Source organism: Rhinopithecus roxellana, chromosome 3 (genome assembly GCF_007565055.1).
Source record: "Rhinopithecus roxellana isolate Shanxi Qingling chromosome 3, ASM756505v1, whole genome shotgun sequence".
Taxonomy (NCBI): domain Eukaryota; kingdom Metazoa; phylum Chordata; class Mammalia; order Primates; family Cercopithecidae; genus Rhinopithecus; species Rhinopithecus roxellana.
Genome location: NC_044551.1, coordinates 91,970,614 through 92,114,792, shown reverse-complemented (window position 1 = coordinate 92,114,792; position 144,179 = coordinate 91,970,614). Strand labels below are relative to the sequence as shown.

Sequence of the window (144,179 nt, the reverse complement as noted above, 5' to 3'; positions counted from 1 at the left end):
GCTTCTCAAATGCAAACTGACCAATCTTAAGCCCATGCCCCAGACACCTCCTCTATTGGGTTTTCACACTCCAGGCCACTATCCACCTGCCTAATCACCCTGGGAGCAAGTACCAGACAGGTAGGGACACAACAAGGCTTTTGCCCACATGTCCGCTGTCTCCTGAGCCTGCTGACAACGCATGTGGCCCTGAATAGCTCAGCGTGGCCCCTCCTCCTGGGAGCTGGGAGTAACAAACTGTCCTTTCAATGACAATCATCCCCTGATCTGTTGGCCTTACTGTAACTCAAATATTGCATTAATACACCATATTTTATAGCAAAACTTATGCTGCTTGCTGTGCTGTGAGTAGCAAAGTCCTTTGTCTCTGCCCCGGGAGTCTCGCATCATTAGGCAGCATTTGTCAAACTGGCAGGCTAACTGCTAGCCTAGGAGTAGGTAAAATCTCAGACCCTTTATAGCTCTTGACAAGACCCAGGTCTGCTACTGCTGTGGGTTTCACAGGAACTGTGGCGTTCGATGGAAGAAACAGACGATCTGGAAGCAGAGAAGATGCCTTTCCCGTCTCCCCGTGCTCAAACTGGGTGTGAGAGGAAGTTGGATCCACTGGAAAGAGCTATGGGTGGGCAGGGAGCTGGGTTCTCTGGGTTTTTTAGAAGGAGGAAGGAAGTTTGAGGTCAGAGGAGGATTTGTCAGCCCCAGCTGTGGAGTTCTCAAGCAGATCCTCTCAGACTTCAACGCGCACATGAATCGCCTGGGAATCTGATTCCGACTGTGGGTCCAGGCTGGGTCCCAAGATTCTGCATTTCCAAAGCTCTCCCAGGGGATGCCGATGCTGCGGGTCCTCCTTGGACCACACTCGGAGGAGCCACTCACACTGGAAGATACACTCAACGTAAGGCCACACTCACTGGCATGCCTGGAGGAGGGGGAGGGGAGGGCTTCCGTATGGCTCCCACCCGGACCCCACTGCCTCCCACTCACCGACGCACCCCGAGCACACGCAGCCTCGATTCCAGTGTGTGCATCCGTTCAGCCACCAAAATAGGATTCTCAAAGCTGTGCCTCCCAGGGGACCCTAGGAATTTCCTGGAACAAAGATGGGGTTGTCAGGATGGCCCTGGTCTCCAGTCCCCTCCTGATAATCCTACTCCAGGAGGTTCATCTGGATCCCCTCCAGCCTCCTGGAAGTCTGGCTGTGCATCAGTTGCCTGGCACACAGATGACAGCCATTAAATGCTTTTCGAATTAATGAAAAAAATCTATCAATCTGTATTTGTGTATTTTGTAGCTCCAGGGGACAATCAAAAGAAAATAAATCCCCCAGCCGAAATCACTACATTGGTTTATGGCCTATGTATTCGTTTATCTGCTCTTGTGGAAGCTGAGAAGTTCCTATTTTTGCGCCTCCCATGCTCAGACCTGGGTTATTTTTTGTCTTCAAGCTCTCCTAAAGAGTTGACATGTTGGCTGCGCGCAGTGACTCACGCCTGTAATCCCAGCACTTTGGGAGGCCGAGGCAGGCGGATCAGCTGAGGTCGGGAGTTCAAGACCATTCTGACCAACATGGAGAAACCCTGTCTCTATTAAAGATACAGGACTAGCCGGGCGTGGTGGCGCATGCCTGTAATCCCAGCTCCTTGGGAGGCAGAGGCAGGAAAATTGCTTGAATCCAGGAGGCGGAGGTTGTGTGAGCCAAGATCGCACCGTACTCCAGCCTGGACAACAAGAGCAAAACTCCATCTCAAAAACAAACAAACAAACAAAAAAAAGAGTTGACATGTCTCAGCCTATAACCGCAAAGCCATGCCGTGCATTTAGTGAGAGGAGACAGTAGGGACAGGAGCTCAAGCAAGAGACCTCCTCTCCCACAATGCCCAGGAAATAGTCACAAGGTGAGACGGCAAACAAGGGTGGGCCTAAAGAGTTGGCGGGGCTGCTCCTGAAGCAGCCGCCAGCCGAGTCCTGTGCTCTCCTGGCATCCTGTGCTCTCCCTCGGGTTTCCAGGAAAGCAAGTGTGGCGGCCCCACCTCTGCCCACCCTGTTCTCACTCCACTTCCAGAGAGGAGGGTGCGGGCTTGAACTCTGCAGCCCGTGTTTGCAGCTCTTTCAAGTGGGGGTGACCAAGTGGCAATTTAAAAGCCACTCACCTAAAGATATGGGTCTTAGCCAAGCCTGAGCCCCCATTCTAACCCTGTAGAAATATTTGAAAGAGACTAGTCATCACATCTGGGGCGCTGGGCTCAAGATTTTTCTAGCACTGACTCACTCACAGAACTTGGACAAGTCTTTCAATTCTTTGGGTCTCAATTTCTGCATGGATGCATGGAGACAGTCATTGTAGACCAGCGTCACCTTCCCTTACATGCTGGGGACTTGAAAGAACTATTACACACTCCAAAGTGACTAATTTCTAGCTTAATCATTTGTAACATCTTTCTAACATACTCACACAAGTTACCATAATTATAGCAGCCACCTCAAAAACAAGGACACTAGGATAATCATCATAAGAGTAAAAAGAGAGTGCCAAAATATAGCTGATTTCGAAGGCGTTAATCTCTCTAATTCTTCTGTGTGGACAAGAGGCTGCAAATATCAGTGAAAACATCATCCTCCACATCATCACATATCTTTACAACACACTACATATTCTTTCCAAAACTGGCCATGCCATTTTGCCATCTTTCTGTGCTCCTGAGATAAGTAGAAAACTATTCTTATTTTCTCCAATTAGCACTTCTTTTAGGCATGGGAAACCTAGCAAGATTTGGGGAGGAAGGTGTACTGGGTTGAAGAGTGTCCCCCATCCCAAAATTCATGTCCAGCCAGAACCTCAGAATGTGACCCTGTTTGGAAACAGGCCTGTTGTAGATGTAAGTAAGATGAGGTAATACCAGAGTAGGGTGAGCTCTAAACCCAACAACTTCTGCCCTTTACAAGAGGAGAGGATGCACAGTCGTACATACAGAGAAGACCATGTGAAGAGGGAGGCAGGGATTGAAGTGATGCATCCACACGCCAAGGAATGCCACGGGTTGTCAGCTGGAAGAGGCAGGAAGGACCCCACCCCACCCCAGAGCCTTAGGAGGAAGTGTGGCCCTGCCAGTCAGGTCTGGGAGGCTAGAAGTCCAAATCAAAGAGGACTGTGAGAGAATAAATCTCTGTTGCGGAAGCCCCTGAGTTTGTGATACTTTGTCGGGGCAGCCCCAGGAAGCTAATACAGAGGGGGTACTGGGAAACTGGGGGCCAGAGCCTCAGAAGGGAGATCGCAGAGGCTGTGGGAACTCAGCTGCCGCTCAGGTATCTGGAGAAGGCTCAAGGTTTCTCTGGTTGCACCTGATCCTTCCCAGGAGACACACAATGCAGTCACAAAGCCGGTAGGATCCCGGACCTCTCTGTCCACTCCCATCTGACCAGCCAGAACCCGCCATCTCTGGCTCCACCCATGGAAGGAGGGCACCACCTGACCAAAGCAGAGAAGGCGGGATGAGAAGGGGCAGTGACAAGTGTGCCCGATGTGCTCACTGCTGACCAAAGCTTCCTTCAACAGAGAGTTTTATCCCGGAGGATTTCAAGGGTTTTTTTTTTTTTTTTTTTGACAGCGTCTCACTCTGTCGCCAAGACTGGAGTGCAGTGGCACGATCTTGGCACACTGCAACCTCCGCCTCCTGGGATCAAGCAATTCTCCTGTCTCAGCCTCCCAAGTAGCTGGGATTATAGATGCCCGCCACCATGTCTGGCTAATTTCTGTGTTTTTAGTGGAGACAAGATCTCACCATGTTGCCCAGGCTGGTCTCAAACTCCTGATCTCAAGTGATCTGATTGCCTTGGCCTCCCAAAGTGCTGGAATTACAGGCATGAGCCACCGTGCCCAGCCTTATCTCAGAGGATTTTCCAGAATATTAAGCATTCATGTCCTCGTCCTGCCATCCTCATGGAGCATCTGTCCTCCTGCCATCTTGTGCCTAAGTTTCCCACCCTTTTCGTCAGGTCCTGAGAGAGTCTTAATGGCCAACCCAAATCCTTCCTTCATGTCCATCAACAGATATCAGCCCAGTTCCTGGCTGGCTGCATGTCCTTGTTCCACCTGTGGTAGGACCGCTTTGCTTTCTTCATCTATAAAGTGTGAATAATGGTAGCAGGAGCTACCTCTAGATACAGGTAGCAAGTTGGTGGACCAGGACACGGAGTGCCCTACGCAGTGCCCAGAGTAGCGGCACTTGGTAAATGTGGGTTAACCTCTTTAACATGTTGAAAAAGGTCAAGGTGAACTGCATAGACCCAAGGGCAGCAAACAATGGCCCACAAGGTAAAAATGGTTTTCACATTTGTAAGTAGTTGAAAAAATTCAAAAAGAAAAATATTTTATGATGTGAAATTCTATGAACTTCAATTTTATGTTCATTAATAAAGTTTTATTGGAACACGGCCACACTCACTCCTTTTCACATTGTCTATGGCTGCTCTCACACAGCAGAGCTGAGCAGTTGCAGCAGAGACTGCATGCCTGCAAAGGCCAAAACATTTACTATCTGATGCATTACAGAAAAGGGTTGCTCATCTCTGACGGACTCAAGCCAAATGATCTAACTTCAACTCCTAGATGCAAGACTTATTAGCTGTTTGGCTTTACACAAATTATCTTCCTCCATTTCATCTCTTTAAAATGGACATGATAGTCCTTATTTTAACATATTTTTGTGAGAATTAGATACATTATGATTTTAAGGTCTTAGTGCCAGCATATAAAAATACAATTGATGGGTTAAATTATTTTCATGTCTTCGTTTTAATGCTCATTCTTTCTCTTTAAATATCACCATCCTTCTACACCAGAGTAAAATGTAAAAAAATTCTCAAGCCTTCTTTCTACTTGAAACACAAGAAAAGTTCTTTAAAACTGACTTATCATTTTCTTCTTTTCATCATTGTTCCACATGCAAACAGATCCAGGAAACCTTAGCTCAGACTTCTCAAATCCCAGATGGATTCTAACTTGTTATGTTGGAGAAAAAAAAAAAAATCTGTATTCCCTAGCAGATGCACAAGGACTGTTTTGTTAGTCACATCTGCCACCTTCCTACTTTTCAGCACTAAAAGAACTTTTTGCAAGCTCTTCAGATCTTGATTCTGAAATGCAAAAGCAGAATGATGAGGCATGTATTTCCCACCTTGCCAGAGATGTTTTCCTTCCTTACCTAAATGGAGTCTGGAGTTTACATGCAGTCATGTTCCATAACACATAGAGGGGTCTGGCAGAGCTGGAACAGGGGCCGGGGACATTGAAAGTTGCCCCCTAACACACTCTCACTTCTTCCATGTGATCAAGGTGCGGCTGGACACGTGTCTACTCAGCTAGAGACTCCATTTCCCAACCTGCTGCGCAATTCAATGTGGTCACGTGGCTAAGTGCACCCCCTGCTGGCATGTGAGTGGAGGTGATAGACACCACTCCTAAGTCTGGGCCTTAAGACACTGACCTCCTCCCTGCTCTTCACCTTCCTATGAACTGCACCCATGCAGATGAGAGTGAAAGTCCATATGATGGCAAAGCAACAAGATGGACAGAACCTGAATGCCTGAATGATCATGTGGAGCAGAGCAGCTCCATCACCAAGGATCCTTCATCTGAGGACGGGTATTTGAGAGAAAATAAACTTCTATATGCTTTAAACCACTGTGTAATTGGTTACTTTGTTACTGCAGCTTGGCTTTACTTGGCTTTACTCTAACCAACAGAAAGCCTCTGAGTCCATTACCTTCTGTAGTTTACAGACAAGGAAACAGAGTGATTGGACAGTCCTCCCCAACTAAGATTCCATACTTAGTTGCAGAATCAGGTCTGGAATCCAGTCTCTTACCCTGTAGCCCCATGCTCTGTCTGCTTAACTTGGGCATTATTTTTTAATTTATATATATATTTTATTTTATACTTCTCCCTTCTTTTCTCAAGTGTTGAATTGGGCATTGTGTGTACTCTTTGGAGACAGGCCTGTGTCACTTCAGCTCTCTGAAATTATCACCTGGTGCTTGGCACATAGTGCCACTTGCTGCTCGGAACGTGCATCAGTCTGGGTCCAATCAGGAGAGAGAAACCACTGAGTGATTTGAACAGGGAAAGTTTTATATAAATGATCAGTAACTACAACAGGGTCGGGGTACGAGGAATTGGCTGGCAAGAAGTAAAGAGAATTTTACAGAATATATTAATAGCAGATATGAATAACAGCCATTACCCCAAGGACTCGAATGGTACACCCAGAGAAACCCCCCTGCCCTGGGCTGAGATCCAGGTCTTGTTGAAGAGGGTGTGACTGTGGCTTGTAGAATTGCAGAGAAGTGACGGTGGTACCATGCTAGTGGAACTTGCTAGAAGTCTGCCCTCTAGATGGCACCAGGGAAAGGCGTCCGTGGGAAGATGTCTCTCTGGAGGTTTTCTGCTACAAATTCACCTGAGGGGCTTCTGAGGGGAACTGCTGGCCACACCGATGGAAATAAACATTTTCCATTCTCATGTGGAACACATTTATGTTTAACCAATGATCAACTTTTGCTCATCTGTTCTGTTTTCTTCAGAGCCTTTTAAACTTTTTTTTAACTGTGTGATTTGTCTCAAAATATGACTTTAAAATATACACCCATTTTTAATACTTGGTCATAAAAAAACCACCAAATCAGCAAAAAAGCACAAAGTCAAGGCTCAAGCTCAGCTGCTCCTATTCAGTTACAATTTGGGAGGAACTTTGCTCAGAAACTGCATTCCTTTTCTATTGTTGTATAACAAAGTATCATAAACTTAGCAACATGATCCACATTCATCATCTGACCTTCTCCATGGGTGGAGAGTCCAAGCCCAGCTTGGCCGAGTCCTCTGCTCACCTGGCAAGAAAGCTTGTCAGGGCGTGGGCCGAGGCTGCAATCTCAGCAGAGGCTCCAGGTTCGCTTCCAACTCATCCAGGTCATTGGCAGAATTCAGCTCCTGGCAGTGTAGAGCTGAGGTCCCGTTTTTTGGCTGGTTGGTAGTCGGCTGAAGGTCACTCTCAAATCCCAGAGGCCATCCTCAGGTCCTCAGCACCTGGCGCCCTCGCAGTGACAGCTTATGTCTTCGAAGCCAGTGTGAGAACCCCTCTCTAGTCTCCTACTGCTGAGTCATGTCACAGACCACAAGTGAGGGGGTAGTGGTCCCACCGTGTACTGTCCCGCTGTGTACCTGACTGTACACAGGCCTACCCACACTCAAGGAAGGAGAGTCAATGGGACGTGTCTGCCAGTGGACGGAATCTTGAAAGCCACCTTAGGACTTAGGATTCTGTCTGTGGCAGAAACTCATTGAAAGCCTTTGGAAATTAGAAAATTTTCCTTTTTTTTTTGAGAGAGAGTCTCACTCTGTAGCCCAGGCTGGAGTGCAGTGGTGCAATCTCAGCTCATTGCAACCTCCGCCTCCGGGGCTCAAGTGATTTTTGTGCCGCAGTCTCCTGAGTAGCTGGGACTACAGGCATGTGTCACCACGCCCATCTAATTTTTTGCATTTTAGTAGAGACGGGGTTTTGCCATGTTGCCCAGGGTGGTCTCGAACTCCTGAGCTCAGGAGATCCGCCTCCCTCAGCCTCCCAAAGTGTTGGGGTTACAGGCATGAACCATTACGCCCAGCCAGAAAATTTTTCTAGTGCAGGTCCATCTTCTCTCCATTCTAGAACTCTCTCTGATCCTCCAAATGAGCCAAGATTCTTTCACTGTTCTTCAACTTTCTTCAGCCTCAACCTCTCCCCCACCTCTTGATTCCTTAAAGGGCTTTTATTTTCAGAATCAAAAGAAAACCAAACCCAGGTCTTGCTTCAGGGCTCTGTCCCATTTCTGGTGCCCCCTTTGGACTCAGTTTACATGAAAAGAGGTAATAAGTATGCTCATTTCCTATGGTTGTTGAAACAAATTACCACAAACTTGGTGGCTTCAAACAACAATTTCTTGTCTCACAGTTCTGGGGACTGTAAGTCCAAAATCAAGGTGTCAGCAGGACCGTGCTCCCTCTGAAGCTTTTAGGAGGGAATCCTTCCTTCCTTGCTTCCTCCAACTTCTGGTGGCTCCAAGCGCTCCTTAGTGATGGCAGCATCACTCCAATCTCTGTCTCTGCCTTCACATGGCTTTCTCCCCTGCATTGGTGTCTCAAACTCCCCTCTGCCTTTCTCTTTTAAGGGCACCAGTTATTGGATTTAGGGTCTGCCCTAAATCCAGGATGCTCACATCTTGTGATCCTTAAATTAATGACATCTACAAAGACCCTTTTTCCAAACAAGGCCACATTTGTAAGTTCCAGAGTGAAGACATGGACATATCTTTCTGGGAGTCACACTATTCAACTGACTACAACCAGGGAAATGGCTGAAGTGTGCCTCTATAACACAGGGGTAATGACAGCAGCCTTCCTTGCCACTGGGACGAGAACTTAATTAGCTGCAAAATCCGCACATGGCAGGGAGTCCAGCCCTTAGCAGGTGCTGGGTAAATGCATTTTCACCTAAGCCTGAATATTATCCCAACCCAAATGTCCTTCCAGCCCTGAGGCCCCACGGCCAGGGCACTTCATGGACGCTGTGTGGCTCTCCTGATCACGCCCTGCTAATACTTTCCATGAGATTCGAGAATGGGACTGGGGTTTGAGGTGGGACATGTGCCCGGAAAGCCATTCTCTATCCCAGGCCAACTGGCTCCAACTCAGCACAGGAAAGCGTGGGACCCCTGCTCCAACCTCGGGGAAGGCATGAAGGTTCCGGGAAACAGTGCACATCAACCCAGCCCTGCCCATCCAGTTCCTCTCACCTGTGGGGGCTCCTGACCTCACCAAAAGCCAGAACGGGGAAATGGGGCAGATACGGGGAATGCTGTTGGATGGAAGAGTTGAGAGGGATGGGAGTGTGAGGCCAGGTGGGTGGGCCTGGACCCTGGGCAGAAGGAGGACCTGGCTGCCCCTGGCATCTTAGTTCTAGGCCAGGCCCCTCTAAAGGGGGGTTAATCCTACTTCTGTGCACTTCACAGAGTCCTGGTGGGGAATCCCCTTCAATAACCAGGAAAACCCGATTGTACAAAGCAACATAATAGAGTTGGGATTTTCCTTGGGGGACGGGGGACCTGAACCCATTTCATTCTTGAGACGCTAAGGCACAAAGCCGCAGGCCTACAAGGGTTTCATCGACCTCTGAGAATGTTTAAGACTTGAAAAAAATTATTGGCTGCAAATTATGGAAATAGCAAAATCAGACTCAATAAATGATTAATTTGTGTTCATTCCTCATTAATTGCTAAATTGAGTATACATAAAAAACTCACTACATTTGGAAACGATTTGTAAGTTAGATTCTCTCACACTATGAGAATTCACAAGTATGCTAGTGATTGCCAAGAAATAATAACCAATCGTAAGTTTGAGTGACTTGTAGCACAATTATTTCAAAAGCAAATCATTGGCCCCACCCAGCCACCTCAGAACTCCACCATGCTGGGTAAGCACTTATTTCTGGAGTCATCCCTGCTTTCATTCTTTTCCTATACCTCATAAACCAATAGAAGAAATACACTCCACTTTCTTTAGAGATGAAAACTACAGAAGCCAACAAATAAAGTTAGCCTGAAGCCAAGTAAGTCACTGGTTGTTGCTGCCTGGACAAAGACTTAAGGTATATATTTCAAAGGGACAGACTGTTCTTTAAGTTGTAAGATAAAACCACCGTCCACTGATTTGCATCTTGTAGCTTTTTCAATTCTGCTTCCCACCACCCCCCTCCCCACACTACAATGAAGGAAAAGCAGATATTTTTCAAAGTCACACCATATGAATGCCAAGGATTTTTTTTTTTTCTTTTTTAGAGAAGGGATCTCACTCTATCGCCCAGGCTGGAGTGCAGTGGTGCAATCATAGCTCACTGGGGCCTCAACTTCCTGGGCTCAAGCTATCCTCCCACCTTGGTCTCCCAGGAACCTGGGACCACAGGCGTATGCCACCACTTTCAGCTAATTTTTTTTTATTTTTTTATTTTTTGTAGAGAAGAGGTCTCACTCCATTGCCAAGGCTGGTCTCAAACTCCTGGGCTCAAACAAGCCTCCCACCTTGGCCTCCAAAAGTGCTGGGATTAAGGCATGAGCCATGGTGCCAGCAAAGGCTCCATCATCTTCAGAGTTTATTTTTAAAGTGACTTCAACTGGAAAAATCGTCTTTGTCTCTCGAGGTACTACATCCAGATGTGGCTTCCTCTTCATGTGCTAGCAAATCCCCCCTTCTCGTACCGGAGCCCCACCAACCCCGTTAGGGTCCTCAGGCACCCCCTCCCATCCTCACTGCAGCAAAGGAGTTTCTGCTGTTCTCCTCCCACAGCCACTTTCTTCAAACACACCAGCCACCTGAACAGTTTATTTTATTCAACATCTTGACCAGTTCATGATATCTGCAACAAAGCTCGTAGTTACTAAATAAACCATTTGAGTTACCCCCTAAAGACAAGTAACAATCTGGCTGAAAGCCCAACTACCTCTGGCTATTTTAACAAGAAATAACTGCAGGCTCTGAAGGGGAATATAGATGATTCAGCTTTGTAACAAGAAGAGTCAAAATCAACAGCAGAACGCGTTTTCCTTGATGAGAGGAAACCCTCTGCCTGGGTATTCCGAGATTAGGAACCCGGTTTATGAGGCACAAACAATCCACTTTTTGCTCACAGAAGCATGGCACTTTAATCAGGTGTTAGAGCAAGATATTTAAAGCCCCCCGACTAAATGGCATGGAGAGTGATCCATTATGCTTTGTTAATTATGAAATTAGCTCATCTTCCACCCTTGATCGAGCTTGGCCTCTGGGCACTTGCAGCCCCAGTGGTGAGGTGGGGACAACCTCTGGGGGCTGGAACTGAGCTGAGAGTGACCAGGAACCACACGAAGATCCCCAACTGTGTTGGGGGGAGGGACAGGGACAGAGCGTTAAGCAGGAGAATCCTATGTGTGGGTGATCTAAGGCTGTGCGTCTGAGTCTCGTGCTGAGCTGGCCAGCGGCCCAGCACTCAGGGGACAGGACCTGGGTGGGCGCCCACCCCCACTCTGCTCCAGACCCAGAGTTCACTCTCAGGAGCTTTCTGAAACTTTGGGTCTGGCTGGGCAGATAAGTACTTATCCTCCGAATGAGGCCTTGGCATTTTGGTCACCACTGTGTCACACAGGTGTTCAGACAGTGTCATGAAAGGAAAATAAAAACTTGGGACCCCAGTTCACTCTGCCAGAAGGAAAACAAATGAAGCTGAAAGCTGAGTCATGCAGGAAGCTGCCTTTCCTTTCACTCCTCAGCAGAGAGCTACAGGGAAAAGGTTAAAATTTCCTCAGGTAGCAGCTCTGCGTTCACCTTATCTTGGGTGACGCGCGGATTTACTGAGCACAGGACCACACGATGCGTCTGAGCACAAGATCATACAATACGTAACTGAGGATTCCTGTCTGCTCCTTTTCCCTTGCAGCCTGTGGATTCAGTAAGGCCACACCCTCCCCGTCCCCTCCAGCCAGCTTCTCCCCTTTCAACAGTGAAGCCCTTGAAATCGCCCTTGAAGGAAGGCACAGACCACAGACTGCCTCTGTGATCCTATGGTTTTGTTCTTTCAGGCATGTCCTCAACTTTGGCAAAATAAACTTCTAAGTTGATTGAGATCTGTCTCACATACTTTTTGGTTTACAGTGTCAACTAGACAAGGCAGGTTCATGTTTTGTTTTGTTTTGTTTTTCCTATTTAGGTTTCTTTTTATACCTGTAGCACCAGTACATGTTTCTATGTGAAAATCTTTCTGTTTGAACTTCAGAGCTCTCACTTGCTAAGTCAGGCTAAAACCATTCTAGGGGCTGGGAGAAGCAATGTGGTATAGAGGAACTTGTGTTCCCACCAACAGAATTCATAAGCTGAAGTCTAAACCCCCAGTAACTCAGACTGTGGTTGTATTTGGAGACAGGATCTTTAAAAGGTAATTAAGTTAACATGAGGTCATTAGCATGGGCCCTAAAACAGTATAACCAGTGTTCTACTAAGAAGAGGAAATGAGGACTCGGAAAGGCACAAGGGAAGACCAAGTGAGGACCCAGGAGGAGGACAGCATCCACCAGCCACGGAGAGAGGCCTCCGGAGAAACCAGCCCTGCCGACACCTTCACCTTGGACTTCTGCTTCCAAAACAGTGAGGAAGTGTTTCTGTTACATAAGCACTGGGTCTGCAGTACTTTGTTCTGGCAGCCCTCGCCGATTCATACAGAATGCTATTTCTCCTTCTATGACCAAGTCGTTCCCAAGAAAAACCCGCTTTTTGAGACAAAAGCCTTTTCAAGGGACAAAGTCCAGGGCCTGTTCACCAGCAGGAGGGGGCCTAATCACACCCGCGCTGCCCCAAGTCTCCACACTTCATGATTTTTATTACTGAAACACCACATGCCTTTTCGATTGAGTGAAAAGCTGTTCCTGATTTATACTTTATAGATTCAGATTTTCACGTTGGCGTTTATCTACAGTGATACTCATCTATGCTCATGCTTACAAAACTCCTCTCCAAATGTCTTTTCTTGGGTCCAGGGATGCTGTGTTGCATGCGGAGCTGGTCAGCAGTTGGATGAGGTTCTCTTGGTAAATGTGGGCAGCCTCCAGGGTTAGAGGAAGCAGGCACTCTATTCACCCTCCCCCATCACCTCCCTATAAGATAGTCACGGTGAAAGCATGTCTCATCCTAAGTGCTGCCAAATGGACACTTAGCAAGCTGTCCCCAAAGTCGTCATGTAATCTGTCCCTTTAAGTTTTAGAGAGGCCCACGCTCACTCCTTGGGCCTCCAGACAGGCATTGGCATGAGTTCTCTCCATGGCCTGAGCCCTGGCCTGGAAGCTAACCTGAAATGTATTCATTGGTACTGGTATTTTTGAAGACTTTATAAAAGGAAAGCAAATAAAGGATCTTGGATGCTTATTTCCATTCAAATGGATCACGCTGCTGTCCAGTACACTTTCTCCAGCCACGGACGCTGGGCCAGACAGCAAGGTCCCTGGGGTCCACCTTTCATAGAAAAGATCCAGCCTCAGTTGCCAATGCCCTTCCCAGGGAGTCTTAGGAGGGTGGGCAGGGAGCAGAGGGCAAGCCCCTCCACCAGCTTAGAGTCAAGGAGAAGAAAAGCCACTTTGTTTTTTATTTTGAGATGGAGTCTCGCTCTAGTGCAGTGGCACAATCTTGGCTCACTGCAAACTCCACCTCCCAGATCCAAGCGATTCTCCTGCCTCAACCTCCTGAGTAGCTGGGATTACAGGTGCCCACCACCACGCCTGGCTAATTTTTGTATTATTTTTAGTAGAGATGGGGTTTCACCATGTTGGCGAGGCTGCTCTCGAACTACTGACCTCAAGTCATCCTCCTACCTCAGCCTCCCAAAGGGCTGGGATTACAGGCCTGAACCACTGTGCCCAGCCAAAAAGCCACTTTTAAAACTGCCCAGCCCTACTTCCAACTCTGCAGTCACCAAATAGATTATTTACTAAAAGAGATTATTTTACTGTCAACAATTTCTTATACTTCAGGTCCTTAAAAGGCACAGTGAAGAGCAATCATGAAGCAGACCCCATGAAGCACTGTCACACTAAATTCCCATGAAGAGAAACACACTACACATGTATGTGATTCAGGATAAGTTGTATTTGATGCCAGAATTTTAAAGAGCACTATTTTGACACTAAAATGTATTCTTCTCTGTATTAATGGCCTACATCTTCAGAGTTTTCAAGGTTTTCTAAAAGTTTCCTCTTTGGAAAGAAGAAATCTGAAAGTCCTATCATGCCGTTCCTCCTGGTGTCTCTAAATTGGAAACAGATAAAGATGCTTATTAGTAATTTCTCATCGTATACTTAGTAACATTTTTATAAAACGCAATATGATTTAAAAGGTCTACTTTGGCCAGGTGCAGTGGCTCACACCTGTAATCCCAGTGCTTTGGGAGGCCGAGGTAGGCAGATCATGAGGTCAGGAGATTGAGAACATCCTGGCTGACATGGTGAAACCCTGTCTCTACTAAAAATACAAAAAACTAGCCGGGCGTGGTGACAGGCGCCTGTAATCCCAGCTACTTGGGAGGCTGAGGCAGGAGAATGGCGTGAACCCAGGAGGCGGAGCTTGCAGTGAGCCGAGATGGCGCCACTGCACTCCAGCCTGGGTGACAGAGCCAGACTCCGTCTCAAAAAAAAAAAAAAGTCTACTTTAAAAACCTGTTTATGGTTGCTCATCAGTAATTCTTGTCTCCAAAAATAAAGGATTCTATTTTCTTGTGTAAAATGTACCAAAACGTATAATAAATGTACCTTTATATCTAGGTGAAAAGATGGGTACTATACACATAGGTTTTTCTTTTTTCATGACTGGTGGTCTCAGGAAAGTGGTGGGAGAGGAGGCTGCTGCACAGGGTCCCAGTTTTTTGGAGGCTGGGGACATGGATTTGGGATGAGATGGAACCATCCGTGTCCCAGGCGCCTCCATCAGGTGGAGTAGCCGGGTCAGAGAGCACAAGAGAAGAGAAGAGGTGAGCAGATAGGGCAGGAAAAGGGGCCCGGCATGATCCGGATGGCGGTGCAGAAGCAGAGCCTGTGGGCATCAGGAGGAGAGCTGGGGACAAAGTAACGGGTCATCCGTGTGACTGCAGACACCAGCCAGGACGGTGTCAAGAATAAGGTGGAGAGAAGGGACAGTTTGGGAGCTGCCATCTTCCATGAGGACAGGAGGGTTGGAGTGACAGTGGATGACAGAGGAAAGAGGAAAAAGGGGGACCATGGAGTCCAGAGGCTCAGCCCATGGTGGGTATCCCAGAGGGGATGTGAGTTTGAAGAAAGGAGAGGAAATGGTGTGGAAGGGACAAGGAGATGAGGAGGGCTGGGACAGGTGGGGCAGGGCGCAGGATGCAGATTACACTGGGGCAGGAAGGGAGGTGAAGGCTGGCGGATCATAGAGTACCAGCTCCTGGTGCCGCAGCCTGCATCCTAGGTGGCACCATGGCCGGTTAGAAAGGGTGGGAGGAGAGGACAACAGTCTCGGTGTGATGACAGGCCAGGAGGCTTCTCAGGAGGCCGAGGCAAGCAGGGGTATGTGCTGTGCCAGAAGGCGGCCCTGGGACCAGCCCCCATCAGTCCCTGTCCCTGGTTTACTGTCCTCTCCGCACTTAGCATGACCTGCTGTCTTAAAATCTGCTTGTCTGATGTCTGTCTGCTTCACAGGGCAAAACTCCAGGGGTCGGGGCATGGCCTGTTCACTGCCTTCATCCCTGGCACCTGCGCCAGTGCCCGGCACAGAGCAGGTGCTCAGTAAACTGTACTGTGGGCAATTCGAGATGAGAGGTATGGGGCTCAGGGGCAAACCACAACCAGCACTTGGGGGGGCAGTGGTCCCAAGGGGAAGTGCTGGGAAGACCTCAGGGGCCCCATCTCCCTCGGGGCTGGAGCCTGGAGGACCTGGGCCCTTTCTTGCCCTTGCACCTTGAAGGCCCTTTCTTCTGTTAACCAGGCTTACTCTGCAGCACCACAGCCCCCCGGGCCCTGCCCTTCTGTTGTTACCACCGCCTCTGCACACCCCACAGGCCCCGGGCTGCTTTCTCTGCCTCCCCATAGGTAGTGCAGGGTGCAGAGTCAGCACCCGATGGTGGTTTAAGAAATGAACAGATGAGAACTTCCGTAGGACCCAAGAGTTTTGTTCCTTTTTACTCTGCATCTTGTCTTTAAAGGGAAGATTCATTCATCTTGTTAAAAAATGTTGCAGGTGATCAGAACACTAGACAATATATTCAAATGTCAGCTCCAAGTCATGCTGCAGAGCAGAACCACCCTTACATCACATGCAGCCTGGTGCAAATACAATACACCATGCAATGTGTCAGGGTCATATAGCAAGTTTGTCGCAGTGAGAATTGCGTGACTGATGTCAGTGACATCCTCAAGTTTCTGCAAATGATCCTGTGTCCGTGGCACTACCATCAGGCAGTCTACCAGCAGTAATCCATGTCTATGTTTCATTGTGGAGAAATGAATTCTATCTCACTTTTAAAATTATTATTATTATTATTATTTGAGATGGAGTTTCGATCTTGTTGCCCAGGCTGAAGTGCAATGACACAATCTCGGTTCACTGCAACCTCTGCCCCCAGGGCTCAAGAGATTCTCTTGCCTCAGCCTCCTGAGTAGCTGGGATTACAGGCACCCACCACCACACCTGGCTAATTTTTTGTTTTTCTTAGTAGAGATGGAGTTTTGCCATGATGGCCAGGGTGGTCTCAAACTCCTGATCTCAAGTGATCCACCCGCCTCAGCCTCCCAAAATGCTGGGATTACAGGCATGAGCCACCGTGCCCAGCCTCTATCTCACTTTTTAACATGCTACAATTTAATACCACCTGACATGCTGTACATAGGAATCAGGATAGATTTGGGATAAACGAGTCTTAATGAAAGGATACATTCTCTCCCTCTAAAGTCTAAAGAAACCTGAGCCTCAGCGCACATGGGTGGGAGCCACGTGAGAGGTCGGCTCCCTTCTGAGGTGCTGCCTGCTTTCGCTGATGGCCTTTGATCCGCAGCTCCACTTACGCACAATCTGAATACCATCAGGTGTGCCTGAACCTGCCAAACACGGGATTTGTTGGGACAAAGTGATTGCAGACAAGGGACGTGATATTGTGAAATATATATTTGGTCTTCAACCCTGCCTCCTGGCATACAACTCCTAAAACCTGTGGAATCTCCAAAGTGAGTTCTTTCTTCATGCTCATGATTGGCTGATGGCTCACATAGCTTCAGGATGGGGTTGGTCACTGGAGAGCCCAAGGCAGGATTAGAGGGGTAGGACTTTCAGCCCAGCCCAACCTTGGAGGTGGGGAGAGGGGCTGATGGCTTAGGTAATCACTAATGGCCTTCATGATTTAATCAATCATGAAGCTTCCAGAAAAAAAAAAAAAAAAAACCCTAAAAGGACAGGGCTTAGAAAGTTTCCCAGTAGCTAAACACCTCGAGACCAACAGGAAGGCCAACAGGAGCTCATTCATGGGCAGGGAGGGGACGTATCCCAACTCCATGGGGGCACAAGCCGCCATGCTCCAGACTCTTCCAGACCTCTGTGTCTGTCTTCCTCTGACTGTTGGTAGCCTTTAAAATATCCTTTAATAAACTAGTAAACATGAGTGTTGCCCTGAGTTCTGTGAGCCATTCTAGCAAATTAATTGACCCGAGGAGGGGTTGTGGGAACCCTGATTTATAGCCAGTCAGTCAGAAGCACAGGCAAAATAACCTGGGGCTTGCAACTAGCATCAGAAATGCGGCAGGGTGGGGGCAGTCTCCGGGATGGAGCCTTCAACCTGTGGGATCTCACACTATCTCCAGGTAGACAGGAGCAGAGCTGGTGTCTGCTGCAGGACTGCTTGCTTGCTTTTTGGTGAGGAAGAACCTCCACACATTTGGTCATAGCAGTCTTCTGTGTTGATTCTTGTTGTGGTGTGAGAGCAAAGGAAAAACTGAGTTTTTCCCTACAAGGGGGAAGTGAAACAGGAAATTCTCCCATGGTCAACATACCTGAATCCTAGAGAGTGTGCATACTTACATATTTTCCTTTAGAGAGGCAAGGTAGGATTCCGTCTCCGAGGGAGACACGTCTGAGTCTAATTTGGCCAAGTAGCGGTAGACATAGGAAAACGTCTTGAAGGGGATGCGAGCGGGCCCACCCTCCGGATCGTCCGTGAGGATCTCACACAGGTGCTTCAGCGCAGTGTTCAAGGACTAGGAGCACCACAGCCAAGTGGGTAGAAAAACAGTTACTCCTGGCATCACTCACATTGAAAACAGGCACCAGCAGAATCAACACTCTAGCATATTTGACAGAAATTCTCCAAAAAGTGCGCTCTCCATCTGAACTGAGAACTAGGGGAATGTACAATTGCCATAATGAAAAATCAAAAGGAAAGGTTTGAATGGAGTGCAATTGACCAGGAAAAAATTCTCATTCACAGATCTTATTTTCTATTCAAATAGAAATGACTGTTACAGACAAAAGGAAGCATCAATGTCTTTAAAACCAACTTCCTAAGCTAATGCAGAACTGTGCAGCCACCCAACTGGCCCAGAGACACACCCGGGGATGTGCCCAGGGGCTGAATACACTCTGCCACTAGCCAGAGGTGCTGCCTGCAGAGGGCAGGGCTGGCAGCCAACAGCCTGCATGCCTACAAGGAGGCCCTGGGTGCCTGCCGATGCGTACCAGGCAGAAGGGAGGGCTCTGTCCTGGCTCCATCCCTGTTCACACAGAAGGCTCTGGGCTCTGTCTTAGCTCCAGGACAACACCTGAATTTCCTCCCTGCAAACCATTCATCTCCCTCACACTCTTCCAAACTGCTGGGCTCATCTCAGACAGCAGTCCACCCTCCACTTTCAGAGGGAAGGCCCATCCTCTGAGCAACCTTCCTGCCTCCACACGGCAGACGCTTTCAGCACCTGCCTTCCCAGCCAAGGCCCTGGTTGGGGCAGCTAACAGGCCAAGGTCATCTTCATAAGACCAGAGGCTTCGTGGTGCTGGAACTGCAGGGCTTGGGCACCAGGGCCCCCCCGGGCCAGCCCATGGCCTCCCACCTCCAACTTGCTCAATTCATCCTTGTTGAAAAAACATGAGCTGTTTGTGTGTGTGTTTGTTTGAAGGAGGCGGGGGAAACCTTGTAACATAAGATTACTATCTTTTCAAAAGAAAATACATAGCCCAGGTCTCCTTTTCTCCTTCTGCACCAAGACATCATGACCTGCAGCCTTCAACACCCGGGCCAGGGTAAGCTGGGGGGCAGGTGTCCGAATTCCGCAGCTGGCCTATGGGACCCTCCCCTCAGTCCCCACCTCAAGTCCCTTCTGTGAAGCCCGTCCTTGCCAGAGTGGCTATCTCGTACCTGCCTGGATGGTCACGCTGCCTACTGATGAAGGTGAGCTCACACGGGTGGCGGCTTAAATGTACCCCCCTCGCCAACACACACACATGGCAACAGCCCTTCATTCCCTCCACATTTGCCAAGTGCCTGTTACACACCAGGATGTAGCAATGAATAGACGACTAACCCCTGCTCAGGTGGAGATCACAGGCGAGTGGGAAAGCCACAACACCTGGATTCTAGGGTGCTCTGGAAGGGGGCATGCCTGGAGCAGCAGGCAGGCAGTGTCGGGATGGAGGGTGACATTTTCAATCGGGTGGTCAGGGAAGGTCAGAGCAGGTAGCATGTAAGCACAGACCCAGGGGGAAGGAGCCAGTCATGTGGGATGCTGGGAGAATTCCAGGGATACTTCTGTGTGTTCCAGAAACCGCCAGGAGCTCCGGGTAGCTAGAGCAGGCTATGGAGAGGCAGGAATGTGGGAAATGAGGTCAGTGGGATGGGGTGGGGGCAGATCACAGGGGTCTTTACAGACCCAGGGAGGACTTGGGCTTTGGCTGGGTTCTATGGGAAGGTGTCAAAGGGTTTTAAACAAAGACAGAGCACTGTGAGTGTTTCTAAGGAGTCCTTCTGCCGATGTGTGAAGAGGAGGAGGCCCCAGTGATGAGGGTGGAAGGCGGGAACCCAGTGATGAGGGTGGAAGGCAGGAACCCAGTGATGAGGGTGGAAGGCAGGAACCTGGGGAGGAGGCTGCTGGAATAATACAGCCAGGGGCCTGGGTGGCGGCAGCCACTGGGAGGACTGGACTCAGCCTCTCCTGAAGGTGGAGTTACCAGAACTCGCTGTTGGCTGCATGTGGGCAGGGACAGAACCATGAAAAGTGGCTCCAATGTTTGGAGCCTGAACAGCTGCAAGGGTAGATGTGCTATCAACCGGGAAGTTCCAGAGAGAAGCTGAGTTTGGGATGGCTTCCACTGACATGTCTGTCAGGCACCCGGTGGAACTGGTGACTCAGGTGGCTACTTAGTAGGCCTAGCACTCACAGAGGAGACTCGGGAGCATGGGCGAGATGGTGTATACGGGCGAGATGGTGTATACAGGCGGGGTGGTGTACACAGGTGGGATAGGGTACACTGGGGGGATGGGGTACATGAGGGGATGGTGTACACGGGAGGAGGATGGTGTACATGGGCAGGATGGTATACATGGGGGGGATGGGGTACACGAGAGGATTGTGTATATCAGGGAATGGTGTATACTGGGGGATGGTGTACACGAGGGGATAGTGTACATGGTGGGGGATGGTGTACATGGGGGATGGTGTACACAGGGGGATGGTGTACAGGGGGGATGGTGTACATGGGTGGGGTGTACACCGGCGGGGTGGTGTACACAGGGGATGATGTACACGGGGGGATGGTGTATACAAGGGGGATGGTGTACATGGGGGGATGGTGTACATGAAGGGGAAGGTGTACACGGGCAGGGTGGTGTACACGGGGGATGGTGTACACAAGGAGGATGGTGTACACAGTGGGATGGTGTACACAGCAGGGGATGGCGTACACGGGGTGATGGTGTACATGAGCAGGATGGTGTACACAAGGGGGATGGTATACACGGGAGGATGGTATACATGGGGGGGATGGTATACACAGGGGGATGGTGTGTATGAGCAGGATGGTATATATAGCTGAGCCCCATGAGGTTGCCGAGGTGGGAGGACAGTGCATGGACACACCATACCACCAAGAGCTGGGGAGTGAGGGACCACCAAGGGGACCTGGAAGGCACGGCCAGGAGGGAGGCTGCTGGTGAGTGAAGAAAAGCGTTTCCTGGTGGAGAGAGCAATCTCCTGTGTCAAAGCACACGAGACAGGCCGGGAAGGACAAGGGCTGGTGGGTGGCACAGGATTTCCTCGGAGACCAGTGCTGTGCTGGAGCCGGCTCATGAGCCAACTGCGAAGTTTCCAGCAGTTGTGTGAGCTGGAGGACTTCACCTTGGCAGCCTGAACTCAGCTGCAGTGGGAGTATTTACACCACATCACTTGGCAAACATGGCTGAGAACCAGGACCTTCCCGAGCAGGCTGGTACCCTCCACACTGCTGGGGTGGGGTGTGAGGGCAGACTGAGAGCTCCGACTTGCAGCAGCCACGGAGGCGGCTGGCATCCCTGGGGAATCGCCTGCAGGGATGAATCCGGGGCTGTGCTTCTGAGGGAAGCGCAAGAAACAAACACAGTAGGGCCAGCACCGAGCACCGTCCCCACAGGAGAGCTGCAGACGCAGGGAAAGGGCCTGCAGACGCAGGGAAAGGCCAAGCCTGTCTGGCTCCACAGCAGCTGTGTCAGGAATAAACCCCACATCCTCAGGGACAGGAAAGGGCTCTGAGCCCGCTCCAGGCTATGGGACAAAATGAGCCTCCCTTACAGAATACCGTGGTCACAGCAAGGCTGATAACACAGCCTGCTGTCCTCCTCTGGCAGTGAGAATAACGACAGTCACCTCATGTGGTTACTGTGAGGCACAGAGAGACACCCTGGCCAGGCCCAGAGGGTCTCAGCAATCACCCAAGTCACCCAGCCAGGACTGGAGCGCAGCTGGTGGGCCTCTGAGCTCATCCCAGTGACTACTCTGTTTTTTTATGTCTAGCAGCTGCCAGGTGGGCTCCAGGAACAAGACCCGGGGCAGAGACGTCACCTACTTGGGGACCCAGACATTTGGCTGCAGGAGATGGAGCCCTGAACAGAACTGAGCTCCCCGTCCCCAGCAGCCTGATGGGGCAGTTCCTCCCATTTCCACCCCCTTCCCACGCCAGCAGTGCCGGTGGGCTGGCGGCTGCACGTGGTGCTGCTGAGGTGGACAGCACGGTTAGCAGGTGAGTGCAGCCCCCAGGGCAACATGATGCTCTCTCTAGGAAAAGTGCAGAACCCGCTCTGCGGAGCTGCAGGCACTGCTCCAGGACCGCTGCACACGTGGCTCCCCTAAAAGACTGTCCCCAAGAGAGGACTTGCTCAAAGTAGAGTCGTGTATTTCACAATCCATGTTCCTTGCTTGAAACTTTCAAAGACATGTTGTTATGACGGGATTTGCTTTTACACCCGACACAAATGGAAGTCCATCACCACCGTGTGCAGGATTGCGGGGCCTCAGGAAGGATGAGTCGGGAAGGAAGGAGTTGGCGTGGATGGAGCAGGCAGATGAGATCTGTGTAACGTGCTGTTCCAAGGCTTCAGAGGAAGTGGTATTTAAGGAAAAAGACATCAAAACACTCGAGCATCACTGCCTCTGCAAAGGCATGATGACACTACCCACGTCAACACTTCTGACAATAAGATCTGCAGCAATCTTTATATCCAGAAGGATTCATAAGGCAACTTGCTTGATCTTGTGCAGAGAGTTACATTTCTTCAAATTTATTTCTCAATTCCAAAGGCCTGTGGGTGGCACAGTCACTTGTACACCAGCCAAAAGACCCTCTCCTCGGCATGAATGCCCCATGCTGCCCTCCGCCGTGTTGCTGATTTATTCTCCTGTGTGCGATACATGCTGGGCAGAGGTGATTGGCAAGCTGCACTTAGTTGCTTTTTTTTTTTTTTTTGAGATGGAGTTTCACTCTTGTCGCCCAGGCTAGGGTGCAATGGCGTGATCTCAGCTCACTGTAACCTCCACCTCCTGGGTTCAAGTGATTCTCCTGCCTCAGCCTCCTGAGTAGCTGGGATTACAGGTGCCCACGACCATGCCCAGCTAATTTTCGTATTTTTAGTAGAGACGGGGGTTTCACCATGTTGGTCAGGCTGGTCCCGAACTCCTGACCTCAGGTGATCCACCTGCCTCGGCCCCCCAAAGTGCTGGGATTACAGGCGTGAGCCATTGTGCCCAGCCAAGCACTTAGTTTTTAACCAAGTATTTGCACGTGATCCATAATCTGAAATTCAAACGGGGATGTGTGAAGAACACAGGCACGGGGGCACCCACTATTTTCTGGGCATTTTCGGCGTGCCAACTTTGTGGGATTTTTCAGTTTCCAAATTATAGCTGCTCTCATGATGACACAGGGCCCCTCAACAGTCACCTCACACCTCCCCAAGGGCACTTCTCAGCTGGCATGGAAACGAAAATAGGCCCGTTTTACACAGAATCAGAACAAAGAAGTCCCCCTCCGAGGCATGGCTGCCTGTGCTGGGGGTAGAGACTGGACTTCCAGTGAAGCCGTGCCTCTAACCCAGCACTGCATTTTCAAAAGCCTCTAACCCAGCACTGCATTTTCAAAAGCCTCTAACCCAGCACTGCATTTTCAAAAGCCTCTAACCCAGCACTGCATTTTCAAAAGCCTCTAACCCAGCACTGCATTTTCAAAAGCCTCTAACCCAGCACTGCATTTTCAAAAGCCTCTAACCCAGCACTGCATTTTCAAAAGCCTCTAACCCAGCACTGCATTTTCAAAAGCTTAAGGGCCTTTTCATCGAATTCTGTTATCCTCTAGAGTTTTCTAATTTAAAACCATTTCGGGGGCTGACAGCAGATAAGGGTAGGAGGCCCCCGAATGGGAAGCAGCAGTTCACCCCGTGGCTAGGGTGTCCAGGACAGGGGTGGGGAGGCCATAGCGACCCACATCAGCGGCCCATGGGAATCTCCAGCGGAAGGGGCAAGGTTGGTCAATGGAGTGTGACCCTGCCTCTTTCCCACAGAGGGAGGGACATGAGCAATCAGGGAAACTGGAGCTGGGGCCAGGGGAGTCAGGAGCCCGAGCAGCTCCTTTGTCTTCAGGGACAGCTTCCTAAACATGCCTATGGCCTCAGGCTCCCACTGAGCAGTGGGGGCATGGCTGTGTCTTCCCACCAGCTGCAGGGGCTACGAGGAATTCTGTTGGTCTTTCTTGGACATGTCCAAATGGGCTTTCGAGCCCTAGCTGGGGAAACCTGGAAGGAAATGGCAGAAGGAGTAAGCCAGGATGCAGCCTCTGTCACTGGCACAGGTGGCCATCACATCGGGTGGACAGGGTACTGTGATAGGTCAGTCACTGAATCTGACATGCTGTAGCACGACTGGATGGGACGATGTTCTGAGAGCTCCAAAGTGTGTGTTGTCAGAAGGCCGAGGTTGAATGCCTTCCAGGGAATGAATCACTTCAGGACACAAAATGATTTTGACGACTGTCCCAAGGAGTTGTTCTTCTCCAAGACAGGAAATCTCAGGCGTAAACTTGAATAAGGTGGTCCTAACCTGTGGGCTGCACACTCCTTGCGCTATGGAGCCATTAGGAGGAATCCTCTCCTCTCCCCACTTCCAAGTCACCTGTTGTGACTCAGCTTCTCTCTGCCTTGGGGCACCAGCCTGCAAACCTGACGGTGCCTTCCTCAAAGAGCTGTTGGGAGGATTCCAGAGAATACACATTCAGGGCTCTGCACACTCCCTCACATGGTCAAACCCTAGAAATCATGCCCACTGCGTGCACCGTGTTCAGATGGAAAGCTGCGCTAGACACGTGTGCATCTGTGGTTGTAAACGAAGAGAGATGCTTCTGTGATTAAGAAAGTTCAAATGTGTTTAAAAGCCTGACTAGCCAGGCGTGGTGGCTCACGCCTGTAATCCCAGCACTTTGGGAGGCTGAGGCGGGTGGATCACAAGGTCAGAAGATCGAGACTATCCTGGCTAACACAGTGAAACCCTATCTCTACCAAAAATACAAAAAATTAGCCGGGCGTGGTGGTGGGCACCTGTAGTCCCAGCTACTCAGGAGGCTGAGGGAGGAGAATGGCGTGAACCCGGAGGCCGAGGTTGCCGTGAGCCAAGATCGCGCCACTGTACTCCAGCCTGGGCGACAGAGCGAGAGTCTGTCTCAAAAAAAAAAAAGAAAAAAAGCCTCACTGAAGTCTATGTTATTTGTTTTGATCATAACGGACTGACTCTGTCAGTGTGAGTATGGGGATGAAAGACTTGGTTCACAATTTTCTTATCTTAAAAAAAGATCTCCATGCTTAAAAGACAAAACAAAACATTTTGATCCACAGCTTTAATGCTCAGGATCATTAATGGCATTGTAGAAATGGAAAAATAAAAGTCAGCCAGGCTCTGTGGCTTGTACCTATAAATTCCAGAACTTTGGGAGGCCAAGACGAGAGGACTGCTTGAGCTCAGGAACTGACACCAGCCTGGGCAACATGGCAAGATACTTGTCTCTACAAAAAATAAATAATTAGCTGGGTGTGGTGCCGCAGGCCTGTAATCCCAGTGACTTGGGAGGCTGAGGTGGGAAGATCGCTTGAGTACAGGAGGTTGAGGCTGCAGTGAGCTATGATCATGCCACTGCACTCCAGCCTGGGTGGCAGAATGAGACCCTGTCTCTTATAGAAAAAAAAAAAAAATTTAAATAAAAGCCACAACATATAAATATGGTCATTTCACCATGCGAGCACATCAAAACATTGAGAAAGAGGACAGGAATCTCTTAACACCCAGATGGCAATTTAATGTCCTTGATCACCTGCCTGGGGCAGCTCACAGTGCCCCTTCACCTGAATTGATGGCTTTTGACGTAATAACTAGAGCAGTGTTCAGGGATTCAAGGATGTAACAGGACATCAGCTCCAATAACCTGGTGACGTTTGCCCATTTGGTTCACTCCAGAACCTTCAGCACTTAGAACGGGATCTGGCACAAAATAATGCACAGTAAACATTTGTGGAATGAATGATACGTATGACTCAGAAATTAAAACAGATTTCCAGTCTTTTTGGAGAGCTTCAATTCGACGAATTTGACTCGAGTGATTTCTAAGAGAAATAAATGTAACAGCACAGAGATGACACCTGCCACAAGCCATGCCCTGCCATAGACGCAGGGAGCAGGAATGACATCTATCCCACTCACGCAGGCAGCGGCTAGCCACCAATGACACAGCACCCTATGTGAAGTAAACATCCGCAGGCGGTAATCCACTACAAATTCTTCTCATCGCACTTCACTTCTTTATCTCCTCCTTTTTGAAGGTATTTTTTAAAGCATAAAAATGAACGCTCGTGATGCCGAGCAACATGATGAAACCCCTCCTTGAATTCACAGCTTTGTGTTCTTAGTACACCTCCAAGCCACCCAGGGCCAACAAGGTCAACAACACAAGTGTCCACACCAAGGCCTGGCGGGTCCGAGCCCCTCCTGTCTACCCGGCACACCCCGAAACAGGGGTTTGAGCTCGTGCTCAGCACTCTGTGGGCCGCGGGAGCCAGGGCAGAGCAGGCATCCCTGGTAGCAGACAAGGACCCCAGACGAGCACACACTCCTCTGAGGGAGGAGAGGTCAGCTCTCACACCTGAACCTGACCCTGAGTCTACAGGCGCACAGGACCACAGCAGAGGGTGACCGTGGCTCTCTACACCCAGGAGGGGCCTCTAGCACCTATGGAAGGAGTCAAGGGCAAACCTGGAGTCCTGCTGGCAAAGGTGGCTCAAGTTAGGAGACAGGCAGGAACCCGCAGTGACACACAGCATGCTTCCTGGTGTCAATTTATTCTCTGTGGGTCAAGTAACATATGACAGGAAGAACACAAAAGAATGTGTGCTGTGTGTGATGTCTCTTCCCCAGGAATTAGTTTAGATGGCCAAGCTCTATCCTTAACACAATGTCTCCATCTAGTGTCACACACTCTACATGGACAAGAGGCCTTATTTTCCAACACGTTCAATTGTTTTAAATCTATTGCTCAATTTTCACAATTAGGAAGGTGAAAACTATAAAGATGGATCCAAAAACATGAATTATTCTACTTTCTCATCATTGTTAAAATCAAAATTTTACAACTAAGCTTAGAGGCAGAAACCACCAACATTAATTCAAATATTGCATACAATTTTATATTGTTAACATATCGATTTCAGGGCTGGGAGAGGTGGCTCACACCTGTAATCCCAGCACTTTGGGAGGCTGAGGCGGGCAGATCACCTGAGGTCAGGAGTTCAAGACCAGCCAGGCCAACATGGCAAAACTCCGTCTCTACTAAAAATACAAAAAATTAGCCAGGCATGGTGGTGCACACCTGTAATCCCAGCTACTTGGGAGACTGAGGCATGAGAATCACTTGAACCCGGGAGGCAGAGGTTGCAGTGAGCCCAGATCGCACCACTGCACTACAGCCTAGGCGACAGAGCAAGGCTCTGAATAAATAAATAAATAAATAAATAAATAAATATTTATTTATTTATGTATTTAGGCGGGGCACAGTGGCTCACACCTGTAATCTGTAATCCCAGAACTCGAGGCTGGTAGATCACCTGAGGTCAAGGGTTCAAGACCAGCCAGGCCAACACGGTGAAACCCCGTCTCTACTAAAAATACAAGAATTAGCTGAGCATGGTGGTGCATGCCTGTAATCCCAGCTACTCAGGAGGCTGAGTCAGGAGAATCGCTTGAACCTGGGAGGTTGCAGTGAGCCAAGATCGCACCATTGCACTCCAGCCTGGGTGACACAGTGAGACTCCACCTCAAAAAATATATAGTTAGATACAGATATAGATAGATAGATCAGATAGATAGATAGATAGATAGATAGATAGATAGATAGATAGATAGATAGACAGATTTCACAGAGTTCCAGATTAACAAAGTGACATAAAAATGTCTCCAATAATTAAATGTATTTGCCTTTGTCTATCTTGATAATACCCCTGAGACACTCCCCTGGTGCCATCTGCACCTGTTCTTACTACTGGAGGGTACCGGGCCTGCCAACATCCAGGCCTTGGCACAAGTAGCCCAGGGCTGACAGGAAGCACCTCCATTGCCTTTGAGCAGTTACACAACAAAACTCTTGCTCATTCTACAGCCACACCACACCCGACTCCCTGAGGGCACACAGCTTCCCACTGGGGCCATCCGCAGAGCTGGTGAGCTGCGCTGCACTCAGATGTGACATGGCAGAGGAAGGGACTGAACAACGCAGTCTGTGATATACAGACGAATACATCTAGTCATATAATTTAGAATGAACATTTCAGAAAATCACTAACAACACAATTGTCTTTTCATCAAGTCAAAACCAACTACAATTCCCAATGTACCTCTTGGGGGACACACAGAAGTATGCGTTTCAGAGGCCAGGGAGCGAGCAGGTGCTTCAGAAATGTCATTGCTTCAGGCCACCAGGCAGGGGGACAGGACGCAGGAGGAGGACACGGATGGTTGGAAGTGGGTGCGTTAGCAACCACATTGGGTAGGTTTGTGGGTGTTTACCACCACCCATTTCAAGGAGTTTGTTTCAATGAAAATGGAATGAAAGAGCTCTGGGCATGGACCAAAGCTGAGTGAAGGCTGTGAAGCAAGCACAGGGGCCTCCAGTTATACACGCTGGGCCACAGACTGAAGGGAGGGGGTAAAATCAAATTGTTCATCTGTGTAGTCAGAGCTGGTTCTCCTTGCTCTGCCTCCTTTCTTCGTAAGCTTCACATGGCTGATGCCTGGTTACTCTTCCTTCACCCAATCACCATGTCTCACAGCAAGACTTTAGCTGAGAAGACTGACTCTGGGTTTGCAAAGGAAGTCCTGCCAACATCATCCCAGCTCCCTTCTCACCCCGACCTCCCAGGCTCGCCTCGTCACCTGGAGGATATGTCTCACTCCTAAGTCGCTTGGCTTATACTCGAACATCAGCAAAGTTGCACTGTATCTATTAGTTTTTAATAATAGATTTCTAAGGCCGCCGTGGTGGCTCACACCTTTAATCCTAACACTTTGGGAGGCCGAAGTGGGCAGATGACCTGAGGTCGGGAGTTCGAGACCAGCCTGACCAACATGGAGAAATCCCGTCTCTACTGAAAATACAAAATTAGCCAGGCATGGTGGCATGCGCCTGTAATCCCAGCTATTCGGGAGGCTGAGGCAGGGGAATTGCTTGAACCTGGGAGGCGGAGGTTGCGGTGAGCTGAGATTGTGCCATTGCACTCCAGCCTGGGCAACAAGAGCAAAACTCCATCTCAAAATAATAATAATAATGATGATAGATTTCTACTAAAGTAGAAAATAACTGTATGCCTCTTTCCACAGATGAGGAAAACAGTTATCAGTTTACAAAATGATTTGTAGTTTTAAAAAGTCATTGATGCATTTTCTTCTAAAACCTAAATATAGTTTAATAGTATCCATATCTTTCATCTACTGTTAACCTTTAAGTTGAGGCATTCATAAGTAATTTCTGTAAATTAAAATAACTATAAGCCCGGAAATATTAATATGATAGGCCTACAGCAGGGGGAAATGCTCTTCTAAGACACAGTTACTAAAGTGTTTCCTTTAGTTACTGAAACCGAAAGGATTTTTAAGCTGGGACCACGCTGACACAGAATGACTGACATGCATTTATAGGTACATACCCCACCAAGCATGCTGCACCCAAGTGCTAAAAAGTTTATCCACTTGATTTTGTTTTCACAAGGATCCAGTTGTAAGAGCGCTTTGAATTTTTCCTTCGGCAGGCACAAGTTCTTCCACTTCTGCTCAAGATCTGTTAATTCCACATACTGCTTGTGGTGACACTGTTTAGAAAACACAGCATGACAATTTACGCACATTTTAAACCTGGGAAACACTAGAATGCTGTGAAAATTCAGCATACACCGAGTAACCCGCCCCATGCAGGGACAGATGAACTCCAAATGCATGACAGTGGGTTCTGTCAGCCCTGGCGAGGGGAGGCAGGGAAGGCAGTAAGCCGCAACCTTTTATTTCTTAGATGAAAAAAGGACGGTGAAGCGAATACAGCATCATGTTATGACTTAATGAAACAGGCATACTGATATTGAGTATATGATACTCCACTCTGTCTGAGATGCTTCACAATAAAAAATAAACCTCAGTAAAAAACATTTTAAAAATCCAGCCCCTAAACACATTAACAGTTAGATAGGAGATAGCTTAAAACTGAAAATCAATGTATTCCTTCTACTATATATATATATATATATATATATTTATTTATTTATTTATTTATTTTTGAGATAGTCTCATTCTGTTGCCCAGGCTGGAGTGCAGTAGCACGATCTCAGCTCACTGCAACCTCCACCTCCTAGGGTTAAATAATTCTCCCGCCTCAGCCTCCCAAGTAGCTGGGATTACAGGTGCACAGCACCACACTCTGTTAAGTTTCGTATTTTTATTGGAGACAAAGTTTTTACGTTGTTGGCCAGGCTGGTCTTGAACTCCTGACTTCAAGTGATCTGCCTGCCTCAGCCTCCCAAAGTACTGGGATTAAAGGCATGAGCCACCATGCCCGGCCTTCCTTCTACTATTTTAAACAATCTATCAAAACTGATAACTTCTGCAATCTGCTAGCAGTATCTTGGATGAAAAGGCTTTGAGCAATTTCAGCATGTCTTTTCCCAAGCTACACCATTCAAGAGTTCTTCATTTCCCTTAAGGTAGCCATGGAAAAGTCCTAGTTTCAGAATTCACTGTATCCTGCGCAGAAGTACAGCACTTCACAATGTAGAATGGGATAAGTCAGCTTGAAAATCAAGGTTATGCCACTGGTGTCTCTTTTAGCAAAAGAACTGAATCATGCGGAATGCCTAGCCTTGCTCCATTACCCACTTTCTAGTAACTCATGTCTCTAAAATCAGGATGGCGTGTGGGGCAAAGAAGTGCAAGGCAGGAAGGAGGCCCAGGCTCTCCACAGAACTGGACACCAGAGGCTGCTGCCCACCTTGGGCGCCAAACTCCAGCCCACCTTCAGACAGAGAAGGCAGAGGCTTACTCAAGCCCACACACAGCTTTCACAAATGCACACCTGGAGAACAGACTAGAAACCCCCCAGGTTCTGGAATTTTGTATTTTTCACCCAGCAGAATCTAGTGTCATGTAAATTTTGTATTTTAAAGAAATTATATTTCACTTTTCTAAAATCTACTCCTGGATAGTTACTTGGGGCTGTTGAAGCTAGAAAAAGACCTCCCAAACACAACATATTTCTTCCTTGAATCAACCTTGACGATGTGTGGCAGGGAAAGCAGGACTTCAGGGACCTTGGGAGGTTTGAAATACATTGCCGGGGTGGGCCTCGCTCTGTCATCAATGCACAGTGAATGGTAAGGAAAGCACAGGCCAGTTGCCTGAGGCCACAGAACTCCCCATACCTGCTTGTGCAAAATTTTCAGGAGTCCTTGAGTCAGGCCTGTGTCTGTTTTCTGGGTTGCCGTGGGCATTTCCATTCTGTCCTTTACAGGAAGTGGATCTCCTCTTGACAAAGCTGAAAAATATCTAATAAATAACAGACATCTCTTAAAGCTCATCAATACACAAAAAGCAGCTATGCGATGCAATTTCTTCAATAACCCCCCAAAACAATGGTGATTAGGAAGGACAGCTCTGAAGACCAACATCCCGGGCTTATGTCCTGGTTCCTCCACTTAGTTCTCTGACTTAACCTTCTCTGCATGCCTTAGTTTCTGTGTTGGCAAAGGGGATAATGAGAGTCCCTGTTGGAGGGTCAGAGAGCACTGAGTGAGAAGGGCTTGGCACAGTGGCTGGCACTCGCAAAAGCTCCTTCAATGTGTGTTATTCTTCCCCTCCTCCCTGCCACTTCACAATCAGCTGGAGCTCCATGTATTACTTTTTTTTTCTTCCTAAAGTTTTTGAGACAGGGTCTCACTCTGTCACCCAGGCTGGAGTGCAGTGACATAATCATGGCTCACCGTAGCCTCGACCTCTCAAGCTCAAGGGATACTCCCGCCTCAGCCTCCTAAGTAGCTGGGACTACAGGCACACACCACCACACCTGGCTAATCTTTTTAATTATTTCTTGTAGAGATGTGGTCTTGCTCCATTGCCCATGCTGGTCTGGAACTCCTGGCCTCAAGTGATCCTCCCAGCTTGGCCTCCCAAAGTGCTGGGATTATAGCTGTGAGCCACTGTGCCAGGCCATCTTCCCACTTTTGACAGGTGGGTTTGGTCTTGCTGCTTTTTGAGGTGATTGACTTTAAGCATCTGCATATTCAACCCTGAGGCAGCCCAGGAACACACAGGTCACCTGCTTCCACCCTGGAAATGGCAGGTGCTGGCCTGGTTCCCACCCCCCGCCCCCTACTTTTCCTGCCTGGTATTTTTCCTCTTAATTGTTCCTTTCTGGGACACTGATATTGCTGCTTACATTGGAGGCAAGAGTGGGAAACTGTTGGGGCAATAAGTCAAGAGGGAACCCACATCCAGCCTCTGGCTTGTGGTGGGAGGGGTGCTAGGCAAGACCTTCTGAGAAACTCATGCCCCTTGGTATCTTTGCCAGAGGTGGCGATGCTGAAGTCACATCATTTGGGGCCCTAATGACCTTAGCATGATGAAAAGAGACAGCATATCCAGGAAAAATGAACATTAAAGCATCCACCAGGGCCACAGATAACAATTTTAAAGCCATGAGTAGTTAGAAACGTTGCTACAGATAAATACGGATAAGTAGATGTCTGATAGACTAAAATAAACTTCATATCTCATCCTTTCTCTTTACACCCCTCAAATTTGACCTTGTTTTCTTGCTGTGTAAGACAACTTCAGCTCCATTTTGTGGCTTTGTTAATGATTTGAAGAAAAGTTAAAATGAAGGCAGCAATGAGTTAGACAAATGTGAACCTTAAGACCTAAAGGGTGCAGGTGAAGAATGGGTGCCTCATTTTGCCACATTCCTACTAATCAAGGTTTTCACCTATTTCATGGGGGTAATTCCTCATAACTCAGGCAAGGAATCCCGAGCTAGATACGGCCTCTGGAAGCAGAGTTCTCAGTGGGGGATAATGTTCCTCCTCCTTCCCCCCAGCCAAAAGGCATTTGGCAATTTCTGGAGACTCTTTTCGTTGTTGTTTTTGTGGTTTTTTTTTTTTTTTTTTTTTTTTTGAGGCAGAGTCTTTCTCTGTGGCCCAGGCTGGAGTGCAGTAGCGCCATCTCAGCTCATTGCAACCTCCACCTTTCCGGTTCAAGCAATTCTCTAGCCTCAGCCTCCTGAGTAGCTGGGATTACACATGTGCACCACCAAGCCCAGCTAATTTTTTATATTGTAGTAGAGACGGGGTTTCACCATGTTTCCCCCAGGGTGGTCTCAAACTCCTGAGCTCAGTCAACCCGCCTCGGCCTCCCAAAGTGCTAGGATTACAGGTGTGAGCCACCGTGCCCGGCCTGGAGACATTGTTGATTGTCACAGCAGAGGGTGGATGGTACTCCAGGCATCTGGTGGGTGCAGGCCAGGAGGCTGCTAAGTCCCATCACACACAGGACACCCCTTCCTCCTGTGCCTTCCCCAACTATCAGTAGGGCCGAGGCTGGGAGAGCCTGCTTTTGAGGCGAGACCAACTAATGTTAGCCTCTGCCAGTTCCCTTGAGGCCCACACCGGCCAAAGCAGCCTCTGTTACTTGACTGATTCTTACGTTCATTGTCCTGTGTGAGGCACAACTGCATGATGGTATCATAAGGAACAGCCGACTCCCTCACGGTGGAGTCCACAGGCTTGGGGGAGGCTGGCTCAGCTTTGGTATCTGCCCACCTGAGAATCTCCTTTGAAAAGAACCCTAACCTGAGGGAAAAGGAATGGCTACTTGCTTCATCTTTTTTGTTTGTTTTTTCTTTTTTAGACAGGCTCTTGTTCTGTCACCCAGGTTGGAGTAGAGTGTTGTGAACATGGCTCACCGAAGCCTCCAGCTCCTGGGCTCAAGCCATCTTCCTGCCTCAGTGTCCTGAATAGTTGGGACTACAGGCATGCACCACCACGGCCGGCTAATTTTATTTTTAGTACAGACAAGATCTTGTCACGTTGTGCAGGCTGGTCTCAAGCTTCCGAGCTCAAGTAATCTGCCCATCTCGTCCTCCCAAAATGCAGGGATTACAGGTGTGAGCCACGGTGCTCAGCCTACTTGCTTGTTCTATAGCAGTTATGTCCATGGGTATCCTGGTTTCCTGTTTTGGTTTTGATGGGTTTTCTTCTTCCTGTTTCTGCCCCCTTCTTCCTGTGTTGCTTCCTCTTCCTGGAATCCTTTCCTCCCCACCCAAGCCCCAATCTCTCTGCCTATAAAATCTCTCAAGGACCAAGCCACTTTTTGCTTAACTTTCATGACCCTTCATTTTTGCACTTACCACGTCCCGCCTTACTCGAGTTACTTTTGAATAGCTCTCCCTAACAGATTATGTCCTGTGACAGCTGAAACACATTTCAGCCTACAATTACATATATACTGCTGAATGAATAATGCCTGGGTTTTCTTCTAAACTTAAAAATTGTTCTTGGTCAGGTGCCGTGGCTCAAGCCTGTAATCCCACCACTATGGGAGGCCAGGAGGTCAGATCACTTGAGGTCAGGAGTTCGAGACCAGCCTGGCCAACATGGTGAAACCCCATCTCTACTAAAAATACAAAAATTAGCTGGGCGTGGTGGCACCCACCTGTAATCTCAGCTACTTGGTAGGCTAAGGCAGGAGAATTGCTTGAACCAGGAGGCAGAAGTTGCAGTGAGCTGAGATGGCAGCAGTGCACTCTAGCCTGGCCCACAGAACAAGACTGTATCTCAAAAATAAATAAATAAATAAATAAATGGCTCTTGAGAGAAATTAGTAGCATGGTACATTCGGAAAGTTCCTGATTAAGTCTTTATTTATTTATTTATTTATTTATTTGTTTATTTATTTTATGATGGAGTCTTGCTCTATCACCCAGGCTGGAGTGCAGTGGCATGATCTTGGCTCACTGCAACCTCCGCTTCCCAGGTTCAAACAATTCTGCCTCAGCCTCCCATGTAGCTGGGATTACAGGTGCATGCCACCATGCCAAGCTAATTTTTGTATTTTCAGTGGAGACGGGGTTTCAACATGTTGGTCAGGCTGGTCTTGAACTCCTGACCTCAGGTGATTCATCAGTCTCAGCCTCAGCCTCCCAAACTACTGGGATTACAGGTGTGAGCCACTGTGCCCAGCCTGATTAAACCTTTTAAAGTGAAGTTTAGGCCGGGTGTGGTGGCTCACACCTGTAATCCCAGCACTTTGGGAGGCCCAAGTGGGTAGATCACCTGAGGTCAGGAGTTCAAGACCAGCCTGGCCAACATGGTGAAACCCCATCTCTACTAAAAATACAAAAATTAGCTGGGTGTGGTGGCGGGTGCCTGTAATCCCAGCTACTTGGGAGGCTGAGGCAGGAGAATCGCTTGAACCGGGGAGGCAGAGGTTGCTGTGAGCTGAGATCTCACCATGGCACTCCAGCCTGGGCAACAAGAGTGAAACTCCATCTCAAAAATAAATAAACAAAGTGAAGCTTAAAATAACTATCTCTAAGGTATTACTAAACATAATTTAATGTTCCAAGAAAATGTTGCTAAATCTTGGAACTTTTTGTAGGGCACAAACTCTTATAAATCCTTGTATTTAAGCTTGAATAATGGTTAAAACCAGAGGCTATACTTCTTTAGCAAGAACTTTGAAAGAGTCTTTCAGAAACCATTGGTAAAAGCGTTTCTCAGAGGGCAAGCACTGGATGGACAAGTAGCTCAGTTGGTGGGTAAAATAACAGCCCCAAAGATATCCAGGTCCAAGTCACAGGAACCTGGGAATGTTACTTTACATGGTAACAGGGATTTTGTAGACTGATTAAGGATCTCGAGTGGGAAAATCGCCCTTGACTATCTGGATGGCCACTGAATGCAATCACCAGGGTCCTTGGAAGAGAGAGGCAGAGGGAGATTCGAAGATGCTGGCCTTGAAAATGGAGGAAGGGGACATGAGCCAAGGAGTCTAAGGAATGCAGCTCTAGAAGCCGGAAAAGGCAAGGAAACGAGCTGGGTTTTCCTGAGAGCCACTGGAAAGAGCAAAGCCCTGCCAACACCTTGATTTTAGCCTAGTGGAACTGATTTTGGACTTCTGGCCTCCAGAACTGCAAGAATGTATGTCTGTGTTTTCAGCTGTCAAGTTTTGTGGTGATTTGTTACAGCAGCCGAAGGAAAGTAATTCACCTTGGTTATAGAATTCAGAGAAAGCCAGCAAAATTTGGCTTTTTTTTTCTTTTAAAATTATTTTTCTTATAAAAAAATACAGATGGGGTCTTGCTATGTTACCCAGGCTGGTCTCAAACTCTAGGGCTCAAGTGATCCTCCCAGCTTGGCCTCCCAAAGTGCTGGGATTACAGGCATGAGCCACCAAGCCCAGTCAAAATTTGACATGTTGATGACTAAAATATTTAAATTAAATTTACACCTATGCTGACTCTTGTCATCATAAAAGTGAGTTTTTGTTTTACATCTGTTTATTGAAAAGGGGCAAAGAGTTCTCCTGTAAAACCAAGAGGATTTCTTTTAATGCCTCTAAGATCTGTTGACTTGTAACTTTGAGATTATGAATGTCTATTCCTGGAAAGTGTTGGAATGTTTGTGGCAAAAAAAAAACTGTGAAGGTTCATTTGCTGTACAGTTTACCGGGAGCACTCTAGGGATGATGACCTCAGTATGACGACGGTCGTCCCGGTTCTAATAAATTTAACCAGCTCTGGGTATACATAGCTTTGAGAGGATTCTCTGCAGATGAGGAACTTAGCTAAAATATTCCTCTTTGTAAAATCATTTCACAAGTAAAGTGACCGCAACCATGTAAATTTTTTTTAACATAATGTAGACACTTTTCTGCCCAATGCAATTGCTTTAAATTTTAGTCTATCTTCATCATAAACACTTTTAAACAACTGAGTTGCCATTACTTTGTAGGTAAGTGAGCATTTTGCAATAATTTCGGGTCTCATGGTCGATAAATCGAAATGGTTCCTAGATAGACACTCAAGTATAGATGTCACCAATGCTAAGGGGAAAGTTTTGCCTGATACTCTTAAGGACGCTGAGCGCCGCGTCGGGCCCCTGGTCCGGGAGGAGGGCCCTCTGGGCTCGTCTGGCTTGGGCACGTATACCGGACCGCTCCCCAGGCCGAGGGTGCTTACCCCGCGGACCACTGCAGCACGTCGGCCGGCTGGGTGCGGATGGCAGCCTTGGTGAACTGCTTCAGGATGTCCGGCAGCTCCGGGGGAATGTGGATCTGCTGAGCGCAGAACATGGTGTCGGGAAGCGGCATCGCTCTCCGCAGAAGGGACCAGGCTGGGGAATCGCAGCGCGCTGCGAGGAAGAAGGGCGGCTGTCGGCTAGGACGCGGTGGAGCCGCTAGCAGCGCAAGGCTAGCGGCCAGGGTCGCCTCCCATCCCTTTCCCAAGGTTGGGGCCGGCTTCGCGGGGCTCTTACCCGCTCCTCCGCGGGCTTCGGGAGAAATGAGGACCAACGGTCCCTCCAATAACACCCCAGACCCTGCAGTTCGCGAGCGCCAGCGGCTACTACGCACGCTCTCGGTATCCATGCAACCGAGACGCGACCAGGCCCCGCCCCTGGCACCGCGCACGCGCAGGCGGCCCTGAGCGGGGCGGGGCTGCCCCGGGACTGGACGAGGAGGTGCTGGCGCAATCCGGCTCGCAGCCGCCGCTGCTCCCCAGTGGTTCAGAGCCGCGCGAGCTGAGCGTTTCACCTACAAAAGGGTCTTCGGATCGATTTCCCACCGCCGAAAGTGAGCGGCGAACTCACGAAGGACTCCTTCTTCCCCTTGCTCTGGCTGCGTGAGGCTGAGGCGAGGGGACTCGGGCCTACTAGGAGGGAAGCGGGTTAACTGAACGTGCTGATCGCCTGGGCGGCACGGGCCCCACTGCGGGACCCGCCTGCGCCTGGGGCCGCTTCTCTAAACGTCTCAGGCCTCGAACTTCGCACATGCCCTTGCCTAAGCCGTGCCTTAGTGAACCTGAGTTCATTTAAAAAGCCACTTGGACAGTGGGCAGTTTCCAGCTAAAACAATATTGTATTTGTTTTCTTAAGATAGGGTGGTTGAGCCAACGTGACTGGCTCTAGGAGGAAATAAATCCCATCTGTCAAAAGAGACTTGAGTCGAAGGATAGGAGAAACCTCGAATTTGGTGGGTGCTGACCAAGGCACCATGCAAGGTGTTAACTCTGCTTTAGGGGGTGACCTGGCTGGCTGGTGCAGTTGCCGTTAACAAGCCACCGTATGGATGAGACCCCAGATCCATCTCCTCCTGCGCTCCTCAAAACAGGAAGATGGACAACTACAGCGAGCTACTACCAAGAGGGGCCAATGGCAAGCCCTCCCTTCAAGGAAACTGGGAAAGTTGCCCGATTTTGATCGTTTCCGTCCAAATACCCACTAGACAATATACACATACATATTTCTAAATTAACAGCATTAGCAAAAACTGAAAATACTTGTATTTAAAGTTGATGACAGTATGAAAACATGGAATCGGCCCAGGCGCGGTGGCTCATGCCTGTAACCCCAGCACTGATCACAAGGTCAGGAGTTCGAGACTAGCCTGGCTAACATGGTGAAACCCCCATCTCTACAAAAATTAGCTGGGCGTGGTGGCACGTGCCTGTAATCCCAGCTACTTGGGAGGCTGAGGCAGAACAGCTTGGGCCTGAGAGGCAGAGGTTGTCGTGAGCAAAGATGGCACCACTGCACTCCAGCCTGGGCAACAGAGTGAGACTCTGTCCCCAATCCCGCCCCCGCAAAAAAGAAAACAAAGAATCTTATATGCTGTTGAGAGGGATGTTAATTAGTACCTTTAGGGGCCAATAATTTAACACTGAAATTTTTCGATGATTGTGCAATATTTCTTCTGGGAACTTACCCTACAGAAATACTACAAAAATATAGACCAAAATCTTTACCATATAAATTGGGTAACTGTCTTTTGGAAAACAAATCACAGCCTAGCTACACAATGGTATGAAAAGATGCCCGTGTAAAGTGAAAAAAAGCATCTTGTCGAAGTCTGCATAGTATGACACCTTTATTGAGATAAATGATTCTGTGAAGGTATGTCTGGAAGCATATAACTAAAACTATTAACAGCAGTTACGTCTGGGAAATGAGACAGGGATTTCAGGTTTTATTTTGGCCATAGATACATTATTTTGATTCTAAATTCATCATTTATTTGCTAACTTAGCATTACTATTGAGTACCAAATATTTGCCAGGGAATTATTCTGGGAATACAGTAATAATTCAGTTTAAAAAAATAAAATCTTTGGAGCTTACATTCAAGTGGGAAAAAACACACAAATATAAACAAGAAAGGTAAACGATATAGTATGTTTAAAAGTACAAAAGAGAGCAGGGAGTACAAAATACAGCAGGGAGATGAGACAGGAATGCCCCAGTAGCTGCAGCTTTAGATAAGCCTCAGTGAGAATGACACTTCAGGAAAGAAATGAGGAGGCTGAAGAGCCTGAATGAAGAACATTTGAGTAGGGCAAATAGTAAGTGCAAAAGCCCTAAGGCCCGACCTGTTTTGGAGGCAGGGAGGATGGCAGGAGCGGGGTGAACATAGAGGTGATGGGGTCAGAGAAGGAAGGAAAGGGATGCTCCATGTTTTGCCCAACGTTGAAGGCTATTGTGGACTTTTGAGTGCCATGGTAATCTAGTGGAGAGTTCTGAGGGTTGGTGTGCTCTGACTTGGATCTCAAGGACATTCGGGATTCAATGTTGAAAACAAATGGAAAAAGGAAGAGAGCAGGGGCAGAGGCAGCAAGTTCAGGAGAAACGGCAATTAAGTAAAACAACGGGGTTTACTTGTTCAGTTTTGAGACTTCTTTATGTAATCTAGATGCAAGTCATTTATCAGAAATGTTTTGCAAATATTTTCTGCCACTCTACAGCTTGTCTTCCTGTTCTCTTAATGGTACCTTTGAAAGAGAAGTTTTCAATTTTGATAAAGTACAATTTATTGATTTTTCCTTCATGGATTGTGCTTTTGATGTTGGATCTAAGAAATCTTTTTCTAACCCAAGGCTGAACACGTTTTCCTTGTCATCTTCTAGAAATTATACAGTTTTGGGGAACTATAATCCATTTTGACTTTAATCTTTGCCAGTGTTAAGATATGGATCAATTTTTAATTTTGCATCTGATGCCTAATTATTCCAGCACCATTTTTTTAAGGCCTTTGCACCTTTGTTAAAAATCAGTTGTCTACATACATGTTGGGTTATTTCTGGACTCTATTCTGTTCCATCAAACCAATGCAGAGCCAGCAGAAGGGACTGATCCCAAAAACATATGAGTGAATGAATAGGAGTACTGGGTATGAAGCTTCTCATCTTTAGGTATGTCCTAAAGAAGAGTTACTGAACAACCACAGAGAAGCAGAAAAACTCCAGCACTGTTACATATGTAAAGAAAAGTTTCAAAATGATAACAATGTAAAATGAGGCAAAAACGGGCCCCTACGTAGTGTTTACGTATGGTTGGTTTTGGAGAAGTGTGTGACTATGTAGAACTAGATTGCAGAAGGCTGAAAGAGGAATGGCGGGAGACTTACACACACCCAACAGTCACTAAGGAAGTGGCTAGGCCATCTCTCCCGGGTGAACCTTTCTCCATGTTCCCCATGGCATTTTATTCACACCTCTGTAATACAATCTTTTGCTCATGTTTCTGTTCCATTCTGAGTTTCTTGAAGGGAGGCAGCATACCTCATTCAACTATACTACTAAGTACAGTGCTAGAAACAAAACAGACATCAAAATAAAAACATTCAGGAGGAGGGGAACGTTACCTTCTTAGCCCCTTGATACATCAGTTCTCCTTATCACTCTATGTTTGCAACAAGAGTAGCTAAGAACTGTGGAGTGGAAGGGGGAAATTAACGGTCAGTTTCTGAACTTCAGCATGCAACTTCCTTTACTGAAAAATTTCAACTTCACAGATTAAAGATGTCTATGGTTCAAACAGCATTTCCTCTATCACCTCTGCATTTAAAGTAAAAATGCACTTGTTTGGGGGAAAACAATCATAGGAAAAATTCTGAACCTATAGACAAAGAAAAATTAGAAACAGTCTGAAGCAAAAGGATCTCCTCAGGGCACTCAGAAGGAAAAAAACATCACGCAAGTCTTTCCTTTTTCTCTGGGACATATGGTCAAGTATATACAATGGATCTGACTGGTTTTACTCTAAGTATTCAGCTAACAGACAACCTATCTTGTAGCAGACATGCAGAAGTGGGCAGTAGCTTGCTATTGCACAAAATGTGGGGCCTTACTCTTCCCAGTGAGGATGATCTACAATTCAAGTTAGGGAGACAGAAGGGGAGGGATGTATCCTCTGCAACTATGCATTTAAATTTACACATAAAAGGGAGGGGCCACGGTCACATTTAACTGGAGTTATTTTTCCTTCCTATTATATTAAAACATCTGGATTATCTATACTGACTAATAATGGGTATTTCTGCAATCTTAGAGCAATCCTGCAATAATACAAAAACAAACCAAAAAACTAGACTACAACTAACATTCACTTTATTCAGTTTTGTTCTCTCAACTTAGAAGGCAACAAATGACCACATAAAAAAGGGAGCATTTCAGAATATATATACATAAAATTGGTCTGGGTACCTAAGGTGTCTGCTTTAATAGAAAACTGACACCCCCAACTAAGTGTTCTATTTAGCTTCTACAATAGTTATTTCTAGATCTTAGTCATTACATTTTTATTTAAGGTACTATGTTACTTTCATGACTACAAAATGAGGCACTCGTACAAAACAGGAATGAAAACATACATATACTGTCGTATCTTTATGTCTTATGAATGCCAAAGATATTGTCAGGGATTATTTTAAAGAAGCCCTTACTTATGATGGCTATTTTTTAAAATGGCACAGGGCAGTAACAGGCTGAAAAGAAAACACCTGGTTGAGGGGATAAATTAAGTAAATACAAGACAGCTTAACCAAGGAAGTCAGCGAATCTCCACAAATGAGGCTTTTAATAATACTTTAGTGGTTAAGACATTTTAGTTGGGTTTTTTTTTTTTGATGGCTGAATAACATCCTAAAGGAGTATTTTAAATGTAATCTTTTAATTTTACAATGTAGAAAACTTCTCACAGTAAGTAGAGAGATCAGAGTACTCAACCCTGAAAATGAAAATAAGTAGCTAACTTGGAAAGTTTTAAAAAGTGCCAGTGTTCTTATGGCACTACATTCTCCTGCACGTGTGTTCACGCACATTTGCAAACGCAATACAATGTAGAAATGTCCAGTGTTACTGTTTTGTTTTAAAAAGTCATCAATTCAACCTAAATTAAAGAATTACACTTTTAATAGTGGCATTTTGCCAATACAGAAATGACGTATCTTGGATCAAATCATTTGAAGGAAAGTTATTCTCTATTACTTGAACAAGGGAAAGAAAATACACAAAACAAGAATCCACAATAACAGTTACATTAAATGTTGAAATAAAAATTACTTTTTGTTTACATCTGGAATTGAAATGGCCCATCTTCATTGTTTCTCCAGAGAACTAAGAGGGGGAAAAATCACCTAAAAACATGGGAAGTTTTTTTAAGGCTAGCTATACACAAACATCACATTGGCATTTTTCTTCAGTTTTCATCTCAACTATTAGTACTAAATAGTTTAAAAATCAAACATAATTTACTAATAATGAACAACTGCACACTTCATACTATGACCATTTGATAACTGGTCATGTAAAACTAATCCCAAATGCTGATTTGTCTTCTATATATAAATAGTAAAAATAAAACAAAAAGGTCTTCTTTCCTAGTTAACTTTCTTGAAGGCTGTTTTAACCCAATATAAAATGAAGCAAAACTATAGTATAATTCTTTTAAAAATTTGTGTGAAGGAGGGCAGCAATACTAGCATTTTCTGAACTATGGGTTTTAAATATGTAAAAGGCTCTTGGTTAACATTAATAATAAAATCTGAATACTACCCAAGCAAATATTATGCCGGAAAATGCTTTTTCTATGACAATACTTATCTCATTGAAAACAACAGGATAAAGTACAATAGAAAAACTAGGAGAGAATTCTTAAGTAAGACAATATAAATTACCTGCCAGTGAAATGGAGGGCAATGTTTTGGCCATTCATATTGTTTGTTTACAAAACATTTGATAAGATTCATTTAAAATTCTGTAGGATTAAGAATTTTTAACCTTTTGAGGTACCTGCCTAGGATCTTTCTGTTAAAACAGATATGTTCCAATGACTTTATACCAAGATCCACAAATTCTTTGAAAAATTAAAAAACAAAACAAAACCCAAAATTAATATTATCAAGTTGGCCAGGTGTGGTGGCTCACACCTGTAATCCCAGCACTTTGGGAGCCCAAGAAGGGCAGATCACTTGCAGTCAGGAGTTCCGAGACCAGCCTGGCCAACACGGTGAAACCCCATCTCTACTAAAATAACTAAAATTAGTCAGGCGTGGTGGCGTGCACCTGTAGTACCAGCTACTTGGGAGGCTGAGGCAGGAGAATCACTTGAACCTGGGAGGCAGAGTTTGCAGTGAGCCAGGATTGTGCCACTTGCACTCCAGCCTGGGCAACAGAGTAAGACTACAACTTGGGGGCAAAAAAAAAAAAAAAAAAAGTTAAAAAAAAAAAACTACAAATATATCAAGTTATATGCTCAATTCAATAATAATATTTGTCTCCCAAAAAGAACTTAGAAATACATCATGACAGGCAGTATTATATTTTAAAATCCTCCTAATTTTTTATAGTAGGACTACATTTCTGAGTAAAGGTAGGGCTAACAAAGATCTTATTTCAAATGACAGAAAAGGCTACTCCAAAGTGCCAAAGAGTGTAACACTGAATCCTATGTCAACCATTATTTCTAATACTGACTTATTTTCCAAATTTTGCCTAGGTTGGCCTTGAACGCACAGCCTCGCCTCCTTGTGTGCCAGGACAACCGGTCAGAGCCACTGCAGCTCCTGATACCGATGTTTTTAAAAATGTGTTCTAAAGTAACTGCTTACCACTTAGGGAAAAAATTGTTGAAGTATAAAACAGCCAGAACACATTGCTCTTTATTTTGGTAGCTTATGTTTGGCTGACTTGCATATGTTAAAAAATTCTCAGATTTTAGTCTCTGGATTTTAATACTATATGAAAATTCTTTTATAGTTCCTGAAGACCTATGCTATACACTTTCTATGAGACCTTCTAAAGTATCATTCAAAAACAAACACTACCCTTACAATATACCTTTAACATTAAACACTTAGATCATGTACCCAACCATTCTATTTTTCTAAACTTCTTACTTGAAGCTTTGGTTATGAGGGAAAACAAAGTTTGTAAGGGTTCAGTTCTCTGAGATTTTTCAGAATGTTTCCAATGAAATACATTCCTATGTTAAAAGGCCAGCTCAGCCAAGCTTCCTTCTGGAAAAATAATGAATTGGTTTTATTTGAAGTTTTATTCTGTAAACAAAAAGCTTTGGAAACTTTGGGATTTCCTGATGAAAAGCTAGGAGAAATGCACATCTAGTCCTCAGCCAATGAGGCACTAACCAGCAAGACCAGATGTTCTAACCAGTCTTCTCTAATGCTGTCAATCTAAGACCACAACCACATCTACACTTCACAAGCATCTCAGAAGTCCTAAATCCAGTAAGATGCAGTACAGTTGGTGATGTCATTTTGAAAGATTTATGACCTTGCATGACTTCTGGCCACTGCTATGGAAAAGAAAGGATGTGGGGCAGGGGGGGTGGGGGGTGGACTAATGAAAATCTTCATTTGGCCTTTTTTTCTCTTTTCTAAGTATAGACATGCCCCTAACAAGCACTGAAACCCAACTCCCAATGCTGATCACATTAGGAATATTAAATTATCAAAATTAAAAATAATTTCCTCACCTACCACAAGATACTATACAATATTACAAACACAGACACATGAAAAAAATCAGGCAGTAGAAAATGTACAACAGCTTTGGTGTTATACAAAATAACTTCCACAAACAACTAACAGTGAGGCATAAAGTTCATGTTTTCTTACCACAGACACTCCACTGCTGATTTCTACTTGTTTCCTTTAACGTTCTTGGTAAGGTCTGAATAGCCAAGAAAGAATGTACAGTTCCCTTAATGAGAGCTGCTAGGACATCATGAACTTCGCTCCACAAGGCATCACTGAAAAGTCTTGCCTGTGCACTACTGCTCTGTGGCATGTTTCCTGTCGAGATCACAGCAGGTCCAAAATAAAGTGACAACTAGATTTAATAAATTAATATACATTTTGTTTAAAGATGTACAATGCACATTCTGTTTAATCCAAGTTTTTAGGGTATCAAGGAACTTGTATTTACACATATACAAATCTCAGACAGCAGTAAAGTCAGAAGATCCAGGGAAGAACAGCAGAACCTTACACCGCTGCTCTCTGAATGCTGAGAACACAAGTCAAATACATTTAACTTAAAAACAACGCTGAGAGATCACTGGGAAAAATCTCCAAAGAGAGAAGTCCACAAAAAAGGACATGTAAAGGGGAAGGTCAAGTTGTTGAGACAACTACTTTATTCTTGGGATGACTGTGGAGGTGCTGGAGATGAGCCTTGTTTGCCAGATTTCCGTTCGTAGTTCACAAGTCGTTGACCCACAAGATACCTAGGTTGCAAAAACAAGGTGGTTACTCTCTTGTATGAACTTACAGAGTAAAACATTCATATGTCTTTTCAAATCTAACTCCTACTTAAAACCCATCAATGGTTGGGCTAGTCAAAGGGAGTCCGGAGTGAACATCTGTAAAGGCCAGCATGTCTAGCTAGGTACGGGTTTGTAGAGAGCTGCAGAAGCAGCAAAGGCAGGAAGGCCTCCAATGCTATGCAGTGGAGGACATGCTTCAGTCAGTGGTTTAGGGGGTCTCAGACAGACACGTGGAGGTCAGGAGGGATACAGTGAACTTATGCAGTGGATTTATCTGTTAAGGTTCAGATTTTATAAAACAACTTAGTGCACAAATCTAAGGAGACAGACTAAAAGCATGACCATCAGTAAAGCTAGGAAGGGGCTGGGCGCGGTGGCTCACACCTGTAATCCCAGCACGTCGCGAGGCAGAGGTGGGTGGATCACCTGAGGTCAGGAGTTTGAGACCAGCCTGACCACCATGGTGAAACCCCATCTCTACTAAAAATACAAAATTAGCTGAGTGTGGTGGCACATGCCTGTAGTCCCAGCTACTAGAGAGACTGAGGCAGGAGAACTGCTTAAACCCAGGAGGTAGAGGTTGCAGTGAACTGAGATTGTGCCACTGCACTACAGTCTGGGCGACAGAGTGTGACTCCATCTCAAAAAAAAAAAAAAAAAAACAAAACAAACAAACAAAAAAAAACGGTAGGAAAGGACAAAAGTAAAACTGGAAGCTCTAGTTATAGAGAAGAAAGGAGAAACCAAAGGAGAGATTTCAGTGAAGTCAAAGGGAAGACAGCATGGCAGTGAGTGAAAGTGACAGGAAGTGGGAGAATATGGTTCAACAACAGAATGGCAAATGTTCCTAACTTATATATGTGATGAAAGGAGAAGGCAATGGCAAAGGCCAATAGGGCTGCAGAAACAAGGCAGATGTTACTGTGGTTGCAGCGACAGGGCTGGAGATCCTACTCAAGGAGACAGACATCTCCAATGCCAGGGAAGGGCGGCAGCTGCACTGACGGCTCACTGAAGGCCTGCCTCACTTAACGTGAGCAGATGGCTTGCAGGCTGACCCCAAGAGGACAGCACCGACAAAGTTGGATGGCAACAAGCTGTAGGTGGCTGGGCACAAGTGTGAAGGGCACCCATTTGGAGGCAGAGATGCAGATCCAGTAAAAGCCCACAGAGTTGAGTTAAGGAGACTGAGGGAGAGTGAAGCCTGCACATGACAGGCTGCCAGGGAGCTTTCCTTCGTCCCTTTCCTCCAATTTATGGAGGAAATGAGACCAACAGTTCCAGGCTGCAGCACTGTTTTCAGAAAGGGAAAGTGTATGAAGCCCGGTGACAAAGGCTTAGCATGTTTTAATAAGAGCTCACTGTGGGAACTCTTACTTTTCACCAATACCTTCTCCACCTTGACTTTTATCTATTACTTTTCTGTAAATGCACAAAAGCCTAACGAAATATTTGGGTAGTTTATGTCCAGTAGCTTAATATGTCACTTTTTAAAAAGTATGCTAATCTTATTGCATCTTTATCCATAATGTCACTGTTTTATTCCTTTTCTTTTGTCTTACCTTCTTTTCTTGAAGTTAGCTCTTCCTTACCCCACTGTTTCCCAAACAACCAGTGTTTTTTAAAACTTGGAGGATTTTGTAAATATTTTAAACAGTGAAGGTTGAGCAATATCTACTAAAATATATATAGCACTACCTGGCACACAGTGGTGACCAAATAGCAAGATACAGTAAGAATATGGTCAGCATTATAGCAATGACAAAGTAAGTAAATAAAAAGCATACAGAAACCAAGTTAAACTGAACAAGTCCAAAGAGTAACTCAGTGGCAGAGAAAGGAGACTCTGAACCCAACTCCCTCTCTTCCACCACCACTCACTCCCTCATACTCAAGCCCACCACACACACACACACACTCACTCACTCTTAGCACCTCCTACAGACCAAACACTGTGCTAAAGAGTACATATACAACAGCTGACAAGACATGCCCTCACTTAAGTCTACAGTTTTCTGCATGAAGGAATAGATGGGAAAAGAGGAAAGAGGACACTGGGCTACAGGAAAAAGCAGAAGACAAAGCATGAGAAATAAGAGGTCAATGGGAATAGATCCGCGGCAAAGGCTGAGAAGGGCAGAGTGCAGAAAGGCAGGCGCCCAGCATACAGAAAGCAGCAGGCAGGAAGTTCCCTCAGGGCATGTCTTGCTTGTCATTCTGTTTGCAGTATTCACTCCTCTGCCAAAAAGTTAAGTGCTAAAAAGTTGATTTTCATCATTGAAAATACCCCTTCCTCTTCTTTCAGTTGACAGTCCTTTGTACTCTGACTGGCTAAGAATACTTGTATTTTTTACTGTCAGTAAATGCTCTGGAGAAGTCTTGAACGCTGTAAATTTCATTCTCAAAAATCTTACTCCTCAGAACAAATAAGGTAACTGTATAATTTGTTGTGCAAGGGGGGACAAGCACAAGTAAAAGGGGGTCGTGTTAATAATGACACAAAGGCAGCAGGTATAAACTGGGACTCTCTTGGCCGACTGAGATGGATAAACAACAAACTCACTTTCTCTGCTAGAACCCAGTGAAGCAGATGATTCAGCCTACAATTAGGACATGAAAAGTCAAATATTATCCCAGGAAGGTGTCTTCCTTGGCTTTCCTCAATCTCTTACTGAGATCAAGTGACAGAGTTTTCAATGGTTTCTTCAAAACAGAGAGTCCCACAACATTTTTGCAGTAACCCTCAAGCCTGTCTGTGCAACCTGAGAGTAACCTAGTGGCCCTGCATAAGCAAGAGGAGCTTATGCAGGGCACTGTTGGTTTCTAATGCAGGCTTCTTATTTTTATCTAAAACTATTTAATATACTGTCAGACCAAAACATTTGAAAACAGACTGAAAAACTATTTGGAATGGGCATTAAAAAATCTCTTGGCTGGGTGCAGTGGCTCACGCCTGTAATCCCAACACTTTGGGAGGCCAAGGCAGGTGCATTACGAGGTTAGGAGATCGAGACAATCCTAGCCAACATGGTGAAACCCTGTCTCTATTAAAAATACAAAAATTAACTGAGCGTGGTGGTGCACACCTGTAATCCCAGCTCCTTGGGAGGCCAAGGCAGGAGAATCGCTTGAATCTGGGAGGCAGAGGTTGCAATGAGCCAAGATCGCACCACTGCACTCCAGCCTGGCAACAGAGCGAGACTCTGTCTCAGAAAAAAAACCACCACCACCAAAAAAAAAACTCCCTCTCCAAAACAGTTTCTCCCAGTCTTTTCCAGCTCTGTAAGTGACAACTCCATATTCCCTGTTGTTTGGGCCAACTGAGTCCTTGATTCCACTCTCCTTCACATGTCACACCATCTGTCAGCAAACCTTGCTAATCCCACCTCCAAGTATATCCAGAATCTGAGCATGTTTCCCTCCTATGATTTGTCACATCAGACACATAAATTAAGAAGTGAAAACACCTAAACAAGAGATGAAAAGAACACCAGACTTACTTGTCATTTTTAATATGTTCATAAAGGCGCTTAAACTGGCGGACCTGGAAGGACAAAATTGCCATCAATACCACCACCATCAGTAAAAATGGATAAATCCGCCGATGGACTAAGTTTTGCATTTCCGCAGTAACACCTAGAAAACCAAAAAAGAAAAATTTTAAGTGTATGTGAAATAACAGTGACATGAAACATAAACATGTCCTTCCCCTAGGAAGAATGCACTGGGGCAGACAAGGTTTCTAAGCCCAGGTCTGTTAACTTTCTACAATCTGTGTGGGTCATGAGCCCTTTCTGACCCCCACCTTTCTCATTTGTAAAACAAGGAGGCCAGACATGGTAGCTCACGCCTGTAATCCCAGCACTTTGGGAAGCCGAGGAGGGTGGATTGCTTGAGGTCAGGAGTTCTAGACCAGCCTGGTCAATGTGGTAAAACCCTACCAAAAAACACAAAACTAGGCAGGTGTGGTGGTGCTGCGCCTGTAGTCCCACCTACTCAGGAGGCTGGGGTGGGAGAATCGCTTGAACCTGGGAGGTGGAGGTTGCATGGAGCTGAGATCACGCCACTGCACTCCAACCTGGACAACAGAGTAAGATCCTGCCTCAAAAAAAAAGAACTGGATGAGATGACTTCTCATGTTCCACAAGCAGTGGTGTCATTTATACTTTTCAACTGCGCCACAGTTTAAAGAGGCAAAACCAAAACTGTGCTTATATAATAAAAAATATCCTCAAACTTTTAGAACACACATTTATTTTTCTATATTTAACTCATGAGGTTTTTTTTTTTTTTTTTTTTTTTTTTTGAGGCGGAGTCTCGCTCTGTCGCCCAGGCTGGAGTACAGTGGCCGGATCTCAGCTCACTGCAAGCTCCGCCTCCCGGGTTTACGCCATTCTCCTGCCTCAGCCTCCCGAGTAGCTGGGACTACAGGCGCCTGTCCCCTCGCCCGGCTAGTTTTTTGTATTTTTTTAGTAGAGACGGGGTTTCACCGTGTTAGCCAGGATGGTCTCGATCTCCTGACCTCGTGATCCGCCCGTCTCGGCCTCCCAAAGTGCTGGGATTACAGGCTTGAGCCACCGCGCCCGGCCTAACTCATGAGTTTTAATACTTCCTTAGCAGAGGGGACTGGGGGGGCTTTAAAATCAGAGCAAGTATTTCCGAGGAAATCAGAAAATTAATACCCTCAGGTGGATTATTCCAAACACAATAGTGTGCTGTGCATAAGCTAGACTTTGGGGTAAGATTCTCAATCTCTACGAACTTCAATTTCCCATTTCTAAAACAGAGTTGACAAAGCTATCCTAAGACTAACGTGTAAGAATTACATAAAGCATTTAAACAGGGCAAAACACGTACTAACATTTTTCATTTGCCACTCTTTTTCCCTTCCAAAGTCTCTCCAGAAAAGCTCAATAAAATTTTTAAAAATGAAAATATGAACGACTGGTTTGGAAATCCAAATTCTTAAGTCTATATACTATTAATGGGCAGAAAATAATATATGATAATTAGAATAAAAAAGAAAATAGGGCATTCCTAGTCTAGACAAAACCAGTAAATAGATTGTTCTAAAGAGTCAAACTAATTTAATTTTAATGACATAGTCAACTAATAAGCAATGGGCTGGGCGTGGTGGCTCACGCCTGTAATCCCAGCACTTTGGGAGGCCGAGGCGGGTGGATCATCTGAGGTCAGAAGTTCAAGACCAGCCTGGCCAACATGGTGAAATCCTGTCTCTACCAAAAGACAAAAATTAGCCGGGCATGGTGGCACATGCCTGTAATCCCAGCTACTCAAGAGGCTGAGGCAGGAAAATTGTTTGAACCCAGGAGGCGGAGGTTGCAGCAAGCTGAGATTGCATCACTGTACTCCAGCCTGGGCAAAAGAACGAGACTCTGTCTCTCAAAAAAAAAACAAAACAAACAAACAAAAACTAATAAGCAATGGGCTTTGAAATATATTTTGCATGAAATATATATTTGCATTTTAATATGGTATTTATGATACTCAGCATAGTCACAATTCAAACCAAATAAAAGCCTTGAAGTTTCTACTTAGAAGGAACCAGGAAACGATGCAGTTTGCACACTGTGGGTCCTCAGCTTAACTGTTCCCTGTTTCCCATGCCATCCTGCAGACTGAGGGATACATTGCTTAGCCTCTCTCTATACAAACCTGTGTTTAGCAATTTTTTTTTTTTAAGAGACAGGGTCTTGTCCTGTTGCCTGGGCTAGACTGGAGTGTCACAACCTGAGGTTAGCCCTGAATTCCTGGGTTCAAGCAATCCTCCTGCCTCAGCCTCCAGAGCAGCTGAGATTACAGGTGTGTGCCACCACTCCCAGATAATTTATTTATTTGTTTTTTTAAAGGTTGGGTCTCACCATGTTGCTCAGGTTGGTCTTGAATTCCTGGCCTCAAGCAACCTCTCACCTCGGCCTCCCAAGCAGCTACTGCACATGGCTAATATCTTTACTGGCTAAGAAGCAATGAGACTGTTAGAAGTCAAACCAGTGGCAAAAGGTAAAGAAGGGCACACACACAAAGGGCTTCCAAGGGGCTGGAAAAGTTCTATTTCTTGACCTAGTAAGGTAACATACAAGTATACATGTTATACAGCAAGTTTGGTTGTGTGTTTCTTTAAGCTCTTCTCTCATGGTTAAAGGGAGGAGGGTGGCATTTCTGGCAGATGGATAAGACAAATGAAAATGTGGAGACAGCCATGGAGATAAGAGGACATGATGTGTTTGATAAGAGGCCATTCCATGGTTGTTTAATCAAAACTATCAAAACTCAGAGTATATGACATGGAGTAAGGCAAGGAGTGAGGTCAAACTGAAGTCCACATCAAAGCAAGAGGAGAAGCCTTGCAAACTATGCCAGAAGGTTGGACTGTATTAAAGGCCACAGAGGAACCAATGAAAAAATGTTCACCAAAGAGGCACAGTGAAATTCATTCTTTTGAAAGGTCATTGTGCCCACTGTGGAGAAGGAATTAGTGGTGACAGGTTTAAGGCTGGGAAACCAGATAGGAAGGTGCCAAAGTTAGGGTAGGAGATGAATGACTCAACAGAAGTCAGGAGCAAAGGCTCCAGAGACGAGAGACCAGATTCTTCAGGGAAAAATGGGACACTTGGAGACCAGAGGGACATGGAGGACAGAATAAGGTGACATGGATAGCCTTCAAGGTTTCTGACTTATGCAATTTGTTGGATGATAATGTTTGTTGCTGAGAGATGGAATTCTGGAGAAGAAAAAGATTTGGAAAGGAAAAGTCTCTGCTTCTAATTTTGAAAATATGCTGGGTTTAAGGAGCTATGAGGATTCTTCAATACACAATAAGACAGTGTATTTCCAAGTATAAACATGTTGCACATTAGCATCTCCTCTTTGGGTCTCCTTTTATGCCAAAGAGTGTTTAAAAATTAAATATAACAACACTGTTACTTAATTTTACATGATCACAGCACTTCTAGTCAGAAGACAACTTGAAGGAAATCTGATCCTGCCTACTTTGTACAGCATGTAAATTTCAAATCTTATCTTCTGGTAGAGAAACGAACTGTATCAAAGAGCTTTATGACCCTCTAATCTTACCCATAGTAGTCAAATCTAAGAAAAGTGGTATTTTGAAATCATTGTTTTAGCTGGATTCATGTTTACAAATAAAGCATATGGAGTGAGCCATCCTCTTTACTAGGGGTGAAAAGAATGTCCAATGTTAGTAAAAGTGCTCCTTCAAAGCTCCACAACCAGCATTACGTACCTAGTAAAGGAACAACACCAGAGGCTATGACATAAGGTACACACAGGGAAAGCAACAGCACAGAGATCACTGGAGCTGCCAGTCTACGAACAATATAGTGAAGGTCAATGTTCCGGATGCCATTTGCATAAACCTGAAATATTATAAAAAACAATTAGAACAAAGATACAAGACAAATTCCTTCAAGTTAATAGAGCAATCTCCACACAACTGAATCTGCCAACCCAAAAATAGTCAAACTGGTTACTTTTAAGTCAAGGCAAATTCTGGTATACCAACATAAGCACAGTGCCCACGAGTTTCTGAGGAAATGTATTTACCCACTAACACTTTGCAATTAGCTCTGCTAAGTGATGAAATAAGACACTGATCTAGAATAATTTATACTCTACTTGCACTATACAATACCAGATGACATTCAGTGGTATTCATTCAAGACCACATTACCTGAAGTAACTTCATACACCTTATGTAAGACACATGTAATACGTAATATTGTGTTATTATACAATATTGCATTCATTTTATCTGAGTATGATGAGAAAATACTGAAGCAGGAAACATTGCTGAAGTTTGCATAAATCAAATTTTAACAAATCAAAAGGTATTTAAAAATTTAGTATGAAAGAATTCTATAGTGAATATAAAAAAAGCAAGTCCAAGAATTGCTAGAATATTTCCATCATCTTATCCAGAAAACTCTACAAGAGTAATGCAGAGGAAAGAATGGATGGAAATGGGAAAACCTTGGGAACAGAAAATTTAGATGGAGTGCAGACAGAAACAAGGCAGAAGGCTGTTATTTTCTTCTCCTCTTGCCTCCCCAGCAGCACTTAAACCTCTCTTAGCTGTGACTGAATGTAGCATAACTCAAACCCATCACCTCAGAATTTGAATGGCAAACATGCTTAACCTTTTAAAGGCATGCTTCCATTCCCAAAGACACCTAGTTAACCCAAATACATTTTAATCAATGAAGCAAAGCATCCCAGTGTTTCTCAACCATTCCCAACCATTTTACTTAAATTTATACAGACACACACACACATGCAAGAGAAAACAATAACAGAACAAATTATTTAGAAGATCAATGATGTTCCACAGCCTCCAGTATGAATAAACCTTATCTCCACGCTCCTTTTTCAAGGGCCAGAGTCTAACCTGGCCACTCTAGAGTGTACTGGCCTGCACTCTGATCCCGAAAGCATTTGAAGCCAGAAGCCCCCAATCCATCACACTCCTAGTGGACTTCAGAATTAGCTCATACTTTAGACACACACACAAACACACTGCAATTTGCTGGCTCCGCAATCCCCCACTCCTAAGAATCAAAATCTTGAAATATAGGTACTTTTTGAAAAGATTTTCTTGAGCATGCTTGGCTAACTACTGTCTTTACTTCTCCTACATCAAAAAGAGGTGTACTTTACTGCTACAGAACTGTTATGTCTTATTTATGTGGCACTGGCCTAAGGATAAGAGGGGTCCCCACAAGTACATCTGCTAGATAACTAAAGCGTAAAGAAGTAGCAAAATCTGTTATGTTGGCCATTTTGGATAGAAATTTTCCTTAAATGAAGTACCATACTTCCTAGTCTGATTATCGGAGTGCTAAAGCACAGTCTACCTTTTCCAAGGTATTGCCACAACAATCAAATTATCTGGCAGTTCTGTAACACAATAACAGTCTTAGGTACTATAGCTAGATCAAGCCAAAACAGCTTTCCTTTTGTAATCTGCTTTTTCCTCTGCCTTTACTACCTCGAGCAATAACCTTTCCCCCACTCCAGAATCTACTATAGGCTTAGATACATTCACATCAAATTTCACCAGAAAAAAAGCACATACTTTCATTCTGTCTCCACTATCAACAGGGTTCTAGAGTAAGCTACTGGTTAACCTTCAGATAAAGGATGTCTTAAATGTGGTTGATGAAAATTCATGGGAATATAGAAGACCACAATATGCCACCCTAAAAATATGTCTCTTTGGCATAGGGATTGTTTTGAGCTGAACGCAACTGAGAAAGGGTAGATGTAGGAAAACTTTCTGTCCTTCCTCTATTGCCTAGAAGCAGAATATAAATGTATAAAGACAAAAGGTAGCCCACCCTACCTACCTCCACCAGGGAGGACAAAGAGTACCCACTGAAGAGAGTTTTGGGCCTTTCTGGGCCTCTAGATGGCACCAGAGGAATCTACACTGCCAAGCTTTACTAAGGAGCAGCATAGCATCTGCCATTTGTTTGCTCCCCCCCATTTGCCACCCCTAGAGAGTCAAAGTTCTTTTCATCTTGTCACTTCTCTAAACATTTATTATTCTTTGTTGAAGATCAGCTGGAATTCAAAGCCACCTCTTTGAAATTACTCATTCCCTGGGTATCTCCATGTATATATGAAATACGTACTTTAATAAACTTTTGTTTTTCTGTTCTTAGTCTTTTATTAAAACGTTCCAATTTAACTAAAAAAACAAAAACAAAAACAAAAACAAGGGCTGAGAAAAAAATTATTTTTCCTCCCATACAGTGGTAAAACTAAACTGCCGTCTTAAAAAAAAAAAAAAAAAAAAAATTATATATGCCCATCAAACAAAACGTAGAAAACTCAGCAAGTAAGAAAGATAAGAAATAAGTTATAGCCGCCAAACATAAACACAACCAATTCCAGAATGTCTTTCTCTGAAAACTGATCTTGCTTACCTGTTCAATTACAGTTTTCAGCCACCACTGAGGACCCATCAATGTTATAGCTGCAATGATTTTGGCATGCAGGACTCCAAGTGCCCAGTCCTAGGGAATTAAAAACCATTTAACAGATTTCTGTTGTTTTTTAACAATAAACACAGCAGAAAGGCTGTATAATTTTCTTACATTATTTCACATCAAAATAGAAGTTCTACAGGATTGGTAACAATTTTACAAGACTAACATGTACTGAAAACCCAGAGAATTCTTTTTCTTCAACAGCTCAAATTCAATGTTTCCACCAAAAATCATTCTTCTATCTTTTAAAAATCTATATTGTTTTCCCAAGAGTTAGAAAAAGTCTGGACACTAATGGAGATCTCAAAAAGCAAATAAAATAAATGCCAAGATTTTATTTCAAACCATCTTTAGGCTATTTCATTGGTTTCAACTGAGCTTATTTATGTCAAATTAAGACTGTAGAGCAAAGTTTGGCCTAAGAAACCATTCTAAAGGCTCACAGACAGCTTCTAGTTTGAAGCATTTGTGGTTCTACCAGGGAACTGTTACTAGGTTACTCCTCATGGTGCAAGGGACTCTTGGCCTGCCTACCCTTCAACTCTCCACCGGGCAGTCAGAGAGATGACTACCTCCTCCCTCCCCACAACCCCCATCCCCACCACCACCAAGTATCTCTTTAAATGCAAATCAGATCATGAATGTAACTTCCCTCCTTAACAACCCTAAAGTCCTTAGCAAGACACACAAAACCCTTTATAACCTGGTCTCTACCTAGCTTATTTATATATATATATATATATATATATATATATATATATATATTTTTTTTTTTTTTTTTTTTTTTTTTTAAAGAAACCCCATGTAACATTTAGACTGATTCTTATATAAAACCAAAATCTTTACAGAGAAGACTGGAGTCCTCTGTGACCACTACCTTAAATCCTGATCCCTCCCCAGCAATAACTACTATTAGCTTTTGGCACATACCATCCACATTTTTTCCCATGCATTCAGCTGCACCTATACATCTATATCCCATAGAAAATATGTAGTATCATTTTTTATATGGACTTTGCTCAGATTGTTAATTCTCCTCTTCACTGTCTACCATCTTGAGGCCAATGTTCCCATTTCTCTACTGCTTTGATTGGTTAGTCTTCTAAGGATCTTCTTCAAATGGGGTGAGAGGTTGATACACACACTGAATTCTTGAATACCTTCAAATATCAATCTTCATCCTGATAGCTGAACAGTTATATTATTTTTGGTCTGGGTAGAGGAAGCTTGGTTTTTGTCCCTTTTATCTCAGTCGTCTATAAATTCTCTGATATCTTACGGTTTTCAGTGCTATAGAAAAGAAGTCCAATGACAGTACAGTTTTTTCGAAGCTTGTATATGATTTCCCCGTATCTAACAAGACATACCTAAATATGTGTTTTTATCTTGGATTTCAATCTTACCAAATCTGATGAGCCCTTTCAACCTACAGAATCAGATCTTTCTACAATTCAGTTAAATTTTCTCCTATTTTTGTATCAATGCTGCCTCACATTTGCTCCTTCTGGAACCCCCATTATCACTACACTAAGTCTCCTAGATGTTTCCTCCAAAACACTTCTCTTTCTCAATTTCCTCTCCCATTTTGCTCAGTGCTTTGCATTCATCTTCCATGCCTCCAAGCCAAGCCCAGTGGTGACTGTCTGCATCTTTTTTCACTACTAGATTTGTCTGAAATCTATGCCATACATCAAAACAACTGCATTCTGCTTTAGAGCTGCTGTTTGTGTGTGCGTGTGAACATACTGCACTCAGCGTCCTGTGTGTTTGCTCTTCTCTCTGGAAGCTCATGGCTCTGCCAGTAGTTCTTTGTCAAACTGGCATGCGTTCTGACTGCTCTGCCTTAACTGCCTTTCTGTGGCTGCTGAACCTCCTGCATATAAAGCACTTGTTACAATTTCCTTTGCAGCTTCAAGGAGGCTTGGGCCTGGTTCACAATATCCTAAAGGGCTTCAAAAGGATCTTTTACCTCTTCAGACCTTTGGGATAGCGTCCAACAGTTTCCTCCTGAGGAACATGAAGAAAGCCTCCCTGCTTTTTCTCACAGGCAGGGAAGATGCAACAACCCACCAATTCAGCTTTCTCTTGGCCTTTCGGGAGTCCAGCAGATACCCAAATGAGATTAATGTTTACCCAAGGAGGTGAAAGATCACTGTGATTCACGTTCTCTAAAAACCCACTGCTTTGCAGTCCTTTCCTGCCAGACAGGACACACCACACTAGCTGCTCTGCTAGAATTCCAAGTGGCCCACTATCCCACAGGGCTGCAGCCACTTGCTGCAGGAAAGGCAAGTAGCTTAAAGTCATGAATGGAGAAAAAGCAAGCTGTTCCTTCAAAAACTTGGGGATTTAATGCAAAACATTCAGGATAGCACACTGCACATTATCTGTCTACAGCTTGTGCTTTCCCCCAACTCAGAAACATGTCTGGGAGCTATCGATGTCAAAACAAGTATCTCCACTTCATTTTTTCAATCGCTGCATTGATATTCCACATTTTATTTGGGCATTCTCTATTGGTGGACATCTGGATCATTTCTCATTTTTTGCTATAAAAAATGATGTATTTGCAGAAACAGCCTTGCTCATGCCTCCTGTACACATGCAGTAGATTCTGAAAAGCCAAACTGCTGAGTCATAATACATAAGCATTTTTAAACTTTGATAGTACCAAAGAATTCTCTAAGGTGATGATGATTTCACAGGTAATGCTGAGTACTGTAAAGACCACCAAAAATACAAGTATAACTAGAACAAGTTGCATGTATTACTCATTGCAGCAAGGGAGTAACACAGCATGGAGAACTTGGGGCCCCTCAGTAACAGTGCTAGAAAGGGGTTATTATAGGATTTCAGCTTGTGTTAGGGATTTGGGGGAGGATTTAAGGAAGCAGGAATTTGGTATCGGATGCTATCAGAAAGCAGAGTAATCTGTGAATGGTTATCTTAATAAATAAATCTTATCTAGAAAAAGTGGCAGAAGCTAAAACTGTAATTGGTAATGAAGCAGTAACCAATCCTGTTAGCCAGTAAAGAGGAATGTTTGGTCATTTCTGTGGCTTGAATAATGCTCACATTCTGTGTTCAGACTTGACCACAGAGGGCCTTGCTTTTGTCTTCCTCTATCTTGATCATAGAGTGACGGTATAGGATGTTGATGGCCTGGCTAACAGTGCCAAGATGGCTCCTTGATATCACAGGATGCTTTGGCCTTTTTCAGGGCTCATGCTGCGTAACATTAAAAGGCAGATAGTATCTGTTTGTCTCATTTGCAGCAGCACTGTGCTTGATCACTGACTGGGTTAGGGTATTGTCGGCCTGACCCCTCCACTAGTTGTTTCCCTTTGAGCCATCAAGTAATCCACAAGGTGACACTTTGCCACCATGCAAATAACCACTTTCACACTGCAATATAACATACCTGCAAATTCTTTTCCCATCATGTGGTAGGGGGTCTATGTCCTCTTCCCTTGAATCTTAGCCAACATTTGTTACTTGCTTATACCCAGTAAAATTTACTGAAAAGTGATGTTGTAGGCCTTCTGACAGGGGGTCATAAAAGATGATGCAGCTTCTTGTTTGTGGGGACACTCATTTCCCTGAACTACAACATAAGAAGCCCAAATACCTTGAGGTTACGTAGCTATGAAGAAGCCCAGGCACATACAGGAGCTCCAGTCAACAGCCCCAGATGGGTAGCAACCAACAACAAGCATCAACTCTCGGATTTTTCAGTGATCACTGACTGGGTTAGGGTATTGTCAACCTGATCCCTCCACTAGTTGTGTTTCCAGCCAAATGATTCCAGCCATAACTGTCAAATCATTCCCGGCCATTGAATCTTCCCACTTAAGGCTCCAGATAGCACAGAGCAGAGACATACTGATATGCTCTGTCTTAATATCTGACCCATAAACTCTGTGGACAAAATTAAAATGGTTGTTTTAAGCCACAAAGTTGTGGAATAACTTGTTACACAGCAATAGCAACTGAAGACCGATCAACCTTTCATCTGTTGGATTCAACATCCACTAACAATCCTTGCTATTATCAATTATTTTGTTAGGTATTGCAAAACAGTATTTTTCTAATTGTGTTAATCTCTCTACCTTTATTTGCTGGCATTTTTCTGTAAAAAAAAAAAAAAAAAAAAAAGGTAGCTCTTTCCTTCAATTACAGATACTATTTGACTACTCTGGAATACAGCTCTTACAGAAAGGCATAACATATGCTTAATTAGATCCTCCTCAACTTACAATGATGTTAGGTCCAGACAAACCCATCTTAAATTGAAAACACCTAAGTCAAAAATGCATTTAATACATCTAACCTACCAAACATCATAGCTTAGCCCAGCCTATCATAATGCGCTCAGAACATTTACATTAGCCTACATTTGGGCAAAAGCTTCTAACACAAAATCTATTTTATTTTTTGCCTTGTAGTAAAACTGGGGCCTAACAAAGCCTATTTTATAATTATGTAGTGAATATCTCATGCAATTTACTGAATAATGTACTGAAAGTGAAAAACAGGATAGCTGTAGGAGTACTCAAAGTACAGTTTCTACTGAATGTGTATCGCTTTCAACGATCAAAAAGTTAAAAAGTCATAAATCAAAACACAAGTCAGTTCTGTACTTCTTTGTATTACTTATTTCTCATCTATTCTAGTCTATGAGACAGACTAGAAAGGAGGCAGTTCCCCACATATGCATGCCTTGTCTCACACCGGGTCTGCCCATCATCTCCCTCCTGGAATATACTTCTTCCTTTCTTACCCACTTCTCTGTTCTCTACTAGTTAGGTTGGCTTAGATGCTCTTACAGAAAACCATACCTGAAACTCCCAAAGTCAGGTTAAATGCCTCTCCTACACAATGCCACAGTTTCTTGGGCTTCCCCTAATCACATCACACAACACCTGTGTACCTGTCTGGCTTTCCCATCAGAGTGTAAATTCCTCAGGAAAATTCCTGCACTAGCCTCATTTTCATCTGGGTGATACAATCCAGGGTGTGGGTACACATTAAAAGTACTTAAATAAAAATTTTCTGGTAAATGAAGTTCGTGGAGCTTCTCCATCTGGAAAGCAGAGAAAGGGAAATATGGCCCAAATAATTTTCATTTTCTGAAAAATCCATTGCAATACACTAAGAGATAAAAACAAAGCTAAAAAGCCTTTGAATGACTGAAGTCAATACCTAGCTTTTTCCCCCAATACCTACTAAGAACTTGAGATCTTAATTCAATGATGTTAAAAACCTCAGGCTCTAAATACAATAGAAAAAAGTTCCATTTCTTTTTCCATGAGCTTTAAGACCTTTGCTGTGACTTACATGGGTTCCCTCAGGATGCTCTTTTTTTTTTTTTTTTTTTTTTTTTTTCTTTTTTTTTAGAGACAGGGTCTCACTCTGTCACCCAGGCTGGAGTGCAATAGCATGATCTCAGCTCACCGCAACCGTGGCCTCCTAGGCTCAAGCGATCCTCCCACCTCAGCCTCTCGAGTAGCTGGGACCACATGCCCACACCACCACGCTTGGCTAATTTTTTGTATTTTTGGTAGAGACGGGATTTCACCATGTTGTCCAGGCTAGTTTTGAACTCCTGAGCTTAGGTAATCCACCTGCTTTGGCCTCCCAAAGTGCTGGGATTACAGGCATAAGCCACTGCACCCAGCCAGGATACTCTTTTTAATCAATCTGTGACTTTGTGGGAAAACATGCTATAATAATTCAAAAGTATTAAAGCCTCCAAGTCAAAAGGAATAAGACAATTTAATCTATCTCAAAGGTGAACGAAAATCAATGACTATTAGTTTGTATTTTCAAATATTAGAGAAAACTAAATGGTTAGTAACATTTTAACCTATAAAGTAAGCACTTTTAAAGGAATTATAAGAACTGCATATTCTGAAACAAAAGATCGATTAAAGAGCATTACTTAAACAATTTTATAAGAGTTCTTAGAATTAAATATTATAATTAAATATTTAAAAAATTAAATAATTAAAAAAAATTTTTTTATTTTATTTTATTTTGAGACAGACGCTCACTCTGTTGCCCAGGCTACAGTGCAGTGGCATGAACACAGCTTACTTCAGCCTCAACCTCCCGGGCTCAAGCGATCCTCCCACCTTTGCCTCCCAAGAAGCTGGGACCAGACGCATGAGCCAATTTTTTATAGAGACTAGGTCTTGCCATCCTCCCCAGACTGGTCTCGAACTCCTGGGTGCATGCAGTCCTCCCACCTCGGCCTCCCTTCAAAGTGCTAGGATTACAGGCGTGAGAGACATGCCCGGCTTGGATTATTTTCTGATCCCAAATCCTTAATGAAATAACATGAACAAAAGACATACATTTACCTGCCATGGATAAAAAAGAGGAGTCTGATCCAAGGGAACCCTCAGGGGAGCAACAATGACCAGTTCAAACAGGAGCCCCAGAAGGAGAGGGACAACTCCAGCCAACAGCACCGCAACTATCAAAGTCTTCATGATCTATCAGGAAACAGGAGATCATATCATTGAAGAGGATCTTTCTGACTGAGCCAAACTCTATTTCCATTTTGAGGTTTGAGACTGATGCCTAGCAGAGCAACCACAGTCATCTCTCAGTATCCACAGGGACTGGTTTTAGGACCCAGAAAATCTGCAGGTGCTCAAGTCTCTTACATAAAAAGCACACAGGTGGCTGGGCTGTTTTTTCTCACAATCCAATTTTCAGGACTAGGTTTCCGTTTGCTCAAGAAAAGCCACCGACTGGCCAGGGCCCCTGCTCCAACAGTGGCCCACCCATACACAGGCTGATCTGTGAACCTTGAGGTGGACTGGTATATAGGAGGGGCTCTGCACAATCCTAAAGTAATTAATAAAGCTGATCAAACTGGCTCCCTCAAAGGACAACATGGTCCAGTGGAACTTACCATACTAATAGAAATGCCCTGTATCTGTCAAATATGGTAGCCATTTAGCCACATGACTAGTATACCAGACAGTGCAGCTCTAGCAACTGGACTAAATGGCAAAATGAAAATAAAGCTGACACAGACAGGAGACATTATAAAAGAGTAATGATGAAATTCTGAGCAAAAAAAATGATTTAAAGTGGCCTTGGATCCTGATGACCTCTCTTTTACTTCAGGTGGCCTCAGAAAACACACCTGTTTCAGCAAGAGACTAAATATGATGTGTGTGGAAGACAAAGTACTTGTTTCTCTACACAGCACTTTCTAATAATATGGAAGACTATCAAAGGAAAAGTGGAATTAGTTGGATTCTGTATTTTAAATACGGTTAAGTGTCTCATTATCTTATGGATTAAATAGCAATTAAACCCCTCCATAATATATAATGAATCTCTCACTATAAAAATGGATTTTATATTTTTCTTCAACATTAATATTAAATGGATACTAAACTTCTAATGAAATCAAAATCAAAACATAAACTGATACAAAATTAGAGTTGATTATACAAATGAAAAGGTGTAAGCAGTAACCTAAACATAGTTACCAGCTGCAGCCAACATTACACATGTACAGACATAAATCACTGCACTCAGATAATCATCTTAGTTATTTTTTTTTAATCCTATATTTGTGGCAGTCAAATGTGTTACTGAGAGCAATAATGTTACGAAGTGTCCAGTAAGGCCCCTAAGTAAGTAATATAAGCGTGTGTGGGTATGTGCATACCCGAGAATAAAGAAAAACATGCTACTAAGTGATCCAGTAAAAATATGTTATATACATATACTTTTAAAAATACAGATGGGGTCTTGCTTTGTTGCCCAGGCTGGTCTCAAACTCCTGGGCTCAAGCAAGCCTCCCACCTTAGCTTTCCAAAGTACTGGGATTACAGGCATAAGCCACTGTGCCCGGTCTGTTTTTCTTTTAAACCTCAAATACATCTGAATGTAGGACTCAGAACAGGAATGAACCAGAAAGCCACTATCTTAAAAGAATATTCCTTCTAATTCAAAAAATCAACTCTCTTGAAACAATATAGTAAGGAAATAAATGTGCCAAAAAAAAAAAAATTTAAGATGACTGGAAAAATATTCACTATTCCTAACAGACAAGATCAGTCTTTTATTACAAGCACATACCATGAGAGACCACTCTTTAACCTTCTGGCAGATCACTCTGCGTCCCTGAGGCATCCATGCCACCATCACCGTCACAGCCCTTATGGTTAGCCAGCAAACATAGAGACCACAAGCAGCTGTGTAGAGCTCATGGATTTTGGCAGTCCCCGTCCAAAATGACATTAACCAACGGCCAGCAAATACTGAAAATAGAAAAGCTGATAAATGAGACATGTGGCTAGGTAAAGAGAATTGTAATCTTCACGTTGTTCTGTTAGTATTTTCACATTAGGAAAAAGATATCACATTCGATATATCAATGTCTTCATCAAAAAAACAAAAGACAAAAACCACAACGTCTAAAGAGTGCACGATTTCATGAAATCACAACCAAAACTAGGTTAAGTTCAATGGAGGTGAGCTCTACTGGGACACACTCTGATTTGTCATGCCAATTACTTGTTCTTTTAGGTATATAAAAGCTTTTGAGGGAATTAATGTTTTCATTTTTTTTATCACCAAATGAAACTGTTACGCAAATAATAGGACAAAAGTGGGGAATTACTTTCAATATTTAGAAACATTACAAATAATTTAGAGTAACTTTCTTCCAATTGGCTCATTCATCAAGACAGAAAACTAAGCTTATTTTAATGAGTGGGCACAGTAACATTTTAAAGCACAATAATCAAAGAATACCGTATTAATTTTCTTAGAAACAGTTAAGACTATCTGAATATACTGGAATGTGAAAAATGGATTTGAGAGTAGTCTTAAGGGAGGGCCTCATACAAAAAGTTGTTCAGAATAAACTCTACAGCATCCCACAACGATCACTTGGGTAAGATCATTTACATAATTCAGTAACTTACTTTACGTGATTACTTCTCAATAGGCTAGAGAGAACAGCAAGACCCAAATTTCCAGTGTATTTTTTCCTACAGATTGTCTTCCTAATATGGTACTCTAATTTTTGAATTCCTAAATGGAGTTATAGACCTAGCTGAGGCGGAAGGATTGCTTGAGCCCAGTAGTTCAAGGTTGCCATAAGCTATGATCACACTACTACCCTCCGGACTGGGGAACAGAGCAAGACTCTGTCAAGTAGCTAAATAAATAACCTTAATGATGCTATTAGCTGAAGGCTAGCACAAGCTCATACCTGGTAAAGTAAGGCAGATGAGGCTGGCAATCAGTAATGTTATACACATAAAGACAATCAACAGAAAGATCTGCAAGGTAAAACATAAAGAGTGCATAAATAGGGAACATGAGCTCAATGTATTTTATCAAAGAATCAACACAATCTTCCCATTAAAAAGAAATCGTCTATATTTGTGTTGCCAGGTTTCCTGCAATTTCACATAAAATTTATATTTTCAGTAAAATTACCTATGATTTAAGCCAAAATGTAAATAAGTATCCATTCTCACATAATCAGATACATCCCACAAGTAAATGGCAAATACATTTTTTAATCAGAGAACATTTTAATTCAGCTTAAATTTTCCCTTGTTATTAAAATAAAACATTACAAATTAAAAACATTCACCTTTTAATCAAATAACAGTGCTATCCAATTAGAATGTTCTATGATGACAGAAATGTCTAGATCTGCACTGCTCAATGCAGTAGCCACTAGGCCACATGTGGCTGAGCATTTGATATGTGGTTAGTGTAAATGAGTAACGAAATTTTTAACTTTATTTAATTTTAATTAAATCGAAATGTAAATAGCCATATAAAGTGGTGCTTCTGTACTGAGAAGTTGATACGGTGTGACTGCATCCCCATTCAAATCTCACCCTGAATTGTAATAATCCCCAGGTGTCAAGGGAAGGGCCAGATGGAGATAACTGAATCATGGGGCAGTTTCCCCCATACTGTTCCCATGGTAGTGAATAAGTCTCACCAGATCTGATGGTTGTATAAATGGGAGTCCCTCTACACAAGCTCTCTTGCCTGCTGCCATGTAAGACATGACTTTGCTCATCATTCACCTTCTGCCATGATTGTGAGGCCTCCCCAGCCATGTGAACGCTATGAGTCAATTAAACCTCATACCTTTATAAATTACCCAGTCTCAGGTATTTATTAGCAGTGTGAAAACAGATTAATACAGAAGTGCAGATAAAAAGTGATCACACAGAGAGGATGAAACCAGTTTCCCTGAGCAGAAAGGCAGCAACTGTGGCTTGCCTGCTAGCTTACCAGGTTCATCTCCACAAGACCAGAGGGCAGAGCTCTGGAGGGAAGCCTGAAAAGGACAGATGACAAAACCCACGAGACTCCGCGGCTTTGTCGGCTCTAACTGCCTGAAAAGTCATTTATTGATACTGTCTCTGATCTGGCCAGAAAGTAACTGTTGCTCAGAAGGCCTTTTTTTTGTCTCTGGAGAGGCGAGAGAGCTGAGTAAAGACCAAGGGGAAAAAAAAGGGAGCTGACTATGAGGTCTGCTATTAAGAGATAAAGGAAAAGATGACCTTCATGCTTTCCTCAGGGTTATGCAGCAAAGTCCTCTAGAATAAGCCACAGAATCAGGAAGAGATACACCCCTCAAGGGGATAAAGGAGTAGAAGAACAATTCAGTGAGTGTGGACTCGTGCAGAGGGTGCTCAAGGTGCTCCATTATCTGGTTCCTCCCACCACTCCTCTTGTCCCTCACCTCTTCCCGACCTTATCCCTCACCACTCTGGTGGCCCCTCATCTCTCCCCTTGTTCCTCACCTCTCCTGGACATACACCTCACCCTCTAAATATATTCAATTAGGCCAGGTGCAGTGGCTTACACCTGTAATACAGTACTTTGGGAGGCCGAGGCAGGCAGACTGCTTGAACTAGGAGTTTGAGAACAGACTGGTCAACATAGCAAAACCCCGTTTCAATAAAAAATACAAAAATTAGCTGGGTGTAGTGGCATGTACCTGTGGTCCCAGCTAACTGGACAGCTGAGTAGATGGGAGGATCACCTGAACCCAGAAGGTTAAGGCTACAGTGAACTGTGATCGCAACACTGCACCCCAGCCTGGGCAACACAGCAAGACCCTGTCTCAAAAACAAAACAACACAACTCCCTTATCTGCAATTCCAAGCGCACCATGCCTAATGTGCCCCAGTCCTGAAATATTCCTGGAATGTCTTTCCCACTTCCTTTATTTCATTCTCTGCCAGGTCTCTCAATGTTTAAGACAGTTCAGGCACCACCTATTCTAGGAAGATTCCTTTGGGCCCATATTAAGAATGCGTGGTTCTGAGTCACAGCACCCACTGTAAACATCCAGCATAAGAACCCAAATCTGCCACTGCCTTTCTCATCTCTTAGACTGTAAGCTCTTTCTGAGCAAAGACCATGTATGCTCTCTATATCCTCACAGACACTGAAAATATCAATCATAGACACTTAAGACATGTTTGCTGAATGACTGAACATGTGACCTACAGTAATATACAAAGGTATAATAATGACTATTTTTACAAAAAAAGAAATGTGAGGCTGAGAGGTTAAATAACCTGCCCACGTTTTAAAATGATCAGATTCACAAGCCCATGTCATTATTAAAGGGCATTTAAAAATAACAGACTTGATATAAATGAAGGATGACTTCACTGTAATCATATAGCAGTCATCAGCTTACATTTCTGACAAAATTCTGAGTTGCACAAAGATTGATCACTTGCTAGTTTAAAGAACATGGAATAGGCACATTCTTAACGAATACTGCCTTCAGTTTCCTCAGCTATAAACATGAAATTATCGCCTATACTTTTACAGTATTTGAGTGAAGATTAAATGAGAGAACATCAAAATGCCCATTCTAGTTCCTGACATTGTTGAAATGTATCAATAACGTTAGTTTCTTAATTACTGTAGAGTCTTCTCCTCTTAAATAGGGAGCAAGAGCCGAGGGAATCCCAACTCTGTGACTTATCTCTAAAATTTGATAAACTTACCTGATCATTTACATTACATAATGAGGGTAATAAAATGTGGAACATGTCTATACAGAGGACTGCATGCTAACAGCACCAATTCTCAACAGCAATTTGAAAAACAAAAAAACAAAAAACCTCTATATGTGATTAAGTCTGTATAGTACCTACCCTGAGTGGAAAATTTAAAGGTCGGCGGTAAGGCTGAAAGCCAACTGGCCCTCCCTGCTGGAGTATGGCTTGGTGGGCTGCATGAAGGCCTTCCCCCACCACAGGAATAGCATTGTTATTTCGAGCATGCTGATTATTGTTGACTTGTTGATTTGCACTGTTTTCATTTTCTTCCTGGTCTCCCAATAAATAAGAATGAAGATCCCTGTGCAAAAATTACATCAGTAACAAGTCTCACTTCAGGTCACAATAAAATGGCAGACATGACACTCATTTTCTTCATTTTTTTTGGGACGGAGTCTCGCTGCGTCGCCCAGGCTGGAGTGCAGTGGCGCGATCTCAGCTCACGGCAAGCTCCGCCTCCCGGGTTCACGCTATTCTCCAGCCTCAGCCTCCGAGTAGCTGGGACTAGCCCGCCACCACGCCCGGCTAGTTTTTTGTATTTTTAGTAGAGACAGGGTTTCACCATGTTAGCCAGGATGGTCTTGATCTCCTGACCTCGTGATCCACCCGCCTCGGCCTCCCAAAGTGCTGGGATTACAGGCTTGAGCCACCGCGCCCGGCCATTTTCTTCATATCTACTACTAAGCGCAGAAAATGTACAATACAGAATTTGTACACTATTACCTCATTTTGGTCTAAATGTTCGTACCTGCTTTAAATTAAACCTTTCTAAATTTAATGTTAATTAACTTGTAGAATACCCCATAAGTTCAACCTATTTTATGTTTTCTTCAGCCAGTATCTGAGAAGAAATCAACAACTGAAAGAAAAAAGTACAATGTACAAGATACTTACAAGTACACTTGTAAGTACAAAATGTAAGTACTTACAAGCACAAGGTGTAAGTGCATACTTACAATGTACAATATTGTTAAGGATCTACAGGAGGGAAAGAAAAACTTATCTTCTCTACAGATGACTACTGCAACATGTAGCTACAAGCTATAAATTTGGAAAACCTCCAAGCTATAAATCAGTTAAGTCAAAAATGAGACTGGGGGAAGCAGTTAGAGAAGGACAGATGTTCAAGCAAATATAACCAAATCTGTACTTCATCTTTAAGATACCTACAAGATGCCAAACTGAAAAATTTTTAAAGATTCAACTTTTAAATAAATAGAGTATATAAAGCTTGAAAAAAGAAAACAAATGCAACATGTTCACAAAGATTGAGAAATCAAATCTGAGAAGAACCCATTTACCAGGTTATGAGCACTAAACAAAGGTAAGTTAGTTGGTCTAAATAAAGGTAAACTGGTTTGTTTTTAATGCACTAAAAAAAAAGACATTTACTCCATGAAAGCTGGACCAGCAGCAAACTTCTATAAGAGGGCAAAAATAATGCATATATTCTCCATGAAAGGATGGACAATGATAAAAAAAAATTTTTATTTAGAAGTATCATATGCACTTGCAAGTATTACTAAATTGTCTTTTATTAAACTAATTTTTCTACATACTTTTTCCAGAAAGGTTATTCCATAGTCACAAATGACATGCACGTCCAAGAAGTCAGCTGCTCATACTCACAGCAAGTATCCGGCGGTCACAGTCCACGCTCGCACAAGCCCCTTCAGCCACTGCCTCGTGTGTCCCTGTTCAAGTAACGCTGGTAAGACAACCTGAAGCAGAAGCAGCTCGAGGGACAGTTCACTCACTGGAGCATCACTGAAAGAGCCAGGATTGATAATGTGACTTGTATTTTGCATATGACTACTATTTAATGGGATTACAACAAAACTTCTTAAGAGTCTAATAAACTTACTGTCTTTATTACCCCTCCTTTCATTCTCTCTCCAACTCAGTGAGGCTTTCCCCACAAACTCCACCAAATTGTTTCTGATAAGGGTCACCAATGACTTTCATTTTGCTAAACTGATAGGTAGGTCTTGGTTCTCTCCTCACTTGCTACATTAGTAGCATGTTACACAAAAGGTCACTCCTTCCTTTTACACCTCACATCCAAACAGCTAGAGAATCCTTTTGACTGTACCTTAACAATAACCTAAAAATTTCTCATGGCCTCCACCGCTACCTCCCCTTCATCTCTGCCACCCTCACCTCTCACCAGGATCACCATATTATCCTCCCAGCTGGCTTCCTGTTTCTGACCCAGCCACTCCAACCCAGTTTCCTCTCATCATAGCAGTCAGAATGATCCTCTTTAAACCTAAGTTAGATCACTCCTTTGCTCAAAGCTTTCCAAGAGCTCCTCAATTCACTCAAGTAAAAGCCAAAGTGCTTATGTCCTACAAGACTCTTTCTCCATGACCTGACTTCAGGGCCAATTCTTTGCCTTCCTCTTTCTACTGCAGACAAACCTGCCTCCCTGCAGGTCCTCAAACAGACCTGGGTGCCACTGCACCTACTTTCTGCAAGAATATTCTGCCTTCAGGGATCCATGTGGCTCACTCTCTCAACTCCTTCAGGACTTTCCTCAACTGTCACCCCCTCAGGTCTTGACCAGTCACTCCTCCTAAACTGTAATCCTATCCTGCCCACTCTCTATCCCTTTTCCCAACTTGAATTTTCCCCCATAGCACTTACGACCACTGGCATCACTGTATATTTCATCTATTTTAATATCCATCTCCACCATTAAAATGCAAGCTCTACTGGAGCAGGATGTTTTCTTGATTCTGTTTTTTTCACTGTTATGTCCCTAGCACACTGAAAAGCACCCGGCATATAAGAGCTCTCGATTTTGTTTAATGGATGAATGAACTAAATACTGCTATGGCACAAAAACTCTGCTAACCTTCTATGTATAACTGATCACCACAATGGGTTTATCCCAACAACATATAAAGCTGAACCTGTGTGTGTTTCCTGGTTCTCTTATGACTGGAATCATACACACTATACATGAACTAAAAGGTAAGAAATCCTCCAAATCTATAAAAGTACTAAGTGTAGAAAAATAAAGTTTTATCACAAAAGAGTAACGATTTTAAAAGTCATAAACTGATGCTGCATTTTAAACTACTTACTGGTATTTTTTCTGCTACTTTAAAGAATCAGGATATAAGTATTTTCCAATTCTAATTTAATAAAATACAAATTTGAGATTTTACTCTGTGTACAATAAAGCTTTTATCTTTGAATAATCATGTTCCTATGCAAAGCATTAAGATCCAAATAAGAGGCTAGGCGCAGTGGCTCACACCTATAATCCCAGCACTTTGGGTGACCAAAGTGGAAGGATTGCTTGAGGCCAGGAATTCAAGACCAGCTGGGCAACATAGTCAGACCCTGTCTCCACAAAATATTTTTTTAAATTAAAAAAAAAAAAGAGAGAGAGAAAAACACCTAAATAAGACATGATTTCAGTCATCTTGGATAAAACAATACGTATTTGTAAAGTAATTTAACAAATGCTATAAAAAGAAATACAATGATGAAGACGATTTTAAAGAATGGAATGATGGCCAGGCACAGTGGCTCATGCCTGTAATCCTAACACTTTGGGGGGCTGAGGCAGGCAGATGACTTGAGCTCAGGAGTTCAAGACCAGCCCAGGCAACATGGTGAAACCTGGTCTCCACAAAAAATACAAAACTTAGCCATGTGTGGTGGCTTGCACCTGTACTCTCAGCTACTCAGGATGCAGAAGTGGGAAGATCACCTGAGCCCAGGAGGTTGAGGCTGCAGTAAGCCATGATCACACCACTGCACTCCAGCCTGGATGACACAGCGAGACTCTTTCTCATAAAAAATAAAATTTAAAAACCTTAATCTGGATTTTAAAAAGAGTATCAAATGCTTGCCACTCAAACATGGACAAGAAAATTATTGTAAACAGACAGAAAAAGACAAACAGCTAAGTAAATCAGGGGAGCCTCAATGGCAGTATAGCACAATTAAAAAAATTCAAGTCAGTCAATGCTGACACAAGATGTTGAAAACGCAACATGAGATTATGCCAAGCCTTGCATCTTATTCTAAATGGTGTAGATATCACATAGATTACAGAGGAAATGCTGACAACTTTTAAACACAGGGGTAAGATAATCAAAGTTCTAGAAAATCTAGAGGCAGAGGTGTTGCAGATGAATGGAGAGCAAGAGGAAGGCCTAAATTAGTTAGTAAATGGCAAATCAAGTTACATTAGTAAGAGATTTTAAGAAATTAGAATTGACAATACTTTAAAGACTTATTAGAAGTAAACTTGAGGAAAGAATCCAATTTGCCTGCAATTGGGATAACGACTATGGGGATAACACAAATCCCTAAAGAGCATACAGAATGAGTGGTAGAGATTACCGGTAGTGGTAGGTTTCCGGATGGCTTTAGTTTTTTTTTTGAGATGGAGTTTCACTCTTGTTGCCCAGGCGGGAGTGCAATGGCATGATCTCGGCTCACCGCAACCTCTGCCTCCTGGGTTCAAGTGATTTCTCCTGCCTCGGCCTCCCAAGTAGTTGAGATTACAGGCGTGTGCCACCATGCGCAGCTGATTTTTTTGTATTTTTAGTAGAGACAGGGTTTCTCCATGTTGGTCAGGCTGGTCTCAAACTCCCAATCTCAGGTGATCCGCCCACCTTGGCCTCCCAAAGTGCTAGGATTACAGGCGTGGGCCACCATGCCCAGCCGACCCATTTTTTTTTTTTTTTTTTTTTTTTTTTTTAAGAGACAGAGTCTCACTCTGTCACCCAGGCTGGAGTGCACAATCTTGGCTCACTGCAAGCTCCGCCCCCTGGGTTCACACCATTCTCCCACCTCAGCCTCCCAAGTAGCTGGGACTACAGGCGCCCGCCCCCACACCTGGATAATTTTGTTTTTGTATTTTTAGTAGAGATGAGGTTTCACCGTGTTAGCCAGGATGGTCTCCATCTCCTGACCCCATGATCCACCCGCCTTGGCCTCCCAAAGTGCTGGGATTACAGGCTTGAGCCACCGCGCCCAGCCTTAGCCCACGTAAGATTTTAAAGCAAAAAAGATTTTCTATCTACAAGCTTTGTACCCTATTTTTAGTAATTAAATGTGCAACTCTGGCTTTATTCTTCATAATATGCTTTTCAAAATAAAGATGATGCTAATACACTCTCCTTAGGTATGGTAAAACATTTTAATGCTGTGTAAATGCATACTTTATGTGCAGAAAAAATAAACATCTTCCTTTAGAAAATGCAACTACTAATGCTTATGTGATCCAGAATAAGGCAAAATTTATGCAAAGTGGAAAAGGTCCAGAAAATTTTTTAAACATTAAGCTTAATTTTAAAAATAATAAAAAAAAGGTAGAATAAGGCAATATTTAACTGTCAGATGATTTCCAGTTATCTGTAAGAAGTGTTTTTAATGTTTAATGTAATCTGAATATCAAATCCCTAACAGAGATAAATTAGTAAAGCTATTCTGAATTTTTAAAACTTACCTGTAGAGCATGACATTGTATGGAAGAAAATGAGGCAGCACACTCTTAATTATACGTATAGGAAGCCAAAGCATCAGGAGGACAATGGAGCCAAAGACAATCTGCAGAAGGAAACAGGGTATGACACCACTATAAGAGTCAATCACTCCTGTGCAAGACAGGCAGACTTCTGAACACAGTCAAGCAACATGCAGTCCAGGCCTGTATCTACTCAAAACCCAAGTGGTTCCCACTCTACACATTATCCCTGAGTCATTTTGTATAAAAATGTTTTCCTAAGATGCCTGCCCTTCTTCCTGTAAGGACCTCCCATCTAGGACACAAATGCTAAAACGGAAGCCACAAAGGATAATCACCGCTTGCTACCTAAGAAATGAGATAGAAACTTAAAATGAAGCAGCAGAAATGCCTGCAACTTAATAAATCACTTGTAACAGCTATCTAAGACTTGACCTCATGTAAATGGCTACAAAAGCTTTCAAAGGACATAATGTTACTTTAAGGATTTTATTTTAGAAAAACTTAGATTTACGGCTGGGTGTAATCCCAGCACTGTGGGAGGCCAAGGCGGGTGAATCACTAGGTCAGGAGTTCAAGACCAGCCTAGCCAACACAGTGAAACCCCGTCTCTACCAAAAGTACAAAAAATTAGCTGAGCGTGCTGGTGGGCGCCTGTAATCCCAGCTACTTGGGAGGTGGAGGCACGAGAATCACTTCAAACCGGAGGTGAAGGTTGCAGTGAGCCGAGATCGTACCACTGCATTCCAGCCTGGGTGACAGACCAAAACTCCATCTCAAAAAAAAAAAAAAAAAAAAAAAAGAAAGAAAGAAAGAAATTAGATTTAACTATGTAATTTCTTCTTCCAGGTGGGGAAACTATGACATGCTTCTGTTAAGAGTTTAATTTACAAGCCAGTAATAAGTCTCCATTGCTTCAATGCAAATTAAACATAATTCAGACAACCGTAATTCAGCAATCAATCATACCAGTGGTACCCAACCATTTTGGCACCAGGGACCAGTTTCATGGAAGACAGTTTTCCAAGGGGTTTCAGGATGCAACTGTTCTGCTTCAGATCATCAGGCATTAGATTCTTAAAATGAGCACACAACCTGGATCCCTCGCACTCACAGTTCCCAATATGGTTCACGCTCCCATGAGAATCTAATGCCAAGGCTGATCTGACAGGAGGTGGAGCTCAGGTGGTAATGCTTGCTTGCCCGCTGCCCATCTCCTGCTGTGCAGCCATTTCCTAACAGGACATGGACCAGTACCCAGCCAAAACATGGGGGATAGGGACCCCTGAATTATACTATGATAGAACAAGAAAGTATCTTCCTCTTAGTAAATATCTTTTTACATATTTATTTTAACCAAGTAACCAATAAAACAGCTACTTGACAACTGAATACCACAGGCTTAGATAACTGTATTATTCAATATACTCTTATCAGCCCGCTTGAGAACTGGAAAAAAAAAACCTAAACAAAACTATAGGTTAGCATACTTTATTCAAAAAAACAATGGAAACATCTTCTTACCACTGACAAAATAAATCTTCGGAGATGCCTATATATTGGCAAATGGATCATTTCCTGTACTGGATTGAAATCTGGATCATTCAAATTCCTTAGAAACCATAGGACACCAGGTCGAAGTACCTGCAAATACATTTTAAATACTATAAATATTCACCAATGTCTTCAAATTCTATATATGAGCTAAAACATTAACAGAAAAATAAGCACTTAAAATTATTCTGGCAACTAAAGTGGGCCCCAGAAAATGTATTCGGTATTCCTAGGAAAGTAAGTTCCTAAACCAGAATCTTTATGAAAACTACCCTGTGTCTGATGATGTCCTTTGACATCAGCATTCACTGGAAACAAAACAAAACAAAACAAAAAAACCACTCATTGGGTCAAAATGTGTCAAGAAATCTAGACCTCTGAGATGAAAAATAAATACAACCATTACTATCGTAAAAGGGTTATGTTGCAATTTATAAATGTCCTAAATAGAAGGTCTGAATTTCAGTCTTACACTTCCACAGAGTTATCTTAATTAAGAAACCCTACAGCCTCAGTGTCTTCATTTTACTATCTATGCCTTCCCCCTGTGAATGAAAATCATCACCCAAGAGGCTGTAGGTGATGGGGTAAAGGAGGAGTCTGGGTACTAGTCCTATGTGGTCCAAACTCACTGAGTTACCCTCTGTAACGCATCTAATCTACCCAAACTTCTATTCTCCATCTTCTAAACAAGGGGGTTACAGTGTGTGATTTCTAAGGTTCTAAGTTCCAAATACTAAAATTTTATATCAACAAAAACCACCACATTGACAAAATGAAAAAAATCATTATGAAGCATTGTATTCACTTAATGAAGTAATCTGGAGTTCACATACAATTACATTTTTAAGAAACACATTTCTGTACTTGCTTCAGTTCTCAATCATTTATTTCAAAGAAAGAATAAAAGCTTTAGTTACCAAGAGAATTTACTGAAATTATACTGTATGATTCAGGAGAATGCTTTGGCCCCTGACCCCTCCTCCTCTTCCTCCAATCTTTCAAAGAACAAAGTACACGAAGAGCAGCATTCAGTCTTTGTGCTTTTCTGTTCTGTTCCCACTGGAATTGTCAACCTGCTCCTCCACACCCTGCACATCTCCATCACCAGTCTCCGTGTAAGCTGACATTTTCAATGCTGTATTCATTTTCAGGCTATAAAATTGAGGAGAAGAGGAATTCTGCCTTTGTTTCTCACTGATACCCCACAATACAGGATAGTGTCTGGCACACAGTGAGTATTCACTATTTGGGGAACGACTGAGCTTAAGATGTACATTAATGAAATACTCATCTGCTTTCATCATCTTCAAATCACTTAGAACCAGATTCCAAAAATAGGATTAATAAAGGTATCAGGCCAGGCACAGTGGATCACATCTGTAATCCGAGCACTTTGGGAGGCCAAGGTGGGCAGATCATTTGAGGTCAGGAGTTCAAGAACAGCCTGGCCAACATGGTAAAACCCTGTCTCTACTAAAAATACAAAAATTAGCCGGGAATGGTCCCAGCTACTTGGGAGGTTCAAGCAGGAGAATCGCTTGAACTCAGGAGGCGGAGGTTCCGAGATCATGGCACTACATTCCAGCGTGGGCAACAGAGCAAGACTCAGTATCAAAAAATAAATAAATAAATAAAGGTAACCCATCAGGCCAGTGAATTGGAATCATAAAGGACCCTCATTGTAATTCTATACTTAAGGTGCCTAAATCAAAGTGACTTGAAATATCCGATCCTGCAAAACCATATCCTTTTGGTTATTTCCATCATTACAGTTCCTTGAGGTCTGAGACACACTCACATCACACAAAATTCCAAGAATCTGTATTAGAGGATGGCTAAAGTATATACAAAGTATGATAAAATGAGTACTCTTATTTTTTTCCTCAGTTGAATCATCTTTCAAACTTAGAAATATTAAAACTGCCAATTATGGAGACAAACAACTGAAAAAGTTAAAAGCAATTAAGTCAAAGTCCCCTGTAAGTTATTCCCTCTTAGAATAAAATAGTAGAGAATATGATTTAGGTAGGAAATCATCATAGCCTTTGAGACATGACTGGTGGTGAAAGCAAAAGTCCTTTTTACAAATGTATAGCATCAGCATTTCCCTGTGGACTCACCTCTCTCAGTAACAGAATGAAGGAGGCAAAGTAGAAGACATATACCATTCCCACTAGCCAATGCAGAAACATGGTAGTACCTGGAGCCGACTGAAAGCTCAGTTCTCGATCTTTCAGAGTAGCATCAAACATTTCCTGAGCCAAAAGAGGACAGGTAAGAGAGATCTGTGCCCCCTACATTTGCCAAATTAACATTTTCATCTTCCAGGAAATAATCAATATGCATGCAAGGAACAATTTCTACAACTGCAGTTCACTTAACGTCATTCCACGGTGACAAAGAACTACAAACAAGATTGGCTACTGCTTCAAATATAAAGAATGATAAACCAGTTGGTAAAAGCTTTACTAATATTGACTCTATTAAAGAACTATTTTTGATGAATATAAAACCTTCTTTTCTTGGTTACAGGTCTGCATTCTTGAGAAGTTTTAAAAGTAAGGTATGGGAGGGTAAATGTTATCTCAGAACCAAAGACAGCTTTTCCATACATAAAACGTTTTTGAAAAAATCAAAAACTGATTATTACTAACAGCAATTAAAGATTATAATCAGGACTGAGCATCTTAGTTAAATCAAATGATTAGGGTTAAATTTATTACTACAAAGACAGTTTCCTTATCAAATCACTCTATGTATATAATGTGTTGGCATTATCTATAAAAATTTAAGAGAGCAAAATGGGCAATAAAATTCTCCACTAGTTAATAGAAAGATTCCATCCAAAATGTCCTGACATAAAAAATTTGCACAAAGCCTCAAAAACTCAGGTACTTAAGAAAAATTAACATTAAGATTCTATACTTGCCAAAAGAATAAGCAAATTATCAAATATTTACTTTCCTTTAAAAAGAACCCATGCTGAAAACTTCCTTTTTTGAAGCCTTGAAATTATGCTATTATACAATAATACTCAACTTACCAAGGAACAGATATCCAGCCACCAACCACAAATGAGAGGGAATACTCCAATTTCTACCACCACTAACAAAGAGACCTTAAGAGAAAATAAAGGATAAAGGTCATTGGTATCACCCAAATGTAGGAGAAATCATTTCCAATTTTAAGTTATAACAGGAATTACCTTAACAACAATATAGCAGACTCCCAGTAAGCGACGAGATCTATGAAATTTCACAAGAGTTGCCAAGCCCTACAGCATCAGGTCAAGGAAAAACTGAGTATTTAAAAGTACAATGAAACAGGTAACAACTTAGCCAATATTTAGTATTTTTTGACAGAATTAATTTATTTCACATTTTGTCCACTGACCCTTACTGCAAATACCAACAACTTTTACTAAGAGGACAAGGAGAGACAAGTTTTACCATTAATGAAGAGTTCTTTGGTATGAATAACATTAGTGAACACCCAAGTTGGTTCATTAAAGGATACATGACAAATTATCAGTGTTATTGCTAAAAGTATATACCCAACTATGGTTGTGATTAGGCCTTCAAAATGAGATGCTTGGACCTGGAAATAAGAAAAAACTAAATAAAATTTAATTTTACGACATGTCCTACACCCCAGTTTTCCCATATTAAACAATCAAAATGACTGAAGAGAACTGTCGAGACAATTTATAACTAGAAAACAACTGTAAAATCTCCTTTGGATGACATCTCTGCAAACCAAATTCTCTCACTGACTGTTACATATTACTAAAAAATGAAGAAAAATTAAGCAACACTTTACCCAAGGAGACAAAATAACAGTAGAGTGAATCATATTTTACAAAAACAAAAGCCCTGTAATACAACAGCCGCCCTCTACTCTCACTGTAAAGCAGATCTGCTAAAAGCTAACCACTGAAAGCAGGAGCACACTGCCCAAGTCACCCACCAGCCGGGTAATATCGTAGCCACCTCATTTCTTACTACTAGAAGAAACTGTTCAAGTTTCCCTTGCTCTGTAAATCTGTCCCATTCTCAACTTACAGAAAGAATTTTGAAAGTGTAACAAACAATGCCTATCAGTATTTTTTGATTCCTGAGTTTCAGATAGCAAGTGGCAATAGTTTGGAAAGTCAAACATTTTCAAAACACTTATCTGAACCTTTCAAGTTCTTGCACTCAACCAGTGAGAATCAGAGGTGTACTAAATATTAGAACACTTCAGAATGTGATCTCTCAGATCTTATATATACAAACTGAGCATATGATCCCAGACAGTCAGCTCTTCCTTAAAAGACTAAAGTCTTCTAGGGACCCAACAGAGAAACGATAATCCTTCCAAAATTTTTTTAACTCTGGAGAATACTGATAAAATGTCAAAACTAAAGCACTCTAGAAAACACTACAACCCATCATTCCAAAATAGTCTATCCATTTTTTAATTGATTGATATATTGTTACTTTTCTAAATTCAGCAGGGGGCACCTGCTGAAAGGGAATGAAGTGAACATACAAGTTCTTGAGATGGATGGGAAACTTTCCCCCAGGATGCCTCAGGCCCACCCAGCTGAATGGATTTCAGAGCACATTTTCATTAGTTGGCAATAAGACCACTAACTCTTGAGCCACTGTTATTTAAAAAAAAAAAAAGAGAGAGAGACGGTATTGCCTAACTATTCCCTTGCATAATGCCAATTAAGAAATGATGTAACTCTTTAGAATACTATTTGATTGATTGATTAATAATCACATTTGGGGGTAATGAATGAAAATAATTTTGTAAAAGTATTATACTCACGTGTTCTTCAAATCCCAAACCAACAAGGGAGAAATGACCAATATGGTAAGGGCAAAATGCTAAAAGGGGGGAAAAAGCTCAATGAAAACTTCAACATCAAAATAATGAACACTCCTACTACAATCCGCCACTAAAAGGGACCAGGGCTTCTTGGAGAAATGAAGGATTCCAGAATTAGGCTAAAAATATACTGCCTAGGACATTCTCTGTAACTAGAGAACAACCAAGTTATTAAGGTCTAATAAGGCCATGCCAAATCAACAAAGAAACCATTGTGAAAACAGGCCAAAGAGAGAATATGAGCATCAAAAAGAATAATGACCAAAACTGATGGAAAAACACTGAACATACACAAATCCATTAGCTTATGATGCTCAAAAAAGGAAAAGCCCAAAATAATAATCATGAAAACAGTAAAAGCAACATCAAAGAAAACACTTTCAAGTTCTGGAAGCAGTTAGCACACCAACTGGAATAGTTAATGTGCCAATTCCTTATTCTGAAAACTAAAATTAATGGGAAAAAAATGAGCATCTGTCCTACTTGTCCTGGACAAACAGGTTCAGGTTGACGGAACAGTCCCAAATTGATAAGAATTTCTTCTTCTTTACAGAAAAGTCAGCCAAAAAATGTAAAAAATGACAATTTAAAAATCACCATTTTGCCACCTCTAACACAGTAAGTGATTATGGCAAGGACCATCAAGAGCTAACAAAAATCATTAAGTGGAAGGTTGATGGAACACTGTAAGACACTAAAATATCACTCCCAACAGATTATCTTCTAATGGTAAAGGGAAAAATAAAACCTAAGATTAGAGGCCCAGGTTGATATAACCTGAATCCAGTGATAAAAGTGGATAATCCAACATAAGTATCTCAGCTCCTCACATACACTATTAATAGGCACAGTGTAACCAGTGATGGATTTGTCCCAGATGTATTGAACCTGAATCTAATTAAGGCCCTTAGATCTGACTTCTAGTTTAAGAGAAATATGGGAGACAAAGGATAAAGGCAGAGGACATCCGGGAAGCAGATGGACAGATGTAAAACACGACATGCTGCAAGAACAGTTAACCTAATCCCAGCAACAAATCAATGGCCAAATAGGGTGAGTTGGGGGAAGCAAAGAGTACTCTAGATTAAAAGACTAATAACTTATGACTTAGCAACTAAAAGTAATACGTGGACCTTATTTGGATCTTCATTCAAAGAAACCAACTGCAAAATGGTATCCAAGGGACAACCCAGAAAGTTTGAATATGATGGATTGTTGGAAAATATTAAATTCTAATAATTTTGTAAGGTGAGATAATGGCATTATAGCTAAGTATGAAAATCTTTTTAAAATCTTTATAGTAAGAATTTTTAGTCTTCTTTTTCCTCAAGTCTTTCTGGCTAAATTTTACTTCATTCTTAGTAATAAAATGCAGTTATCTTTTCTTTATGGTAGAAATAAATTGACAGCACAGATTACCAGGGGAGTGGGAAACTCAATCACAAAAGTCAGAGTGATCCTACTAGGAATCTGGCCTCTAACCCTTTCTCACTATTTCATGGGTAGGAATCTTTCTGAACATGTATTCCCAATGTATTTAAATTTATTTATAAATTATATATATATGTATGTTTACTAACATATTGTGTGTAATATAAAGCAGAAGAAATTTAAAAAGGTAAGAAAAAAAGCTGTATGTTGAATTTTGCCTATTTTGCTCTCATATCCCAATCTGGAGACGACTCAACTAGGCCCCTGGGAAGGGTATAAGTTTTAACTCTATTTGCAGAGGTATTAAATAATTATTAACCTTAAACACCAGTTGTGACAATAGATTTCCATCCCATTACACACAAACTAATGGAAAGGCATCCTGAAATTAAGGACAATTTCTCAGGATTGTCACCTTCTACTGGAAGACCACAGCTTTGTCAAATTATATTTCTGCAAAGCGTATGACCACAAGAGTCAAAACACTGCCTATAGAAAACCTTCCAAGAGAGCAACCCATGCAGGAAAAAAACAGGAGGGTGTTTAATCCCAATGATTAAAAGAAAAAGTGTGTTCCTAATGAAAGAAAACTTGTTTCATTTCCAAAAGATCCTAACTATATAAAAAAACATAAGTTTACTAAGAAAATTCTTTTCGCAGTATAAGCTCAGGAGGTTGGATTAGAAAAAGCTTTACTTAGATTTGATTTCTATAAATTAGAGTTCTTATTTGTATAATTCATGTTTTAAATGTGACCTGTTTCTACAAACATTAATTTAGCATTAAGCTTTTCTGCAAGAGTAAAGACCTAAATCTATAGATCATTTTTTCTCAAAAACAATCAAGATCAAAACAGTTTCAGTCTATATATGAATTATTTCACATAATGAAAAATAAATGCAGAATAACATACAGACACCCCCATATGCAAGGGGAACAAAGAATGAGCTTCCTATTAAACCTGCAATTTTGTGAGTATCTACTAAAAATTAAGAAATCAGTGGAAATATCCGAAATACTGTTAACAAAATACAAGTAAATTTCTCTTCCTCTTTTACACATAATATACAGAAATCAATTTTTGGTCTCATCCTCAGTCCAAATATTCAAAGCCCCTTACACCACATGGCTTCTTATTAAAGACATCTGCTTTACACGTCACAATGTAGAACCCAACAGAGCAAATTACTTGCAATTTGGTGGAAGAAGCCTTGGGAAATCTCTACTCATCCTCTTCAGCAGAACTAAGGGGTAAATCCTATGTACTAAGGAAGGAATTTCTCATAGATTATCCCTATATAGGGATATGTTGCCTGAGGTCTCTGAGACACAAATTATAGGACACCTAACAATAACCTCATTCTATCAGACTCTACCTCCTCACCCCTCAGAGATACAGAAACTGAATTCTAAGGCCTTGGTTTACTCAACTTAGTTTTCTTTACCTCTTCTGGAAAGGAGAAAAACCTCTGTCAACAGTGTCTCCTCAACCTTGCCTTTCTTTCTCTAATTACTACCAATGGGAGGGACCACCGTGTGTTGTCAAAGAATCCTCACAGCTGCCCCCACGGAAGTGCTTGGAAGTGATTTTGCATGTGCTGGAATCTGGTTCTAAGGGGCACTCACATTTGGGGAAGGCTTACTGTCTTCCCACAAGCCTATACCCAGCTCTGGTAACAGCTCCCAAGTCAAGATCTCTAGAAGGCAATGGTCAGGATTTTGACAGATGAAAACAAGATCTTCCACCATAGGGAAGAGCACACAGGCAATCAGCATAAAACTAATTCCAGAAGTGGGAAACTGTGTATTCTCAAGTCAGTCTAAAACCAGCTTCTACAAAAAAAAACAAACAAACCAGAAATGCCCAACAGAAGAAGAGACAAGTAGGTAACTGCAGTCACTGCTGTTTAGGAAAGTATCTGTCTGTCTGCGGCCTAGCTATACAAGTATTTGAATCTGAAACTATTTTCATATACCTCTTAGTATTTATTCTTATGTTAAAAAAATAATAAATCTGTAACAAAGCTCCTACAAAACTAAATTCCTACCATAATACTATAAAAAAATAAAAGCACAAATACAACTTACCAAAAACAAGAATGAACAGTGTATTTAAAGATACCACCCAGAAGACATGTTCCTAAAGGAAAAAAGCATCAATAAAGCATATTCAATTCATATTTAATATATGTTTAATAGGACTATTCCACTTATTTAGCTAGAACCAAATACTAAAAACAGCTAAGACTGAAATTTTCCCTCTATTGTTTTGGGATTTCAATCTAGACATAATACGTAACTTTCATTTTTCATTAGCTAGCTCATACAACTAAGCCTAATACAACTCAAAAATGTTACATGTAGAAAAAACAAATTCATTTATAAATACTTCCTTTTTAGAAATAATCTAACACAGATTACATAGATCTTCATAAATACCAAATTTCATTTAAATCAAATGACACCGAAAATTTCAAATGGAGAAAAATTTGAAAGCCAAATTAATTGTAAACATCACGTTAATGTCAACTGCAGTGTTTCTTTCAACATCCACTCTGCTTTCTTGACACCTACAAGGCCACTACTGCCTGGCTACCTCTCCTTTGGAAAACTCTAGCTTGATCTCCCCTGGTCCCCCCACTCCCTGCGGTGCGCTAATTTTCTTTGTCCTGTCTCACCTGACCATCTGGTCACCTCCCACAGTTACATACTGTCACCTCTAAGGTGACAGCTGTCTGCCTATTCCTTCAGCCATGTTGCACACACTTTAGCTATGCCCCATGCTGACAATGACCAGACTGCCCAAGTCCATTCATTCATGCTCACAACCTTCCCTAACCATCAGGTTAAATGATCCTTCGAAAGATCTTTTGTCAAAAAAAAGGATTTCTCTGTTCAGGTCCCCTAATCTTCCACAAATCCAACCAGCAAGAAGGGTAATTAGTTTGTAAATGACTACTACATTTCTTCTCACCATGTTGGTTCAATTTTTTCAACCTCTCTGCCTTAAGGGCTCCTAAATTTTCCCTATCCCCAACATATTTTATGCTTCAACCTCTAAGGTATCTTCACTGAAAATCTCCTGCTGACAAACTCCATTCCACTAAGAAAGACCTAATCAAACTCTCTTTTGTGCCCCTTGTGTCCTGTGCACACTTTCTGTCACTGAGTCTCCAAAACGTTCCTTGTTTACATGTGCATTTCTCTCCACGACACTATAGAGCATCTTTAAGAACAGGGACCCTGCCTCATTCATCACTGAACTCCCCAGTGCCTATCACAATAGCTGGCACACGTCTTCATATTAAATATTTTTTACTAAAATAATGAATTCATCCTGTCAAAGGTTTTTCCAATAATTCAAATGGGTTTGAGTCAACACCACTACCTTAACGACTTCTGTCCATCATTTATGAGGAACTGGCAGAGTAATAAATATAAATCAGTATGTGGCCAAATAATGCTTTCTATACTGACTGTGATCAAACCATGACTAGAAGCTCATTAATATCACATTCCCACTAAACTGTGGAATTATACCAGGTATGTTCCTAAAAATCTACACACTGCTAAATTCAACATCCTCTTCTGGTTAACATCTGGAGCCAGCCTGAGGAGAAGGCCAACACTGAGGACAGCAAAGGAGATAGATGCAGATATCTGGGTCTCTGATGACATTGTTGGGTTTACGGATCAAGCAACCTCAAGCCCATTCTTCCTCTGGACTTCCTGTTTTATTAATGTTCCAACTAGTAGGGGTTCTGCTACCTGCAGCCAAAGTCATCTTAAGCTACTTAAAAATCTCAAATGGCAAATAACTTCATATTACAGGACCTGAAAACAGCATCATTTCTTCTTTAAAGAACAAGTTCTTTAAAGAAATGCTCTCACCTTAGAGTTGCAACCTTTACTAACAAGGCAGAGTTCCTAGGTAAAGACAGGTGGGGTTCAGCAAACAGGAAAACCTAACATCAGCCTGGGGTGTCTAACTGTGTAAATATGCAAAACTGCTTTGCTTCCACCAGTACAGGCAATAAACACTGCAAGACGGAACTTTAAAAGAAGACCAAGTTCTTTTTAACTACCATTAACTTTGAAGTTTGTTTTCTTTACTAAAAATCAAATATTTAATAATTTTTTAAAAATAGTTATTACTTTTATGTTTTAATCTTTTCAGCACACTAAACATACAATCTTCAACATATAAAGTAATCAAAAGCCAAAAGGCATCTTGACCTTTACTACATACTATAAATGTGAAGTTTCTGAATCACTAAGACAACTCCAATTCTGTTATTAAAAAGAATTCGCTTTGGCAGGGTGCGGTGGCTCATGCCTGTAATCCCAGCACTTTGGGAGGCCGAGGCGGGTGGATCACGAAGTCAGGAGATCGAGACCATCCTGACTAATACGGTGAAACTTCATCTCTACTGAAAATACAAAAAATTAGCTGGGCGTGGTGGCCGGCTCCTGTAATCCCAGCTACCCGGGAGGCTAAAGCAAGAGAATGGTGTGAACCCAGGAAGCAGAGGTGATACAGTGAGCCGAGATCTCGCCACTGCACTCCAGCCTGAGCAACAGAGCGAGACTCCATTATAAAAATAAATAAATAAATAAATAAATTAGTTTCACTTACCAGAAAAACTAGTGATCCATCAAGTCCTAGCATCTAAAAATAAACAAAAATGATAAGCATTAAGACTCAACAGAACTTTCTATTCTAATTTATGAAAAGCCTCATTTTTCTTTCAATATCTTTAAACATAGTCCTCCATCCACAACTTTCCATTACTTCCTATCATTTTCAGAAAATAAAAAAATTTGTTTCTGAATGACAGTTTTATATTTTGAGTCTCCTTTTACTCAAAATTACATGATTTATAAAGTCTAAAAAAATTCCATCTTGGATTTGTTACTGAAGATATAGAGCTAATTAAGACTACTTCATAATACAACTGTATTATTTTGTCAACTGAAGCATGAAAATACTATTTAAATTGTTATTTTGTTTTTCAAAAGTCCACAATTTCAGGTAAAATATTTCCTAAATGGAGCAAGGTTTTATAAGAGAGAAAAAAAAGCCACCAACATCACAATATTTTCACCACAAACTATATCACTTAACTTTCACTAGGAATGAAAATTCTAGTAACTTTTCATCAACTGTAACCATAACATCTAAATATAACAAAGTTTAAAATATATTTTAGGATTAAAACACCAGGATACTTGACAGAAAAAGGTCTTACTCTTTCCCATGTAAGCTCTTCAGCAGCTCGGTCCCATTCTAAAGCATTCCAATTCATGTCATCTGAAAATATAATTGCAATTTAAAGATTACTGATGGAATCTGAATTAAAAATAATAAATAATAAAAAAAATACACTAAAAATAGTAAAACTTAGTACTTTGTAAGCTGCTGTTGAGAAGCTAAGCCATATTTCCACACAGAGTATTTGCTTGTCAGAGAACAAAGATTAATAAAAACATACATATAAATAAATACTACATATAAAGTAATGTAATCCTAGATTGAGATAAATGCTAGAAAGGGAATAAACAGGGTTATGTGAAAGAGAGGAATTCAATAGCTCTAAGCCAGGAAAGAATCTGGCAGATTTGAGAAAAGGAAACCAGGGGACTAGGACATTCTGAGTAATGATATGGGTAGTAGAAAGACAGAAATCAGATCATACAAGAGGAATGTGGAGCCCGGATTTTACTCTTTAGTAATGGGAAAACTACTAAAAGATTTAAAGGCAGCAGAGTAACATGAATTATGTGGAGCAAGAACGGAAGGAGAAAGAATAGTTAGGAGCTACTGTATTAGATGAAGAGAGAGAAATAATAGCCAGACCCAAAGGTAGCAGCAAGCTGTATTCTCAGAGCCTCTGACCTCTCCCTGCAAAGGCTCCCTGTTACCAATACACAAGCCACTTTTCATCATCCTTCAGAGGTCTCAGCTCAAATACCAGGTACTCTGAGCTACCTGGGAAAACTTATTTAAGATAGGTCTTGGCTGGGCAAAATGGCTCATGCCTGTAATCTTAGCACTTTGGGAGGCTGAGGCAGGAGGATCACTCGTGCCCAGGGGTTCAAGGCCAGCCAGGACAACAGGGAGAACCCATCTTTACCAAGGAAAACAAAAACAAAAACAAAATTAGCTGGGCATGGTGGCACACACCTGTGGTCCCAGCTACTTGGGGAGTTCAGGTGGGAGGATCACTTGAGCCCAAAAGGTCAAGGCTGCAGTGAGCTGTGTTCCTGCCACTGTACTCCAGCCTGGGTGACAGGGCAAAAACCTTGTCTCAAAAAAAAAGTAAATTAATTAAATAGGTCTCTCCCCAACGGCATCCTCAGAGCAACCTGCACAACACTTATCACAACATGTCTTTCCCACTTTTTCACTAAACCAGAAACTCCAGGAATGCAGCAGTCTAATGTTTTGGTCACAGTTACATGCTCAGTGTCTAACAGAGTGCCTGACACAAAGAGACAATCAAGTATCAGGCATGCCAAGTAGACCTAGAGACAGTGCAAAGCTTGACAGAAAAACTGTGGTGGGAGAGAGGAGGGGAAGTGAGTGACCGACAGCTGACTGGCAGACTCTGTCTTGGATCTTCTTTTTTTTTTGAGATGGAATCTTGCTCTGTCACCCAGGCTAGAGTGCAGTGACATGATCTCAGCTACATGCAACCTCTGCCTCCTGGGTTGAAGTGATTCTCCTGTCTCAGCCTCCCAAGTAGCTGGGATTACAGGCATGCGCCACCACGCCCAGCTAATTTTTGTATTTTTAGTAGACATGGGGTTTCACCACGTTGGCCAAGCTGGTCTCAAACTCCTGACGACCTCAGGTGATCTACCCCCCTCCTGTCTTGGATCCTATTTTATATGCTAGAGTTTACACTGCTAGAAAATGAGACACTGATTTATTTGGATGGCACCTTGTCTACAGTATACACTTCAAGATTCTTTTTCAATTTTAAAAATTGCACTGACTCAACGGACATGGAGAGAGAAGCAAATGAATGTGGTAAATCTGTACCAAAGTCCTTTATTTTAAAAAAAGTAGTACCTAATCCAACTTAAAAATAATTTCTTCCTATCTATCCTATAAAAAAAGTCCCTGTTTAAAAAGGATTTTAAAAAACATGCTGTTTCATAGAAAAAAACATATTTATGTATATGTACATCCATAAATACCAGTTTGCCAAAATAAAGTAAATATAAGTTAGAAATAGAACTTCACAACATTAAAATTTGAAAACGACAGCCCTTTTCCTCAATGCAAGCTGAGAACAGATTTGCAGTGCTGAAGACTGAGGACACACAAGCAGCCATTACCCTGGGCTCCGTTATTAGCATCTGCCGCATCTTCCACACCAGCGTCATCTTCCTCCTCATTGTCCTCCTCCTCCTCTTCTGCCTGGTCATCCTGGGCATCAGGGTTTTCCCCCACCACTGCATTCTCAGCTGGTGGGTTAGCAGGCTGATCAGCAGCAACATTTTCTGCACCATTTCCTCCTGCTGGAGCCTAAAATCACAGAAAAGCCCAGAAATTTAGACCCACTTGTCTGTTTTGCTCTGTTTCCAAATCACATTATTCTTGCTAAAACACACAAACAAACTAGGCCAGGTGTAGTGGCTCGTGCCTGTAATCCTAGCACCTTGGGAGGTGGAGGCAGGCAGATTGCTTGAGCCCAAGAGTTCAAGACCAGCCTGGCCAGCACAGCAAGACCCTGTCTCTACATAAAATTAAGAAGTTAGCCAGGCATGGTGGTTTGTGCCTGTAGTCCCAGCTACTCAGGAGGCTGAGCTAGGAGGATCTCTTGAGCCCGGAGGTTGTAAGGCTGCAGTTAGGTGGGATCATGCCACTGCACGCCAGCCTGAGTGACAGAACAAGACCCAATCTCAAAAAAACAAAACAAATAAAAAACTAGAAAACAAATATAAACTCTACCAAACTCTTTTTAAAAAGAAAACCTTTCAAAGACATCTTTTTTAAATGTATCCGATGTGGGATCAATTTTAGTATATAGGAACATAACCTCACTTCAAAGTGTACATATTCGTTCAGCATAATTTAGCTGATTAACAGTTCACAAACCATTATAGAAAATGGTTAACAAACCTGACTCTCTTAAAAACATCATTCTGTAGTGCTCCTTATAGGACAGCCTTTGTCTTTATTGACAGCATCAGGGATGAAAATACATTTTTTTAAAAATGCACATACATATATACATATATGCAACTTAATTGTGTTATCAAACACTTGAGGAAATGTTTTCAAATTTCTGCTCAGTGGGTAAGATTGTGCACAGGGACTTTAGTATACCCCCTAACGCTGTTCCTACTCTAGCCAGAAAATTAAGAGGCAAAGTTATAACAACACTTTCTTGATTTTTCACATCTCTCTTCATCTTCACCCAAACCTTTCCACTGCCCTCCTTTGTAATAACAAAAGAACATTTATGAGGGATATGGAAGTCAAGAATTTGAGTCTTAGAGAGAGACAATAATTCTCATTACCTACCTAAGTAAAATCAATCTTGGGGAAGGGGAGTTACCTCATTTTGGTGATGCCCCGCAGCATTGAAGGGTGGGGCAGCATGCTCCAACCAAATTGGTGCTCCCCCATGGACTATCTGCTCTCTCAACCACACCAGGCTGATGAATGCACACAGTGTGCATGTCACCACAAAACAACCCTGCAAACAATCTGCCAACAAATTTTCCCTATTAAAAAAAAAAAGAAAGTACATAATATTACTCCAAAGAACACTTAAAATCAGGAAAATAAAGGTAAAATTTTTTCTTTTACACTAAGTCTCAGAAAAAAAACAGCCAGAAAAATAAATCATAATTTTTTGGATGAAAATCTCAAGTTTCTCCAAAAGAACTATTTGTGATTATGGTGAAATTCTATTTATAAGAGAACCTATACATATTTATATACTTGTATTATATATCTTATTTAGGCATCAAATACCATCAAAACTATATGGAAATTACCTATCCATAGCCTATCTTTTGAAAATGGCCTAGAAACAGAAAGGCAGAAAGCAAAAAAGACAAAAGCAGTCTAATACTTGACAAAGGCCATGCATTAAACTTATGTAATTTACCAAAGGTTAAAAACTCTGTCCAACTCTAAGAATTTCTGTATCCTTATTTTACACACATCTAAAAATGTGATTAGCTGACACCTGAACTCACACAAATTAATAGAATCATCAAATCAGAAAAGAGGAGAAGCTCCTCCAGACAAGTCTAATGACAACACAAAGAAATGAAGGCTGAGAGATATTCAGGATGCCATATGTAAGACAAAGAGGTCTATTATAAATTTTATAGAAGTTTGTCACTTGGCCAGGCGTGGTAGCTCATGCCTGTAATCCCAGCACTTTGGGAGGCCAAGGCAGGCGGATCACTTGAGGTCAGGAGTTTGAGACCAGCCTGGCCAACATGGTGAAACCCCATCTGTACTAAAAATACAAAAATTAGCCAGGCATGATGGTGTGCGCCTATAATTCCAGCTACTCGGGAGGCTGAAGCAGGAGAATGGCTTGAACCCAGGAGGTGGGGGTTGCAGCGAGCCGAGATTGAGCCACCGCACTCCAGCATGGGTACAGAGTGAGACTCCATCTCAAAACAAAAAAAAAGAAGTTTTCATTCAGAAAGCAAATCAAGTTTTGATGCTAACTGCAAATATACCAAAAGTGTATTCATTTCTCAACAAATCCAGAAAGGCGAAGTATGGTTCCTTTAGTAATCATACAAGAAAATGCATCAAATATTGTGATACCAAGGACCATTTTGTCCTTTTCCTCTCTTAAGAGGCTTATCTTTCCTTCCCTAGTCCATGTTTATGATTTCAGAATTATTCAGATAACTCAAACACCTCTGAACTCTTAGCCACTGGAAAATCCATTATTTTAATGGAATCACTTTTTTCCTCCATAGAAAACCTGAGAAGGGTCAATCTGGTAGACCTTGACCCAGCAGCTCCAAACTTAAATTAAACTGGCATGGCCCCTAGAAAATATAGTCTGCAATATGTCCTGAATCAAAAGAGGAATCCTAACTACCACCTTACTAAGGAACTCTCCAGGCTATTACATTCTGAAAGGTTGGGACCAAAACATCCCCTTTACATCTTCCTTGCCATCAGCAATAATCCTAACTGTTTGTTACAGATTTTAAACATTTGGTGACAAATCTAGTCCTTTTCCCTTATTCCTTTAATCTGGGCTGGTTTTGTGAATCCTGGAAAGAGGTGATGCTGCCTAAGTTCCAGAGCCCAGAGGAGGGCTTGCAAGCCTCCTCTGTTGCCCTTTTAGAATGCTGCCCTGAGACTACCATGTAAAGAAGCCCCACTAGCCTTCTAGAAGATAAGAGGCCATAAGGAGGAGAACCAAGGCATCTCGGATAAACCATCTTAGATCATTAAGTCCCAGTAAAACAGCTGAGTGACCTAAGCAAGCCCAATAGTTGAAAAGTTCAGCTGAGCGCAGCCCAAACTGCTGACCCCAGAATTATAAGCAAATAAAATGGTAGTTGTTTTAAACCACTAAGGTTTGGGACAGTTTGTTTTGCAGCAATAGATAACTGATACGGTGCACCTAGAGATGACCTCAATTACTGAGCTACAGAATATATAGAAACTGATAAGACATCAAGGAAATTTAAAGTAAAATTTCACAGAAAAAAAAATTCTATAGAGTACAAAATATTACTCAGAAAAAAAAGTAGTTTGGCCACAACTGCTATCAGAAAAACTGGCTCAATTTTTCAAACTGTAAAAGGCAGCTTAGGACTATAAAACCAAGCCATGTTTGTAATTTAGTTTGACTAGCCCCACTAGGCTTCCAGTGGTCCTCTGTAGTCAATGAGTACTCTATTAAAAGCAATTCAGGTGACCCTCAAGCCAATCAGGTCAGAGGAAAAAAGAAGCCTGCTAATATAAGGCAAGCAACAATGCTTAATGTCAAGATATAGTAAAGTAACTACAGGCAAGTTTTTAGCATTTATATTCTAATAATCATGGAAAACATTTAAAAAATAAATCTGAGTTCAAATGTGTATGTTAAAAACATATTAAAATGAACTCTTGGCCAAGCACAGTGACTCATGCCTGTAATCTCAGCACTTTGAGACGCTGAGGTGGGCAGATTACTTGAGGTTAAGAGTTTGAGATGAGCCTGGCTATCATAGTGAAACCCCATCTTTACTAAAAATAAAAAAAAAAAATTAGCCTGGCTTGGGGCCACACGCCTGTAATCCCAGCTACTCAGGAGGCTGAAGCAGGAGAATCATTTGAACCCAGGAGGCAGAAGTTGCAGTGAGCAGAGATCACACCACTGCACCCTACCATAGGTAACAGAGTCAGGCTCCACTAAAAAAAAAAAAAAAACTCTTATGAGCATAAGACAGTAGCATGTATCTCAAACTGCATGACAGCCAATTATTTAGAAAGTCATCCCAGCTGTGCGCGGTGGCTCATGCCTGTAATCCACGCATTTTGGGAGCCTGAAGCGGGTGGATCACCTGAGTTCAGGAGTTTGAGACCAGTGTGGCCAACATGGTGAAACCCTGTCTCTACTAAAAATACAAAAATTAGCCAGGCATGGTGGCGGGCGCCTGTAATCCCAGCTACCAGGGAGGCTGAGGCAGGAGAATCACTTGAACCCAGGAGGCAGAGGTTGCAGTGAGCCAAGACAGCAACACTGCACTCCAGCCTGGACACCAGAACAAGACTCCATCTCAAAAAAAAAAAAAAAAAGAAAGAAAGAAAAGTCACCCCATCATTACTAAACAGTCCCATGAAACAGGTATGTTTTAAAAGAAATGTCATCTACATTTATCAGCTACTTCTACTGCAGCTAAAACTGTTAGTGTAATAGACATAAATTATTTTTTCTCAAAACAGAAGAATGTACAAATTATAATAAAAACAAATATGCAAGGAAAAAAGCAAGCATCATCTACATCATGCAACATTCATCACACAGGTTCAATACTCACGTTGACAGCATATCTAATGGCAGTGTCAGTAGTGAGCTCACAGAGCCAGTAAACAAGCACTTGTAGATGCGGCCTACCGAAAAAGAGCATGATGGCATACAGTCACAACTCGCATCATGAACTTATATAGCTGCTCAAGAAAGCAGAAGTAAAGTGGAACACCACAAATGCCACTGAAATAAACATTTAGTCTTTACAAGCCTAAGTCTCAAAATATTAAATTTTTAAAAACATGGTCAAGCACAAATAGAGTGACAATGAAGAGTAAATGTTACACAATCATGTTTAGTGCTTAGATTCTCTCTAGGTTTACTTTTTATTTTTTAATTGAATGAGCTTAGATATTTGAAAAGCAAAATCTAAAGTAAAGATCTCCAAAATTATAAAGAATTTTTTAAATTCTAGAATTCCAAAATTCATTAAGTCTGCTCATGACAATAAAATGTTTCAGTTTTGGAAGTATAAGTCTTTGAAATTAAGATAATTTTTCAGTACAGTATGTACTGCAATGCCATAAATGGCAACCTGACAATCAATATTTTAAAAGCATAGATTCAAAGGTTCTCTAAAATACAGAATATATTACTCTAAATTCTGGCCATTTAGAGAAAGACAAAGTTTGGGTGAATGTACTGCTATCAAGGCAGAAAGTCTTTTAGTCAGGAAGGCAGAATTCTAGACAGAATGAGATAACAGACCACAGATTTGAAAATGGGGCACAAGAATAAAAACCTGAGGCTTTCTTTCAAACCAGCATTTGTGTATTAGCTTAAGCATTCCCTAGATAGCCTTGTATCAGAGACTTCAGTGCAGATTTTCAGTGACTTCAACGGCTGTTTTCAAAACCAAGTCAAAATGGAAAGGTAGGAAAAGAATTTCTGTAATAAAAATTACTTACATGTGTTTATAAAATACTCACGCAAGTATGCTTGTAACAATGTAAAACTGACAAACCAAATGTTTAGATAGGTAAATGAATTCATATGCAATAGGCCTTCTTACTACAGAGTGCTGTGCACCGTTCAAAAAAAAAAAAAAAAAGACAGCAGAACACTCACTTACATGGAAAGACCGCCAGGATATGATGCTAAGCTAAAGAGACAAGTTACAGAATATGTATTGTGTGATGTAATTTAAATTGTGCGTATCTGTATATAAACAAGTCAGAACAGAAATCAAGCTTGTGATTAATAACTGTTAAATCTTGTTAAGTCCTTACTTTTGCCTATTTCATCTACTGATTTCAGAGAGGCATGTAAATCTTCCACTATGACTGTGACTGTTTTATGTATTTCAACACCCAGTTTTCTGGTGTATAAGTTTTTTAATTCTATTTTCTTAGTGGATTATGCCTTTTATTGATAGGAAATATAATGCTTTGTCTCATTTAGTGCATTTGAATGATATCTGGCTGATTAATATTGCTCTGGCTTTTTGTTAGCCATTTGCTAACAAAACTATTTTTGTATCTCTTTAGCATTAACCTGTGCTGCTTTGTATTTATCTCTTGCAGTAGTGCAAGTTTTATACCTACACATCTATGAAGCTCTCTCTTGTAACAGAGAAATCTAATCTCTGATGATTACAGACGTATTTATTTCCCTACTTCCTTCCTCCGCCTTCCCTTCCTTTCCTGCCTTTGTTTGAAATTTCCAAATTTTATTTGCTGTTTCCTACTCATCCTATTTCTAGTCTTCTAGCTGTTGCCTTTGAGTTTTGTTATGTCTTTATTAAACTACATTGTACATAAATCTTAAGTGTACAGATGGGTGAATTCTTAAAATATATATGTCTCGGGTAATCACCACCCAAATCAAGATGTTCAACCCTTCCAGCTCCCCAGAAGGCTCCCTCCTCAAGCTTCTTTTGAGGCAAAAGCCCCTGCAAAAGGTAACCACTATTCAGATCTCTATCACTATAGATGAATTTAACCTGTTTTAAAATTTCACACACATGCAATCACACAATTTTGTGCCTGGCTTGTTTTCTGTCAAAGAAGCAAAATTCATCCATGTTATTCCATGTCACAATAGTCAGCTCTTTTTCACTGCTATGTAGTATTCCATTGCATGAATAAACCACAATGTATCCATTCTACTATTAATAGGCATTTGACTGATTTCAGTTTTTAAGTACTATTAATAAAAGTGCTGTGGTCGTTCTTATACATATGTCCTTTAGTGAACAGAAACTTCCTTGTTCTGTTAGTTATATTCCCAAGAATGGAACTGCTAGATCATAAGGCATTTGTATACAATATTTAGCATCAGCAGATACTGCCAGTTTTCCAAAGTGGTTATAACATATGCACTCCTCCTCGATCACTGTACACGTGTTCTAGATGCTCTACATCCTAAGCAACATTTGGCACTGTCTACTCTTTTTATTTTTAGTCATCCTCCTTGTGCATTTCTCTAATGATGCTGAGCACTTTTTCATGTGTGTATTGGCTACTGTTGTCCCTTGGTATCCACGGGGAATGGGTTCCAGGAATCTCCTCAATAATAAACAGATGCTTAAATTCCACAGTCAGCACTGCAGAACCCACAGATATGGAGAGCTTAGTATATTTAGCTATTTTTCCATCTGTCCACTACTTAACTGAGATGTGTTTGCCCTTTTGTTATTGATTTATATACTCTAGATACAAGTCCTTTGTTGGATATGTGTACTGCAAATATCTTCTCATTCCATGGCTTGACTTGCCTTTCAATTTTATTTATTTATTTTTTTGAGTGCCAGAATTAAATTGCCTTTTATTCTTTTTTTTTTTTTTTTTTTTTTTTTTTGAGACAGAGTCTTGCTCTGCCACCCAGGCTGGAGTGCAGTGGCCGGATCTCAGCTCACTGCAAGCTCCGCCTCCCGGGTTTACACCATTCTCCTGCCTCAGCCTCCCGAGTAGCTGGGACTACAGGCGCCCGCCTCATCGCCCGGCTAGTTTTTTGTATTTTTAAGTAGAGACACGGTTTCACCGTATTAGCCAGGATGGTCTCGATCTCCTGACCTCGTGATCCGCCCTTCTCGGCCTCCCAAAGTGCTGGAATTACAGGCTTGAGCCACCGCGCCCGGCCTGCCTTTTATTCTTAAAAGTGTCTAAGGATGAACAAAAGTTCTTAACTTTAATTATGTTCAACCTACTAATATTTTCTTTTATGCTTATTCTCCTATATTTTACTTTAGAAGTTTCTTTTTAACTTACATATTCAGGCTTTTATCTCAAATTAATTTCTGGGTTAGGTTGAGGTAATAATATGCTTCATTTTTTTCTGTATGGCCATCTGGTTGTTGCAATACCATTTATCGAAAAAACCATCTTTTTTCCACTGATCTGTGGTGGCACTTTTGTCATTAATAATGAAACAATGTAGTTGTGGGTCTAGTTCTGGGTAGTTGTGAGTCTAGTCTACATTTTTAATGCACAGTTATGCTCTATTTTTCTACTTACATCTAGAACATCTATAATCTACCCACAAATGAGATAAGCAATTTTAAAAGCTTGAATTTCTATCTTCCTGTCACAATTTCTCCCACATTAAGATCATCTGGAATTTCAGTTCCAGGCTGTTACCCAAAAACTATTAATTATTGTAGATTAACAATCGAGACTTAGCTATATGAAACACTTCTTTGAATCTCACATCTTTCTCTCTTTGATTCCTTGCTCATTTAGTAGAGTATATCCTCAGTTTTTTCAAAAAGGTTTAAGGTGGTTAATTTTCCAATCTCTCACATCTATTGAAACATCTGTAGTTTGTCCTTCCATCTGAGAGTAACTTGCAGGAAGGGAATTTTAGGTTCAAAAACATGAAATTTTGAGTTTCCACTGTCTTCTAGCATTCAACATTGCTAATTTTAAGTCTGACGCCACTCTGATTTTCTTTACTTTGTAGGATAATCTGGAAGCACACAATCTCTATACCTCTATCACCATCGCCACATTACCCAGCTCTGGAAAACTTGAGAATATGTCTAGGTTCATGAGACTTTTCCTTTACCATGGTCAGCTTTCTCTTTCAATCTAAAAGACACCAAGTCTTTCCTCATCTCCACTGTCTCTTTTACCTTGTGGAACTACTTACTAGACAGATACTGAAACAACTAGACTAGCCTCCATTTCTCTGTATTTATTTCTCATAACTACTTTGTCCCTCTGAGTTTCATCCCGGGAGAATTCCTTCATACAATTTTCTAGCTAACTCACACTTCAACAGTACCTACATTCTGCTAGTTGGTGTATCTTCCAAGAATTTCATTTCCATAGGTAATCAACATTATTTTACCATATTTTAAGGAGACATGAAGATATTAATTATGCTAATTTAAAATTTTGTTTAATGAATCTTATCTACATACTTTGCCACCCATATACTACATACTTCTCTCCATGTCTATAAGAACAAAAAGAATCCAAGAGGATTCTTTGGATTGATTAGGGGGGTTGATTAGCATATCAACCTCCCAAAGAGCCTCCTATATCTGAAAGATAAGCCTCCCAATTATTTAGGACCATTACATGTATGAGTATTTTTTTAATTTTATTTTAATTTTATTTGTATTTTATTGAGGCGACATCTCACTCTGTTGCCCAAGCTGGAGTGCAGTAGCGTGATCTCAGCTCACTGAAACTTCTGCCTCCCGGGTTCAAGTGATTCTCCTGTCTTAGCCTCCCAAGTAGCTGGGATTACAGGCGCACACCATCACACCCGGCTAATTTTTGTATTTTTAGTAGAGCTGGGGTTTCACCATGTTGGTCAGGCTGGTCTCGAACTCCTGACCTCAAGTGATCCTCCCACCTCACCCTCCCAAAGTGCTGGGATTACAGGCACGAGCAACCACACCCGGCCATGTGAATATTTTTTTAAAGGAGGGTTGCAGAACCCCAAAAGAATTCACTTTTTGCAGTCTTTTTTTTTTTTCCCGAGACAGAGTCTTGCTCTGTTGCCCAAGCTGGAGTGCAGTGGTGCGATCTCAGTTCACTGCAACCTCCGCCTCCTGGGTTCAAGCAATTCTCCTGCCTCAGCCTCCATGTTGGCCAGGCTAGTCTCAAACTCCTGACCTCATGATCTGCCTACCTCAGCCTCCCAAAGTGCTGAGATTACAGGCATGAGCCACCATGCCCGGCCGTCTTTTGCTGTCCTTGAAAGCTCTAGTATACTTCAAATCCAGTTATGATTTGATTTTTTCAATGCTTTCATGAACTTTCATGGTTAGCCATTCTGTATGCTGTGTTCTTTCCCATATTCATTCAAGAAACTGACCTGTTAAACTCATTCTTAGTTCAGATGAACATCTTCTAAATAAGGCTTTCCTAATACGTGACATTCTGACATCAAATAACTAAACATCAAATAATAATATGATGTAATATTGCTTTATAATATCAAGTAGTTATGCAATGTTTAAATAACTCCAATAAGAGGCATGAATACTCACATGCTGTAAGAGGAACAACTCCCAACCATGCAAAGGCCACAAGTGTATAATGAAACCAATATCGTATTGCAGTACCAATACTTGTAACCAGTCCAGCAAATATGTCTTGAATTGGAAGCCGTGAAGGCATATCTGGAGAATAAACTATAAGCAGAAAAAAAGTACTTAAAATTTCATGAAGATTTGAAAATAGCTTAATTCATAAATATAAAATAGACATTAATTAAACTTTCAATATTTGCCTTGTGCTTAATTTTTTTCTTATTAAAAGAAATAAAACAAATAGTTACAATATCACATTTACCCAAGAAGTCATTTATGAGGCAAATCACGTGTGAACCGTGGAAATCAACAAAGGCCTCTGAGCAGGAAAAAAAAGTTCAACAGATGTTCACATCCCTTGCAAATAGCCATAAACTTCATACAAGGCCCATTTACACATATTTTAACATTCAACCAATATAATCATCTGGTTTCCCAAACTATAAGAGATATACTAAAGCAAACAGGAGCAAAAGATGAAACTGAAAACACGCCATCAACACTCCCCCAAATATAAGCATTAAATAGCACTCAAAAAGCACAACAGTATGCGGCAGATGATTTCACGTGGGAGCAAACATCCCACTGACATTTGTTAGCCACTTTCCCAATGTTAGCATAATACTTAAAATTTCAAATGATAAATTCAGATCTTCCCACTACTCTGCGAAATGTGGCTCAACACATTCAGAAAAAGAAAGGTTCTGCCACATTTTAGGATTCCCTTTTAAAATGGCTCCAATAAAAAAACCACTGCTTATTATTAAAAAGCTCTACCACAGGTAGCTCGGAAAGAACATAAAGGAAAAACAAACACTTCTTTCTCCAGTAAGGCCAAAACAAGAAATTACGATATATCAGGGTTTAAAAGCAACAATCTAAAATTTTTAAGAGCACTATCACAAAACGGTTCACACCCATAAACATTGAGAAATAAACAATTAACAAATAGCAACTTTTTTTTTCTGAGACAGAGTCTCACTCTGTTGCCCAGGCTGAAGTGTGGTGGCATAATCTCGGCTCACTACAAACTCCGCCTCCCAGGTTCAAGTGATTCTCCTGCCTCAGGCTCCCAAGTAGCTGAGATTACAGGCGCCTGCCACCACGCCTGGCTGATTTTCGTATTTTTAGTAGAGACAGGGTTTCCACCACGTTGGCCAGGCTAGCCTCAAACTTCTGACCTCAGGTGATCTGCCTGCCTCAGCCTTTCAAAGTGCTGGAATCACAGGCGTGAGCCACAGCGCCTGGCCACAAATAGCAACTTTTAATGACACATGCCCACAGATCATAGACTTCAATAGGATATCTGGTATACAAGAGCAAGTCATTAAAATCAGTAATAATAGAGATTTTTTGGAAAACATAAAAGAAATAGAGAATATAACTATCAAATGAAAATGAAAATGTACAAAAAAAGCTTCTTTTGGCCTCAAAGTAAAAGGCCACGTATTTCCTATCAATTTTCCTATGAACTTCATGAAGATACTTAACTATTTAGTCTTAGTTTCCTATGAATCTTGACAAGCTGTACAGCTTTTATGTACTACAAAAAATTAATGACTACAAAATAACAGAATTGACTTTTTTAGATGAATATACAGCTCCAAAAGTGAAAGTGTAATAACTTTAATCATTTATACTCATCAAATAAAAACAAAGTAAAACACTAATTTACAGCATTTATATTGAGAAGCTCAAGATGCTTTAAAAGAAACCACATACACACAACTAAAATACAAACATCCTTTGTAAGGGAAGGCAATGTAGGGGATCCCAGAATGAAAAATTATGCTTCAAATACTTAATAATCTGGCAACACAGTCCTCTACTTATTTAAGATGAAGCATATTAAGTATTAATAGGCACAGGAATTACAGTTAAAACCTTAAAGGTTGCAAAATATTTTATAAAGGCTTATGAAATACTGACCTTAAAAGTTAGTCTCATGAAAAAAACGGTAATTTAAAACTTTGGCCAGGCAAAGTGGCTCAAGCCTGTAATCCCAACACTTTGGGAGGCTGTGGCAGGAGAACTGCTTGAGGCCAGGAGCTCAAGACCAACCTGGGCAATACAGTGAGACACCCCCAACTCTTTTTTTTTTTTTTTAAGTTTTATGGCTATTATTCTAACCTACACAACTTTAACTCAAAATATAGTCCAAATTTGAAGAGTAGTGAATATCTGATGAAATCAAGGCATCATTAATTTTTCTAAGTGGATAATGGCATTATAGTTACGTTTTTGAAAAAGAACCCTTACCTTTTAGAGATACATACTGAAATATGTACAGATGAAATTATAAATGGGAGAATTATTTTTTAAATAATGGAGAAAAAATAAAAGGATAAAGAGGCAGGGAACAAGAGCATGTGTAAAACAAGACTGGCTATGAGTTGAAACTAAGTGATGCGTACACGTGGACTTGTTAGATTTTTGCATGTGTTCGAACTTTTCTATAATTAAAAGTAAAAAAAAGTTTAAAGACAAAAAAAAAACCCACAAATTAAATCTCAAACATATGTGTGTGATAAAAGAGAGCATACAGTTTTAAAAAATATTTTCCTAAATAAAATACCAATACTTCCTATTACTATCAAAGACAATCAAGCTGAAAATAGTTGCTTTAAAGTACTTAAACACTTTTTTCCCCCTTCCTCTGTCAACTGATCTAAACACCTTTATGCCACGAGTGATAACCAAACAAATGCAGTGAAAAGGTCTAAAGAACTTACTTGGTGTAAAAGCAAATCTGTGCTTGCATAATTCACAGTATTCTTTTCGACTGTGTTTCAGCCACTGAACTAAGCTGTAATTATAAACAGATTCATAAGTACAGTGTTTACAACAAAGAAACCTACATTTTGTTGAAAACATTGTTTTTATTAAAAATGTACATATCACAGAGCTTTTAGTTTCAAAATTTTCAAATTTAGAATACTCTTAACTGTTTGTAACCACCTTCTAAAAATAAAAAACTACAACAGCTAGACATAAAAACAACACATTTTTCTACCATTAAAAAAGGTTCAATTAACCAAAACTGTAATTTCCTCAAAGCAAAATGAGTATGAAAGAATCTCCAAGCATCAACATCAGTTTTAATCCTGGTCTGGTAATACTGGTACCTGGTAGCTAGGTCTGCATTCTGGTTCTACTACTAACTGGCTGGCTATGTGGCCTAGGACAAGTTATCTAACCTTCCTATGCTTCAGTTTCCTCATCTGCATAATAATAACACTCTACCTCATCACAGTTTTCTTATAAGAATTGAGTGAGTTAAGATGTACAAAACACTAAGAATAGTTCTTGGCAAAAAGTTATTCATAAATGTAAGCTACTATTATGCCAAGCAAAACTAGAAAATCATAACACTTTTGGAGAACAAAATAAGCTCTCCATGGTAGAAATAAACAATGGGTAATCACATGTACCTGGAAGGGGATACACCAAAATAACAGCCATGGTATTAAGAATTAATGGATAATTTCTTTTCCAAATTTTTGAAATTTTACAATAAAAGGGCTTTCTTAGTTTCCTGTGCTCGGGACAATACAATAAAATTTTAAAAATAATTACAGAGAAAGTACATTGAAATGATCCTTGTTACTGTATACATGACAAAACTGAAGCTCAGACTTACACAACTTTCTAAAAGCATGACTTACCATTCTTGATGGATAAACTTAATACTGCCAGTACATACACAAGGATGATAAAGCGGTTTCTCAGGTGTTCCTTCCGACCGACACACTCTACATATGTCTGTCAATGAAAAAGGAAAATTGAATTTCCTTTGCTTATAACTTTTTTAAAAAAATAAGAGACAAGCATAAACCAAAATATTGGACATTAAAGCAAGAATCTATCACTTGACAAAACATTAATAGCATGGAGAACTGAAAGTTGTGATTAAGTTGCGATTCAAGTGTATATCTAAAATGAAAAAACTTCCTAAATAATGTATTAAAAGTTGTTCCTTTGTATGACAGTTTTTAAATGAACCAAAGTTGAAAATAACAGGAACAGATGATTTTATTTAAAACTGCACTCTCCACAACAAATAATAGAAATATGTAAAATCAGGTCACCATTGGCATCCTAACAGTTTTAAACTCCAGTCTTTTTTTTTTTTTGAGACGTAGTCTCGCTCTATCACCCAGACTGGAGTGCAATGGCACGATCTCAATGGAGTGCAACGGAGCTCAGTGCAAGCTCCACCTCCCGGGTTCAAGCCATTCTCCTGCCTCCAAGTAGCTGGGATTATAGGCGCTCACGACCGCACCTGGCTAATTTTTTGTATTTTTTAGTAGAGACGGGGTTTCGTCGTGTTAGCCAGGATGGTCTCGATCTCCTGACCTCATGATCCACCCACCTCGGCTTCCCAAAGTGCTGGGATTACAGGCGTAAGCCACGGTGCCTGGCCTCCAGTCTTAACAATTTAATGGTTTAAAGTCCTAACAGCCTAAACTCCACAAAACACATCTGAGGACTCACCACAGTAACAGCAGTTAGAAGATATGCTCTTCATGTCGCCCCACCCCACAAGAGTGTGAGGTAGACAGACACACACACACTTTAAGGACTGGTTGGGGGAGGGGATACCCCAAAGCCACAAAGGCACCAGGCCACAGAGAGATGAGCCGGAAGCCACCTTAAGCAGAAGAGACAGGAGTCCAGCGCTAAGGGGTCCTTGGACCGCAGCCCACCCCTCATGCCCAGCACTACGAGGCTCTAGGGGCACATTTGCCTGTCCTCCTGCCTGGAGTGGCCCCGAAGCAGCACAACGGTAGAGGAACCGCTACTGATCCTTGGCAATCTCACTCTAAAGCTCCTACCTGGGTCCACTTAGGGAACCCTGGTTATAACTTTTATTTTAGATTGTTCTCAGGTATGCGTCAGGGCCAAGAGCCAATCCCTAGTGGCCTATCCAGGGAGAATGGGCAGAAACTTAATGCATACTTTCGGCCTGCTCTCTCACGGGGAATTCTTCCTTAACAAGGAATTACTACAATCCCGATCCGCATCACTAATGGACTTAATGGGTCTCTGGCACCCATCAGATTCAAATGAGCACATGCTGAGAGCAGTGTAGTGCGTGGTTCCAGGCATTTAAGAGCATCACAGACCTGTGGCTACTCTTCTGTGGGTGGGGGTGCATGCCTTTTCTAGGCTGGTGGAGAGATCCGTCTGGTGACTAGATAACCAAGGAGACTAGTGTGCTAACCAGTTGGGCGATCCAGAGTGTAACTGCTCAATCTCAGATGGCTGAATGTCATTTGTCTGAATTGGGGGATGCTCAATGCTCGCCTAACTGGTTAGCATGCTAGTCTTCCTGGTTATCGATTAACTACCAGTCAAATCTCTTCATCGAGTAGAAAAGCCATGCACCCCCATCCACAGAACAACTATCAATGGGACAATCCTGTCTGTGCTGGAAGCAGGTAAGGTTGCTCATGATGAGCAGAATTATGCCATCTCTACTGCTGTTGCCTTTCAGATTCAGCTTTGAACACAGACCTTCCCCTGGTTTCCTGGAAGCTGCTAGTGGGTCATGAGCATTAATGCAGTAGTCAACATCACATTTATGTTCGTAACTACACAGGACCTGAACTTCTTTAAACTTCCTACTTTCACCTTCATCCTTGGTTAATGAAAACATCCTTGGCAAAAGCTTTCACTTTGATCAGTCTTACTACCGGCCCACAATTTGAGTCCTAGCGGTGCAATACTAATGCCCCAACTGCCCTGCTTAATCAGCTTCCTCAAAGTTTCGACACAAACAAAATAGAACCACACTCCCATTCCATGATTCCCACCAGCAGTATCCAGGCAGCCCACACTACTTTGAACCCTAATTTTCTTCAAGCGCACACTTCAGCTCCAGGGAAACTCAGGGAAGAGCCCGTAAGGTACCAAAAGGCAAGAGGCATGGACTTTCTTGTAATGGACCCCCGCAGCACCTAAGATCCGAGAACAAGCATTTTAACGGCCACAAATTCAGCATACCACACTGAAAGCGGGATTACCGTGGCTGCCAGCACCAGGCTTGCCCTGCAATAGATTCTCTTTAAAGGATTTAAAGTGGACTCTTTCCAACTACAAGGCCTTGAAAGAGTTCTGTGTTGTTTTAATCATTATCTTCCAGGGTTGGGAGTGGGTAACTTGTGCGCCTGCTGCGTTCCTTAGATAGGATATTAATTTATCAGGCTCTCTCTGCAGAACCAAATTGAGATTCCCTATTACTAAGATTCCTGGTCACAGTGGTCACCTCAGCAGGCACTATAACGGCCACCTAAGAGTGACAGGGCCATGGCGGGGGTGGGGGGAAAATGTGATTGATCTAGGTTACCTAGAATCACCAGTCACAGCAGCCGCAGGTGTGGATCAGTTCTACAATAACCAGTTATCTATGTAGGAGCTGAACCCACATCCAGCCATTCACACCACCACTGTGGATTAACCTTTGAGACTGGCATGTGCTACTCCTGTAGGATCTACCAAGGAGGGTGGGTGCAAGTGTGGATGTACAGATCCCAGGCATAGGATCTGAGCTCCCTAGCCCACACTCGGATGGCTGTGCAAGTAGGAAGTAGGGTATAGCAGCCACAGCATGGCAGAGGGTGTCCCACCCATGGGACACTGCCCTCCAGGAACATCGTGATTGGTAGGCCATTGACTACGGCCTGGGGTATGGCAAAGATAGTCCTGTTGGCACGCTGCTGCCTGTAAGATGCGAGGACAACAGGTGGAGTGATATCCACATGGGTACAGAACTGGTCACACGGTGGGCTCATTTCATGATACAAAACACTGCCACCTAGGCAACTTAGCCCCGCGTGGCCTGAGAAAGCTGTGGTCGGGACCAAAGCAATGGCAAACTCCAGGGTACACTCACCCACAGGAAGCACTGCTCACTCCAAGTGGATGGCCAGCTAGCGAATGGTGGAACAGGACAGGTAGAGTGGGGAGAGAGACATGGATCTCCACTCAGAAGTATGCAGACATACACATGAATTAGAGCACTGATTTTTCAGAAGACTCCTGTCCTTCTGAATGACAAACCAAGAAACAACATACTAAGCAAACCCAACAACTCTAAAATCAAGCCCCAGGGCTCTGCTTGGCCTAGAGGAGAGAACTGGGATCCCAAGTTTCTCACTCAGAGAATGCAAAGACACAACTACTATCCTAGTAACACTTAAGTTTTTTTGTTTTTTGTTTTTTTAAGAGACAGGGTCTTGCTGTGTCACCCAGGCTGGAGTGCAGTGACACCACCATAGCTCACTGTAACCTCCAACTCCTGGCCTCAAGCAATCCTCCCATCTCAGCTCCCAAAGCACTAGGATTGCAGGCATGAGCCACCATGCCCAGCTCCTAAGACTTCTTTTTCACTTATTGTCTTGCCAGTTTGCAGTGGTATTTTCTAGAGGCTATATGAGACAACAGAATGAATGCAGCTAGAGATGAAAAGACCCAGCTGCTTCTCATTAAACTAGGTATTAAAGAGATTGGCAAATATAAAACAAATCCACTTTCCTCATCAATTTTGGGGGTCTGGAATAGTTATTTTCATGAAAAATAGTATTTATATTAACACATAATGAGTGCTGTTATTTTAAAGCAAATTAATAAATACTTCCAAAATTGTTCTTCAAGGAGTTTGTCAAGAAGAAGAACAAGTGCATTAATCCACACGTTACTTTAATTTGATTATATGAAAACAATGACAGGTTAGGTCTCAAGTAGGGAAAAAAAATCCTAAAGGGAATTCTAACATATCATTATTTCCAAGCAGTATTAATAACTCTTTAATATCTCCCTAGTATCTATTTTCACATAGAGTCAACTGTATAATGAAGTACAAAAAATTCTAATGAATGGATTAACGATCACTATTGCTACATGCTTTTAAGTCAAAACATATTTTATAAAACTACTGAAATGATCACATTTCATAAAGCATTATATCCACTAACAATAGTACAAAGACACGATAAAAGAATAAAGATCTTTAAGATGCTGTGGGTTTTCTCCCCCCTCAATTGGGTCTTAGGAAAAAAAAGAATATGAGGAAAAGGAAAATTAATTTTCTGCTCCATTATGGAACAGAAAACACCAAAATCCAAAATGATGTTTTCATATTCTCAAAATTAATTTTAAGTAATTAACTGGCATTTGATCTTCCATGTCTCTATGTCTTTTTTTTTTTTTTTTGGCCTACTCACATTGGCAGCAATAAAAATTACTATTTTAAAATCTCTGTGGGGAGTGGACATTACGGGAGCACACCACCACATTTGGCTAATTTTTTTAGGAGATGGAGTCTCACTATGTTGCCCAGGATGGTCTCAAACTCCTGGCCTTAAGTAATCATCTTGTCTCAGCCTCCTGAATAGCTGTGACTATAGATGCCAGCCAGCAGCTACTTGCATGTCTTTTAATTTCTATTTGGTATAACGTACTAGAAACTTTAATGAAGGCGTTTTAAAAGACTAACCACTGCCTCAAAGAAAAAAAAAAGTATAAAAAAGCACAACATTCATTTGTTACTTTGACATCAGTTAGGAACTACCCTTTATTTCATTACCTACTGATATGGTTTGGCTGCGTCCCCAATCAAATCTCATCTTGAATTCCCATGTGTTGTAGGAGGGACCTAGTGGGAGGTAATTGAATCATGGGGGCAAGTCTTTGCAGTGCTGTTCTCGTGATAGTGAGTAAGTCTCACGAGATCTGATGGTTTTAAAACCAGGAGTTCCCCCGCACAAGTTCTCTCTCTCTTTTTGCCGGCTGCCATCCCTATTAAGTGACTTGCTCCTCCTTGCCTTCCACCATGATTGTGAGGCTTCCCCAGCCACATGGAACTGTAAGTACATTATAAATTTGTTTCTTTTGTAAATTGCCCAGTCCCAGGTATGTCTTTATCAGCAGCATGAAAACAGACTAATATACCTACCATCTCTACACACAGTTCTAAGCGCTCTGAATGTATTCCATCATTTACTCCTCACAATACCAATCCCACAGTTTGGGAAACTGAGGTTGAAAGGGGCAGGATAATATAACACACCTAAGGCCACACAAGACTAAGGAGAAGGCAGTATGCAAGAGATCTAGGATATTACTGAATTGTCACACTTTCAGAAAACTGGCTGGAAATCTAATAGCTAATTCTATTTCAGTTACTGAGAACCAAGTAATTATCAAGCAAGCACCAAATGAGGATTAAACACTAGCTCCCAATTCCAAAAGTACTCTCCTTTTGACCGTATCGTGCTTCTTCCCAACTACCTTCATCAAGCAATCAGGTTATCTTGAATGTTTTTTTTCATAATGTCAATACTCTATCTATTCCTCCAACTTTTATCATATTCTCCCACTTGCACGGTAGACTGCTCCCTCCAGTAAAACATACATTACTGAAATATAAAGATAAAACATAAACAAGTAGTACACCTAATTAAAAAGTAGTTTTATTACTGCCAACCTGAACATTTCCACAGTTTACCAAGTTCTCTCTCTGTGAATTATCTGTTCAAGTTCTTTGTCCGTTTGCTAATCAAGGTCTCAACAATAAGAAAACTAAAAAAACAAAAATCATCTTCGTGCTGGGCTAGGTAAAAAAAAGAAAGAAAATGGTTTAAAAAAAAATTCAGCAAAAGATCTGAACACACTCACCAAAAGAGGAATAAAAAATTTTAAATGTTAAAGTCATTCAAGAAATGCAAATTTAAATCACAAGAAGATGGTGATGGCTGCACAACAAGGTGTATTTAATGCCACTGAAGTATATACTCAAAAATAGTTAAAATAGTAAATTTTATTACATATACTTTACCACAATCAAATTTTTAAATAAAAATCACAGTAACGCCAGGTATGGCAGCTCACGCTTGTAATCCCAGCACTTTGGGAGGCTGAGGCAAGAGGATCATCTGAGCCCAGGAGTTCAAGACCAGCCTGGGAAACATAGGGTGACCCCGATATCTACAATAAAATTTTAAAATCAGCAGGGTATGATGGCGCCTGATTGTAGTCCTAGCTACTCAGGAGGCTAAGGCAGGAGCTGGAGGCTGTAGTGAGCTATGATGGCACCACTGTACTCCAGCCTGGGTGATAAGCAAGATCCTGTCTCAAAAAAAAAAAAAAAAAAAAAAAAAAAATTCACAGTAAGATACCCCCATACCTATTGAAAGGGCAAAAAAAATGAAAATAAAAACACCCTTACCATACAATCCAGAAATCCTACTTACATTTAACCTGACAAAATGAAAACTTATGTTCACACAAAAACCTATGTGAGTATGTATAATGGTTTCATCCTTAATTCCCCAAAACTAGAAACAATCAACTCAAGAATTCCACAACTGGGTAACAGATAAACTGTGGTACATCCCTACAATAAAACACTAAGCAATACAAAGAAATGAACTAGTGATACAAGCAACAATGATGTGGATAACCCTCAAACATTATATTAAGTTAAAGAAACCAGACTCAAAAGACTATATACCATATGGTTCTATTTATGACATTCTGGAAAAGGCAAAACGATAGGGACAGAAACAGATCAGTAGTTGCCAGGGGCTGGAAATGGGGGTAAATCTGACCATAAAAGGGTAAAGAAAAGGATACTTGCAAGGAGGGGGATAATGGAACCTTGACTGTGCTGGCTATATGACTGCATGTATTTGTCAAAATAGGTATTAAATAAGGTAAATTTTACTGTGAATTATACTTTAACTTGAAAAATGAAACAGAAAGGCCTTCTACAGTAGTGTCTACACAAACATGTGGGAAGAAAGAACAAATAAGAAAGAATGATGACATTAAAAAAATACTTGTTCCCTCTCTAAAATGTCATCTAATGAAACTGTAGATTGAAGTATACACCCAATAAGCACGTTTTTCATCCAACCAGGCAGAAATTGATGTTGTTAGGGACTGGAAATCATCAGCATTGGTCACCAAATATTTCTCACTTTCCACTTTCTGGGCATATGCTGGAACTGCACTTCCCTGCCACCTCTGAAATTAGACATGGACATGTAACTTACTTTGGTCAATGAAATATGAGGTACAATGACAAGTATCCCTTCTTGGTAGAAGTGTTTGAGAGCCAATAAACACAATTCATCACGCTGCATTTTCCCTGCCTCAACGGGCGTGGAAGCATGCATAAGGGATGGAGCTTCCATCAAGCTGAGTTCCTCAGTGACTACAGTTAGCAAAAGCGTTTCCCCCTCCACCCACATTGGAAAATTAATCTTTTTTTTTTTTTTTTTTTTTTAATTAAGAAACAGAGACTTGCTTTGTCATCCAGGCCATCCAGGCTGGAGTGCAATGGCACAACCATAGTTCACTGCAGCCTCAAACTCCTGGCTGGGCACAGTGGCTCACACCTGTAATCCCAACACTTTGGGAGGCCATGGTGGGCAGATCGTTTGTGATCAGGAGCTTGACACCAGTCTGGCCAACATGGTGAAACCCCATCTCTACTAAAGAACATGGTGGTGCACACCTGTAGTACCAGCTACTTGCAAGGCAGAGGCAGGAAAATCGCTTGAACCTGGGAGGCGGAGGTTGCAGCAAACCGAGACGATACCACTGCACTCAAGACTGGGCAATGGAGCAAGACTCCATCTCGAAAAGAAACAAACAAACAAAAAGCACTCCTGGGCTCAAGTGATCCTCCTGCCTCAGCCTCCCAGCTGGGACTGCACACGCACAGCACCACGCCCAGCTAAATTTTTCTTTATTTTTTGTAGAGACAGGGTCTCACTATCATTACGTTGCCCAGGCTGGTCTTGAACTCCTGGGCTCAAGCAATCCTCTGGCTTTGGCCTCCCAAACTGCCAGTATTACAGGTGTGAGCCAATGTGCCTGGCCAAGAAGTGATTAACCTTTTGATGCTTTAAGCTCCTGAGGTTTAGGGTAGTTTGTGACTACGACGTAACTTAGCTGATCCTATTTTATACAGAATCTTAGCAGCTTTGCAAAAACATGAAGCAAGTACGACTATCACAAACATACAAAGTCAAAAGAAGAACAGCCTGTTTTGTATACTAGTTCCAATCCCACCACCCAAAATCTCAACAGAGCAACAAGGCCAAGGCTACAAAAAGAGAGTGAAGTCTACACAGGGCTCAGCTTAAAGTCCTTTACTAAAACTTAAACCACGAAGTAGGTTCTGTGGCAGATTGAGGCTCCCTCTCATCAGACTCATATGCAGTAAAATTATGAATCTTGCTCACGCCAAAGTAAAATCAATGCATCTTGCTTGTTATGAACGCAAACCAACTTAGAAACAATATGGAAAAGCTCTTCCTGGTTTTCAAAGGGATATTTCTATTTAATCTTGTAGGAATTTTTGTTACTGTGTTTGAATACCTAATGTCTTTACACACATACCTTTTAAAGATTCCACCATAGAGCTTGGCTCAATAAACAACAGTGTTTTTTTTTTTTTGTTTTGTTTTTTTAATAAAAAAAACTTCCAATCCTTAGTAATCTTTCAAATTCTTATGGAGATTGCCCAGGAGATGAGAAAGAAAGAAAGAAAACAATAACCAATGAGAGGAGGTTATCAAACTGGAGCCTACTGTGGAAGTCGCCCATTCCATCAAAGTTTTTCTAGCCAACAGTACAGTTCAATAATTTATCCTAAGTGCCTAGTACAAAGAAAAAAATAAAACTCTAAGTTTTGGGGTACATGTTATAACTCTTAAGCTATTATCTATCTTGAAAGTTCTTTGATGTAAGACTTCAAAATCTCTCCACTTCCCTTCTGGTGATAAATTAGTGATAATCTAATATACAAAGGATCATTTTTTATTACTAGCAGACTTCACTTTTTAGAACAGTCTTAGATTTAAACAGAAAATATGACCAGAGTACAGAGTTCCCATATACCCAGCACACAATACCCCTACTATTAACATCTTAGTAGTAGGATTTTTACACTTTTGTTACACTTAACCAATATTGATACATTGTCATTAACTCAAATCCACAGTTTATTCTGATTTCCTTAGTCTTTACCTAAGGTCCCTTTTCTGTTCTAGGATCCACATATATTTAGTTGTTATGTCTCCCTGGGCTCCTGGACTCAGGCAGTCTCTCAGATTTTCCTTGTTTCTGATGACCTTGACAATTTTAAGGAGTACTGGTCAGGTATACTGTAGAATGTCCCTTTATTGGAAATTGCATGATTCATGAATAGACTAGGGGCTATGGGTTTTGGGAAGGAAAAATCACATAAAGTGGCATTTTTATCATATCATATCATATCAAGGGATATGCCATCAACATGATTTATAACTGTTGGAGGCCGAAAGATTGAGGATGGTGATCAACTCAGTATACCACTGGAGGCTATAAGAGTAAACAGCAAACTGTTCTCATAAATGCAGAATGTTGGCAAACTGACAAACTGCCTATGCCACCCAGAAGGAATGCTGAGGGCAGTCACGCCACAAGCACAGTGTTTCTTATGATTAGGTACATCTGAAGCCTGTTAGTAATAATATGAACCTGTGATCAATTAAGCAGCTGACCAATTGTTATCACCTCCCCCCTGCTCTTTCTACCCAATAAACACAAAGGGCTGTGGAAGGTAGGCTGCTGCCTTTGCTCACTAGAAGCATGAAGCCCTCTTTTTCTTCCCCTGAACCCTTCCTTTAAGAGTTTCTTTTGTCTTAAGTTTTCATTTCCACATTCATCTCTCTTCACTCAGTCTCATAATGACGGTCTAAGTAGTAACAGTAGTAACTGTCGTAATGACAGTCTCAATAACAGCAGTAACTGTCCTAGTGACAGTCTCAAGTAATAAGCATGGCAGTATGCCACATATAACTGTTAATGTTGACCTTGTTCATCTGCCTGAAGTAAACAAGGAATTTTTAATATGTAATTATCAATAAAATTTTTACAATTGGTAGCTACAATTATAGTAGACAATTCTGAAAATATATTAAAAACATTACTCAAAATGTCTGCAGATAACCTATATATCCCAAAATAGGGAAGCAGCTATATAAATGGTGCACATTCACTATATGCAATGTATACAGTCCCTTAAAAATAGCAAATATAAGGCCGGGTGCAGGGGCTCATGCCTGTAATCCCAGCACTTTGGCAGGATGGATCACTTGAGTCCAGGAGTTCAAAACCAGCCTGGCCAACATGGCAAAACCCCTGTCTCTACTAAAAATACAAAAACTAGCCAGGCATGGCAGCATGCACCTTTAATCCCAGCTACTCAGGAGGCTGAGATACGAGAATCATTTGAACTCAGGAGGCGGAGGCTGCAGTGAACCGAAATTGCGCGACTGCATTCCAGCCTGGGAAACAGAGCAAAACTCCATCTCAGAAAAAAAAAAAAGAAAAAAAGAAAAAATATATACATATATATATACACACACACACACACACACACACACACATACATATACACTATTTGCTAATATACAAAGAAATATAACATTTTTAAATGACCATACTTCCTTACTTCCAGCTAGGTAAAAACACCATAGCCTAAAGGAGAAAATGCAAAAAATGATAGCCGCTGTAATTTTTCTTCCTTTCCTGTCCCCAAGTATCTAGTGTTTCATTGCTATTTTTACAATTACAGGCAGAAAAAAATGTTTAACTGCTCAAATTTTACAAAAAAATTTCCTTTTTGACGGTCAGAGTACACCCATAAACAAAGTATGTGGGTTTGGGAATTAGGTCTTGCAAACACCGTTTAAAAATTCCAATTCTCTATGTACCCCAAAGTTTACTTATTTTAGCTCACCAGATTACTATCGTTACTAAATTAAAAATTCACCTGTACTGTTGGTTCTGGAAGCCTGAAAACTGCACTTTCTGGCCTCCTTGCCAATTAGGCTTAAGTTAGAGTCTGTCAATGAGAAGCACTTCTGTGAGATCAGAAGCAGCAGGGAGGCTGGGTGCAGTAGCTCACACCTGTAATCTCACACTTTGGGAGGCCAAGGTGGGTGGATCACCTGAGGTCAGGAGTTCGAGACCAGCCTGGCCAACATGGTGAAACCCCCGTCTCTACTAAAAATACAAAATTAGCCTGGCGTGGTGGCATGTGCCTCTAATCGCAGCTACTCAGGAGGCTGAGGCAGGAGAATTGCTTGAACCTGGGAGGCAAAGGTTGCAGTGAGCCAAGATTGCACCATTGTACTCCAGCCTGGGCGACAAGAGCGAAACTCCATCTCAAAAATAAAAACAAAAAAGAAGCAGGGAAACAGTGAAACCATTTTCTACTTCTGTTTCTAAAAACCAGCAATTGCAGCCAATGGCAGGTACTGCAGACTCCTGCTAACAGATGCATAAGTCATGGTGGAGATTCTGCCAGTAGCAATGGGCAACATCAAGCTTCAGCAGCACAGGCAATGATTCCAACAATTTCAGCAGTAATGAGCTAGTTATCCATGTATCCCCTTCTCAACTCCAAATTCTCCCTTTCAGTCCCTGTTCAGTGATAGGTACACTAAGTTTTTTTTTTTTTTTTTTTTTTTTTTTTTTTTTTTGCGAGGGGCAGTTAAACTCTGCCAGTGGAGGGTGCTGGAGGGATATCAAAGAAGAAAGGAGTGTTTTCTAGCTCCTGCCACACCATCAGTAGTTTTGGTTCAGTGATCACCTTCATACAGCCCTGCTGATGAGGACCCAACACACTCTAGGACTTGCACAGGTACACACAGTGATATTCCAACTCCCTTTGCATACCTGTCCATCAACCTTGGCTTACCTGTACCCTGGAAGGTTGTTTTCTCCTCCCCAGAAGAAGTGGTGTACCACTTTACATTCCCACCAGCAGTGTATGAAAATTCCAACTGTTCTACATCCTTACAAACACTTGGTATGGTCAATCATTTCTATTATCATCTTAGCTACCCTAATAGGTATGTAATGGTATCTCACAGTAGTTTTAATTAACAATTTTATTGAGATATAACTTACGTCAGAAAGTTCACCAACTTAAAGAGTTCAATTGTTTTAAGTATATTTACAGAGTTACGCAACCATCACCATAATCTTTTAGAACATCATTATCATCATCATGGCCGGGCGTGGTGGCTCAAGCCTGTAATCCCAGCACTTTGGGAGGCCGAGACGGGCGGATCACGAGGTCAGGAGATCGAGACCATCCTGGCTAACACGGTGAAACCCCGTCTCTACTAAAAAATACAAAAAAAAAAAACTAGCCGGGCGAGGTGGCGGGCGCCTGTAGTCCCAGCTACTCGGGAGGCTGAGGCAGGAGAATGGCGTAAACCCGGGAGGCGGAGCTTGCAGTGAGCTGAGATCCGGCCACTGCACTCCAGCCTGGGCGGCAGAGCGAGACTCCGTCTCAAAAAAAAAAAAAGAAAAGAACATCATCATCATCCCAAAAGGAAACCCTATAACTATTAGTGGATACTTCCTACTCCATCTGCTCTCCCCATTTCCAGGCAACCACTAATCTCTCTACGTACAGATTTGCCTATTCTGGACATTTCACACAAATGGAATCATAGAAAATATGTTCTTTTGTGACTGGCTTATTTCACTTAGTCTAATGTTTATGAGATTCATCCAAGTTGTACCATGCATCAGTACTTCATTCCTTTGTATTGCTGGGTAATATTCCATTTTACAAATGGACCACATTTATCCACTCACCAGTTGATGGACATTGGATTGTTTCTATTTAGCTATTATAAAAATACTGCTATGAACACTCATATACAGGTTTTTGTGTGAATATATTTTTTGAATTCTCTTGGATATACACCAAGAAATGAAATTTCTGGGTCATATGGTTATTCAGTTTATCTTTTGGAGGAATTACCAAAATCAGTCACACTATCTTACATTCCTACCAGTAACAAATGAAGGTTCCAATTTTTCTGCAATGCTCACCAACACTTACCTGTTCTTTCCGATTATAGCCATCCTAGTAGGTGTGAAGTCCTATCTCATTATAGTTTTGACTAACGATGCTTAGCATCTTCATATGCTGAATAGTCATGTACATATATATTTTAGTGAAGTGTCTATACAAATCTTTGGACCATTTTTAAAACTGAGTTGTTTTCTTATTACTGAGTTCCGAGAGTTTTTTATATACTCCAAGCCCCTTATAAGACACATTTTCTGTATCCTGTCTTCATTCTGTTAACAGTGTCTTTTTAATTTTGAAAGAAATTCTGAATTTTGATGCAATCAGATTTATCCACTTCTTTTATGGATCATGCTTTTGGAGTCATACCTAAGAAATCTTGGTCTAACCCAAGATTACAAAGAATTTCTCCTATATTTTCTCCTAGAAGTTTCATAGTTTTAGGTTTTTCACTGAGGTCTAACATCCCTTTGAGTTAATTTTGGTATATGGCACAAGCTATAGCTCAAAGTTCTGTTTTTTTTTTTTTTTTTTTTTTTTTTTTTTTTTTTTTTGCCTACAGCTATTCAACTATTTCAGCACCATTTGTTGAAAAACTATACTTTATCCTTTATATTTTATGTCATTGCTTTTGCACTTCTATCCAAAAATCAACTGTCCATGTATGTGTGGATCTATTTCTGGACTCTATATCCTACACTATCAGACTAATGGATTTTAATTTAACAGTTAATTTAATTTTTTAAGGTGATTGACATGTTTTCAGATACAACATTAAGAAACTACCACCTGTCAAGTTTTGACACAATATCAAAGAACATACAAATATCTGAAAATATTCATCCCTTTTCAAGCTATATATCTGTGTGATGCCAAATTTTTATATACACTAACCAAAACATTTAACAAAGTTACTGCAAAGGCAGAGATGAGAATCCAATTGTCTTATAATAATCCAGAGAAAGTTATTTTTATTAACATATATTGAGTTTATTGTTACTTTTAAATATTCTAAATAATTTGTGTTCATTTTTCATTTCTAATATGGTAAATATCTATCTTTATATATATAACCCACATAAACAAAAGTCTTTTGGGTCCTCAATTTTAAGAGTGTAAACGGGTCCTGGGACAAAGCTTTGAAAACTACTCTAAATCAATGGTCTTCAAACTCTTCTATTCAACAGAAATGCCTCTTGGCACTTTTCAAGACTTGGAATGGAAAAACGAAATATGCAGAAAACATTGTTGTACAGGTCCTAGATACATAGTAGACATGTACCCCATATTTGGTAAATGGAGAAGTAATCAAAAAAGACACAGAATCTCCAATATTCTATTTCAAAAGTGTTAGAACAGAACTGCACCCTACACAGTGTAAATTTGTGTGTAAATTATACTTTATTAACCTGACTCCATTTTTACAGAATACATTAAGAGGTGACAGAAGGGAACGAGAGAGACAGGAAAGTAAAAAGGATATTATAGCTAGGTACAATGGCTCACACCTATAATCCAGCATTTTGGGAGGCCAAGGCAGGTGGATCACCTGAGGTCAGGAGTTCAAGACCAGCCTGACCAACATGGAGAAACCCTGTCTCTACTAAAAATACAAAATTAGCCAGTTGTGGTGGTGCATGCCTGTAATCCCAGCTACTCAGGAGGCTGAGGCGGGAGAATCACTTGAACCCAGGAGGCGGAGGTTGTCATGAGCCAAGATCGTGCCACTGCACTCCAGCCTAGGCAACAAGAGCTAAACTCCGTCTCAAAAAAAAAAGGTATTATAATGAAGTTAAGTTATAAAAAATAAGTGTACAGGGAATGCTTCAGTCTTCCAAGCCTTCAAGAATTCATGTCTATCATGGGCTGAATTGCATTCCCCCTCCCCCGGTAATTCATGTGTTGAAGCCCTATCCTACAGTATACATAATGTGAGTATATTTGGAGACAGGATCTTTAAAGAGGTAATTAAGTTAAAACGAGGTCCTTAGAGTGGGCCCTAATCCAGTATGACTAGCGTCCTTAAAAGAAGAGCTTAGGACATAGAGGGAAAACTACATGAAGACACACAGAGAAGACCACAAGAAGACACAGAAGACAATCATCTACAAGCCAAGGAGAGAGGCCTCGTAAGAAAACCAGGCCTGCCAACACCTTTATCTCAAACTTCCAGCCTCCAGACATTGAGAAAATAAATTTCTCTTAAGCACCCAGTCTGCAGTACTCTGTTACAGCAGCCCCTGCAAACTAAAACAATGTCTAAAACTGAATTACTTATCTCTTTCCACTCCCATTTGAAAAAAATCTGAAAATCAATCATTTTTAACTCCTCCTCCTTATACTACTCTTCAATTGCTATGTTCTATTAATTCTACCTTGGTCTATTTCTTCTTTTCCATTCTTTCCATTCCCTCTACCTTAATGTAAACTTCTATATCTCATCTAACCTACTGCAACAGCATTCTAAAATATAGTCTGAATTATTAAGTTTTCCCTTAGGGGGGGTCTTACTTCCTATTCATTTTTTAAGAACTCTTTCTGTTCTACCTGTATTATACTAAAAATAAGTGATCTTCATATCCTTACGGGAGAGAAGTAAAACCCACTAAAGTAAGCCTGGCCTGGAAGAAATGGGAAGTAGGTGTCTGGAAGAGGATAGCTCAGCAATAATCACTCACAGGACTTCAGTCTAAAAAGTATTCTAATTGAGCAATGTAGCAGATCTCTTTTGGACTGTCTTACCAGCTCAAGAATGGACACAGCCAGTCATGATTCTTATTCTTACATTACTTTTCCCACCACCACCCAGCTACCTGGATCAAAAGGATAGGCAACTGACCCAAGATAAGCCAGTGAGATTCCAGCTTCCAGACATTTGAGTTTAAGACAAACAGAAACTAGTCTTAAACAACCAGGAAAGAGACAGACCCAGTAACCCTGGGGGATTGGTTTTAGGAACTCCACAGGTACCAAAATCCACAGATGCTCAAGTCCCTTATGTAAAACAGCATAATATTTCCAAGTAACCTATGCACATCCTTCCATATACAGGAGTCTCCTGAACAAGGGTTAGGGGCACCAACCTCCTGCACAATAAAAAATTCACATACAACTGGGTGCGGTGGCTCATGCCTATAATCCCAGCACTTTGGGAGGCTAAGGCAGACGGATCACCTGAGGTCAGGAGTTCAAGCCAACACGATGAAACCCCATCTCTACCAAAAATACAAAATTAGCCAGGCATGGTGGTACATGCCTGTAATCCCAGCTACTCAGGAGGCTGAGGCAGGAGAATCGCTTGAACCTGGGAGGCTGAGGTTGCAATGAGTTGAGATCGTGCCACTGTACTGTAGCCTGGGCAACAAGAGCAAAACTCTGTCCCCCCCCAAAAAAAAAAAACCACCACACATACAACTTTTGACTCTCCAAAAACTGCTAATGGCCTACTAGTGACCAGAAGCCTTACCATAACATAATACAACATAAACAGTCAATTAATACATATTTTGTATTACTTTTTTTTTTTTTATTTTTTTGAGATGGAGTCTTGCTCTGTTGCCCAGGCTGGAGTGCAATGGCGCGATCTAGGGTCACTGCAAGCTCCGCCTCCCAGGTTCACACCATTCTCCTGTCTCAGCCTCCCAAGTAGCTGAGATTACAGGAACCCGCCACCACACCCAGTTAATTTTTTGTATTTTTAGTAGAGACAGGGTTTCGCCATGTTGTCCAGGCTGGTCTCGAACTCCTGACCTCAGGTGATCTGCCTGCCTAGGCCTCCCAAAGTGCTGGGATTACAGGCATGAGCCACCGCGCCTGGCCTTTGTATTACATTATACCAGGTATTATGAGTACTCTAGAGATGAGTTAGAGTACAGATCTGTGAATACCACAGTTTGAACTGCATGTGTCCACTTATACATGGATTTTTTTCTTCAATAAATATATTGAAAATTTTTTTGGAAATTCGGAACAATTTAAAAAAAACAGATGAACTGTGTAGAAGCAAAAAAAAATAAATTATGCCATGAATGCATAAACTGTATTATATGTATTACATACTGTATTATATGCTGTATTCTTACAATATGTATTGTAATATATATTATATACTGCATTCGATATTATATACTTTTTTCTTACAATAAAACTAGAGAAAAAATTAAGAAAATCGGAAGGAAGAGGAAATACATTTACAGCACTGTACCATATATTTATTGATACCTGTCTGTTTACAAGATAAATCATTCCGAAACGGCCAGCAACCAGAGCTACAAACCTCAAATTATGGCACATATGAAACAATTTGACTTTTTCCTCATAATGTCATGCCTTTTTTCAGCTTCCTGGAGCTCTTCCAGTATCACTTAGTGGCACCTCATATGGATCCCATCATGTTAGTCAAAGTTTAAGGTACTGCACTAAATGCAATGAAAAATACAAGAGAATCCAGAGAATCCATACTTTTTTTTTTTTTTTGAGATGAAGTCTCACTCTGTCACCCAGGCTGGAGTGCTGTGGCCGGATCTCAGCTCACTGCAAGCTCCGCCTCCCGGGTTCACGCCATTCTCCTGCCTCAGCCTCCCAGGTAGCTGGGACTACAGGCGCCACCACCTCGCCCGGCTAGTTTTTTGTAGTTTTTTTTTTTTAGTAGAGACGGGGTTTCACCGTGTTAGCCAGGATGGTCTCGATCTCCTGACCTCGCGATCCGCCCGTCTCAGCCTCCCAAAGGGCTAGGATTACAGGCTTGAGCCACTGCGCCTGGCCCATACTTTTTACCATATACAATTTACTGGAGAGATGAACGGCTCATGCAGAGGTGATTAGCTTCACAAGGTGTTTTAAGCGGATAGGATACTGGCAACACTTGAGCTCACCACAACAGCAACAGAAGGTGGCTACGAAATTATTACAGTAGCACAGTACGTACTAAGTTAATTTCATGCAGTTATGATTTAATATTGTATCTAAGTTTCTTTACATCTCTCAACTGTGAAAGGTGCCATGTGCAGTCTCCATTACATGTTTGTATGTATAAGTTTTGATAAATTTTAACATTTCATGACAGATTTGTACATACTTTGATACTGAGTAAAACAGAGTAGTATCTACATATATTTTATGCATTAATGACATAACTTTTTAACTTTCTCACTATTTCTAGACCACACAGTTCATCTGCAAGTTTTTTCAAATTGTTGCAAATCTCCAAAATTTTTTCCAATATATTTATTAAAGAAAAAAATCCACGTGTAAGTGGACCCATGTAGTTCAGACCCATGTTGTTCAAGAGTCAACTGTACTTTAAATTATCTCTAGATTACTTAGAATAATTATAACATGTTATGTAGTCATCATACTGTATTGTTTAGGGAATAACGACAAGAAAAAAAGTCTGTACATGTTCACAACAGATGCAATCATCTATTTTTTTCCAAGTATTTTCCATCTGACATTGGATGAATCTATGGATGCAAAACCCAGATATAGAAGGCTGGCTGCATATCAAGACAATTTATGTCTCACCTCAGCTCAAAACCCTCCCATAGGTCCCTATCTCACTAAAGGAAAAGTCAGTGAAGTCCTACATGCTCACTCCCCATTGGCTCTATGATCTCTCTGACCTCACATCATACTTACTCTTCTCCCAACTCTTACTCCATTACAGCAACACTGCTCTCCTGGTTATTTTTTGAACACTCTAGGCATGCTCCCATCTTAGAGACTTCACATAGACTACATTCCCTCTGCCTGGACCGCTCTGCCCAGAGTATCTGCACGACTAACTCCTTCTCCTTTGCTCCTTCTCAGTGAGGCCTTCCTTTACTGCTATATTTAAAACTGCAACACCTAGTGAGCCAACATCACGCCACTGCACTCCAGCCTGGGTGACAGAGCAAGACTCCGTCTAAAAAAAAAAAAAACAAAAACCAGCAACCCTTGCCCTCATATCCTGGCACTTCTTATTGCCTCCCAATTCACTGTTCTCCACAGCATTTATAACCTTCTAGTTATGCCATATAATTTATTACATGTTTATTTTGTCTTAAGCTAATAACTATAATGTAAGCTCTATGAAAGAAAGGATTTTCTCTATATTGTTCCTTGCCTAGCCCAAATGCATCAAATAGTGCCTGGCTCATAACAGGTCCTCAATAAGCATTTAACAAATAAATGCATGTACACTTGGTCACAAGCATGCCAAAACAGTGAAAGGTGATGTGTGGTAAGAAACATGCAGCAGACATCTCTGGAAACAAAGAAGACCATGTGGTTCTAGAAAGAGAGTAACTAGCTGTCTGATTGACAACTTTCTATCCTTTTAACTCATTTCTTCCAAATTTAAATTACCTCAAACCATAATACTCTTTAGCTTCACACTTTTCGAATGAGTATGTTCCATAAAGCATAAAGAACAACTGCTTTGGTATTCCATAAAAAAATTACTAAGACTTTGTATTATGTTCTGCTAATACAAGCGGTAATTTAGCAAAATAGAAAAAAAAAAAAAAGACAGCTTTATATCACTGAGCCGAAATGTGGGCATTCTATGACAAAATAATATTATCTTTGAGAACTTCACATCAACACTTGCAACATCTATTCCAACATTGTACTGCTTTTCCTTTAAAAAAAAAAAAAAAAAAGTATATCCTTGAGCAAAGGATAGATTTTTCTGTGAAACTGAGAAATCTCAGTGCATTGCAGGATCAGACTCCTAACCCATAAAATGAGGAGGGCAAATGTCTAAGGTCTCCTACAGCTCTGAAGTTTAAAAATGTGCAGATGGATAGCAATTGACATAACACATCTGCGCTCATACAAATAACATATACACAGTAAGAATGATTCATCCATCCCTGTATCATGAGAATGGATTATGAACCTGTTGATTTTACAAAAATTTAATACTGAAGACACTTCAGAGATCTTTAAAATCTAGCAAACAATTAGTATGAAAGGGCCACATCAGAACTGAGTATTACTACAAATGCATAACATTCTGAGCATTAGACTATCATATATGGTACCATCAGAGGCAAGCAATGTGCTATTTTTAAAAGGGAAGAGCTACACACTATATGCGCATGGTTGGTGTTTTTGTAACATTATTCTTAATCTCTTTGCACAAAATATTAAAATATATTTTTAAAGGACAGAGAACCGGCCAGGAACGGTGGCTTATGCCCATAATTCCAGCATTTTGGGAGGCTGAAGTGGGCAGATCACCTGAGGTCAGGAGTTCGAGACCAGTCTGGCTAACGTGGCAAAACCCCATCTCTACTAAATATACAAAAATTAGCAGGGAGAGGTGGCACGCTCCTGTAATCCCAGTTACTCAGGAGTCTGAGACAGAAGAATTGCTTGAATCCAGGAGGTGGAGGTTGCAGTGAGCTGAGATCACACCACTGCATTCCAGCCTGGGCGACAGAGCAAGACTCCGTCTCAGAAAACAAAAAAATAAATAAAAAACAGAATCACAACAGTATTAGTGTTTTCAAAAGTAGGTGATACTGATTTTTTTTCAATTTAGTTTTATGTTTGGCCATATTTTGAATATCGCCTACCGAAAAATATCTAATCTGATTTTAAAAACCTAAGTTGCATTTTTTAAAGAAATAATTGTAATAACTGATTTTGCAATTAGAACATTTATTAGTTTTTTGGCATCTTCACTCTATTATTTTTAATCCTCTATAACCTTCCCTTTTCCTTTAAGTGTTATTTCAACTTAAATTTTATTGTAAAAATGTCAGAAGACTTCCAAATTGGAATTTTGCAAAACCAGGTATGAGAATACAGTACTAAAATTCACTTGCATTTCACGACTAATAATTTCATAAAATAAAGCAAAATAAAATTTTCGCCAAATTATAAAAATGATCCATCCTATAGAGGGAGTGATAAAAATAAATTCGAACATTGGACATTTAGTATCCACTTACAAATAAATATCTAATTTAAGTGCAGAGTCTGACAGACATGAGCTTGAATCGTGCCTCTGCCATTTACTACCTGTATTGGACAAGTTACTTAATCATACTAACCATCAGTTCTCTTATCTGTAAAATGAAAATGCCGCCTACTTAACGATGTTGAGAGAATTAAATGAAATGTATATAAAGTGTTTAGTAAAGCATATTCTACCCGTTGAGTCTTCAGCACATGTTATTTTAACAGGGAACAGTGTTCAACAAATAAATGTCATGTATACCTTATCCTAATTATAATTTTACAAGAGAAAAAATATATTTAAGCACTAGAAGTACAATGAAAATATTTCATGATTCCATACGTGCTTCGAGCGCAATTCCTGAATTACCATAGGTTACTGTCACACCATAAAAGTATGCAAGTAGCAATGCCCAGGCCAAAAGAATGAGAATTGAATATAATACGTCCGTACCTATCCTGTGATAAATACATGCCTTAGTAGATTTATTCATTAAAACTTGAATCTGAAAGGATGTGAAACCTACATAGAGGAAAATTTTACACGCAAGGACCACCTGTCAAAAAGAAATAGTTCCCAACCTTCAGCAGTTTCGCTTTACTCTTTTTTCCAAAGGCGTCTCCAGCGGCGATTAGCTACACTCAGTGGATATAATAAACACGCTGTGGCATAATGAAAGGGAAATTATTTGCAATCAGAATGCCTACATTCAAATCTGTCTCTTACTACCTGTGTAAGGCTTCGACAAGCTATTAAAACAACGAAGACTACACTTCCACATCTATAAAAGATAATACCTACCTATTCCACAGGCCTTTTACGAAGATCAAACGCAAATGTACAGCAACTGCCACATGTTATAGTTGAGGTTTTTATTAAAGGCAAGACTTCCTTTAAAAAAATAAGTCGTTATCAACTCATTACAGAGATAATATCAAACTTTTTTCATTCATTACTGCACTCCATGACGGCGTCTGATAATTCATTTTCATTTCAAATTGCCAAAATCACAACCTATAAGGTTGAAAGACGCTTATACCCCCATAAATATACCTAAAGTAGAGAAGCATTTGCACCGATAACCGGAACATCAAAAAAGGCAGAATAATTTAGTAATTTCCTCTATAAACTCACCACTTATTTAAAAACACAGCTGGTTAAAAAGAATTTACTACCTTCAGTGGGTAAGAAAATGCGCTTGAAGAGACATAAGGTGTGGACGTTTATATGTTAGGTATTCATTTCAGAAGGGTCAGTTTGTTCAAAGTAACCGTATTCAACACGCAATCGCAAAACAAAACCAAGAGAACCCTGCTTATAGGTGTCAAGGATTTAAAACCAAATGGATCGCAACAAAAGAGCCTCCCCCTCCCCGTTTAGTAAACAGATTCTCGAGCTGCAGGCTAGCCGAGGACCGGGCTTTTCAATAGGGGTCAGCTCACTCCACTCGGCAGTCACCTGGCGTGGTATTTTTCGCTAAGTTTCAAAGTCAACAAAGAAGTTCTGTGGCGAGGCGGCAGGGCCTGGCAAGCAATAGGCAGAAGGACGTAAAGAAAGACAAAACCCAGTGGGGGAAGGGTGCGGAAAACGCCCCCGGACGGCAGCGACAGCGGCCCCCTCTTCTGGGCCAGCGCGCGACAGCGGGAACAAGGGAGGCCACGCCGGCCCGGAGCAGCCCCGACGCCCCGGGACCCGGGCCCGGACCCGGCCCGGCAGGGTCCCCGCCCCCCTCGGCGGCGCGGGCGGGAAACGGCTGGGGGCTCGCAGAGGGTCACCTTCCGCTTCCCGGACCAGAGGCCCCGCGGGTGGGCAAACGGCCAAGGCGCCCGCCCCGCCGCGCTCCAGCCGCCCACCTCGAGCGCCACGGACCTGGCCGGGGCACGAACCCGGGAGCCGACGCAAGGGCTCGGGCGCCGCGCGTCGCCGACTTACCTTCCTCCGCGGTGTCCATCTTGTCTGGGGGGGTGGCGGTGACGCAGCCACGAGCTCCCGCGGCCGGGCGGGGAAAGAGGGAGGGGAGAAGGAGGAGGGAGCTGGGCCCGGGCAGGTGCGTGCGCTCAGGTGCGAGAGAGGAAGCGAGAGGAAGGAGAGGGGAGAGGGAGAGGGAGAGAAGCTGACAGAAAGCGAACCACACGGGAGGGGGAGGGGCGGGAACACCTAGGGGCGAGGCCTGGGCGGGGCGCCGAGGCGGAAGGGGCGGGAGCTCCCCAACGACAGACAGTGTCACTTCCGGCGGCCGCGGTGCGCACGCTCGGTTGTCGGCTAAGGCGGGGAAGTACCTTTCTCGGGGGCGCGGTGAATCACCGCGTGCGCTGGGCCATCTGGGGTAGTCGCCAAGACTGCGCCGGACAGCGGGGCCGAAACCTAATCAGTAGCTGAGCTTTGGTGACCGCTTCTGGAGGGGTGCAGAGCGGTGGGAGGAGGCCGCGAGAACCTAGCGCCCTCCCCAGCCGACGTGCGAGACGAAGGCCCCGGCGTGGGGCTCTTCGGGAGGCCGGGAGGTACCTGCGACAATGCGAGTCTGCGCTCCGCACTCCCGCACCGCGATGCCGAGGCCGAATGGCTAGAGTGGGCCCAGGCGTCAGCATTTCTGTTTGGCACCCGGGCAGTTGTGATGCACGTTTTCAGGAACTACTAAAGCCTCACTGTGATGAAAAAGGCAAACGCTGACTTCACCAAAATTACTCCCAGGGAGACTTCTGCATTTAGCTGGAAGGACTATTTGAGTAAACCGCTGAGGCTGGGGGGTTGAAACATAATCCTCCTTTAAGGGAGATCTGTTCCGATACCGAGTTAGGGACGTTTGCCTGCGCAGAGCTAAGGGAAGAATGGTCAAAGGCCAAGCTTTGTCCCCATCAGCACGTCCCCCTCCCTCACTCTAATCCTTGACTGTTTCTCTAAATGAAGAATTATTTAGAGAATACAAATTAGAAGGGCCGCCAAGTCAGAATTGCCTGAGTGGGAGCAGTCTTTCCAGCCTCCAAAAATGTTTAAACAATATGCAGATGACCTAGCACAAAAAAAGAATGCTAGCAACCGCTGTTATGTGTGAGTGGTGGAATTGGGAGGGCCCCTCCTGCAATCTTCATCAAACAGAGTAAGGTTTAGAATAAAAATAATGAAATACAGTTTTTCAAAAAGAGCAGCGCTTGACTAATGTTACTGATGTCACTCATGTTACTCAAGGCAGAAAAGAACTCAAACTCTACATAATAGGGACCCACTGATTTCAGGGGCTCGCCCTGAGAATTAAGCAGCCAGCCATTCTTTAAATTTGTTTTTTGTTGTTGTTTGCTTATGATTTTTTTTTTCTTTCTTCTTTTTTCCTTTTTTGAGAAGAGATGTCGCACTGTCACCCAGGCAGGAATGCAGTGGTGTGATAATGGCTCATTGCAGTCTCACTATGTTGACCAGTATGATTTCGAACTCCTGTCTTCAAGCGATCTTTACGCCTTGGCCTCCTGAAGTGCTGGGGTTACAGACATGTGCCGCTATGCCCTGCCTAAATATGTTTATATATACTACCTCCCAAGAAACAGTTTGAAGACAGCTCTTTCCCCAGCCCCCTCCTTCCGATCCAACTCCAACAGGAGCTAACCCTCCCTGTAAGACCTGTAGCAGAACACTTGTTGGCCTGCTGAGACTAGGGGCAAAGATCAGGACGATCAGATCTATCAGATGTTATATGGCATAAGGGCGAAGGATTCTGAAAGAAAGACTGAGGTTTGCTGGAGGAAGTACTGGTAGTGCCCAGGGCAGGTATGTGACCCTCAGAGCTGCAGAGCCAGGTTAGGATGAAGGGAATGTGTATGTATGGGGGGCGTGGAGGGAGCCTGCCTTTTGTCTTTACATGCCTTCCCTTGTGATGTTCAAAGGAAGGTTAACCTTTTAACTAATTCTCCCTTCTGCATAGTAATTCCTTCTGGAATTGCCCTAACCTTTTCGCATTCAGACTTAGGCATTAAATATAGGAGTAATAAAGCAACATTTGTTGAGTCCCCACTGTGAGTCAGGCACTAGTTCTCACAACAGCCCTTCCAATACATGAATCAGTCACACCTCTCTTGGTTGCCATTGACAGGAACTCAACTGCTAGGCAGAAGGGAGGAATGTACTGTTGATATGGACAGACTCCAAGAAGGGGAGGGACTGCTGGGACTACTAGAACGAGAATGCCTCTCTGCCCCCATGCCTCAGCTCTGCCTCTCTCTCTGCACATTGGCTTCATACTTTTGGACCAGCTTCCTCCATATGTCTGGAAACAAGGCCACTGACAGCTCCCAACATTTCATCTTCTGCCCCATCATCAGATAGGTGAGGTAAGGCTGATGATCTCTAGTCCCAAGTTAAAAATTCTCAGGGAAGGATAAAGGATAGTTCATTGGTCCAGCTAGTTGCCTGCCCCTGAATCAAATGATTGTGCCAAAGATCTAGGATCTTTAAGAACATGGACATTGTCAAATTCTTGTAACTGCCATGTACAGATAAGAACAATGGACACTACCTTATGGAAGTGGAGAAAGACCGTCTCCCACGAGAAGGGGGAGGACAAAACAATAGATACCTATCAGAATTAGAGTTCTTATTGTCCAATCAAGAAAAATACCTTTTTTTTGTTGTTGTTGAGACATTGTTACCCAGGGTGGAGTGCAGTGGCATGGTCTTGCCTCATTGAAACAGTCCACCTCCCTGGCTTAAGTGATTCTCCCACCTCAGCCTCCCGAGTATAAAGTAGCTGGAATAACAGGCATATGATGTCCAGGTAATTTTTGTTTTTTGTGTGTTTGTTTGTTTGTTTGGGTATAGATGGGGTTTCACCATGTTGCCCAGGCTGGTCTTGAACTCCTGGGCTCAAGCAATCCACCCACCGTGGCCTCCCAAAGTGCTGGGATTACAGATGTGAGCCATTGTGCCTGGCCAAGAAAGATACTTTATTAAAGACATAGTATACCCATGATTCTAGCCTGGGGTGTGTGTGTGTGTGTGTGTGTGTGTGTGTGTGTGTGTGTGTGCTGTGCTGGGAGAATACTGTAGCAATGCTGGCTTTCCATACCCCAATAAGCAATGAGTAAGAGGGGAAGTGTAGGGGGACACAGTGTAATGTTTTTGAGTACTAACTTAACAAACTAAAAATGACAACTAACCAAACTCTTTATTATGTCCAATGAACATCCACAGCAATCCTGTGAAGTAAATATTATACACTTTTTTTTTTTTTTTTTTTTTTTTGAGACAGAGTCTTGCTCTGTCGCCCAGGCTGGAGTGCAGTGGCATGATCTCAGCTCACTGCAACCTCTGCCTCCTGGGTTCTAGCAATTCTCTGTCTCAGCCTCCTGAGTAGCTGGGATTACAGGTGCCCACCACCATGCTTGGTTAATTTTTGTATTTTTAGTAGACATGGGGTTTCACTATCTTGGCCAGGCTGGTCTTGAACTCCTAACCTCATGATCCACCTGCCTCGGCCTCCCAAAGTGCAGGGATTACAGGCATGAGCCACCGCGCCCAGCCCAATTTTTAAAAAAATATATTCTTGGGACAGTTGAAATTGAAAAATTGAAACTTAAATAGATTCTGTGAATGGTCTGTGAATGGCAAGGTTAACTTCTCGATTCCTCCTGTTTGGGGAAATACCCACTATAGCATTTAAGGGTAATGTGGACTCAGGTCTGAAGCTTGTTCCCAAATGGTTCAGAAAAAGATTCATTGTGCATGGGGTCAGGGAGGAGTTAACATTGGAGAATCTGGGTGAGGACAATGTGGAGATTGTCTTGCACTCTACTTGCAACTTTTCTGTGAGTTCAAAATTATTCTAAAATCATTTTTAAATTAAATTACTAGGTACTGATAGAACTCTAAAGCAATAGTTACCAAATTTGAGGGTGTCTCCATCATTGACACCTTTAACAATCTGATAAAATCTATGGATTTTGTTCCCAGAAAAAATTGGTTAAACACAGAACATTGCCTGCAATTTCAAGGGGTATATAGATGCCTTGAACTCCATGCATGAATCCTAGGTTAAAAGAACCTCTCATTTAAAGTATTGAGAAAAGTGGTGATGTTCTCTTCCCTTTCTAAGACTATGGCAGACTGGGTTTTTTAGACCAACAGTTGGAAATTCTATAGAAAAATATAGAAAACAGATTCTTTAAAGCACTGAAGGCCTGACAAAAATAGTAAGGTAACTACCAGACCAAAATCTTTTTTTGTTGTTGTTTTTGTTTTTGTTTTGAGATGGAGTCTCCCTCACTCTGCTGCCCAGGCTGGAGTGGTGTGATCTCTGCTCACTGCAACTTCTGCCTCCTGGGTTCAAGCAATTCTCCCGCCTCGGCCTCCTGAGTGGCTGGGATTACAGGCATGTACCACCACGCCTGACTAATTTTTGTATTTTTTGTGGAGACAGGATTTCACCATGTTGGCCAGGCTGGTCTCAAACTCCTGACTTCAAGTGATCCATCCGCCTAAGCCTCCCAAAGTGCTGGGATTACAGGCGTGAGCCACCATACCTGGCCTACTGGCCAAAATGTAAGGACAGGAGAGAATACCAAAAAGTAAATGGAACATGAAGGCTGTTTTTGTTTTGCTGAACCAGGCAAACTTGAACTTCTGTTTGATAGTTTTTTGTTTGTTTGTTTGTTTTTGACACGGAGTCTCGCTCTGTCGCCCAGGCTGGAGTGCAGTGGCCGGATCTCAGCTCACTGCAAGCTCTGCCTCCCGGGTTCACGCCATTCTCCTGCCTCAGCCTCCCGAGTAGCTGGGACTACAGGCGCCCACCACCTTGCTCGGCTAGTTCGTATTTTTTAGTAGAGACGGGGTTTCACCGGGTTAGCCAGGATGGTCTTGATCTCCTGACCTCGTGATCCGCCTTAATCTGATTCAAGTTAAACATGTCTCGGCCTCCCAAAGTGCTGGGATTACAGGCTTGAGCCACTGCACCTGGCCTTGTCTGACAGTTTCTAGCAGCAAGAAGGACGGCTGTCAAAGTCCAGAGGCTGCCCAAGGTAAGGCATCTATTAAGGGACCTTCCACCAGGAGCCTCGCCCAAGACCCATACTGCTGCTATCTCAGGGGAATGGTGAACCAAGTAAATCTGACTTCTCCTGGAAACTTCTAGGAAACTTATCTGAGCCTTATTTTTTTAAAGTTCCTGAAAATTTGTACCCATGAATCAGCCCTGGCATAGACTGTACCCCAAATCCATACCCTAGTGATCAAATAATCTTAAGCAGTGAATTTAGTTTGAAGTAATCTTGGACTGCTGGGATCCCCTAAGCACCTGGCAAAAGCAAACACAAATTCTCTGTGGAAGAATGTACCTGTGTGCTACTCATTGTCCCTAGAAATTTATTAGTGGAGATTCTTTGACAGATAGATGTGTGTGTGTGTTGGTGTATATACAATACACACACACATTTCACATTTAGCACAAGAACTAACACGCAACAGGTAGCAGAAACCATCCACAAAGACCTCAGGTATAGAAGTTAGCAAACACAGATTATAAAGCTACTACACTATGACTATTTAAAAAAGAGTAATGAAACAATTTTATTTTAAATTCTCAATTTTTAAACTGGAATTATATCTTTTGCCACCATTTAAACATAAAATATAAAATTGTATTCATCAAGAAATGAGGATATGCAATGCATAATTTTGTAGGTTGCATGCAAGCAAAATCTTCAGAGAACTCTGCACTTTTCCATGGGCGAGGGCATGGCTGTCCTTAGGCATATGAGAGTCTGTGGCCTGTGGCTCCCCAATGGCAGAGGCCTCGTTTCATGTACCGATGTATCCCTGAGGCCAATACAGGGCTTGACACAAGGTAGGGTGTCACTAAATTTTGGCTGAATGAGTAACTATGATTTTCCAGGAGATACTTTATGTCACTGAAATAGCAACATGTGTGTGAATGCTTTTCTTAGGAAAAGACAAATTCATACCATAGCTGAAAAATCAATCCAGTAACAACCATGCGTTAGGGTTAGTGTGTCTATGCTCTTACATCGGGATTTCTTGGTTATAATGAATTCATTTTCAGTACTTCATGCAGATATGCTCAACAGTGATATACACCAAGTTAAATAATCAAACTAGAGCACCATGTGTTTCTTATACAATATTCACATAAAAATTACTTATAATTTAACCCAGATTGTCACTAAAATGAAGGCCTTGAAGACCAGTTGTTCTTTTCTCCAAACTTTTGTTATAAACATTTTGAAATATTCAGAAAAGTTAAAGAATTAATATAATGAACACCTGTATGCCCAACCTAGATTCAACAATTGTTAATATTTAGCCATATTTATTTTAATGATATTCCTTTCTGTATCATTTGGAAATATTATATATTATATATTTCCAAATATATATAAGTTCATATATATAGTTCACATATATATAGTTCATATATGTGTGTGTGTGTCTGTGTGTGTATATATATATATATATAGTTTTAGACAGTTTCGCTCTGTCGCCCAGGCTGGAGTGCAATGGTGTGATCTCAGCTCACTGCCATCTCCACCTCCCGGGCTCAAGTGCTTCTGGTGCCTCAGCCTCCCAAGTAGCTGGGATTACAGACGTGCACCACCACACCCAGCTAATTTTTGTACTTTTAGTAGAGAGGGGGTTTCACCTTGTTAGCTAGGCCGATCTCAAACTCTTCAGTTCAAGTGATCCTCCCGCCTTGGCTTCCCAAAGTGCTGGGATTACAGGCAAAAGCCACCGAGCCTGGCCAAAATATATATATTTGAACATCTTTGCCCCTAAATACTTTAGCATGTATCTCCTAAGGTTAGAATAATCTCCTTGAAAACCATTTCCACACCATAATAATATATAGACTCTAAAGTTTCTCTAATTGTCCCAAGAATGACCTTTATAATTTTGTTAGTTTGTTTAACAAGGGTCCAATCTGGTTTCCTGTATTGCTACTGGTTTGGTCTCTACAGTCCATCTCCTTTAGTCTAGAATGGTCCCTGTACTTTTTGTTTTCCAATGACAATGCCTTTTGGAAGACCACAGAACAATTGTTTCATGCAATGAATGTCTTTCATGGTAGATTTATCTGATTGATTCCTGATTGGTGTCATTAGCTTGTTCCTTTAGCCCCTGTATTTCCTACAAACTAGAAGGTAGGCTTAGAGGCTTAATCTGATTCAAGTTAAACATGTTTTTGCAAGAATATTTGATAGATGATTATGTGTTTTTCTTTTCTGTTTTTTTGTTTTTGTTTTTGTTTTTATTTTGTTTTTTGTTTTTTTGTGAGATGGAGTCTCGCTCTGTCACCCAGGCTGGAGTGCACTCCGCCTCCCAGGTTCATGCCATTCTCCTTCCTCAGCCTCCCGAGTAGCTGGGACTACAGGCGCCTGCCACCATGCCTGGCTAATTTCTTGTATTTTTAGTAGAGACGGGGTTTCACTGTGTTAACCAGGATGGTCTCAATCTCCTGACCTCGTGATCCACCTGCCTTGGCCTCCCAAAGTGCTGGGATTACAGGCGTGAGCCACCGCGCCCGGCCCCCACCTTTTTCTTTTTCTTTCTTTTTTTTTTTTTGAGATGGAGTCTCCCTCTGTTGCCTAGGCTGGAGTGCAGTGGTGTGATCCTGGCTCACTGCAACCTCTACCTCCCAGATTCAGGCTATTCTCCTGCCTCACCCTCCCAAGCAGCTGGGATGACGGACACACACTACCACGCCCAGCTAATTTTTGTAATTTTGTATTTTGTATTTTTAGTATTTTAGTAGAGACAGGGTTTCACCATGTTGGTCAGGCTAGTCTTGAACTCCTGACTTCAAGTGATCCGCCCACCTTGGCCTCCCAGAGTGCTGGGATTACAGGCGTGAGCCACCTCGCCTGGTTGGTTATGTGTTTTTCATGTTACAGTACATCAGGAGACCAGAAAGTCAGGTTGTGCCATGATTCACATTCTGAGTTTGAGTACTTGGTTGAAGTGGTGGTTGCCAAGTCTCATCATTTAGTAAGTATTCTATGGAGTGAGTCCTCAGATCCTTTCATTCTTATCTTATTCATTAAGCAGGACAGCCAAATTTTAAAATGGTTCTTAAATTTGAAAGTGCATGTTATTAAAAACATTCTTGTTATTTATAAAGATAAGTTTATTTTACAAAACCTTCTAAGCTCTTTACCACAAAATTCTCCCATAATCTTTCCAGTAAGATAAAACCTCCTTTTTCTGCTTGTGTCAATCTCCAATTCTTTTTTCTTTCTTTCTTTCTTCCTCCCTTCCTCCCTCCTCCCCTCCCCTCCCCTCCCCTTCCGTGGCATACTCTCGCCTCACTGCAACCTTTGCCTCCTGGGTTCAAGCAAAGCTTGCAATGATGCAACCACAGGCCAAGGAATGCTGGCAGCCACCAGAAGCTGAAGGACACAAGGAATGGATTCTCAGAGCCTCGGCAGGAAATGTGGCCCTGCCAACATCTTGATTTCAGACTTCTCAATTCCAGTACTGGAAGGGAATAAACCTCTTGTTGTTTTAAGCCTCCCAGTTTTGTGATAATTTGTTACAGCAGCCGCAGGAAGCAAATAAGGAGGGCCTATTTGGAGGAGGACGCAAACCCAGCAGTGGGTTATGAACTATTCATGCTTACAGCTACCTCATTCATCACTAGTCTAGACTTCAGCATTGACTTCATCACTGAAAAGGCTGCAGCTGAGCCTAGAGTTTCAGACTTCTGTGCTGGGTATGGCTACAGTGATTCTTAGGCCAGCTCCCTAGGTGGCAGATGAGTATCTCTCTAATGGACAAGTCTCTTTAAATATACAGTAGGGGCTGGGTGCGCTGGCTCACACCTGTAATCCTATCACTTTCGGAGGTTGAGGAGGGAGGATCACTGGAACCCAGGAGTTCAAGACCAGCCTTGCCAACATAGTGAAATCCGTCTCTACTAAAAAAATACAAAAATTAGCCAGGCATGGTGGTGCACACCTGTAATCCCAGCTCCTCAAGAGGCTAAAGTGGGAAAATCACTTGAACCTAGGAGGCAGAGGCTGCAGTGAGCCAAGATCGTGCCACTATACTCCAACCTGAGCAACAGAGTGAGACTGTCTCAAAAATACATAAACCAATAAATAAATCTACAGCAGGCCCTCCCTGTTCGTGGGTTCTGCATCCATGGATTCAACCAACTGTGGATCAAGAATAGGTCATCTGTACTAAACACGTATCGACCTTTCTTCTTGTCTGTATTCCCTAAATGAAATAGGGATAAGCCAAGCATAGTGGCTCATGCCTGTCATCACAGCACTTTGGGAGGCTGGGACAGGAGGATTGCTTGAGCCCTGGGAGTTTGAGACCAGCCTAAGCAACATAGACCCCATCGCTACAAAAAAAAAAAATTAATTATTTAGGCATGGTGGTGTGTGCCTGTAGTCCCAGCTACTCAGGAGGCTGAGGTGGGAGGTTCACTTGAGCCCAGGAGGTAAAGGCTGCAGTGAGCTGTGATCACACCACAGTCCTCCAGCCTGGACGACAGAGTGAGACCCTGTCTCAAACAAGTAAACATAAATATATAGTACACCAACTACTTACATAACATTTACATTGTATTAGGCATTATAAATAATCGAGACATGATTTAAAGTATATGGGAAGATATGAATAGGTTACACGCAAATTCTATACCATTTTATATAAGGAACTTGATCACCCATGGATTTGGGGTGCAGGGTCTGGAAACCAGTCCCTCACAGATATTGTGGAGAGATCACACATTTTCATCTGGTATTTTGACCTCTAACCTGAAATTGTATATTTGCTCCAAAGTGAAACTCTTCCTAAGAGTTTTTATCTTAGACACATGGAATCCAGAGGAACCTTGAGGAATTATCTGGCATATCTCACTCCATTATTCATGGAAACCATTGAGCTCTGACACTGAATCTCTCTTGCTAGCTTCTCATGTGTCTTTATTGCTTTATGGACTGAATGTTTGTGTCCCCCAAAAATTCACATGTTAAAATCCTAATCCCCACTGTGATGGTACTAGGAGATGAGGCCTTTGGGAGATAATTGAGCTTAGATGAGGTCGTGAAGATGAAGTCCCCATGATGGAATTAGTGTTCTTATAGGATTTAGGCCACTCAGTCTATGATATTCTGAAATAGCAGCCTGAACTGAAACAAGACAATTATCATCAAACATCATTTGAGTGCTTATTCTGTATAATATGCTACGGAAGATCCCCAAAACAAGATTAGGCAAGTCGAAGGCCTGATTTCTGTCCTCAAAGAAGGCGAAGGCTGCAGTTAGATTAGAAACTACTGCCTAGCTTTACTGGGCGAGAATCATTTTTACAACATCAGTTAGAGAAGCCACATAATGATCACCATTATGACTGCTTAGATGTAACTTTGGGATCTAACTAGAATTTCTAGATCCTAAGTTAGGCTTAAGTCTTCTATTTGATCACAAACATTGAGTACATGTCCATGTTATGTTTGTCCGTTAAGTTCTCCTTCCTTCTTCTCCTGGCAATAATATCCTCCTTTCTTTTATAGAACTACGCCTCCCTCACTCAAAACGCAGAGTTCTAGGGGAATTGGCCAGTCTGAGGAGGGCGGATAGCCGAGGCAGGACTACATGTACCCTCTCCTTGTACCCAGAGGTGCTGTGTTTCTACTGCTGGCCCTTCAATCCACTTCTCTCCCCCACTCTGAGTCCAAGCTTCTGACATTTAGTTCATGGCTGCACCAATAGAGACTGACATTGATTCTAACAATATTTTTAATTGAAATTGCAACCAGTTATTCAGAAGCTCTAAAATAATTACAGTATCTAGCATGGATGGAGCACTTGCTGAGCACAAGCACCATCCAACCAACGAGGCCAGGACGGAGGCGGAGAACACTCAGGTGCGGGGAGTTGCCCAGGCCTCACACCTCCTGAGTGGCTGCACTTGAGAAATGGCCCCATGGCCTGTGTCAGGAAAGCATGTGGGGCTCCTTGGAGGTTTCAGAGTTCAGTCAGATATTTAACCTCACTTGCCTCCCTTGCCTAGAGTTTCAAACTCCTGTGCTGCGTGTGGTTACAATGGGTATCAGGTCAGCTCCCTAGGTCCCAGATGAGTAGCTCTCTAACTGATAAGTCTCTTTAAATATACAGTTGTCCCTCTGTACTCATGGGTTCTGCATCCATGACTTCAACCAACTGTGGATCAAGGACAGGTTCATCTGTACTAAACACGTATAGACCTTTCTTCTTGTCTGTACTCCCCAAACAGACCAGGGCATTGTTATGCCTGCCTTCCTGTGAGGCTTCATGTCCTCCTTCTCCTGGGGTAGCCCTCACAGCTGTGTCCCTACACTGCAAAGGGCCCCATCTCCTGGTTGATAGATGGTAGGGACCTCTTTCTTGACCTGCGCAGCTGCTGCATTGAGAGACAGAATATACAGACAGCAGCCAGCCCACAGATGACAGCAGAACTGTGACCTGCCATCTGCAGCAGACAGTCCAGGAAGCCAAACCACAGCATCCACAGCAATCTGCCCAGAACGGTCAGAATGTCATCAATAACTACTGGCTTCCCTACTTTTTCCTGCTGCTTCCAATTTAGGACTAGAGGATGCCCAACATGCTCCCCTAACCAATCAATGGGATGCCTCGCTTCTGGTGAGCCACCTGAGGCTTCCCCAGGCTTGCAGCCTTCATTGGGGGCACACCTGGAGCCTCTCCTCCTCCACTGTGAAGCTTTCCACTCCTCTGCCTGCCTTCAGTCTCTGCCAAACACTAGGAATGGCAGCCGCCTCCTTTTCTACAGCAAGCCCTGAATAGCCTTTGCTTGTTCTCATTGGGTGGTCTTTGTTTATTTCCACATCGTTTTCATTTTAACCAGTCCTTAGGTCTTTCTGTTGGCATCCTGCCCACCCCTGCCTTCAGACAGCCTTCACCACTCTCTCTGAGGCCTGTGCGCCAGCCTCAAATCTGTGCCACTTCGGCAGGAATGGCCCTGCTCAGCAAGTCTCAGCCTTTCCCTGCAGTGACTTCTCTGTCTCCTCATCAGGCAGCTCAATTCTATGGCATGGGAGATCTCCAATCACTGCCGAGACACCCACAGAACCTCATTTTAGCCCCGGTGCTGGGGAAGTGGTTGCCATAGCGATGGATGCAGCAGGCAGACATAGGAAGGGCTCACTGCAGCCAGCACACACCAGGAGGGGCCAGGCCTTCTGTTTGGTCTGCACTGCTCACTGCACCCCCAACCCCCAGCCCCCACCGCCAACAGCAAAATGGGGGCTGGGAGCAGGAATCATCCACAGCCCTCACGCTGGGCTCCTTGTCTTAGCACACCCACCCCTCCTCACCATGTTGGCTGTTAATGGTTGGTGTCACTTGGTTGTGCAGCTTAGACTGTGTTGCTTAGCAACGAAATAACAAACAGCGTAAATTGTGTCTCTATTGAATCTCCGTGAATGCCTCACTTAGATGGACGTGATTTCAGTGCTCTGTGTCAAGGTGGGGGTGGGGCGATCCAAACCTTTTCAAATGGAGGATTTACACATTACAGAAAAATATGCACAAAGCATAAATGCTCATCTTAATAAACTGAAACCAACACCCAGATCAAGATATAGAACATTTCCAGGACCCACCAACTTCCCTCCTGCCCTTCCCAGCTAATATCCACTCCCTGTGGACATGGATATGACCTTCATCACCATCTGTTTGTTTTGCCTGTATGTGAGCTTCACATGAATAGAATCCTATGGTAAGGACATTTTGTGTGCAGCTTACTTCACTCATCACTTATGTTGATGAGATGCTCCCGTGTTGGGTGTGCAGTTGGAGGATGGGGGTGGTGCTGCTGAGCATGCTTTCCGCCACCCCCAGCAACAGGACTGGTCTCCTGGCTTTTCCACCTCACCTTCTGTATTAGTCAGGGTTCTCTTAGAGGGACAAAACTAATAGGCGATACATATATATACATATATGTATGTGTGTATGTATACATATGTATTGTATATATATGTTTATATATGCATGTGTATATATATAAAGGGGAGTTTATTAAGTAATAACTTACATGATCACAAGGTCCCACAGTAGGCTGTCTGCAAGCTTGAGGAGCAAGAAGAGTCAGTCCAAGTCCCAAAGCTGAAGAACTTGGAGCCCGATGCTCAAGGGCAAGAAGCGTCCAGCAGGGGAGAAAGATGTAGGCTGGGAGGCTAGGCCCATCTCACCTCTTCACGTTTTGCTGCCTGCTTTCTATTTGCTGGCAGCTGATTAGATGCTGCTCATCCCATTAAGGGTGGGTCTGCTTTTCCCAGTTCACTGACTCAAATGTTAATCTCCTTGGGCAACACCTTCACAGACACATCCAGGATCAATATTGCGTCCTTCAATCCAATCAAGTTGACACTCAGTACTAACCATCACACCTTCCCATTGAAACTCCTTGGATGGATGCCCGTCTGAACCAAACCCAGCTCACCATGCCTCCTTGGATCCTGACCCATCTCTGTAAGTGGACTGGGCTTCCGATCCAATGTTCCTCACCTCTCTCTGCCCCACCAGTCAGTGTGGCTGGGATGCTGCATCCCTTGTTCCTGAGCCTGCCTCATTAGGACGTCCCAGAGCCCTGGCTGCCCACACAGCTCATTGCATCTCGACCGTAATGCCTTAGAATTGTTTCCTTTAGAACGTGCCCCATTCCAGTTGGTTGATCCTCTTCTAATGTTTTAAACTGCTTACTATTAAGCTTATAGAAAAGTTGGAATAATAGTACAAATTCCTATATACATTTTCTACATTCCTCAAATGTTAACATTTTGCCACATTTACTTTACCCTTCTCTTTCTCTCTGTCCATACAGGTGTAGCTTGTATATATTACTTTTTCTAACCATTTAGAGGATTGTAGACATGATGCCTTGTTGCCCCTAAATACTTCAATGTATATTTCATTTTTTTTTTTTTTTGAGACAAAGTCTCGCTCTGTCACCCAGGCTGGAGTGCAGTGGTGCGATCTTGACTCACTGCAGCCTCCACCTCCCAGGTTCAAGCGGTTCTCATGCCTCAGCCTCCAGAGTAGCTGGGGTTACAGGCATGCACTACCATGCCCAGCTAAGTTTTGCATTTTTAGTAGAGACGGGGTTTTACCATGTTGGCCAGGCTGGTCTCAAACTCCTGACCTCAAGTGATCCACCCGCCTTGGCCTTCCAAAGTTTTGGGATTACAGGTGTGAGCCACCACGCCCGGCCCCAATGTGTATTTCTTACACACACACACACACACACACACACACACACACAGACATTTTATTTACCTTAAAACTAGTCAAGTGGTGCAGTGGTGAGAAGCGGGGAAAGAATAGAAGGAGTTTGATATGTAATTGACTGGGAACAATCAATTGAGATAACTCACTACCTTTGGACAGCTGGCATTTTCTTACATAACCATAGTACATTTACCAGGATGAGGAAATTAATCTTGACATACCATTATTATATAATCTACAGACCTTACATAAATTTTGTCAATTGTCTACCCATTTATTTGAAAGTTGAAGACTTATTTTTAGAAATTATTTTTATTATAGTAAAATATGTGTAAGATTTACCATTTTAACCATTAAGAGTATAACTTATGGTATTGATTACATTCACAGTGCTGTACAGCCATCATAATTATCCATCTTCCATTACCCCAAACAGAAACTCTGAACACATTAAACACTACATCCCTATTTCCCCTCCTCCAAGCTCCTGGTAACCCTCCTTCTACTTTTTGTCTGTATAAATTTGACTATTCTTGGTACCTCATATAAGTGGAATCACATGATAATTTGTCATTTTGTGACTGGATTATTTCTCTTTTTTCTACTATATTTTGTTTGTTTTTTTGAGACAGAGTCTCACTTTGTTGCTCAGGCTGGAGTGCAGTGGTGTGATCTTGGCTCACTGCAACCTCTACCTCCTGGGTTCAAGCGATTCTCGTGCCTCAGCCTCCCAAGTAGCTGAGATTACAGGTGCCCGCCAACAAGCCTCGCTGATTTTTACATTTTTAGTAGAGATGTGGTTTCTCTATGTTGGCCACGCTGGTCTAGAACTCCTGACCTCAGGTGATCCACCAGCCTCGGCCTATCAAAGTGCTGGGATGACAAGCATGAGCCACCGTGCCCGGACTTTTTTTTTTTTTTTTTTTTTTGAGAAAGCATCTCTCTTTGTTGCCCAGGCTGGAGTGCAGAGGCATGATCACAGCTCACTGCAGCCTCCACCTCCCCTAAGTACTGGGACTGCAAGCTTGAGACACCACACCCGGCTAATTTTGCATAGATGGGATTTCACCATGTTTCCCAAACTGGTCTGGAATGCCTGAGCTCAAGCAGTCTGCCTGCCTCAGCCTCCAAAAGTGCTGTGATTACAGGCACGAGCCACCGCACCTGGTGTGTCTGGATTATTTCACCGCACACAGTGTCCTCAAGGTTCATCTATGCCTTAGTACGATTCATTTCCTTTATAACGAAAACAAACAAGCAAATTCGTCCAGCCCACTATCCAGAATCCACACTGCACTTAGTTGTCAGGCCTCTTTAGTCCTCTTCAGTAAGAAACAGTTCCTTAGTCTTTGTCAAAAATGACATTTTTTGTAGGGCAGAAGCCAGTTATTCTGGAAAATGTCCCTCCTTTTGGTGCGTTGGTATTTCCTCACAGTTGAATGCAGGTTCTGCATGGCCAGCACGAGTGCCATGAAGGGCTATTGTACTACAGAGGGCTGCTGCATCACACTAGAGGCACGTGTTGCCTATTTGTCCCGTTGCTTGTGATGTTAACTTTGATCGCTTGAATAAGGTTTGTCAGGTTTTCCCATGGTAAAGTGACTGTTTTCCCCTCAGTCATTACTGGGAATCTCCCTTGTGGGGAGATAGTTTGAGACCATATACAAATCCTACTTCTCAAACTTTTCTCACAATTTAGAATTCACTGATGATTCTCCCTGACATAATCATTAGTATGGTGGTTCCAAGCGGTATTTTCTTATTCCATTATCTTTCTGCAGTTATTAGTTGATAAGAAAGAGTTTTCTTCTCCCTCTTTATTTTTTCATTTGTATTACTGTACCTGTAGGTACTTGTGGATTCTTAGACTGTGCTTATAATAAAGTCAGAAGAGTTCGAGGCCGGATGTGGTAGCTCCCACCGGTAATCTCAGCACTTTGGGAAGCCGAGGTGGGCCAATCACTTGAGGCCAGGAGTTCAAGACCAGCCTGACCGACATGGCAAAACCCCATCTCTACTAAAAATACAAAAATCAGTCAGGCATAGTGGCAGGCACCTGTAATCCCAGCTACTACAAAAAAAACAAAAAAAAAAACAAAAAAAAAATTACAATTCAATACTAACATGATTGTTACTCAAAAGATTCCAGATTTGGCCAATGAGAGCCCCGTCAAGCTTTTGTCCTTTGGATGAGTTCCTACCATTCTCTTGGCACTTCCTCACTGTCTGCCAGAATAATATATTCTGGGTTCATCTTGTTCCTCTCTAGCCTTAATTCCAGAAGTCGCCATTTCTCCACGGAGCGCTGGTTCCTGTTAGTGGACCATTAGCCAGGAGAATCATTTGCGGTGTCCTCATCTGAACACACCAGCCTTAGCAAGACAGCACTTCCTCCTTTCAAGTGCTTTCATCAGTCCACCCTGCTCCTCAGGCTGCTGAATGAGTTCATTCTGGGAAGTGGAGTACAAGTGACTTCTTTATGTTTTAAATGTATGTGTTTATGTATTTCCTATAACTCCTATAACAAATTGCCTAAAACAACACAGATTATTCTCACACAGTTCTGGAGGTCAGAAGTATGTAGTGGGTTGCACTGGGCTAACATCAAAGTGTCTGCAGGACTGGGTTCCTTCTGGAGGCTCAGGGAGAATCTGCGTTCTTGCCTTTCCCACCTTCTAGAAGCTGCCTGCACCCCTTGGCCAGTGCTCCCCTTCTTCTATCCTCGAAGCAAACACACCCCTCTGACCTCTCCTTTTGCTTTCACTTCTCCTCTGCCTCCCCTGCCTCTCTCTTCTAGGACCCCTGTGAACACTGGATATTGTGTCCACCCGGATAATCCAGGGTAATCCCGGGTCTAAAAAACCTTAGCTTGCCGGGCACGGTGGCTCACACCTGTCATCCCAGCACTTTGGGAAGCCAAGGCAGATGGATCACTTGAGGTCAGGAGTTCGAGACCAGCCTTGCCAAGACGGTGAAACCCCTGTCTCTACTAAAATACAAAAATTAGCCAGGCATGGTGGCAGGAGCCTATAATCCCAGCTACTCTGGAGGCTGAGGCAGGAGAATCACTTGAACCCAGGAGGTGGAGGTTACAGTGAGCCAGGATCAGGCCACTGCACTCCAGCCTGGGCGACAGAGGAAGACTGTCTCAATAAATAAACAAACAAACAAACAATAAAAAAATAAAAATCCTTAGCTTGATCACATCTGCAAAGGCCTTCCACCTTATTTATGTATTTATTTTGCCATATAACAGTTTCCAGACATTAGGACATGGACATTTTTGGAGGGCCATTATTCTGCACTATCACAATACATTTTATGTATTTTTAAATAAATAACATAAATTATTTTTGTAATCTAAAAACAAAACCAGAGTCATGAGGGAGAAGGCCCAGAAGGACAGTGCACTCCTGACATCCACCGCCAGCCCCTGGGGCGCCGCTGTCCCTCGGCGGGAAGCAAAAGCGGGGGTGAGTGGGTGGCCCGGGGGGTGGGGGGACGCACTCTGCCGTGCTGCGCGCGTTTCAGAGGGAAAACCACGCGGCGGCGGGGAGCGTGGGACGCGGCTTTCTCTGGAGTGGACTAACCGCAAGCGCCCAGCGCGGTGGTGGAACCACCTTGGTGCAGCCGGTGACCGCCGCCGTCCGGCCGCAGTTACCCTGCTCGCCCAGGCGCCGCCCGGCCCCTCACCGCAGCCCCGCGCAGCCGCGCTGCGCTATCCCCGCGATCCGCGGTCTCCCGCGTGTCCCAAGCCCTGAGGCTCACACTCCTGTTTCCTTCTCTCCCTAATACAAATATTGCCTTTTCCCAGACCTCCCACCCCGCGCCGTCTCTTTGATTCTGAGCCCGCTCTCGGTCAGGGGAAGTCAGGGCGCATTCAGCCGACTCAGCGCCCTGATTTCGTGCGCCCCGTTTCCCTCCCCGAACCTCTCCATCTCCGGTTGTTCTGGGGGAGCGTCGCGCCCACCCAGGACGCAGCCCCACGTGTCCCCGCGGCCTGGGCGGCGCCTGTTCTTCTTCTGTCTCCTTCCCCGGCCCCCCCACACCGCCGCGGCCTAAGGTCGGCAGCGACCAGGGGGAACCGAACCCAGATGGCAGGTCCCCAGCGATCAAGCGGATTCGGAGTTCGAATATGGACGGCTGGGGTGCGCTGGCCCTAAGAGCGTGGAGGAAGCTTGAAAGAGCTCCTTTAGTGTCACGAGTCAGCTTTTTTCTAGACCTGCGTCCTCGGGGTCTGGGGCAGGGTTGCAGACGACCCAGCGTCTCCCCCTCTGCCGGCTTCAGCCCCAGAGGCCCGCAGTGGCTGGCTCTTGGGCGCCAGCAGGCGGCCTCCGGGGGTGAGCCTTCCTCTGGACGCGCCTAAGGGCTCCTCACCGGACCTGCTGCTGTGACAGCCCCACCCAGGCAGCCCCCATCACACGCAGGGAGACAGCAAAGGGGAAACTGGGGCTGAAGAAAAGATGCTGAAGCCAAGAGCCGGGAGCTGTTCCCAAGACAGTTTTCTTGTGCTTAGAACAGAAAAGATACAGAGGGGTGCGGTGGCTCACGCCTGTAATCCCAGCACTTTGGGAGGCTGAGGTGGGCGGAGCACGAGGTCAGGAGATCGAGACCATCCTGGCCAACATGGTGAAACCTCGTCTGTACTAAAAATACAAAAAAAAAAAAAAAAAGGAA

At 42.5% G+C, this 144,179-nt stretch overlaps 3 protein-coding genes across 5 annotated transcripts; all 3 read right to left on the bottom strand.

The window, feature by feature from the left end:
* Window positions 1–13,670: 13,670 nt before the first annotated feature.
* Window positions 13,671–37,272, bottom strand: ROPN1L (rhophilin associated tail protein 1 like). Its single transcript, XM_010356642.2, has 5 exons — window positions 36,857–37,272; window positions 31,047–31,170; window positions 29,289–29,450; window positions 17,624–17,799; window positions 13,671–13,849 (listed from the first exon to the last, which is right to left on the bottom strand). The coding sequence occupies exons 1-5, from the start codon at window positions 37,261–37,263 to the stop codon at window positions 13,750–13,752; spliced, it is 969 nt and encodes a 322-aa protein (XP_010354944.2). The 5' UTR covers window positions 37,264–37,272; the 3' UTR covers window positions 13,671–13,749.
* LOC115896387 lies at window positions 14,306–15,035 on the bottom strand. The gene is given in 3 exon segments (XM_030926766.1): window positions 14,306–14,848; window positions 14,851–14,993; window positions 14,996–15,035. Coding segments are annotated over 3 exon segments (726 nt in total).
* Window positions 37,273–43,651: 6,379 nt separating the features above from the next.
* Window positions 43,652–125,477, bottom strand: MARCHF6 (membrane associated ring-CH-type finger 6). Of its 3 annotated transcripts, XM_030926764.1 has the most exons (27): window positions 125,199–125,424; window positions 124,068–124,157; window positions 102,090–102,186; window positions 101,157–101,230; window positions 98,383–98,526; window positions 92,950–93,022; window positions 89,493–89,661; window positions 88,267–88,456; window positions 86,172–86,233; window positions 85,559–85,591; window positions 83,011–83,062; window positions 79,432–79,490; window positions 78,133–78,213; window positions 77,822–77,890; window positions 77,660–77,734; window positions 76,737–76,871; window positions 74,584–74,703; window positions 73,042–73,142; window positions 69,198–69,335; window positions 67,665–67,869; window positions 64,727–64,796; window positions 63,586–63,767; window positions 61,842–61,976; window positions 55,417–55,506; window positions 52,716–52,848; window positions 48,952–49,087; window positions 43,652–45,412 (listed from the first exon to the last, which is right to left on the bottom strand). In XM_030926764.1, the coding sequence occupies exons 5-27, from the start codon at window positions 98,510–98,512 to the stop codon at window positions 45,322–45,324; spliced, it is 2,529 nt and encodes an 842-aa protein (XP_030782624.1). In that variant the 5' UTR covers window positions 98,513–98,526; window positions 101,157–101,230; window positions 102,090–102,186; window positions 124,068–124,157; window positions 125,199–125,424; the 3' UTR covers window positions 43,652–45,321. The 3 variants fall into 3 exon arrangements, with proteins under 3 accessions (XP_030782624.1, XP_010354963.2, XP_030782625.1); XM_010356661.2 differs by lacking the exon at window positions 124,068–124,157 and having other exon boundaries at window positions 125,199–125,471; XM_030926765.1 differs by lacking the exons at window positions 92,950–93,022; window positions 124,068–124,157 and having other exon boundaries at window positions 125,199–125,477.
* Window positions 125,478–144,179: the final 18,702 nt, after the last annotated feature.

What these genes read in the sequence shown, in the direction of transcription:
- MARCHF6 (XM_010356661.2), bottom strand. An exon ending in ATGGATCACTAGTTTTTCTG is followed by an intron (nt 83,063 to 85,558) that starts GTAAGTGAAACT and finishes TTTTTCCTTTAG; the next exon opens with GAACATGTCTTCTGGGTGGT. An exon ending in ACTGTTCATTCTTGTTTTTG is followed by an intron (nt 79,491 to 83,010) that starts GTAAGTTGTATT and finishes CCCCCCTTTTAG; the next exon opens with CATTTTGCCCTTACCATATT.
- ROPN1L (XM_010356642.2), bottom strand. Translation starts at nt 37,263, where the DNA reads ATGGATACCGAGAGCGTGCGTAGTAGCCGCTGGCGCTCGCGAACTGCA. An exon ending in TGAAAATTTTGCACAAGCAG is followed by an intron (nt 29,451 to 31,046) that starts GTATGGGGAGTT and finishes TTTTCTAAACAG; the next exon opens with TGTCACCACAAGCAGTATGT. An exon ending in GGTGCAGCATGCTTGGTGGG is followed by an intron (nt 17,800 to 29,288) that starts GTATGTACCTAT and finishes TGGTGCTCCTAG; the next exon opens with TCCTTGAACACTGCGCTGAA.